At 32.6% G+C, this 144,179-nt stretch overlaps 6 protein-coding genes across 7 annotated transcripts; 5 read left to right on the top strand and 1 right to left on the bottom strand.

The window, feature by feature from the left end:
* Nucleotides 1-32,239: 32,239 nt before the first annotated feature.
* On the top strand, nucleotides 32,240-35,822 carry LOC134270644 (uncharacterized). Its single transcript, XM_062752884.1, has 5 exons — nucleotides 32,240-32,385; nucleotides 33,500-33,665; nucleotides 34,428-34,525; nucleotides 34,845-34,980; nucleotides 35,576-35,822. Exons 1-5 carry the CDS (start codon nucleotides 32,340-32,342, stop codon nucleotides 35,769-35,771), a joined length of 642 nt encoding a protein of 213 aa, XP_062608868.1. The 5' UTR covers nucleotides 32,240-32,339; the 3' UTR covers nucleotides 35,772-35,822.
* Nucleotides 35,823-38,926: 3,104 nt separating this feature from the next.
* Nucleotides 38,927-47,881, bottom strand: LOC134270650 (threonine synthase-like 1). Its single transcript, XM_062752888.1, has 10 exons — nucleotides 47,662-47,881; nucleotides 47,164-47,304; nucleotides 45,535-46,346; nucleotides 44,898-44,968; nucleotides 44,425-44,529; nucleotides 43,618-43,720; nucleotides 41,811-41,976; nucleotides 40,841-41,118; nucleotides 40,607-40,611; nucleotides 38,927-39,249 (listed from the first exon to the last, which is right to left on the bottom strand). Exons 1-10 carry the CDS (start codon nucleotides 47,794-47,796, stop codon nucleotides 38,927-38,929), a joined length of 2,139 nt encoding a protein of 712 aa, XP_062608872.1. The 5' UTR covers nucleotides 47,797-47,881.
* Nucleotides 47,882-48,108: 227 nt separating this feature from the next.
* On the top strand, nucleotides 48,109-57,579 carry LOC134270669 (DNA/RNA-binding protein KIN17-like). Of its 2 annotated transcripts, none has more exons than XM_062752914.1 (10): nucleotides 48,109-48,306; nucleotides 48,657-48,751; nucleotides 49,037-49,203; nucleotides 53,494-53,727; nucleotides 54,138-54,195; nucleotides 54,817-54,964; nucleotides 55,187-55,309; nucleotides 55,687-55,786; nucleotides 56,306-56,406; nucleotides 56,921-57,579. In XM_062752914.1, the coding sequence occupies exons 1-10, from the start codon at nucleotides 48,187-48,189 to the stop codon at nucleotides 56,990-56,992; spliced, it is 1,218 nt and encodes a 405-aa protein (XP_062608898.1). In that variant the 5' UTR covers nucleotides 48,109-48,186; the 3' UTR covers nucleotides 56,993-57,579. The 2 variants fall into 2 exon arrangements, with proteins under 2 accessions (XP_062608898.1, XP_062608896.1); XM_062752912.1 differs by having other exon boundaries at nucleotides 54,799-54,964.
* An 8,047-nt stretch (nucleotides 57,580-65,626) lies between these two features.
* Nucleotides 65,627-98,131, top strand: LOC134270662 (uncharacterized). The gene is made up of 19 exons (XM_062752897.1): nucleotides 65,627-65,636; nucleotides 66,098-66,228; nucleotides 66,409-66,556; nucleotides 68,537-68,667; nucleotides 69,276-69,426; nucleotides 71,800-71,930; nucleotides 72,437-72,587; nucleotides 73,890-74,020; nucleotides 74,213-74,360; nucleotides 75,503-75,633; nucleotides 76,122-76,272; nucleotides 91,440-91,570; nucleotides 91,769-91,916; nucleotides 93,605-93,735; nucleotides 94,108-94,258; nucleotides 94,832-94,962; nucleotides 95,826-95,958; nucleotides 97,565-97,792; nucleotides 98,010-98,131. Exons 1-19 carry the CDS (start codon nucleotides 65,627-65,629, stop codon nucleotides 98,042-98,044), a joined length of 2,502 nt encoding a protein of 833 aa, XP_062608881.1. The 3' UTR covers nucleotides 98,045-98,131.
* A 1,458-nt stretch (nucleotides 98,132-99,589) lies between these two features.
* Nucleotides 99,590-103,540, top strand: LOC134270661 (plasminogen-like). The gene is made up of 4 exons (XM_062752896.1): nucleotides 99,590-99,797; nucleotides 100,182-100,208; nucleotides 100,334-100,561; nucleotides 103,272-103,540. The coding sequence occupies exons 1-4, from the start codon at nucleotides 99,590-99,592 to the stop codon at nucleotides 103,538-103,540; spliced, it is 732 nt and encodes a 243-aa protein (XP_062608880.1).
* Nucleotides 103,541-116,229: 12,689 nt separating this feature from the next.
* LOC134270660 (uncharacterized) lies at nucleotides 116,230-120,733 on the top strand. The gene is made up of 7 exons (XM_062752894.1): nucleotides 116,230-116,344; nucleotides 116,641-116,762; nucleotides 117,992-118,138; nucleotides 118,697-118,730; nucleotides 118,947-119,071; nucleotides 119,750-119,896; nucleotides 120,676-120,733. Exons 1-7 carry the CDS (start codon nucleotides 116,230-116,232, stop codon nucleotides 120,685-120,687), a joined length of 702 nt encoding a protein of 233 aa, XP_062608878.1. The 3' UTR covers nucleotides 120,688-120,733.
* Nucleotides 120,734-144,179: the final 23,446 nt, after the last annotated feature.

Here is a 144,179-nt window from a genome sequence, read left to right as displayed (position 1 = left end):
CCTGATATTGATTGTTAATCTATCCTGTGATTCGTTTTATTTATTTATTTGTTGCGTAGCATATTGGAAATCCCCGTTTCATTTCAATTATTGATCAGGTATTTTAAAAATCTATATTTAACAAACAATAATCTAGTTTTTTTCGGATTTGTATCTTTCTTTCCAGTCTGTGCCTTTCATTTCTTAACTGATAAATGTTGCTTTTAGTTAGAACAACAATGAATTTATAAAACTTATTCAAGTCGTAAAGTTTTCTTTCATATTGTATAATATACAATTAAAGATTTTTGATGAGATCAATCCCTAGATATAGAGACCTAGAAAAATCAAATTGACCGAGCACGAAGTGCGCGGTCAAAATGCTTTCTCTAACGTCTATATATATCTAGGGATTGTACCGAATCAAAGGCTACAATTGTTGTATTATCTTTTTTTAATCAGTTAAATAATAAATGTCTTAAATTCCATGTTTCCTATATTAAGTATCTTCTCAATTAAGGCATTGTTATGTCATTTGAATTATGGCGTCATAGCAATGAAAAGCAGCTGCACTATCTGTTTTTAGAAACATCCAGTTTAAAAAGACTGTCCACCGAAAAACCAGGCAATTGGTGGCATATCGCATGTCATGAATTTTTATTATTTTTTGCATGTAGACTTATTTAAGCAAGTGTTAATACATGGCAACATCAAAAATTTTTTTAGTGGTCCTTTAGTCCTATTTTTGGTAAATGTCTAATTTTAAGTGCAAAAAGGTCAAAATGAGGGTAAAAAAATACTATGTTTTTATTTTGTTTTATTTGTAACAAATACTTAAAACCTGGGTGTGTCAATCAATATTATCTATAGCATAGACTCCTATCTTTTATTTCATAATGAATAAGACTCCAAATTATATTTCTTTAGAAAAAAATTATGTGGTCCAAACTTGAGTTTAGCAAGTGACTTTTTGAATTCAGTATTCGAATTTTAATACGTTATAAAAGCCAATACATTACTATGACAAATATTTTTCCTCATGTTAATATGAATACAAAGTACAAACTTTTGAGTCACTTCATAAAATTGGTGGGAACAAGTTTATTGAGGGAAATAAGAGGATTCAAATTCACCTACTATCTATGATTTTTCCCAAATTAAACCGATCCCGATCGGAATTATATAAAGAAGAAAATACTATTATTGTATTGTTAAATTTGGCTATTTTGTTGTTATATAGTTCAAAATTTACTTTATTATTTTTATCCATGTCTTATAGGTGGTAGTTGCCTTTAGTTTGTCAACTTTATAAATTTTGAATTATTTTCGATCGGGATCGGTTTTATATCAATCGGGTATGGTTTTTAGGAATATTTCGTAAACTTGGTTCTTCATTTTAATTTACCAGAGAGCATTATATGCCTATCTGTTTCTTTTCATTCAGTAAAATGTTTTAAATGATTTTGTCCATATATTCAAATGCATATAATTATATAAATTCCTCATGTCTTTTATGTACATGATTACAGTAATGATTACCGTGTACATGTAAAACATCTTTGATTTCTTGATACTCTGCAATGAAATAAGTGTTTGTGCATGCAATGTGTAGCAACTCAGAGAAGACAGCTTAGCTTCATAAAATATCTTATTTCAAAGTACTTTTGTATTTTATTAATATTTTCTCAGGAATTGATAAGGAGTTAAATTCTATTAGTGGCGCACGTACCTATAGTGTAAATACAGAAAATATTTTAATGTGTATAGTCTCGGATTTATCCAAGTTTTTTCAACCTGTCATCTGTTAATCCTTTTCACCTATATATTCTTCTTTTACAATTTTTTTTTATGTAAATAAAAGAAATTCTTTCATATACATCATTATTTTAGAGCCCATAAATCGCAAGCAAAATGCAAAGGGGGGGGGGGGCATCATGGCATCATTTTTTTTCAAAAACATGTTAAATGAATATAAAAACATTTTAGAATTGGCCAACATAGCTAAATTTTTTAACTCCATATTAAACGTGAGTATATGTATGTAATTATTTGGATCTCCAAATAATATTTAAAATAATAATTAAAAAAAACAGACACGTTTCAATAAACCATCTTCCGTTTTAGTTTCAAGTTGGAGTGGGGAGTTCAGCAGTAATCTTCCGCAATAAATATTATTATAACTTATTATCAGGGTTTTTTGTTTTGTATTTTTACTTGTACCGCTGCTTGTTTATTTTTATTTGACTGCATAGATAAATATATTAAAGATTTTACAAATATCATGAAGTAAACATCTCAACTTCGTTAAATTAAATTTTGTGTAAATCTAAAATATTCACGATTCCTTGATTATCAGAAGAAAAAACTTTCACATCCGAATTACATGAGAAATGTTCAATAAAAACACTATAAAAATTAATTATTTTTGTGCATATCCTAGTATCAAAAAATGTATAAAATAAAAAAAAATTATTTAAAATTTTGGATATTGCACTGTGTAGAGTAATTGAACAGAAAAGGAGAAATTACTTATTTTTAATTATTTTTATTTGCACGTTTACGCAAAGAATACACTGTACGTTATATCGCGACTACCAATGAGTACCTCGCAGTTATCTAACTTACTACCGCTCTTTTGCGGGAGAGTCGAGAAAAGTCTACAATTCTGGGGGCAAATGACATTGTTTACAGTAGTGACAATCGAATGATTCGAACAATTTAATGCCGAAATCACGATGTTTTGCCAGATATTAAAAGCCATATGGTAGATTGTCAAATAAGGAAAGTTTAGAATATTTTATGTGCTTAAAAATGTGACGATTTTCAATGAAAATTTAACGAGAAGAGTCCGCTTAATTAAAAATATCGTTAAAAATGTGACAATTTAGGATTGGCTCCTCTCAAAAATATATAAGGCTGGTTCAGCGATTGTTTAGCGAGGTATTTCACCAGGATTTTTTACTTATCTGTCCTTATAAATGCTACAATGATCGTAATCCCTGTTGAGATTCTGCTAGGCTAGATATTTGGACTGACGCCGTCGCAGAATCCCTGGACGAGTACTAATAATTCATGTCTGGAAATTAAGTCCCCACTTCGGTCGACTATAGCAAGAATTATTCACCTTGACCACACTGCCGTTCGCTTCAATTAAGTCATTTAGTTGTTTATTTGACTCTCTGTCACTATTATTGCTACATAGCTTACCGTTTAGGCATGTAAATCCCAACATAAAAATATTCACTGAAATCTCAGTACAAAATCAAGGTGTGTTTGTGATCTCGTTCCCGCTGTAAACGTCGTAAGGTTCTCACTAATTTACTCTTGGCTGATGGAGGCATGATGAGAGTGAAATAAATAATGACCCAGAAGAGTGGGAAACACTTTTATTTATACTCTTGAGGCATGTGTACAATCAACATTTCAAACATTCGACTTCTCAATCGGTATTGGTCTGGGGTATGGGGACTCAAGTCCACGAGAAGATATCCGTGAGGTACCTGGGTGGCTTCTTGATAAGCAGACATCAAATGAGGTAAAGCTAGCTGACGACTCAACACACTGATCTGAGATTTGTCTCTGGGATTTTTGAATAAGACTAAATAATGAGCATTCAAACTAATGGTGCGATGAGAGGCAGCTCGATCAAATAAATTCTGAGTGATGTAAATCACACTGGTATTCCGATGATGCGCTTTACGGGTAAACCAATCCACAATCGATTCGATGGCTTTTCCTCCCATCATGTCGTCAAAAATGAGTAAATGGGGCACACTCAAATTGGCTACTAATTTCTCGTCGTCTTCTGGAATATTTCGGATGAAAGATACCTTCTCTGTTAAAGAAGTGTAAGCGGATTGCCATTCCCGATAACACCAGACGATTTTTTCGGGCATGGGGGTGATCCAGTCTAAATTGTTCACTAATGTCTTGACGAATTCTGTTTTGCCCGATTTCGAGGGTCCAGCAACCACCATGGTAAACTCATGTTTCAGTTGAAAAGAAGGAAGGGGTGTCTCCTCGGAATACATGTTGATCAATGAAAGAAAAGTTGGGTTCAGGGTCTTATTTATACTTAACATAAAAATAGGCGTTTGGACTGTTGAATCTCGCCTCGACAGATGGGGCAAAACTGAAAAGAAGGAGCACACAAAGCACAGCAGCATACGTGTCCGCAAGGTAGAAAAACGATTTGTAATTCCTCGTCTAAACAAATGTGACATTTTCCTCGAGCCTGGACGTCTGGTTCTGGGTTCAGTAGAGGTTTGATCTCTGGTAAAGGTTTATATCCCTGCTTCTCTAAGTCCCCGACAAATTTACTCATCACCCAGCTTCGTCCTTTATACTGATTAATGTAAGGACAATTGGGGTTCCAATAAGCATGTTCTGCATAAGGATCCTCCTCAAGATCCCAATTCGTTAAAGTCATTCCACAATGAAAACAGGTACCGTTATCTTTTAGTCCCCTGTAGAAAAACTCAGCTCGAGCTAGGTCTGGTATTTTTCCTAAGAGAGGTTCTGGCCATCCCTGCTCAAAAGTAGCTTCTCTCTTTGAGAGCTGAGCATACTGGGGAAAACGCTTGGGTTGGTATGGCTCGCGACTCCCCATGATTAGAAATGACATTTGATTTTGAATAAGAACACCTTTTATAGAGAAGAAAAACAACACATAAAACAATAATTCAATTTTTTAATTCAATGTCAACATTGAACATATCAATAACCATAAGGTAAAGTGTTATAATTCTCTACAATTTGTCTCTTGTCATACACAATTCTATACTTTTTCTCTAATGGTTTGGTCACGAGTTCATGATCACGGGTCCTCTGGATTTTGTTGGGATAAGTTACTGTCACTTCCTCTATTTCTTCTTTGAGCATTTTTTCTAAAGTCTCTGGGCACACGATCTGGGAGGTTCGATAGTTGAGAGTGATTCCTTTGACTTTATGAACCTCGGTTCCTTTGGCCGTCCGGTAAGCATAATTTTTAGGGCCTACCGACATGAATTTGATGATGTGATCCCCGTCTAATCCGTCGGTCCATTCTCCTAAACTATTACCCAAAGTAGGATTAAAAGCTCCTTCCCGATGTTGGTAAATGATACTGTCCGTATCGAAATAAAGGACCCGATCTCCTAAAGGTTGTAAAGTCTCGTAGAGGTGTAAGCGGGCATGAGCGGTAGTAAAACAAGCCAGGACCACGTTTCCAAAGGGATATTCTTCGACGAATTCCTGTTTGTCTTGATAATTCACTAGCATCTTGTCTTCATTGGGGTTCTCTTTATTGTCTAAGAGTCGCATGCCCTTGATGTCGAGAGTCGAATCTTGTAAGAGTTGCTGTAATTCCTCTTCTTCGTCCAAGTATCTGGTTTTGGGTAATAACAAGCGTTGAGAAAATTTTCCCCACAGACAATTTAAAAAGAGTTTAGCAATGGTTCTTCTCACTGGATTCTTCTCGATACTGAGAATGTCCATCATGAATCCTTCTTTGTATAACACTTGTCGAATGTAATCTTGTTCTTGTTCTGAGGTCTTACAGTCGGGGGGAAATCCGGACGCTTCCTGTTTGATCTTGAGGAAGGTATCGATGTAAGATCTGAATAACTCTTGACTGCTTTCTTTAAAATGCCATACTTCGTAGATTCGATCTAAGGTATATCCCATGTCTAGGGCTTTATGTAATTCGGTCGTCACCCAAGTACCCGTGAGACTGCGTTCCTGGTCGGTGTGTTGACATCGATCTTGAAAAGTAGAGTCCTGTCGTTCGGCACACGTGCGACATAAGGGAAATAATAACTTGCCTCCCGTCCGATAAGGTAATACGGGGTGATAGAGGTCTCGGGGAGGTAAGACCCGACAGTGAATGAGACCGAAATAATTTCTCACGTCCTGGAACTCGTCTGTGATGATCTCGGAATGCCCTAGGGGAAATGGTCTGTGTTTCAACACGTAAGGGTATAGGGAACAAACGTCCACGTATCTCATGTCCCCTTCCTCACAATATAATCGGGTGGCATTGGTCCGACCTCCGTACAGGGCTTCTCGAGGTTTCAAAGGATCGGGAATGTCCAGGTTTCCTACAAATTGCTGTAAACTCTCATCTTTTTGCACTTGCTGATCGAAATCGTGCTCCCAGATACCACGGACGGTATACCCCATGTTTTCTAAATCGCCAGTCCTTCTGAGGGTTTCTTCGTGTAATTGCTGGTAAGTATATTAGGTCCGATGAGGATGAGTTTCGGTCTGTAAACTGGGATAGCAGGTGGGGCATCCGTGCCAATAGCACCTATAAAATTCGTAGACGGTGCGAGTCGCTTCCTGGTATCCGTCGACGGTATAATTTCCGATCTGGACTTCGCCCCCGTTTCTGGCATGTTGTATGTGACATCCGGTCTGTTGACTCATCCAGGTGAGCCACCGACAGGCTTTAGCAGAATATTGTCGTGCCGGTTGATACCCGAGGTTCGGAATGATGGCAATGGTGTCTTCAGGCATGAAATTTCGACGGTAGGCTAAATTAGCAGCACTAGCAAAAGTGATGGATTCTTGGAAAGGGTCCACATTGACCAAACTCTTGAGGGTGGCTCTAAACTGTGCACAGCATCGGCGTAAAATGTCGACGTCCGAGACACAATACTGTACAAACTCTTTCTGGAAATCAAATACTTTCCCCCTCTGTTGTTCGTACCATTCAGAAAAAGCCCGTCGTCCACTGATAGACATTTCGTCCGGATTGTAGAAAGCTGCCGGTGGATAAGGTCCTACGTAATTCTGGTTCTGTTCCGTATTAAAAAAGTGAGGGAAATAACCTTTCTTGAGTTCGGTGAATCCGAAAGCGGAGGGCATCTTAGCTAATGCAAATGGTAAGAAACTATAGGAGTCGATGAATTTCAGTCCGCATATTTCCATGTACAAGATCTTACTGCCGTTCATGATGACGTTAGGTTTCAGGCAAGAGGAATGCACCAGATGATTCAAAATGAACTGTCTGTCGTAGCCTTTGAAGTTATGGGCGATGACGATGGCCTCGTCGTGTACTAAAGTGGAATTCTTAGTACCTGTAGTGGGTTGTAATAACCAGTCCATGAACTTCTTTAAGGTGTCTGGTCCTTGAAATAGGTGCTGACGGGGTCCCATGTGTTGACAATGAGGACAGGGATGGTCTATGGGTAAGTGACCGCAATGTTGACAGACGCGGTGTGCCACACACAGATTAGGGATGTGAATGCCGGTTTCCTGAGTGCATTCGAAATCGAAATAGATGTAAAACTGTAAGGTGTCTTTCCCCTTCTTCTTCTTTTTCTGGGGCTTCTGTTGTACGTAGCACTTTTCGTAGCGATTTTCTTACAGATCTTACATTGTTTCTGTCCTCCGCACTTGTGATGAGGGAATAATTTCTTAGGTATCCAAGACTGACACTTCTCGCATTGTTCCATTAAATTGCAGACAGTAGTGGTGGTCTTCTTACTATGGGGTCTTAAATGATTTTCGTAGCAGGTCCTGTTCTTAAACATTCCATGGCATTCCCGACATTTAATCTCGATCCCTTCATCGGGACAATTAGGGTGTTGTCCTAAACAAAAGGTACAGCGATGAGGACACTTGGAGCGATGTTCTGTGACAGTCCTGTACCCCACGTCGCAATGATCACAGTAATAGGGGTTCCCCGTTACTCCAGGCATGGATATGATGGCATCGTAATGATGGTCGTCTAACAATATGTTCAAACAAGTTCCATCTCCCCAGCCTTTGAAGATGCGCTCTAAGGTGAGTTTAGTCGAAGTAGACTTGAACTGAAATATTTTCAGTCGATACTGAGGAGCTAATACCTCTTGTAATTTCGTCCACTCTGCATATCTACAAGCTTGAGTGATATCACACTCGGCCTGTTCCATGAGGGCTATGGCCTCTCGTTTCTGGTCCAAGGATTGCCTATCTCCCTTCCGCATAGCAAGCCATTGTTTTTCCCATTCGGGGTCTGGATGTTCGGGTTTTTGACTGTGTAATCGAGTGACGACGATGGCTCTAGCTAAACAAAATTTATCCCAGGGATTGACGATCCGAACGATGGCTCTTTTATTGTTCTTAAAAGTCTCCTTATTCACTTGTAAATGTTTGGTTTTCTGGCCACCACTTCCCTCGGGATACTTGACCCGAAACATATCAAATTCCATGCCCCCGTCGCCCAGTTTGAACCCCTTTCTGGATTGTTGCACGGCTTCAATCTTGTCTAAAATGACGTCCTCGTTAAAATGTTTACATTGTGTAAACTTGTACCAAATCTCTGATTCCAGAGATTTGTGGCGTATGTTCAGGCGGAGGTAATCGTTAGGATTACACTGCATTTTCGATTTGAAAGTTTGTAACATGTCTCTGAATAATCGCCGAACAAATCCTCTGTTTTCTTCCTCTGGAAACTCCTTAAAAATCACAGTGTAAAAATCCTCTTGAGCTTTAAACTTTCTAGAGTGCACCTTACCATTCACTGTGACTCGATAATACTGGGATATGGCCTTGGGTTTGGGTGGTGAATGAATAGGTAACTTTGACCCCTCATGCGCCCTTGTCCTTTGCTGTTGATGTCTTTGTTTTTCTAGTTGAGCTCTTCTCTGTAATAGTCTGGCATTTCTTTTCCGAAGCTTTAATTCTCGCTCTTTATTTTCATCAAGAATTTGATTTAATTCTCTTTCCCGTAATTGTCGTTGTCGTTGTTGTTGTTGTTGTCGTTGTTGTTCTAATTGAGCTCTTCTCTGTAATATTTTAGCATTTTTTCCCCGGAGCTTTAACTCTTGCTCTCTTTTCTCATAAAGAATTCGTTCTAATTCTCTTTCCCTTTTTTTCCATTTTAATAATCGCTAAGCATGTAACTGTCTTTCTCTAGTAGAATCCATGACCCCCCGGCAGGGAGCTGGATCTGACAGTAGAATGAGCCGAAAGTCGGAGAAAAGCAGTATTTATACAGTGGATGACGTCACAATGCATAGGTAAGCACATTTTTTGCACACGGCCCTAAACAAACTTGAATCGTTGCCAAAATCGTAGTAGCAGCGTTATGAATCGTAGTAGCAGCGTAGTGTATAATGTAAACATAGTGTAAACACCCCTATATTTAGGGGGTTATATGTACTGAATTGACCCGGCTATCCCCCACAGGGGCTGCACTCTATTGACCCACCTATCCCCTCCAGGGGCTGCACTCCCTTGACCCACCTATCCCCTCCAGGGGCTGCACTCAGTTGACCCACCTATCCCCCACAGCCCCAAAAGTGCACTCAGTTGACCCACCCAACCAGACCGCTTATACTACTAATATAGTTCCATATGCAAACACCCTGAATATTACATGTGTTTGTCCATTTCTTTTTCAACAAAGGTTTTTGAAATTTCATTTCAATAAAAATTGAGTAGTAAAAATTGCTCATTATCTCTAGTACTGATTTTACAACATTATTTTTAAATAAAAAATTAACATTTGGTTTCACATTCACATATTTCGCATAAGAACAGTCAAACTTTTGTTTATACTCTCTAGCAGCTTTTTGAAGCACATAATATTCACATAATATATTATTCTTTCTATTCAATTTGTAATAAAAATAACTAATATCATATATTTCACCTGATTCATCTAATATATCTTTAATGTACAAAATTTTGCTTTGTATTCACTCTTTAAATCACAAGGGTTTTGAATTATATTGAAAACAAGTATTGTTCCATAAAAATTCACTTAAGAACTCGTCCCCATTCAAATTATTTACATTTCTTTGCAGTTTACATTTTGTTAAATGCTGTGAATACATTGCCGTAAAATTTCGCCAGATTTAACATTTTGAAAAAACTCGGACTCGACAAAGTTGCAACCGCTAGTTTTGATAATATCAAATACTGTAAAGTTGTGTTGTTGCAAAATACTATTGAGAACTCGATGTGTAACATTTAATATTAACTATTCTGCTAATCCACGACGCCTTTGCGGCATGAAATTTGCTTTCAACATCAACGATTCCGATTTCACCGTTCTTAACATTACCAATAAGAGTATTTCTTTTAATCCTATCTCTTTTCTTCCAAATAAAATTATATATGAGCTTTGAAACATTTTTAATAAAATTGACATTTGGATTTCGTAATATGAAGGCATTATATACTGAGTAATATCTTAGAAATAGCTAATGTGTTTATTATGGTACATTTTCCGAAAATTGTTAAATTTCGTCTTCTCCATACACTAAGTATCTTTTCAAGTTTTTCAAGTTTACTTGTCCAATTTTTTTAATAACATTCAACCTTATCATGTCCTAAATAAATACCCAGAGATTTCACACACGTTTTCGCGATTTTAACTCCCTGAATATTATTTTCATCGATGAACTCGTTTATCAGGGAACTAGTTAATAGACACTCTGTTTTTTCTAAATTAAGTTTCGGCCCAGCAACTTTAGAAAATTCGGAAATTATTTTCAATACTTTTTTGAAAGACTCTTAAAAAGTATCTTTTAACATATTTGTGCAATCATCGGCATGTTGCACAATTTTCAGATCATCGTTATTGGTCACATTTTTCTGAAATGAAAATCCTTTTATATTGTTGTCGTTTCTAATTTGTATAGCTAATATTTCTAAAACAAAAATAAACAATAGAGCAGATACCGGACATCCTTGACGGATTCCTCTTTGCATTGTACATGGTTTTGAAATCCATCCATTATTTTTATTTTCAATATAGGTTTATTATAAAGCGTTTTTATCATTATCATTATCATTAGTAATTCATACAGAGGTTTTTGATACTTATTTTAAGAAGCTCCCATTTACTTATTGGGTCTTTAATCTTTAACTTTTTAATTTCTTCATTTATGAAGATTTTAATTTTATTTTTTACAAAATACTTCAGATCATTCTCTAAAAGCGATGTATTAAGTTTCCAGTAACCAGCGCACCTTTTAAATTTCACATGTAAATAATTCAAGTAATATACCTAAATGGTCTGAAAATCTATTTGCGTCGACATTTGGTGCTTTTCTGAAATATATATAACTTTTTGAGAAACAGGTGTTCCGACATAAATACATAATCTATTCTACTTTGTGGAACATTATCAGCATTACACCAAGTTAGACCTTGCTTATAAGTCTTTCCAATTGATATCCAAGAATCTTTTAAATAAAACGTTTTCAAAGTTTTCTTTAAGATATTAACACTTTTGTCGTTGCTAACTATATCAAGTTGACAGTTAAAGTCACCACAAAATATAATATTATCTTAGTTCATAGTGTTTTGATTAATCCACGTATTTAATCTCTTGAAAAAATCAACCCTTTCTTTCTCCTTGTTAGGAGCATAGACATTCACTAGTGTTAGAATTTGGTCGTTATATTTAATATCAATTAATAGTCTTTGACCATCTAAAGATTAAAAATGATTTAAGATCTCTATTTTACAATTTTTTCTCAACAAAATTGATACACCCTTACTGTATACTGATTCATAAAAACAATGCGTAATTTGTCCAAACCAACAAGAGTTATAAAATGATTCTTGTTCTTTTATAAAAAGTTTCTTGTAAGAAAATTATGTCATATTTTGCATCTCCTAACCAATCAAACAGCAATATTCTCTTTTTATATGTATTTAAACCTCGAACATTTAGGGAGTAAAGTTTTAAAGAAGGATTGTCCATGAAAGGGTGTTGTAGTGTGTTAACTTGCTGCTCTTATCCGGCATCACTCTTGCTATTGATTATGATTGTATACTGTTTAACGTCCCTCTCCAGAATATTTCACTGATATGGAGACGTCACCATTGCCGGTGAAAGGCTGCAAATTTAGGCCTATGCTCGGCACTTATGTCCTTTGAGCAGGGAGGGATCTTTATCGTGCCACACCTGCTGTGACATAGGGCCTCGGTTTATACGGTCCCATCCGAAGGACCACCCCATTTAGTCTCCTTTTACGACAAGCAAGGAGGTACTGAGGACTTATTCTAACCCGGATCCCCACGGGGCCTCTTGCTAATGACACTTATATTCTTTTTGCGACCTTTCTTGAGAACTTTTAGGAAGTCCTCAATATTTGACTGATTTTCACTTTTCTCTTTGCGTGCAAGGGAAGAACTTCTGAGTTTTCTTGCGTGTTTTGAGGCAAGCTTTTGGTATATTTTTCCGAGTTTGTTCTGCCCGGGCCATTTCTTGTGATCGGTATGTAATGCTGCCTCACTATCCAGTCCTGTGCCCTACTGCATGTCGTAAGTACCCTCTGCAAAAATGGTGTTACTTGTTGAGTTTTCAAGCTTGGCTTATACCTCTGGGATCTGGTCAACTTTTGAACAAATGATTTCCTCCATCACCGTTTCCCTGTCGTTGTTCCATGTAGAGAATCTGATATCGTATGCCCTAGCCTTTTAGCTTCTAAAGCCGTATCTGCTTCTCTCACCTTCTTGGCCGCCTCTAGATCGCCAGCACGAATTGCTTTGGTCAGTTGGTACGCGTGCTCCGCAGATTTATGCTTCTCGCCGAACACATTTATCTCACACGGATAGAAATTAGAGAGAGGATTATACTTTCCTTGGAATACCACCACTTCACTGACTTCTGACGTATCCACATAGTGCTGACACTCCGTGGATCCTGGAGTATGACCAGGTTCCCTACAGACTCGACAGACTTTGCCCTTCTTACACTGCTGTTTCCTATGTCCAGTTTCCCAGCAGTTGAAACACTGCACTTTGGGATCCATAGACGTCTGGTTCTGATGGTTTATTCGGCATTTTAATTTAGCGCAGATGACATTTCTCGGAAGAGATTTTCCATAGGGAAGCGGGTCAATGTAAAGAAATCTGTTTCCGTTCAAAACATTGGTCATACGGTGTGTTTCAGGGTGTCTAATGTTTTCAAATTTTATTTCACTTCTGATATTTACATCAAATGTTTTGACGATATCAAAGACAGCGCTATCATCAACGGACAGGGGTAGCCCACATATGGTAACATTCAGAACTCTATCATCAGGACCAGTAGCTCCGGTGGAGTAGGGGTTCGAATCATACACCTGTACAGATATGTTTCTAACCTCAAACCCTTCTATAGCTAGCAATGATCTACATTCTTTTGTTTTTAGGTATACTCTCCATAGATCCCGCTCTAGTTGGATACAGTGAACTTCATTTCCAACCTTCTGATATAGCGCCTCGTATATTTCAAAATCGCCGATTTTATTTGTTTGGTCCAACTGAATTTCTGAATTTTTGATATATACAGGTTTGATTGTTGAGATTTGTACACTGGACTCCATTGTCAATGATTGTATTTACAATCCGCCACTTTTAATCACTAATCGCATGAGTCCTTACGTGAACACAAGTAACAGCTTTTCAAAAAGCTTGCCTGACTAATGCCATCAATATTTATAGAACCTATAAGCATGATAAGTTATACACGTTTACACAGGGGGAGGGGGTTAAATTGTTTCACTAGAGTAAATTATGAAGATGTTGCATGAAATTGTACGATACTCATCAGAGCAATGGAAAAAGAACACATTTTATATATCGTGTATATTGTTTGTATCTCAAATAAAAAATGAAATCATGTACATGTCCCGCTGTACATAGATTTAAACCCGCGACGTAAAGATGAGCTCTGCGAGTCTAAAAATGGTTTTACAGGATGAAGTAAATAAGGGAAAAAACTACTGTAATTGATTAATGCTGGAAAGCATGGCTATATGTAAAGGTGACATAAATTAAATTCAACTGCATACGGCATAGGCTTTAAAGAAAATAGCTGAAAAAATGATTACTAAAAAACTGGGAATCGTAACGGTTATGACTGACATGCAGGATATGTTTAATAGTTTCTTAGGTATGCCAGAACATCAAAAATTGTTAGAAACGTGGGATAAATAAAGCCCTAATATGCTTAAATGACCCCTGCAACAAACTTGACGGCGATATATGAATGGCGACAGGCGCGGATTCTGGAAGTTTTTCCCAGGGATGAGGGGTCCATATAAAAAATATTTGTAGGAGCAAAAAGAATAAACTTTCTCAATCCTGAAATGTGAGAGGACACTTTAATAAGTCTATATACTCTGTTTTTTGTGAGAGAAACACTCCTGGAAGGGGAGGGGGGTTATGATCAGATGTTTATTTGCCATTTGGCCAGTGCATCCTCTTAAGAGGTTTTTGTTCGTTTTGTTATTATTACTTTAAATGGTGTGACTTCTAACTCACTTCACAATATCACCGATATGTTTTTTCCCCAAAGTTCGACCATGATTCCGACGAAAAAGAATATACTTTATATCATTCATGCAGTTTTTATTTCCATTCAGTAGAATAGTCCAGGAAAAGGGCGCAAAAACTTACATGTGACATTTTGGCGCGAAATGATTATGTCACCCCATACAAAAATGACAAATGGACTAACCCAGTAGTATAGAAACGCAGAAAAAAGGTCAAACGGACATGTCTATACAAGAACTCGCATAAAATGAATAACTGCTAGCAGAAAGCTAAAGGAAATAATACATCAATGTATTGTATCAGCAACATGGTTATTTTTCTGCTAACTGTTACTGCTGAAACGCGTGTTAAAAAATCCGATGATAATCAGCATGCACAAAATTTTGCTGGCTAACTGTGACCTCTTAGCTTCGCACCTAGGAAATACTTATCCTTATAGTGCCTGACGCCAAGACGTCAGGCAACGAATCAACTGGTGCTTTAAATCCAGGTAAACAAATGTAAACAAAGAAATATATAGAATAATCCAAAATTCACATATTTGCATCGATTTTTCTGAATATTCTTCACAAATATACAGAAATATGTTTATGAATCCAAATCACCCATAAGTTTAAATAGATTTGTCTTAGAACAGACAAATATTAGCCAATTTTCCGGAGCAAGTAAAAAACACGTCTTCTCACCTGCTCACCACGTGACTTTGTTTGTTTTCTTTTTTATGGGGGAAGGGGGGGGGGACGGGGATACTTAACTTACAAGTTAAGTTTAAAATGACGTACTTAGAATTTGTTTATTACAATGGAATCTCTAAACAGAGCGTATAACACAGGATACACTATTTTTCTTACGTTAAAGAAGACTTATTTTTAAAAATATAATTCATCTGTTTGAGGTTATTACACTACATGTATAATAAGAATATTTTTACAGCATATCATATGATTTTAAAATTCGAGTGCTACAATAAAAACATGTCTGCGGTTGAATTATGATAAAAAAACTACACTTTGTGTACAAAATTATAAATCGTTAAAAGTGAAAATTAAAAACGTCAGTATCATCCCTGGTGGATAATGAAACATCAGTGCCAGTGTATTTTGTACAGTCGAGATTACATTAATATATTGCTTTGAACTAAATCCTGTTTATTCTTGCCAGAAAAGTTAATTTGATTTTCTTTATATATGAATTTAATAATTTTTGAAATTCACTGGAGTACCTTTTGATTTTAACAAACTCTCTCTCAAACTCTCAAACTCTCTCTCTCTCTCTCTCTCTCTCAGTATAAGATAAAGATAATTCACTTCAAAATATTTTAGTGCCGTTTTATTTTTGATGATTTTTTTTTCACTAAATACGTTGATCGAACACGTGAAAGGGTCATACAAGTGCATTTTCTTGCTTTCAAACATTATACTTTAAAAAGTTCCTGAACATGAATTTTTTAAACATGATCCGAAAGAAATTGTGTTGTGTGCCAATGTAAACAGTTTTAGCATTTGCAGTGTCGTCAGAAATAGCATGAAGCTTCCTTCTATTCAAACAATATGTGCATTTAGTGTAAATAATTTCATCCAGTGACTTTTTATCCGCTATATGCTAGTCTTATAGCGCTCCGTATTTCAATTACTTTCCCTTGATGTTTCTCAACCGGAAGTATGCTTTTGTGCGCTTGTAATAAACAGTTTATTTTCTAAAGATAAGATTAATAAGTATTTTTCAAATGACCATCTATGAATTTAATGAAAGTTTAAATTGAAATAAAAGTTTTTCTTGAAACATCCATACACTCATATAAAAAATTGGCTAGCAAAATGGGGATGTGACCAAGGCAAATTTTTGGTAGATGACCTTTTTCTACCATTTGAAGATATCCTCCAATCTTTCAATGTAGAATAAGATAATTTTTCATAAGAGTCTGGAAACAGATTTTTCCATAGTACATGGAAGCATGTTGAAAGAAATGTTATTTAGCATTTCCCTTACTGCCAATTTTAATCCTCATTTCTTTCAGTGTGGGCATTTCACTTCATACATGTACCATGAACTTAAATCACAATAACATAAGTAAGAATAAGCTCTGTTTTTTTTTTATTTGACTAATTTAAAATATTTTTGCATGGAAGTAAATCCTCATTTCTACAGTACCTATAGCATTTTCCTCTTAAATGAAATGAAAAGAAAAACTATAAAATTACACAGATTGGTTTAATTGAAAGTGCAGTTTATTAAAGCTATAAATATTATTTACAATATTTTCAGTACCTTTATTCACATGCCCTACATGTATGACACATATCATCAAAATGAAAACTTGTATCACTGTAACCACTGCACTGATTGTAAAAATACATAAAAGCCATACATGGTACATTTGTTCATATCTGCTGCAAGGTGCATACTAAAGTTTTACTTTTGTTCAGAATTACTGTACAAACAACAAAGTATATTCAAATAGTGCTATAATAGTATTATACAGTTTATGCATGTAACACTGGGGGAGGGGGTACATCAGGATAAATGTATGGTTTAGCTTGTTCATTTATCTCAGATTTGTCGAGGATATCCATTGGATCGTATGCAGAGTTGAGAGGTAAAAATCCCGAGAGAGATGAATGAACTTTACGACTAACTGTAGGTTTTTTAAGAGGCTTGATGGAACGCGACCCTTCTCGTGGACGGTTTTCACAAACAGATGACACTTCTAACACAGAAGGACATTCATTTGTCTTACTCTGTAAAAATGATGTTTATCTTGTGTAAAAGCTCTGATAAATTTTAACATACTGGCTTCAACTATAAAATATTAGCGGTTCATGCATAAACACAGACTGTATAACCTAGTGTTAAAAAGGGGTTTGTTTAATCAACCATTTTAAACATGTGATGTGCATATGCATCAAATCAGAAATAAAAAAGATGTTGGTTCTAACCAAAAGCAATTTCAACTAGAAAATATACTATTCTAGGCAATTTTCTTGTGTCACCTCGAAAAAAAAACATGCAAAGTATATCAATTTTGTCAATGCTTAAAGTGAGCATTCGTAGAACCCCCTTTTCCCCCCCACCTCCTTTCACATGAAAGACAAGGCTCACGTCAAAACGTGCTTTAAGCTTAATAATTTCTGAATTATCCTTTTCAAATCGGGTATTCCAAGTTTACTCTTCATTCACTCAATTGTTCACACACTTCATGATCTATCTTTGGTTCATTTAAGCTGCAAGGTTCATTTAAGCCTAATATATCCATGTACATACCTGTGCATCCTCTGTTGATTTAGATGTATGCGAATGCTTTGTAGCTCTGTTGGGTGCAGCTGGAGGATCGTCCTCGTCTTGAAATCGTGAATAATAGCATCCCATAGCTGCTTATCAGAGCTGAAAAAAGGTGCTTATTGTAAAATAAAAATCACAGTTTCTCTCCGGTTATAAGTTAAGTAACGCTGCGCCTTTTTCTATATATTGATATATTTTTGAAAATGTATACTTTATACATTTTAGATAAAAATACGCAAAAATGTTGTAATGTACAAAATCTGTCTAAGGTAACAGGTTTTTTTTCGGATGAATTCAAAGAATCGAAGTCTGTTTATCTTATTCCGGGTATAAACTGTCATAATATGATTTTAAACAAGACGAAATAAACTTTTTAGGCATAGAAATATATAGGGTAAAAGAAACGCATTGAAACATAATGTGCTAATATTTGACTATGTAGCCTTAATAATGAAAATTGGTGTGTATTTATTTTATTTTGCACTAAAATCGATGATCAAAACTACCATTAAATATATGGCGTCACGTTGGAAACGTAGTAAAAATCCAAAAACACTTGCATATTGATTATGTCAGTTTTGTGATAACATTTTGTAGTGACGAACGATTCATTAGAGTTATAGACATCGTTTTTGCATATTTGCAGTAAAAATAAATTTCTTGCAACCATGGTATAGCTGACGGAATTTACATTGCGTCTAGAAATAGAATTACGTTTACTTAGTAAATAAAAAAGGCACAGCATGTTGCTGTGCAGTTTGTTTTTAACGTTTTTCTTTTCAGTTGTCAGAGACGGTTTCAAACAAACCAGAACGGTTAGCTATTTACTGACGTTGGCCTGAAACAACGTCACATCAAGATAGGGCTCTTCATCATTTCACTTCTGTTATCGTCAATGCATTATCACTGACATCGATATTTGTACAGTAGGCAATCAAACTCGTAAAATGCACCCTAAAACAGAAAAATACATCTGCTCTAACTTGGTCTGCGAGCTTGGCAACTTTACGTCTATTTTACTTTCACACGCCTACATATGCGTAGTGTTTTTAGCATATGTTCACCCAGGGAAAATGTAGCCGGTGTCGATATTTTCTTACAAACATTTACGTGTACCAAACAAGCTAAAATTTGGAAATTATATCCTAAATCGAAAATTCGTAGGATTCATTGGTGAAGGGATTTTATAGCTTTAGAATGTTGTTTATCAAAGGTACAGAGTGTACTAGATTCTCAAAAATATACAAAATTAACATTACAATTTATGTCTTTCTCATTTAATACAATTTTAATTAAAAACCTTTGGAAAGTTTTCTGCAATAATGTAGACCTCTCCGTTTTATCTGATGTTTTTTACAGGGCTACAATTCCAAAGCATCTCCATAATGGTGCAAAAATATTTTTTTAATACGGACGACTGCAGGCAAAATAAACTTTGATACATTCTATTTACTTCTAATAAGACGAAATTTTTATTCACTGCCAACAGCATAGCCCGTTAAACGCAAAAAATCATGTAAAATAAATCTGCTTGTTTATCTGTCGCTCTACTCAGCAGCCATGACAGTACACACGTGATGTACTGGGACTTGTGCTTGTTCAAAATAACTCAATAAAGCAAGTGTCGGTTATTATAAATAATTGTGATAAATAGTATCACTATACATCGATAAATAAAATAATTCCCTGTGGGTTTTTTTTTCGTTAACAGGTGGTAATTCCAAAGAAATCTCCTCCCTTTAGATCCTTAATCTCATTGGCTGACCCAAAATAAAAAGTATCAATGTCAGTAACCATGGTGTTTTAATTCAAGTTGTGATGTTGCCATACACGAAAAATAAAATATATATGGATCGTTCTGTATATTTTTGGATCGAGTTATGTCTTGGATAACTACATTTGAAAGTCCAAGTAAAATTTTGATAAATTAGCAATTTTGACGATTTTGAGCCGAAATCTCCCCAACAAAAAAATACTATAATTAACTATAGTTAACTATAGTTTACTATATTTAACTATAGTGATAACTTTGACACTTTGAAAACTTTGATTTACTATAGTGATAACTTTGACACTTTGAAAAACTTTGATGAAAACTTTGACACTTTGAAAAACTTTGACGAAAACTTTGATACTTTGAAAAACTTTGATGAAAACTTTGACACTTTGAAAAACTTTGATGAAAACTTTGACACGTTGAAAAACTTTGACGAAAACTTTGACACTTTGAAAAACTTTGACGAAAACTTTAATACTTAGAAAAACTTTATCGAAAAACTATGACACTTTGAAAAACTTTGGCGAAAACTTTGACACTTTGAAAAACTTTGGCGAAAACTTTGACACTTTGAAAAACTTTGGCGAAAACTTTGACACTTTGAAAAACTTTGGTTAAAACTTTGACACTTTGAAAAACTTTGGCGAAAACTTTGACACTTTGAAAAACTTTGACGAAAACTTTGACACTTTGAAAAACTTTGGCGAAAAATCTTTGACACTTTGAAAAACTTTGGCGAAAACTTTGACACTTTGATTTAATATAGTTAACTAAAATTAACTATAGTTAACTGTAGTATTTTTAGTTAGGGCTGTGCGGTAGTAACTCATTCCCGCACTTGCATCATAACTGAGATTCTTTAACTTTATCGAAAACTTTGACACTTTGAAAAACTTTATCAAAAACTTTGACACTTTGAAAAACTTTGGCGAAAACTTTGACACTTTGAAAAACTTTATCAAAAACTTTGACACTTTGAAAAACTTTGGCGAAAACTTTGACACTTTGAAAAACTTTGGCGAAAACTTTGACACTTTGAAAAACTTTGGTTAAAACTTTGACACTTTGAAAAACTTTGATGAAAACTTTGACACTTTGAAAAACTTTGGCGAAAAAACTTTGACACTTTGAAAAACTTTGGCGAAAACTTTGACACTTTGATTTACTATTAATAGTTAACTAAAGTTAACTATAGTTAACTGTAGTATTTTTTGTTAGGGCTGTGCGGTAGTAACTCATTCCCGTAATTGCATCATAACTGAGATTCTAAAAGGTGTAGCCCTCTCGCAAAAATGGGAGAAGGCTACAATATTGCAGCTATGAAAAAGTATGCATGTAAGCATGCATTTTTGCTGAGAAGTAAGACGCAAGGTTATCGGAATTGTACCCGCCTACATTGCTAAATGATTTGCTTCATGAAAAAGAATTTCGAATCACTTCAGACGGCCGAATTGTTTAGAAAACGCAGAATAGATTGCAACGGGATTCTTAGAGCTTTGATACGAATATGATCCGAACCGGTTCATTGAGCACTCAGTAAGTTTTTGTCCTCCAAATGTTGGTAGCTAGATATCGAGCAATGATTATTTAAAACGTGATTTGATCCAATATGTAAAGGCAAGTATATATTTTAAGATTGGATTAAAACAGGTTGTCTAGAGTCCCTTCTATTTACATGTAGCTTTACATGTAATACGCCTAATTCCAAAAGACGCCACAACTGATACAAGAAAACCTTCAAAAGGAATCAACTTTTTATCAGTCGTTGCGAAATGATACAGTTCAGACTTAAACAACAGAATACAACGATACCTAGCAGATAATGGGATGCCGTATAGCTGGTTTGTTGGCGGGACACAATTGGCGTTGTTAGGTTGCCAAGGTATACCATTAATTTTGGCAGATAAAATTTTGGCGATTTTAAAATCCATCAGATACCATACTAAAGTTGCATTTATAAGCTGCGCTCTTGTAACGGATGCACCCCAAATGTTGGTGGGAAATCTTAGAGAAAATTCATATCATACTATGGACAAAACACACCTTAAAAATGCAAACGCAGATGTAGCTTTTATTTTAAATGCCAACGTAATGTAAAGACTATATTATTTCAAGTTAAAATATTTGTTTTATTAAAAAACGAAAGTAGGACAATACACAAACTTTTTTTCATTGCTAAATCAGTTTACATATAAGCAACATTTGGATATATCTCTAAAAATATATTTTATGATTTGATAGTTCTTTAAATGTGTAAGCTTAAGTACGTAAATATTTCTTTTCCTGGTCACCCCCCGGCAAGGCATGTTATGATATTTTGCAGACAATGCTTTCTAAGCACATGTCTGTCTTTACGTAAACAAACCGTCCCAAGTGCAATACATTCACACATAATTATGTGTTTCAGTTAAATAGAAACAATGGTCCAATATATATAATGCTATACCCAGTTTATATTTTGAAATGTTCTTTCTGAATGTGTTAATGACTTTAGATAAAACTTGTTAGAATGTTCAAACAGTAACATCAAGGAAACAACTCATCACCCACCTTATTCTCCCTTTTCATTGACGATTACGAAAAAGAACTTAATGCAGGAATTCCTATTGGACGTTTGCGAGGAGCGCTGACTTTAACTGTTGACTGCTTACGTTTACACTAGGACAATGTACGAAATAGATCCAATTGGTCGGATGAACACTATTTATGTTAACACTGTATACATTTTTGGACAACTTTACACATGCTACATGTACTGTAATAAAATATTTACCTAGAACCTCCTTAAACAACTAAGATCAACGTATCTTTTGTCACCTATACGCTCCCGTACCTACCTGGCTTTCGAATATTTTTATAAATATTATTAACTGAAGTATCTTCATTTTAATACCCATGTCTCTTGGGTGTATTATAAGAGCATAAACGAAATGAAAAGGCATATAAAATTGAGCTGGAATTAAAAAAAAATCTATACTTTACCTCAGAATGTATATTTATCCTTAATTTTAGTATGCTTTAATATTTGTGTGTGTGTGTGTAGATTATTAGGATTTACCGTTTTAGTCCATATATAAATCTTCCTGTTAAACGGGTAATTAAAAATAGATATTTAACAAACAAAAATATAGAATCTAAATTTCTCTGTTGACTGCCAAAGGAAGAAATTCTTTATAATCAATTTCAGCCTTAATATATTAAATTTAACCTACCAGAAAATGAAGGTATGTTCAATCTAGTCTATCCTTCAAGGATTCCTAAATTTCAGAAATATCTAAACAAAGAAAAGAACAATGGCAGCAAATTCATCAATTCATCACCATACTCTTATCTTTACTTTTTTAAATAAATATATCAACCACAACTGTAAATACGAAACGTCAGAGAGTTGATATTCAAGAAATATATATTTCTTTCAAAGGCATATCCTAAAAAAAATCCAAAGAATGTCTAGAATACTTAAAAACTCCTTTTTATAAGTTAGGAATATCACAACATCTGACTTTTCCCCTACTTAATACAACCATTCCCAGCAGAATTTACAGTAAATATTATAACATCTCTGGTTTTAGTTAATATTTTAAATATTTTATAAGTCGATATAACTTAAAGATATAAAATAAATTCAGTATATAAGAAGCAGTCAAAAAATACTATACAACTCAATATATGGATATAGATTGATAGGTTTAATATTTAATCATGTCAATATGTTGATAAGACAAAGGTAATGATTAAGATATCTTTTTTCACCTATAAGCTTTCTTACTTAACTAGCTTTTGTAGATTTTACTTTATTTTAAATTGACTTCCCTTTCTTATTATTCTCAGGTATAATGGGTATTTATTACATGTATGCATTAACATACATTTTTTAGTTATTTCCTTGTAATATGAGATTATATTACAATCAAAACAAAATCAACTAATACATTATATAAAGTTACACAAAGTTAGAAAAATAAAATCAACCAAACAAAAAGAAACGGAAATGAAGAAAAGGTATGTTTTTATACATTGTTTAACGTCATAAAAAAGATAATCAAACTTTTAAAAAATATATATTGTCACAACGTTATACATTTTTGCATTATAACAATAATACCATAATTTGTGCGTAAAAGCAAGTGAGTTTAAAAAGTGCGTTGGGCTGTATACAACATATTAAATGTACTTCTTAAGAGATAATCAATCAATTGTCCCCCGTCGGCATATGTTGATGCAACACTCTGTAGTAATGTTCCCTGCGATTTATCATAAACCTTAAATTTGCTATTATAATTGTAAACATGCTTAAAGAAAACTAGTTCTTTTGTCTTATCATTATGTTTAGTTATTCCAATATTTCCAATGGATTCATCATGTTCATCCCTTTCTTTTAAACTAGAAATATTGATCGAAAAGCAGAGTATCGTTTGTTTATAATAACCAACAAAGAGACGACAAAAATGCTTGCCAACAAAGATGCATTTTCGATGAGATATAATAATGCAGGACGAATGTCAAATGAAAATTGATTTAATGATGGCAGCGGTAGCCATTTTGAAACTGAATGACCATGCACACAGCACAACTACAACCAGTGAAAGTTTCAGGAAAATTGTCCCAGTCATTTCTGAGAAACAGCTCGTAGAACAAAAACATGTGTCCAATCGCAATATGTCGCCCCCGACTTCGCTCAGGGCGACATAATTTTGTCGCCCCGTCATGAAATTGATTTAATGATTAGTATCTATAATGTTGTGCGTGTTGCATTTAAAAATTACAAATTGTCAATAGTTGCCATGGAAACAGGGGAAAAGCGAAAATTCTTCAACATTGATTTTTAAATCACTGTACCGAAAGGACTGATACGAGTTTATATTTGTCCAAGCTTAGCTAATGAATATTGTTTAAGTGATGAAAAAATGAAAGTCTTGTTCAGTCTGGGGCGACATACGTTATTGCTAGCAATAGCAGTCTCTTTAGTTATTATAATTTATTTACAATATGTTTCAGAATCATTATTCACATGTACAATGACACAAATAATCTAAATAAATTGCTTATACCACTGTTGCCACTGCACTGTTCATAAAAATACAAAAGAGGCCATTATTTGTATGTATATGCGTTAATGTGCATAATTTTAATGATTTCTATTTTTTTCCAGAATAAATGTACAAGCAACACTAAATATATTAAAATTATATTAACTTTATTTACACAGTTCATGCTTGTAACACTGGAGGAGGGGGTGCATCAGGAACAATGTTGATGTATGGCTTTGCTTGTTCATTTATCCCAGAATTGTCCACAAATTTCACTGGATCCAATGCTGGGTTGATGGGTAAATCTCCAGATAAATTTCCCTTTTCAATATGGAATCGTTTTAAACGAGACTTGATGAAAATCCAAACCTCTCGTAAACAGATTGGTTTATTTTCATAAAGCGATTCCTGTATTTCAGAATGGCATGAGCGACTTTGTTCTGGACAGCATTTGTATGAAGTGTCGTGTGATGTCTTTCAAAAAAATTGAAAGAAAAAATATTATATATGATATAACATTGAGTTATTAATGCATTTGCTTTAAAATTAAAAGAAATAAACAAAAACAATCATCGTCATAATAATCTGTTAACCAACTTTTATTCGCGTGCGAGAAATTTTCGCTCAGTGTGTAAATAATGGCCTGACAATGAGTATGAAAAATGTCAGTCAGCAGATGACTTTATGATTAATTGTATCTGCTGACAAGGTCATTGTACCAACCAAACAACGTACGAAATGATGACTTTAAGCGAAAGTCAATTTTCGTGATTTTTTTTCTTTTACCTTTAAAGTTTTAAAGTTTAAGTTCAGGCTTCATTCGTACAGCAAGCTCACTCGTCGTTCAAACGTGTTCTATCTTAACTTTAGCTCATCTACGTTTGAAATATGTACTTACCCGTGCTTTTTTCGCTGATTTAGATTTAGGGGAATCTTTTACAGCTCTTTTTGATACAACTGTAGGTACGTCCTCATCTTGAAGTCGTGAATTATAGCATCCCATGGCTGCTTATCAGGCCTAAAAAAATAGTGAATGGAAATTTTGCACAGATTTTTCTGCGGTTATAAATTCAGTAGCGTTGTCTCTAGATATAGGTTATACTGTGTACGTAAAAACATGTTCTTTCAAGATCAATATGCGTAAAAAAAATCTGTAATTATTCATATTTTTCATGGTTAAACAGGTATATGTTTTGCATAAAGTTTATACGTAGATAGTTTATTTTTTTAAAAACTGATATGACAAAATTTTAAACACGTCGAATAAAACTTTTTATTCATATTTGGGTATATACACTTTTGGACTTATCTTTTAACCAATCAATTTCACTCTTGAATTTTTTTTAATGGAGTTATTTATTGAATGAGTAAAAGCATAAACGTCCAGATTTAGGTTCCTTTAAATCATTGCAAATAAATTGTGCAAGTGTTACATGCATAAAATGTGTAAATGGTTATCAAATATAACTGTATGCATGAAGTCTTGCATGATACATGTATGTCAAAACTAGTGATGTAAAATTAAAAATAGATGTTTTCTTATTGAATCACCTTATGCTTTGATTATATATTTGAAATAATTTTCTGCTAGATATATCTTAAATATAGGCCTATGATAAAAAAAATGTTTTTATTTCAGCACACAATATTTTGTAATACTTTTTCAAAGGGTAGAGAGGTATAATATTTTTTTATTTAATTCTACTCATGCCAAAAGGTTAACAAGACACTTTTTTTTTAAATATATTCAAAAAAATTTTTGTCAATTTAAATTTTATCCTTTACTTTTACCCGGCTTTTCAATTAATTATATACATAAATATAATAAACATTGGTGGTTCTAGAGGTTCCTAAACCTTTTTTTTTTATCAGCAGCTTAATTAATTGAGAAATGTCACAGTGTATTTTAAAAGTGTGTTACATGTGTAAATGGTTATCACTGTAGATTCTCAAAATTAAAAAAAAAAATACTGTAGAAAATTTAAAAACATGTGTTCTCATGCTTTGATAAAAAATGCTTTACTTTTCAGTGTATATCCTTTTATCCTTTGATTTGTTCTGAGGTTTTTCTTTTATTTTGTCAATTATTATACAGCGCATTGAAATATATTCAATTATTTTTTTTGTCACCTAGTACTTACAAAAACATTGCCGTTTTTGATAATGGTTAAGTCTAATTTTTTTTCGCAGGTATCATGGGTTATTAGCATGTATAAAAAATAAAATGTTATTTTTTCCGCCCATAAAACACGTGTCATTTTTTAGGTTTTACCTGCTATTTCTTTACTGTTGCATAAGAAAGCTTTTAGTTTAAAGAAAATGAATAATGATAAAAACAAAGCTTATTTAATTAAGACAAAGGACATTGTTTTTTTGTTTTGTTTTTTTTTTGGTGCGTGTTAAATAATTGGACTTCAACACACCTTGAATTACTAATGGGTTTAAATGCATTGCCTTCTTGTTTGGAAAAGACAAAACAATCATACAAAAATATCATTGCAGTATCTTATTATGACTCGTTCAGTTAAACTTCCAACTGTGTTTACCTTAGATGTAAATTCAAAACAAAGGGCCAAAAAAAAACTAAACACAAAGAAAGTATTCGTTTTAAAAATCATTATCAATCAGTAAGATTAATTTAGTTAGTTGATTGATGTAAAATTTAGCCACGCGTTGTACATGTAATTAGGCTTTACATTAATCACATGGCTTTTATCTAAAACTCATTTGTTATCAAAATAAAATCAAATTATTTTTGTTCTTTATTTTACATATGTATTCTGGTGAATAGAGAAATATTGTTCAAGTTTTATTTCATAGAAAGACGTTATTATTTTTATTCCTCTGTATAATGTACATGTAAACGAAAATTTGGAGGTGTATCATATAGTTTCTGAAGTTTTCGTACACCCGTATGTCTAGATTTCCGTCCCTCCAAAAAAAAAAAAAAACTTTGACTTTGCCTATACCTATACCTTAATTTTAATTGGATGGGACTACAACTTTAGTATTCCACATTTCTATTTCTTGTTTCATGAACTTTATGTCGATATCATATTCGACTTTGTGGGATGACCTTCTTGTTTGGCCATCTTTTGCAAAATTTAACCAAGTTTTGACAAAAAGAAAATGTGATTTGGTCTTCAAAATCATTTTAAGTATCCATAGTGTTCAATATATCCAAATTAGAGATACCCAAGTTCCAATTTAATTACGAAAATAGCAGTTACCTGGAATGCAGCGTTTACAAACATTTACACATATGCTCCAAATGTGTCTACAGAAATGTCGACAACGTTGATTTTTTTAAAAGCCATTACATGTATATCAACATAAAGTCAAAAAACTTTAATTGATTTACTTAATTTTTTTACCACAAGCAGCATGTCAGGAAATGAAGAACAAGTACATGAAATATACATGTCCACTCCTTTTAACTATGTTTATATACATACTTATACCTCTAAAGGAGTTGTGATGTAATTCCAATGATTATTTCATAATATGTAATGCTGTCTTTCATAGATAGTAAAGGTGCAGGAACATGAACAACAAAAAATGAACTGTGCCTATGGACATATTTAGTAGCAAAAAGCAGTATTATTTGAACACTTACATGTACACTGTACGTGTTTGATAATTTGATTTTTGATAAGTATCATTTTTCTCAAACTTACCAGGATATACAGGTTTATTATATGATTGAATAATTTCCATCTCTCTGATTGGCTGAGATCCAACTATGTTAGAAAAATATTATGTTGTATTGACCTGCACGTGACGTTCCAGGTCAATACAAGGATTTATTTCCTCTACATTGATCTAAAATAGATTGGGAAATTCCAAATTGATACAAATTGTTTTAGAACGCTACTTAAACGACTATGATTTTTATTTTCATGTGAACAAAAACAGAAGAGAATATATATTTTAGCTGAGGGTGGTAAGAGGGGATGCAGGGACCCCCCTTCAACACTTTTACTGAACAACATTTTTTTTTTACTTTTTGGCAGTCAGTTTTCCCTGATAATACTCTTTCCTTTCAAAATCTATCCAATAAAAAAGACTGACATTACATATTTTTTTCATGGCAACTAAAATCGATTAAACAAAACATTTCAAATTGATACAAATGGTAAGGTTTATTCACATTTTAATTCTGCATCTCTCTTGTATTTGGCTAGGACTTAATAAAATAAGCTGTATCATTTTATCAGTGAATCATATAATAAAACAATTATTGCTGTTTTTTCGGTCCAATGATTTAGCAATCTTCGAAGTACAATATTCACCTCGCCCTTCGGGCTCGGTGAATATTGTACTCCTCAGATGGCTAAATCATTGTATTGACCTCAAAAACCAGCAATAACTGTATAATATCGTATCGACATACGAATGGAAATAAATATTGTTAATTGACAATACGTTGTCGATATATCTATAGATGTCGAGTTTATGGTCACAGCAAGTGTTTTCTTCTTTTCACGTATATAAGATTTTGGAACAAATTTCATCAATTTGGATCGGAACAATGGAAAGAAAGGTTTAATCAGTCAATTTCACTCTTGAAAATTTTGATTGGAGTATATTTATTGGAAAATGTTCAAGCTAGTCTAAACTTAGATTCTTTCACTGCAGAGTACAAGCTAGTTTTTTGTGATTATAGATGTTGTAAAGCATAGGTTATTTACGTCGCCATGTGCATCAAGAGATATGATTTAACCTGTCGGTTTTAGGTCATTTTTTTACATCAATGCTATGATCAATAGTAACATTGATTTCTTAATCATAGATAGTCGTATTGCATTTCTCCATATTTGAAATTTACATCCTGCATTTCCTAAAGATATTCAAAAGCTGTTACTTCTTAGCACAAACCTCGTGCCCACTTATTGAACGTTTTGAACAGAATTCTCCTATGAGCCAGTCTGCGAGAAAAACCTTGCAATATTTTCTTAATTTAAGGTTGTCATATTTTGATGAAATTTGGTGCAAAGTTAGAAGTTAGACTCCTAATGACTAATATGCTTTTCTAAAACTGACATTTGTCTAAATCAAATGTGCAAGGTATCAAAGTTAGAAAACTTTTACAAATTGGCACAATGCCACTTATTAAATATTGAATGCTCCAAATCTTCCAAAGTACTGGGTTTTGAGTTTTCTAATTTATTAAGATACAAAGCTTTACAGATTGCCAACTTTCGCAAAAAATCCTCAAACTCAAATAGTTTCATTTGTTGCTATTTGTTGTTCGATAAAAAAAAGTCATCTGTATCTATGTAGCTATAAATAAATTGAAAAAAAAATTAAATTGAAAATCAGAACTTTATTTCCGATTTGAATTCTCCGGAATGTTTTATACCTTTATTCGTATTTATAAACCTAAATGAACTACATGTATGTGCATGTGTATTTTCTGGTTTCAGCTCACAATACTTTTATTACCTTGTTTCTGGGGCTTATATTTATGAATTCAGTTAATTGATTGCTACATCTGAAAATTAAACGTTTACGACTTTCAGTTTACATTCAAAGGAATAAATTCGTAATATTATCACTTTCATTTGAAATATTTCAATATTTTAGAGAATGGAGGTGTGTTCAATCTACCCTACCATTACTGTTCCTAACATACATGTAAAAACTTAAGAGAGAAACATTGTCGATCCGGCATATTCTCTACCCTTCATAGAAATATCAATTGCAAGGGAAATCTTCAGCCACTGCATATTCAAGAAGTGTGTTTGTCATTCAAATGAAGATTCCTAAAATTTCCAAAGATCTTTGAAAATTTAAAAAAAAACTTTTTTTGTTCATATCATGACAACTTATGACTTTTTTCACTAACCATTTACCATGTTTACAGCAATTATTCAATCAAATGTAAAGAAAAACTGTTTTAATTAATATGTTAAAACATTATAAACAATTCAATATATGGATATAGGTAGAGAGGTATAATACTTGATCATTTCATTACATGTATGTTTATTAGACATTACAATAAAAATTAAGATAAATGATCACTTGTCAGTAATTTTTTCAGCTAAAAGTTAAAAAATGAAAGGCACTGACTGACGAAAAGACATATTAAATAAAAAAAACCTAAATTATCTATTGTTAGAATACATGTTTAACAATTCAACTAAAACTGGGATTCCCACTAAACTACGCAAAAAATAAATAAATAAATAAATAAATAAAGCGAATCAAAGGATGCATCAACAATCTTTTTGAGGTAAAGTTTTGTGGGGTTTTTAACCTTATAACCTTATAAGAAGGATATGGAGATAACGAATAGTATTCAATATTAAAGTCCATAAAACAATACAAAAATGAAAATAGAAGCAGAGCAAACACGGACCTCCAAAACATCAGAAGTGGGATCAAGTGCCATGGAGGAGTGAGCATCCTCTGCTGACCGGTCACACCCACTGTGTGCTCCTTGTCATGATCAGAAAATAACGGAAAAATCCGTCGTCAATTCAGTGTATAAATAATGGACTAACAATTGGTATGAAAAACGTCAGTCAGCATTTTACTCAATGATAAATTGTATTTGCTGACAAGGTCATTGTATCGACCATAGAACTTCCGAAATGATGACTTTAAACGAGACTGTTGATTTTCTTGTTTCATCAACTTGCTTGTCAATAATTTACCTCGTTTTAGAAAGTGTTAATACGTAGAACATGCTCTTGCGTATCGAATCACATGAGATATATACACATCGTATGCAGGTAAAGAAGGTATATTGCTGCATAAGTGAGGAAAGTGACGATAGAAAGGTTAAAGTCATCACGTTTATCATATAGCTTGGTTGTTAATTACCATTAACATCTTTTTCAAGTAAAATATCCCGGTATGAAACAGATGTGTCAGACTCACTCTGTGGTATCTTTTATTTCAAGCTCACCAGGATAAATGAAATACCCATGAAATAACCCCTCTTTTCTACAGTATTCCTTAAAAAATGAAGAGGGGGAAATATCATTTAATACCAATGAATTCCCTCAATTACGTACATGTTTAATTCAACTGAGTATCTGACCACAATCTTCCTCAACTTCAGCTACACTTAGAGGCAGGGAAACTCAAATAACAAACAAAACAAAACGAATATACAAGTTTAAAAAAACACCTGTAAACAAACATCAAACACAGAAGATAAAGGGTGAAGAAGAATCAGACATAGTGACTGTTTAAAAAGAAAAAGAAGACGTATTTTGTTTTCCTATTCTTATGAATGCCGGACATTCATGGGGAAAAATTCAAACTCATGAACTAAATTTAAGAATTTGTCAAATGAATTTTTTTATAATCAACGTTTATGAACTTGAAATTAATATTATAATTTTCCAAAAAAGATCTAGAATTAAAAAAATGATGACTTTCATAAACATTTATCATTTCAAATGGTTAAAAAAAAAACACTAGTTTTTTAGATTCAATGAGTAGCTGAAATTGATATTTTTTCTTACCTTTTCTTTCTTACATGTTTTATGCAGTTTTTAAAAAGCAAATAAACATGCGAGCAACCTTTCTCCTATAATCAACTGTCCTCCATATCTCCTAAGAAGGTTAAGCTAAGACGATGATAATCGACAAAGCTAAGCTAAGATTGTCTCTTGAAATAAAAGGGAAAAAACAAGGTAATGAACGTTGAAAAAAAAAACCAAAACTATCAATACTGAACATTGCTAATGGATTTTTTTTTTACATGGATAAAATGTTTTGTTTTAGATGATTAAACCAAAAATGTTGGAACACATTCGATTGCCAATCAAATAAATAAATAAATAAAAATTATTAAAAAAAAAAACAAAAAACAAAAAACAAAAAAAAAAACAAATACTTTGCCCATTAACCCTTAACCATATATGTACATGTCATACCCGGGATATTTACTTCCTAAGCTGTTTGCGGAAATGATAAAGGATAGAGGATGTCCGTTGTAGTCAGTAACCCACTTACAAGACCCTTGGTATATCTGGACATAGAGTGCTATACAAGTGTTTTACAAATAAGAGATGATGACGATTAGATTTGTTTGCATAATATTATCAATTATCTCAGGTAAGAAAATCCTGATATCTTTAATAAACTAAATACATTCAAGAATGCTGTAAAATGCAAGGTTTTAAATTTAAAATTATTATTATTCCCTGATATATTTATTAGACTTATTTCACGAAAGTGTTGTAGATTTACAATAATTTTAATCTGTTTTGAACGAATTTCATTGCACTTAATCAAATGGATCAGAAACAACTTCTTACAACTAACGAGTTTCTCTCCTTAAATATAACTATAACTGTAAGTCATGCAATTAAAACACAAGAAGTACATAGAAATACTATAATTTTCATGTTGACTTAAGGACAGATGATACAAACAAATATCTTGTTTGGAAGAGACTTAATATATTTAGCATGTCACAAGTTTAGAAAAGTGGATAATTCTTAGAATTTTTTATCCTAAGAACTGGAAATGAAATAGACTTGGAAAATATTATTAATATTTCAATGAAAAAACAAAAATAGACAAATCACACTAAGTAAAGGTTTACAGGTGAAAACAAATTTCTGAATATGTTATCTTAGTGCTAAAAGTGTAATATAAACCTTAAAACAATATACCAAGCCAGGTGATTTTTAGGAAGAAAAACAAAATGACAAATATTCATCAATATCTTATACGCTAAATTTTACTATTTTGCTTTTCCTGATAAATTTCACCTGGCTTGGTATACTTTTTCTAAAGATTATATAGTACTTTTAACACCAATATAACATATTCTAAAATTTATTTTCATCTGTAAACCTTTACTGAGTGTGTTTTATCCATATTTGTAATTTTATTGAAATGTTACTAAAATTTTCCAAGTCTATCTCATTTTCCAGTTTTTTAGAGAAAAAATTCTAAGAATTATCCACTTTTCTAAACTTGAGACATGATATTAAGTCTCCTCCAAAGAAAAAAATTGTTTGTATCATCTGTCCTTAGTTGTTTAATTTTAATGTTTACATTGAGTTTTGTAGCTGCAAATTCAAAGTTAAATTATACGTAAACATTGAAGAAAAAAAACCTCAATTCACATCTAGATATGATATAAAATTGAACGATTAATTCAATTTTTTAAAGACCTTATTTCACTGTGATCATATGAATTTGTTTTATTTATTTCTAGAATCATGTCAACAAGAAACGTGTTCTAAAGATGGCACAGACTGCACCGAAAACAACAAAGATAAATTCCAAGAAAGCATGAATCTTAGGCGATATTTTCCCGAATTACAAGACATAATCAATGGAGAGTATCAATTTCCAGCAGATTTCTTTACAGGTTATTGTGAGTAAGTTCTTTGTGGTTTAAAAGTGTTAAATTTAAAAGTCACTTCTTTCAGTATGCTAATTTTTTTATGGTTGCACATCAAGGATTTTCTTTTTTTTTTTTTAATCCAACCTAAACGACTTGTGCAAGCAACCGCTCGTTGAATGATACACTTGCATATTCACTGAATTTTAAAATATTTTTTGAACATATACAACTCCATACAAGGGAAATCTTTGCTGTTTTGTCCACCATCAAAATATATTAAGTAGGACAATTCAGTTAAACTTAAGATTTTTTTTCCTCTTTTTCTTTCCTTTCAAAATAAATTCTGTGATGGGCTATTTTAGTTAGTCTGGGGAGCATACACATGTTACAAATGGAGATAACGAACAGTATTCAATATCAAAGTCCCTTACACAATACCAAAATAGGAGCAGAGCAAACACGGGCCTTCAAAAACCGTCGTCAATTCGGTGTATAAAAAATGGACTAACAATATGTATGTAAAAGGCCAGTCTGCATTTGACTCAATAATTAAAGTTAAAATATTCACATTTATCATAGAGCTTTGTTTTTAGATTACCATTAACAACTTGTTCAAGGAAAATTTCCAAATATATATATGAAACCGATGTGTCAGATTCTATGGTATCTTTTATCTCATGCTCATCAGGATATAATGTAAATTCTGCTTCATTTACAATCTGTCAGTAAAACTGTATAAAAATATAATTTAATTATCAACATGTTAAATGGATGGTCTTTTTTAAAATTTTTCAAGAATTATGGATAACAAACGCGGTGATGTAGGCCTTTCTTATAACTATATGGCAGGAGATAAATTCGTCAAAAGATTGTGTTCTGGGAATACTGCAAAAGGTAAGGTTAAAAACTTCCAACTTGACAATCGTTTCTGTAGCGCAACTTATAAAAAAGAGTTATGTACTAAATGTTCAATGTAGGATTTTGAAAAATTACAAAGTATGCATTCTCATAAATATTATTTTGATCCATTTTTTATACAGAGTGAACATAAAATAAACATTTAATATGTGAACCTCTACACATGTATCTATATGACTGTTTATACAATTAAATATTGACTTTGACATGCAAAACAAATCAATAAACTTCAAAACATATTAAAATGATTGGCGTTGTCATCTTTATATGTTAATCATACTATTGATGTTTATAGAATTAAACAAACTGGTGCCTTGTGTAAATGACAAGCAAGTAAGGGGAAGCTTTGTCAGGGGAATATCTAACATGCCGGATATCTCCGAGCCACCAGAGGACATGACGGAGAAAGAGGCACAAAAAAGGATATGCAGGTAAAAAAAAAATTACAGCACCCCTACTACCAATCCCAATTACACAAAAAATCACAAATAATATCAAAGCCATACCTCAAATAAATTGTAATGAATGATAACTCTGAATAATAATTGGCTTATTCTTGTCAAATGCTCATTTTGACATATATAACAATTGTCATAAATGTCTTTAAAAGACATATCGGGCCTATTACAATTTGTGCAATAATTTTTGTGACGAGAACAACGTGAAAATACAATAAAAATACCCGTAAGTCCGGAAAGGGGGGATTAAAACCAAATGTTGGACTGTCAAATATTTATAACACATGCCGATATATCAATGGTGTAAAAATAAATAATCTCCATGCAATACCGGTAAATGTTTTTGCAACATTTTCCCAATAAAATCATTTTTTTTTTACTTTCCAAAATAAAATTAAACATTTACAAAAATTTTTCAGCATTATAATAAAAGTAGCTAGAGTACCTTTTTTACAATAAGATTACACTTTTCTTTATATGATTAAAAACATTACATTTTTTAATGTGACTACAAACTTGTTTTATGTGATTACAACATTTTTCATGTGATAACAAACTTTTTTTTCAGTTTTCTATCATCATCCCTCACTAAGCTGCTGAAAATTCTCCAACCTACCTGTGATCAAAAAGGCTTCCACACAATGGTCAAATTAGTAACAGACATTCTGAAAAACCCCGAGGACCATGACATTCCCCTCCTTAACATACCGGGCACTTGTATAACAGGCCTGCAAAAGCAGCTTAACAAGCAGTTTAATGATTAAATATTCTGTTCTGGATTATTTTTTCGAAGTTTTTAGTCATAAAAAAATAAATTTGTCTAAACAGTTTGTTGCCTAATGAAGATTTACCACCATACATGTATTGCAAATAAACATCCAAGAAACAAAAAGAGTACTAGTACATGTACATGTATTTACTAAAGAGCCATCTTAGAGTGGCGGCTTTGTTGGTTTTTTTTTTTTTTTTTAAAGAAAACTGTGCATTGCATTTTAATACCAAGGCCATGGAATACAACGACATTTTTATTGGATAATTATTCATAAGCATTATTTTTTAAAAATTGGATTATTTCTAAATTAATTTTATACAGCCAAAAAAATAATTTTTTTTTTAATTCATGTAACATTTAAAGGTGAATCATACAACATATGTTTCCTATGACTCAGTTTCCATGTTTCACAATTACACTGCATTCTAGTTCAAATTTTAAAAATTTAAATTCATATCTTCCAATTTTTTCCTTTCTTGTCTGTTTCTAGACTTAACAACTAGAAATGTTTCAGAATGCGATATCAATTGCTTGCAACAAACAATCAGTACACAAGCCAGAACTCAGATATTATAAATACAGTTTATTATCTAACTCTTCCTTTCTCATCAATTTTTACAATGGATGACATAGACCAGGTCCAAGAATCATGAAACAGACTTAGATTTAAGTTAAATGTTCAATCAATCAACTGTAAAAAGGTCATTCATTATTAAAATTAATTTCTAAATTTGCAGACAATAATACTTTCAAAGAGCAATATTTAAAAAAAAAAAATTTCCGTTTTGGTCTACTTGAATTCCATGCTGTTTTAGTATGACATAAAGATTTTGACTTATGCATAAGATGTCTCATGATCCCGAGGCCAAAACCCTGTTTTATAAAAGAACTTAAGAATGAGATAGACGATAGAATTAATTAGTGAAATTCGCTTTTTTCATTTTTCTTTCTTATTTAAATGTGAAAATAAATATTCATAAAACTATTCTTAAATATAGGTACAAGTGTAATTTGCTTAATAATTAAAAAGTAATCTTTCAATTACAATTAATTTAACATGGTAAGATAATGTCAGTAATTAAATGAAGTGAATTCTTTCATAAAACAGGGTCTCGAACTAAACAAGTCAAACCATTTACATGTAATCAAACTAAAAAATATATTCATTGTTCTTTCGTAAATTTGAAGGAGTTTGTAAACAATTCCTTTGAGAATTGAAAAAAAATTAAAAATTACTGAAAAACATTGTTATACATGTAATTCCAAAAGTATAGTATTACTAAATACATGTACTTTATACAGTGTGTGTCTCAAAAATAAATAATTAAAACTACAAAGTAAAAAATTATTATGTCTATTCTGTCACATGAAAAATGTGACAATATTAAAAAAAAATGAGGATGGTCCAAAAATTTAGTAGACAAACAAATTATGGTTTCAAGGGAACCAGGTGATTCATTGCCTGATGTAAGAAGGTGACAGTTAAAAACACTGCAATAACAAATTGGTAACTATGTATTAGAATTTAAAATTCTTTATAGTACACAGACTTTTGTGGGGAGAAATTGTTTACTTCTATTTTTATCAACTTTTTCTCAAATTTTGATTCAATTTAATGTGAATTTAAAACGTTTTGTATGCAACAGCTTAAAATCAGATTTGTTGAAAAATGGCAGCATAATGGACTAGGATGAAGTATTAGGATCTTGAATTCATTCCAGCAGAAGTGCATCGACCAAACATGTCTGGTGTAAAATAGAAGAGTTCTTTGGAATTTATAAAAAGGAAATAAAAACCCATAGAAATGTACAAGTCGGTTTCATATTTTTATTATCATTGACACATGCACAAACTTTGAATATTTTAATGATACATGTATTATGATTGTTAGATAATAAGAATTAACTTTATTTCATATTTATATCTTCCAGAAAATTTATGATGAATTAAAAAAATTTGTTCTCATTTTCTTTTTTTTTAAAAACTGAACCAGTGATGTTAATCTATTTTGTAAGTAGGGAAGTGCTTCGGATGGTAGGGAAAAATAACATAACAAAACAATAAGTAATTACCATATAATCCCTATTAACCGCCCCTGCCCTGTCCTCTTTAAGTCTTTTTCAATTGTCAGGAAATAAGGGCCCCCCTGTACAGTGATTAAAATTATCTAGAATCATATCATACATATAAAGAAAGTGAAAATGAAACTTGTCTATTATCCAATTTCTCGGTTGAAAATAAATAATTTAAAATAATTTGGGTGGATTATCTAAGTGCCCTAGGCGGTTAATAGGGATTATATGGTATTACTGGAATTGTTTTAAAGTGAGAATCTTTAAACTTCATAACTCATTATTGAAGAAAATAAGTTTTTCAATAGAAAGTTTAAAAATACATACACATTTTTGTAAAAGATATTTCAGGGCTAATTCTATGGAATTTTGGGACAGTACAGAATTGAACAAAATCTGGACTGAAATTTTTGTAATTATAGAGCATATTGAGTTCTTTTACTTTTCTAGTAGACATAATATTAATTAACTTATCAATAAAAGGAAATCATTGTTTTATTTTTCACATGCTACTAAGAAATTATTACATGTCATTTATTGAAATGTAACATTGAAGAAATTTTACACATAGAATCACTTTTAATCTAAGTAAATCAGAACTGCATGCAATATTAACAAGTTGGCTTTCTTAAAAAAGAAAGGTGACATGATATCATATTTTTTTAAATCAAGTCATGCTTCATTTTCAATAAATGTCTAGAAATTATATACACAACAAGAAATAAAGGAATTTGTCACCATTTGTAGAATTTTTATAAACGAATATTAATTATTTTTCTGTTAAAAATGCTACAGGAACTCCTTCTTTTGTCAAATAAGGAACATGTATATTGAATTCAAGCAAACTATGACTTATACTACCATTAATTAACATTTCATGTACTGAAAATATACTACATTTGTCTTCACAGTTTTCAATGGCACATTTCAATTGATTGTTTTTAAGAAAAAAAATATCACTATAGAAAGTAGTGTGTTTTTATGTAGTTTGGAGCACACTGGGAAAAATATACATAGGACAGAAAACATGCATACAGATTTACACATTGATAAAAGCAAAGGGGGAAAAGAGCCTCTAAATCTTATGGGAGAATATTTTGATTTCTCTCTCGACATCCTCGTAGTTTGGTTTTAGCACTTTTTCACAGACAGATGCCGACTTCACACATTCTTCTAATTTGCTATGCATGCTGGGAGCTTCGGTGATTTTGTGGGCCATTTCAAACAATTCCGACACCGACTTGTCCTTCATGTCTTTTTTACGTCCCAGGGCCTGTAAAACCTGAGGTATGAATTTGGAGTAGTGGGCCGTAGCATTGATGATCATTGGAACATCTCCGTCATTTACAAGATCTGCCACAAACTTCGCGATCGCTGTGTGTGGATCCAGTAGATATCCTGCAAAGAAGACATCATGGGATTACCTCAATATTCTTATGTTAAACATGAAAAAAAAATTAAGATAAATCATACAAAATTTTAAAGATAAAGCATACAAAATTTCTAAGATAAATCATACAAAATTTCTAAGATAAAGCATACAAAATTTCTTCTCTTTTGAGAAAAAAAAAATTTGCTTGGTGGATATTTCATCATTTGGAATAGGTAAATAAAAGGACTACAGTTGATGAAAATAAAACACAAACTCAAGTTTAAAATATATTCTTATTTCAATGTGTCTACCTACATGTAAAAAAAATAGCAATATATCACTCAAAACTGATAATATCATGAGTTTTTATTTTTAAAATATATTCATTATTTTTTTTTTAAATATGCTAGAAAAACAAAATTTCAGTTTTAAATATTTTAGCCATATAAAATTGAAATTTTGGTTCTCAGGCCCGCGCGCATCCGTTTTGAGGTAGCCGCATTGTTTTGTCAAAAAATGCACTTTTTAATGGTTTCCTAGTTTAGTATTCAAATAACACTTACGGTAGCCATTTACAATGAGATTTTGGCAACTTATTTTCCCATTACCTACGATGTTTAAGCTGTTAAGCAATGTAATGCAGAAATTTTTACCAGAAATTGGAAAGTATAATTTAAAAAAATTATCTTTAGGCTATAAAATAATTTTGTTTCTCCAAAACAGATGTGGGTGGGCGGCATTTTATTTTTCATTTTATTGGCAATAAAGTAGATGAGGGAGGTATATATTGATGTTCTTTAACATAAAGATAATTTTTTTAATCACAGATATACTTTCCACTGGTCAAAATTTCTGCTTAATTATGCATTTGTACATTTACAGTTGGTAAATGGCTACTCATTTGAATACTAAACTCCGAAACAAATGCTTTTTTTTCCCGGAGGTTCCTACCAACTTTTTATTTTTTCAATTTGGCAATCCGGATATGTGAAAACGGATGCGCACGGGCCTGATTTCAATTTTATATGGCCTTATGTTAAAGAAAATTCAAATTAAAATTAAAAAAAATACCTCCCTCATCTACTTTATTGCCAAAAAATGAAAAATAAAATGTTCCCATCTGTTTTGGAGAAAATTGGCGTCCAGGGAATTAAATTTAGATACCCTTATGTACATAAAATTAATCATGTTTGGATGGTAAGATGCCGTTCTTTTCACCTTTTGCGACATTTTTTAGACTTTCTGTGAGTGAAATTTTTACCAAATAATAATAATTCTTGTTTATAATATTACCTAAATACCGGTATAATACGTATCACACAACAAAACATCGCGATATACCAGTATACCGATAAAATCGCACATCCCTACCTACATGTGTACCGTACCTGTTTTATCAAAGCACTTTTTAATGGTTTGTAAACACTCAGCCTCAGAGCACCATTTACCCACAAGTAAGCCCTCCAGATTTTATTATAAAATTTTTTTTAACTTCTACATTTGACTGCATCATATACATACAAAACATATGTTCATATACTTTAATACTTGGAAAAGTCTATACAATTAAATTCGAATTTTTATTTGAATTCCCAAGAACAAATATCAAGAATCAACTTTTCATCATTCATTTTTGCACAAACCTGGCCAGTCACTTCAAAACACTGATTTTCCTCAAGGTCCTTGAAGCATTTGCGTACTAGCTGATAGTCCCTGTTTGACATGTGATAGATGAAGCGTTCTAAATTCGAGGCTTTCAGTATATCTATGGCCGGCGACTGAGTCTTCTGGAGTTGACGGGATCGTATATCGTACTTTCCAGAGTTGATGAATTCTGTTAGGGTGTTGTTAGTGTTGGACGCACATATAAGTCTTCTGAATGGAATTCCCATGGCCTAATATAGAGGAGTTAAAAATTAAGGGACTCCGACGCTCAGCCAGGAAGGACAACTCTTTAATTTATAATTTATAATTTAATTCAAAAAGTCTTTAAATGAAGCTTGAAAATTAAATCTCAGAAAGGTCTAATTAAAAATAGAAATTTTTATCCTGAAAAAGCATTTTTAGATACCAATGTTTATTAACATGATATGAAATTAGAAGTAATTTATGGAGATTTGCAAAGAACCTTGAAGCACATTGAGAGGCATATAATGAAAATTGTTGCATGAAAAGATTTAATTTTCAAGCTTCATTTAAAGATTTATTGAATTAAATTATAAATTAAAGAGTTGTCCTTCCTGGCTGAGGGTCGGAGTCCCTTAAGAATCTTGGCATTTAGTACATACAACTCAATATCTAGTAAAGATACTGCTTTATTTAAATATAAACATATATTGTATTGTAAAACAGAGATAAAGTAGAAACACTTATTATGAATTTGTTCTTATGATGAAATTTAATGACATTTATCCCTGTGATTATTAACATGATTAATAATAAAAATTAAAACATTGTGTGGCAAGTTCAGTATCTTTTACACATTTTTCCATCACTTTTAATATATTTATAGATTAATTGTAATTAACCAAATCAAAAATATATAAAATAAACTTTTAAACAATTAAATCAGAGTGTAAATAATTACCTGAGCATAAAAAGCTCCTAGTATATTTCCAAAGTTGCCTGTTGGTATGGAAACGTCCACTTCATCACCGAGAGAGATGACCTTTTGTTCTACAAGGTTAAGGTAGGAGGACACCTGGAATACGATCTGAGGAAGGAGACGGCCCCAGGTGATGGAGTTAGCCGCGCTGTAATAGTCAAAATACACATAAAACAAAAGAATGTTTGTTGAACCTATGTATTCAGAGCAAACAAAGACATGGAATGGTTATTATGGTAGAAAAAATGTTTTAATTTACCGTCGTTTTCGAACTTGTTTAACCTGGATTTATACCTTTTGTTTTTGAAGCAATTAACAGTATGGTATTATAAGGAAATACTTTTTTTTATTTTTAATTATAAGTTTTAATTAATGTGATCATTAGTCAAGTAAAGTAGTACGTGTACATGTATGTATTTTAACCAAATGTGCAATTATATATAAGGACATACACATCATCATGATCATAGTTTTGAACTTATGTTTCTCTTTTACTGCAAAATTTTAGAGTTTTTTCAATGTTGGAGCCTTAAAAAAAAAAAGATTTTCATTAATTTTGCTATTTGTTCAAAAGTCTGGTAAAGTCTGTAATGTATACAGACTCTTTTGTAAAAAAAACTCTTATGGTACTGCATGTACAATTTTAGTGGTAATTTAAAGGTAATTTTTAGTGCAACCCCCCCCCCCCCATTTAAGTATATGTACAATTATGTTGTGCATGTTCTTAAAATGAATAAAAGAATATATTGAGATGTTAATAATAAAGCAATATTAATCACTACATTATATTACCTAACTACACTCTTCCAAATAAATATTTTTCCTACATACCACTCAAGCAGATATATGATATCAATATTAAATGAAATGAAAATATCAATGTTAAATGAGATGAAAATATCAAATGATATAAAATAATGAAGAAATGATGAAATAAAAGTTAATCAAAGAATTAACTATATAATAGGATTAGTATGTAAATATCACGCTTTATTTGATTCAACTCTTACCAATAACCCATATGCTGCATAAAATTTTGTTCTCCCATTTCTGCCCCATTTTATATGATCAAGAACAAACTTTAATCTACGCTATCAGCAGATGATTGCATGTATACAGATTTGACTGTTCATGTCTTTGCAGTTCTTGAGAGAATTTAAATGATATCTCTTATCATGCCTTGCTGTTTTTGAAAAAAAGAATTTTATAATGTTTTTCTTTATAAAATAAATGTGTATTACTCTATTCCCCTTTTGTTGTCCCCCCCCCTCCCTAACTCATGAATTGATTTCATGATTTTAAAAACTTGAATTTTCACCACCTGAAGATTCTACTTCCCGAATCTACAGCAGCAGCAACTTCTACTTACATTTCATCTTTTCTTGCTAAGTGCTTTTTAGGAAGAAGATTTTTAAAATATGTCTCTAAACTTTCAAGAGTTGAAAGAGGTTGTGACACTTCTTGTACACAACAAACTTAAATCCGTTTTACACAAGGATACTTTATGGAAGTTTGGTTGAAATTGGTCAATTTATTTGTTTTGGAGAAAAGTCCAGATTGTATAATATATAACAGACAACATGTGACATGCAGATAGACAGATGGTCACACCAGACTTTATTTGATCAGAAAAACTCACTTGACCCTTCCGCTCTTAGGAGCTAAAAAGGCTACAACTATTTCTAACTCAATACAAACTGAACTATAAATAAAACATGAAGTGGATTAAAACTAAATCTATAACTTCAAACTTAGCTGATGGTGTTATGCAGGTGCTTACTTTTTATACCTCAGTTTGAAATTCCCATTGGCCTCCAACCAGCTGGCAAGGTCTTGATCCTGAAATGCTTTCTTTATCATAGCCTGACAGAGATCAAAATCTCCATCAATACCTAGGAAAAATTAAAAGCAAACATTGATTTTTAAAACCTGTTACCATAAATTTAAGTTCTAGTTGTCCTCACTATTTACAACACATATATACCCACTTTTTTCAACTCTGCTACACCATAAATTTAAGTTCTTTTTTCTCTTGGGCCATTATTCTGTGGAATGAAACTGTTGAATCAGTGGGTAGAAAATAACACAGCTTCCTTGGTTGGCATTATGTGTCTTCAATTCATTTTGAGGATTCCATGTCAGAGCATTTTAATTGGAAAATCTTAAATTGCACCATCAAATACATATGTGATCTAGAGACCTCGTTACAAATTATTTTTCCCCTTTCAACATGAAATGACTTTGGCCTTTATGATCCCCTTCCCTCGTCTTTCTATGTGTTCTAGGAGGGTTATTATTGACTTACTTTATGACTTTGTACATTCTGAGAGCTTCAGTTATGTCCTGCTTAGCACTTGTACATCCTAAGAGAGGCAGTGATGCCTTATCTAGCCTTGGTACATTATGGGAGGGTCAATAATATCTCATTTAAGTAATGTACATTCTAATATCATCAGTAATGACTATAACCTAAGAACTGAATAGTATATGTTAGTCTTGCCTAACACCTGTACATTATGTGTGTGTATTTGGTGGGGGGGGGGGGGGTACATTATGTGTGTGTGTTTGGGAGGGGGGAGGGGTCAGTGAGTCTCACCTAACACCTGCACATTGCCTCCACTCATGGATGTCATCTGAAGTCTCTGTACCTCACTGATTCCATGTTCTGGGAACAGCACAATCACCCCCACTCCACTTCCCTCTGTAATAAACAAGTGATTTGTCATCCATCAATTAGAAATAAACAAGATAAATTTGACTGCTTTATACTTATGACAATTCATATACAAGGTCTTACTGTAATAAAATGACAATACTGAATAATTTGTACAAGCATTTTAATTTTTTTTCAATTTTAGCTTTAAATACTTCTTTGTTCACTATTACCAACCCTTTCCAACCTTCCAGAAAAATCATCTTTCCATCATATTTCATTGTTGATAACAATATCAATTCAACAGTAGAATTCACTAATGTAACATCATTACATTTATAGAGTGTATTACATGATATACAATGATATATTAAAGTGACATAATTCACAAGAGACACTGTATCAGATAATATTACCAGCATGTCTGCGGAATCCGTCGAGGACAGCACCCCCTGTGTCTCCTGATGTAGCCACTAAAATAATATACCTACAGAAACAGCAAGTTAATCATGTTAATAAGTATATGAAAATATGATCATGCAATTTATGTAATAATCCATACTTAAAATGATCAACAGCAATTTGTTAAACAGCAGATATTTGTATTGTGCCAAAATTGTGATAGTCCCTGAACAAACCTATCAGAATTCGGAAACATGACAAATGATTTGATTTTAATCAGATTATTAATAAACTGACAACAGCTAGGAACTCAGAAAGAACATGTCACTAAAGAATACAAAATGGGTTTTTAAAACAATTTAACCATAAAAAAATAAAATTATCAAGCAAAATTCAGAAATACAGTATAAGAATACAGTGTAACTATTTCAAGACCTGAAAGACAATGTATGTCAAACAGGTCTATGTGCAATCACTAATCAGCATGTGAACATTTAATTTTCAAAAAAAAATGTTTTTAAATTTTTTTTGCACATTTATAATCATGATTATGTATCACATTTTACACTAAATCAGATGAACATGTACGAGGTTCTACAGTTCTAACACTTTTAAAAGATCTCATATAATTACAACTCAACAACAACCTACCTGCTATTATTCATAGGCTGACTGTGTTTTAAGGCATCTACAAACATTTGTGGCATTAACTGAAGAGCTCCATCTTTAAACGACCCGGTAGGTCCATGAAATAGTTCTAACAGAAACTGATTGTCTTGCAGGTGCCGAACAGGAAATATTTTCTCGTCATTAAATAACTCAGTGTTGTATGCTTTCTCAATGAAAAGTCTAAGTTTGGATGGATGGAGATCACACGGATTAATAAGTTTCTCCATGATTCTCACCGCTCTGTCTTGATACCTCATGTTAACAAGGCGGCTCCATTCTCCCTTTGTTAAACATGGAATCTGAAGAGCTGGGACAAAAAGCCCCCCATCTGGGGCCAGTCCTTGTAACAGAATCTCACCTAATGTAGTTCTTTCATGTGGGCTCTGAGATTTAACGTCCTGTCTGGTCGACACGTATCCTTGGTCTTCTTCTAACACTTTCAATGCTTGAACCACTTTTTCTGACACAGATTCTGGACTTTCGTCCTCCTCACACAAAATTCGGATATCATACGCTTGTTCGTAAGTACTCTGTCGGTGGTCCAGAATGTCTGTGAGAGGGGTTCCCATTTCCTGACCCACTATTCTATCTATTTTCATTTTATGAAGTCTTTGTAGAATTCCCTTAGCTGGATAGTCCAAGAAAATAACATAACCTGTGTTAGCTATGTAGCGCATAGCCTCATCATGTAATGGATTGGAACCAGTTAGAGATATTATGCTATTCTCTGCTTTTACAGTCATTAAAGCCTTGCCTTCTTCTTCAATGAAAGCTTTAGATCCCTTTTCCTTTAACTGAAATAGCACGCAAATGTATACAGACTACAGTTGGTACATGTATAAACTACTAAATATGTAATATTCAAGAATTAGATATAATTTTTTATTATTATTTTAACTTCCACATGTTCTAGCATGTAATATTCAATATATTTTAATTTTTTTTTCCTTATCATAAATTGTATATATTAAATACTCATTTTTTTAAAAATACAAATACAAATACTTTATTGGCACAAACACAATTACAATAATTGGCAAAGGCCCACTGAACATCATTAAATAATGTTTACATATTTTTTTCAAGAATTGTCAAGTAATTGACTTCTAAGTTCAAAACAGTCTCTGATAAATTTAACAGTAACTTTCAAGACTTTTTGTATATTACTGTTTACACATAATTGTAACATATATTTCTCATTGCTAAGATTATTATTTTTCTTTGTTATGTTATAAATATTACTAAAGAATGTGTTTCTTAGCTTAGAATAAGAATTACGTTGAAAAAGAAAATGTATTTCATCCTCAATCACACCAGTATTGCAAACATTACAATATCTTTCATTTCTTGATGTGGAAATATATCTACCACTTTCTATTGCAAGTTTATGTGTGCTTAGTCTAATTCTACTAAGTATAATCTCCATTCTTCACTTGTGTCCTGTATCAAAACATACCCTAAACAGTGCTAAAAGGCTTAAATTTTATACTTTCATACACATGATATACATGATAGATAATAATATTAACAGATTAAATAAAATGCTTAAAATTTACATAAACATGATATCAAAAAATCAATTTAAATTGTGTTATGCCACATAAGACTTACTTTTTCTGATATTTTTTTACCCCACATTGGCTCGAGCACATCATTGTCAATGTCTATGGATGGTTTGTTCAGCTTGTTGGCTAGGATGCGGGCTACTGTTGACTTGCCACTCCCTGGGCTTCCCATTAAAATGATGTTATACTGAAACATGATATTTATAAATTGATTGCAAACTTTAACATAGAATAAAATGATATCAAATCTTCCAATCAGGCCATCTGCAAAATGTAGTAAAAAATCTATGAGGAAAAACCAATAAAAAAATTGAATTACTTTGTTTATATCATATACATCACATATTCAACAGTTCAAGGAAGCAAAATTTTTCCAGTTCCTGGCAATGTCAAATCAAATTCCTAGCTAATTTACCGAATTGATAAAATGTAACAAAATACTATAAAAGAAATAATTCAACTATAATTGATTAAATGAAAAAATATATCTTGATAGTAGAGAGTTTGATATTTTATAGCTCAATTTAGAACAGAAAACATGTACCTTCTCTGAGAAAATTCGGGTTGTGGTATTGAGTCTCCTCTGCTGTTGGAAACTTCGGATACGAAAGGCGGTACATGTTATGGCTTGGGTTTCAACAAAACGCCACAGTACGGAGTTTCTCAAAGTGGACAGCATTTTGGCCAAGTATTACGCAATATCTTTGAAAATTAAGCAGACAACTTTTTCCGCGACATTCCAATTTTTTCTACACGAAAATGGTAACGCTTTCTAAAACTATTTCGAGTTTAAGTTTCATTAAAAAGAAAATAAGATCCGTGAATTTAAAAAAAAAGTTTTTTATATAATTAGGTTACAGCGATATTTTCCCTATATACAAGCAACAAATACTAATGAACATGAAATTTGAAAACAAAGAAATCTATTAATGGAAATATTTTACGTACGTGTTACTGCTGAATTTTAAACCGGAAATTGATGAAACTAGTCAAGTGTTTACAAATTTTACAAACTGAAAATTTCCATTTTTGTTGTATTCTCACCGAACACAATTTTTTTTTTAAAAAAATGGGTAAAGAGAAAGGGGGTTTTCTTACACCAAAAGCAATAGCTAATCGTATAAAGGCGAAGGGTTTACAGAAATTGCGATGGTATTGTCAGATGTGCCAAAAACAATGCAGAGATGAGGTAAGTGTGTAAGTGACTAATTCTATCTCTTTAATTTTCATGTAAAGTAATTTTCGTGAAGGCGGAAATATTTTTTTTAATTTTTATATACAATAAGTGTAAAAATTGGTCCTGTCAATCTAATGTACATTCTTTGGAAACCAGGGCCAAAAAATGCAATTTGTAAAGATTACTCAATCTTTTAGGTAAATTATTAATAAACTATGAAAAAAAGATAATAAAGGCCTTATATAACCCTTCATCATATTTGCTTGATGATGAAATGCAAGTTCTGAATTATTACTGAACCTGTTTGAAAAGTGGTGTAATTGTGTTTACCTGTACACTCAGTTATTCTTTCTTTTTTTCAGAATGGATTTAAATGTCACATGATGTCAGAGTCTCATCAGAGGCAGCTGCTACTGTTTGCAGAAAATCCAGATCAATACATCGATGACTTCTCAAAGTAAGTTTGTAATTTTTTTTTTTTTTTTTTTTGGTTTTTAGAACACAGACTTCGTGGCCAAACAAAACCTCTTCCAAACACATCTAACACCTTGGCACTGACAGATTGGCCTAAGATTATTGATTAAATGGCCCAAAGAAAAGACACCATGGTCTGTGGCTCTTTACAAATATTTATGCTGGCCTGTTCAGAAATTCATATATATACAATACTTTTACTACCCCCCTCCCCATCTGTATCATTTACAAAATGTCAAATTTTAAATTGCTTTGGCTTGAATTGTAGAGAGTTTATGGATGGTTATTTGGAGCTGCTAAGGAGAAGATTTGGTACAAAAAGAGTTCACTGTAACATTGTGTACCAGGAGTACATTGCTTTTCGAGAACATGTCCACATGAATGCAACACAGTGGGAGTCACTCACAGAATTTGTCAAATGGCTAGGAAGAGAAGGTATAACTCTTATAAGTCAGTGGATTTTTTTATGAAGATATTTAAGGTCTTCTGTTTCCAACGGAAGACCTTCTACTGATTCTGTTGGTAAAGATTATTATTCTTTTTTTTCTTCTGCTTCCTAGACCGCAACTTTGAGGCCTCATATCTCGCTCATTTCTCAACGGATTTTGCTCAAATTTTTAGACGTTATAGACGTTAATAAACTCTATCAGAATGCTGTCTAAAATTTCAAAAAGCCACTTCCGGTTTTGAGTTATTTCCCTTTAAATGAAAATTTATAGGCTTTCGTTTCCAGACAAAGGCTCAGAGACGGCTAAAGCTGGAGCAGAAATTCTACTGATTTTAGATGATAGAAGGATTGAAGTTGTGCACATCGGTTTTTGTTTTTCGATTTCTCTATTCAAAATGGCGCTATATAGGGGTAAAAAATTAGAACGCTTATAAGAACCAAAAATTACTCATAATTTTCTTTTTATCTTCTAAACTAAAAATATTTTGTTAAAACATATAGAACATAATTTGTGCAGAATTAGAAGATCTTTCAAATGATATGTCGAAAAAAGGGCTGACCCCTAAATTAAGGGACCTAGAGGGGCCAACATTTTTTTCCAGATATCTCAAAAAGTATTGAGAATTTGTTAAACATCAAAGAAGCAAAGTTGTTCAAAATATCAAGCTTTATCTAATGGGGTCGTCAAAATACATCCGGCGACGTCACTTCCGGTCAAACTGGAAGTAGTCAGAAAATGCATATTTTTGCCGTTTTTGACAGGTTTTTGGGTAACATGTGTCACTAGAAGCTTAAATATTAATTTTCCGTCCGTCGTCGTCACTTCCGGTCAAACCGGAAGTACCCAAGAATGGCTTAATTTTGCTATACTTAACATATATTTGGAGGAATAACCCATTTTTAGCTCACCTGAGCCAAAGGCTCAAGTGAGCTTTTCTGATCACATTTTGTCCGTCTGTCCGTCTAGCTGTCCGTCCGTCTGTCCGTCTGTCTGTCCATCTGTAAACTTTTCACATTTTCGACTTCTTCTCAAGAACCACTGGGCCAATTTTGACCAAACTTGGTACAAAGCATCCTTGGGTGAAGGGGAATTTAAATTGTTAAAATAAAGGGCCAAGTTCCCTCACAAGGGGAGATAAACAAGAAAAGACAAAAATAGGGTGGGGTCATTAAAAAATCTTCTTCTCAAGAACCACTGGGCCAGAAAAGCTGAAACTTATGTGAAGGCATCCTGGGGTAGTGTAGATTCTAAATTGTTCAAATCATGACCCCCAGGGGAAGGGCGGGGCCACAATGGGGAATCAAAGTTTTACATAGAAATATATAGGAAAAATCTTTGAAAATCTTCTTCTCAAGAACCACTGGGCCAGAAAAGCTGAAACTTATGTGGAAAAATCCTAGGGTAGTGTAGTTTCTAAATTGTTCAAATCATGACCCCAGGGGGAAGGGCGGGGCCAATGGGGAATCAAAGTTTTACATAGAAATATATAGGAAAAATCTTTGAAAATCTTCTTCTCAAGAACCACTGGGCCAGAAAAGCTGAAACTTATGTGGAAGCATTCTGGGTTGTGTAGATTCTAAATTGTTCAAATCATGACCCCCGGGGGAAGGGCAGGGCCACAATGGGGAATCAAAGTTTTACATAGAAATATATAGGGAAAATCTTTGAAAATCTTCTTCTCAAGAACCACTGGGCCAGAAAAGCTGAAACTTATGTGGAAGCATTCTGGGGTAGTGTAGATTCTAAATTGTTCAAATCATGACCTCTGGGGGAAGGGCGGGGCCACAATGGGGAATCAAAGTTTTACATAGAAATATATAGGAAAAATCTTTGAAAATCTTCTTCTCAAGAACCACTGGGCCAGTAAAGCTGAAACTTATGTGCACATGGAAGGATCCTAGGGCAGTGTAGATTTCAAATTGTCTAAATTATGATCAGTGGGGTAGGGTGGGGATGCATTATGTATTACAAGGAGGAAATCTGGTAAAGAACAGAATGGTCAAAGCTTCTCAGGTGAGCGATGTGGCCCATGGGCCTCTTGTTGGACTTCATTACTCTTTTTTTCTAAAATGAAAGTTACTTCCGGTCAAACAGGACGGAAGACCTACTCGTTGCTTTGCAACGAGCTCGGCTCTAGTTGTATATTACCAATTATTATGTTTTACTTGTGGAAAAGCATTGAACAACAGAGTGAGTTTCAACAACATCAATTTCTGACCCCCATTATCATAATTGTTCAAATACTTCACATACATCTAAGCAAAAAAGTAACGTTCAGATATTATTATAGGGTTTATTCAAGCTATTCCCACTTTTTGAAAATCAGGTAGAAAAAAGTAAAATTTCATGTGGGGGTAGGTGGAATTTTTGCGTAAACAAATAATTAGCTGAATAAACATGTCATTACTGTGAAAACAGTAATTATTAAACCACTGTTGGAGTAGAGGACAGGTAAATTTGCTATTTTAAATTTAAAAATCTGGCTTTTTACTTCTATTTCAATGAGAAATTAGACTTTTTCAAATAAAAATAGCAGATAAATTATATACTTTAAAAAAATGAATTTAAGTATATTTTTAGTATATTTTTCTGTTAAACTTTTTATTTATTTTAAACTTCAGTTATTTATATGCATTTCTTTCATATATTTATTTTATTTTTTAAATATTATAATTTTTTTATGAATACATTTATTTTCTGTCTTAAAATGTACAAAATACTGGTAAAATACAGGTAAATCTAAGATGGGATGTAATTAGTCTAATTACTTTAAAATCCAATTAACTAATCAAAACATCTATTGTTATTTGCAAGTGGGAATAGGTGGAATGGAGAATTTTAAAAAGTGGGAATAGCTAGAAGACACCTATTATAGAACAGAATAAATGGATATAATTAAATGTAATTAAAATTTTGTTAAAATATGTTTATATACAAATTGAGAATATTTGTGAACATGTAGCTAGTACATGAAGTTTTGAATGTATTAAGATTTTTTTAAGAAGTTTGTATTGATATTGGGTGAAAGAAAAACAGACTGAAAATATAGTTAGGGCCCCGCAAGAATTTGCGGGTGCCCTATAGTAATCACTCTGTCTGTCCATCTGTCATTCTTCCGTCCACAAATTTTCTGTTTTTTTCTAATAACTTTTTTATTCTTGCCCAATCAAGTTCAAATTTGGTACGGTAGTTCAGTAGGCAGAAATACATATTTTGATGCTAAGTTTGGTTCTCTATGTCTTCTGGTTTTGAGCTGGGTGGTGACGTAGATTCCTGAACTATGCATAAGAATGAATGGGCAAAGAGAGATAACTTCTGAGAATGTTACCAATATAAACTGGGGAAGGCTGTGCAATTTGCCCTTTGGGATTAATTAACCTTCCACATGAAGAAAATCCTAAGCATTATCTTTATCTGTCACATTGAGATTTGTCTGCAAATGAACTTTGTTTTGAAGTTAAGGTCAATTTTGAATGATGTGTACATTCTCTGAAATATGGATTTAAAATAATGTTCATACTTTATTTTGGTTAAAATACTGTACACAATGATTTATGATAATTTTATTGATTTCTGAAATCAAGATATATATTAAGATATCCTTTTTATTTATTTATTACTATTTTATTTTTTTATTTATTTTTTTGCAGCCTTAATGCTGTTAATTCTAACAGGTGATCAGATGATAACCCCATTCTGTCAGTGCTGAAAAAAGTTTTTATTGTAAATTTAGAAGAAAAAGATGAGAGAGCAGTACAATTAATCCCCTGGGATTAATTATCTTGCTTGCAGCAGAAAATTTAGAGGCTTATCTTTATCTGTCACATGAAGATTAATGAACACCTTTGTATGTAACTGATGTTTGTTTTGAAGTTGAGGTCAACCCTGGGTGATATTTGCATTCACTGAAGGCTTGCATTTTATTATTTTATTATAAAACAGCTGCTTAAAACTTTTTAAAATACACATTTAATTTAGTTTTTTTTTTTAAATAAAACATGAGGTTTTCCCTGTTTTATTGTAAATACAAGGTTACTTTTTACAGCATGCAGGTTTTTGGACATTCAGGAATTATCTTCAAATTTTAAAAAATACAGTTGTTACTCTTCATATTATATATTTATAAAAAAAAATGTAACCAAGTAAAATTCTCATTCATTGAGCTGCACCCTTATATTTCTACTCCTCAGCGGGGCCCTTGCTGACTGGTCAGTTTTCTAGTTAATCTTCACATATCATAATATCATATTTATCCTGTAATCAAATGATTCTGTAGGAAAATGTGTAGTGGACAACACAGAGAAAGGCTGGTTCATTCAGTATATTGACCGCGATCCAGAGACAATTAAGAAACAGGAGCAGATGAAAGCGAAAGAGAAAATGGATATGGATGATGAGGAGAGGACAGCTGTTTTTATACAGAAACAAATAGAGCGGGCGGCAGAACAGGGGACGTCAGCCAAGGAGACAGAGTATACAGAACTAAAGAGAGAGAATGAGGAGGACAAGGGTAAAGCAAATCAATACAGTCAAAGCTTGTTAACTGAAAGGGTCCCTAATTATGTTAAATTTTTCATAATATTAAGATTACAGTTGTATAGAAGAGTGTTTGGGAACTCCAACAGGCATGGAAATATCCATTGTATCCTAATAGATGTTGTTGCTTGATAAAAGTTCAATGGTATCCAAATATAAACACATGTAAAAAATGTACAATATGCCTGTTAGTAAGGGCTTCTTTGTTGATAAAAGAATAATTTGAACACTAAGAATTTGGGTGAAATAATGATAATACTTTTTATGCACATCTATAACTTAAACATGTTCAATGATCATAGTTGAAATTACTAACTTAAAAGTTGAATAAGGTTATCGTTTCATCTAGTGCATATAATGAATGTTTGAGTTGTTATTTTGTAGTTTCTCTGAGTTTTTCTGGACTGAAGCCCAAGAAAAAGGAAGACAATTCAGTATTGAAGTAAGTTGTAATCTTTCTCATACATCAATACATGTATACCCTATACAGTATGTATAAATACCTTATTTAAGGAATGTTTTTAAGTTTTGTGTGAGTTATTGGTGTGTGAATCACAGACTTGTCACATAGGCATATTTAATGAAGCGTGCTAGCGCTTCATGAAAAATATGCATACGTGCAAGTCTGTGTGATTCACACACCAATAATTCACACTTAACTTAAAAACATTACTTATATTTACATTTTACAAGTTTGAAAGCAACTAAAATATACTCCATATTTGAATTTCTCGCTGCCCTATATCATTGCATTTTTACCAATGTTGCTGTAGCCTTATTGTGACGTCACATTAACGCACGTTTCTCCTTGTATATTTCTACGCGTGAGTATACACGAAAATGGTCTTCAAGTCAATTTCACAATTGGCTTGCTAGAAAAACACAGCAAATGTGAATATATAAATGTAATACTAATATCATCTGTGGTATAATGTAGAATTGATTAAGATTATGTCTTCAAGCTAAGATTTATACCCTTCAGCTTCAGTACAAATTGTCATAATGCATGCATGTATTTAAATCCATTTTTGATTTCCCCTGACAGATCAGACAACCCTTTCAGTTCAAAGAAACCAACAGAACCAGAAAAGCCAAAGAAAAGGGAGAGCAGGTGGGAAAAAGAAGAGCCCAAGAAGGAGGTAAAAAAAGACCCCTTCAAACCTCCCAAGCCTGGAGAGAAACGGAAATCAGCACTGGACGAAATCATGGAGGTTAGTTTGTTTATCAGTTACTTGTCATTTTCTTGACAATTGTTTTACTGCACAAATTCATTGAATAAGGATGTATGATGACTATCTCCTTACTTCTATGTCCTTCATACAAACTCCACATAAAATATTTTATTTTTGATATAAGCAAAGCAATAACTGAAGATAATTTGCATCCAGCTACATGTATGCCTATATTCAAAATCTGTTCTTTTATTGGATTAGTTTGAAGAGAAAAAGAAAGAGAAAACAAACAGAAAAGATTACTGGCTGATGGAAGGCATTGTTGTCAAGATTGTCACAAAGAAGCTTGGGGAGAAATTCCACAAGAAAAAGGCAGTGGTCAAGGTAAATTCCAGTGGAGAATGCAGAAATTTTGAAAGGGGGGGGGGCTATTTTGGAGTCATAGTAGGGGCCTAGAGCCACACCAAAAAATTGATTAATCAAACCTTATGACTTGTATATTTTTTCCTCAAAAGTGGGTCCCAGGCCCCTTCTAAATATGCCAGTGAACTCAACCCCAGGGAGCAGTAAAATTAATAATCTTTTAATGACTTGTGTAAGGTACAGTAGGTGTACTCTTTTACACATGGATAAATTCATGATTTGTATAAATGGTTAATACAGATTTGTACATGTAAATGTGACACATGTAGACATTGAGTTTATCAGTTATTAACTCTTTGACAACCACAATATTGTTATCTGAAGGCTTTTGATTTCAGGAGGTCCAGGACCTGTACAGGGCTGTGATTGAAACATTAGACTCAGGAAACAAAGTCAGGGTAGACCAGAATCACTTAGAGACTGTTATACCAGCTCAAGGTAGGAAGACACAGCTAGCTTGGACTTGTATTAACAATATTCATTTTAGACTGGGCAACAGGCATACAATTCCTATATACATACTGCAGATATGAAGAATCAGTTGTAGTGGAATATGTTTACTTAGTAATGTAACATACCGTATATACTCACCTATAAGTTGTTTTTTTGGGAGTTGAATTTTGGACAAAAACTCATTGTCAGACTAATAGGCGAGTTATTAAAAGACTGGTATTTTAGAACGTCACTCCTTTCCATATAAGCTGAAAAAATACAACTGACTTATATGCAGACCAACTTACAGGCAAGTAAATACAGTATGTCTTTTGTATGGGAGATATTTTGACTCAAGATATGAGATCAAAATTAGGACAGGACTATTTTATTAAGGAAAAGTCTCAAGCCAGTAGATATCACATTTATTGTTTAGTTTTAATAGATTAACTTGAATATTTTTTACAATCAAAAATGCTTAAATATGATTATATTGTAGACTGATAAACTGTTTCTCCCATTAAGGTAAACTGGTGAAGATTGTGAACGGTGCCTACAGAGGTCATGATGCTGTTCTGGAGGGGATTGATGAGAAAAAATTCAGTTGTACAGTGTCTATACATTCTGTAAGTAACACATTCACAATAATGTAGATTGTTTTAAAATCTGTAATAGTCCCTTGCTATTGATCTATCAATAAACTAAGAAAAAGATTCTATTGATTAAGAATATCATGCAATATCCACTTGTGATTCTTTGTGAACTTCTACCTGAAGGTGTAAATTGCTAGTTTTGATAATTTTTAGCTCACTTAAGTGAGATTTATTTGTTTCTCTTTGATTTGATGTCCATCTATTTGAATGTCTGTGTGCCCTTCCATCTGTCTGTGAACAATCCCAGGATCAGTGGGGCCACAATTAGAATTCAAACTTACTAGAAAAATCTTCGAAATTCTTCTTTTGAAGAATCTCTTGTTCACACAATGTGCTTTGTGGTTTAATGTTAGATAAGATGTTCATGCATTACTTTGTGATAGTAGACTTTCAGTGATAGATCTAAAAATATGTTTTAAAAAACTGTACATGTCAATAAATGGTAAAAAGAATTAAGAATTTTTCCCTACTTTCTTTCTTTTTTCAGGGTCCATTAAAAGGGCGTGTTGTGGACAATGTTCAGTATGAAGATATCAGTAAACTTTTTAACCAAACCTGAAGCTGTGTGTCCAATGCAGAAAAAAACATTTGAAAGACAGAAAAAATACAATTAAATTGTGACTATATATGTCTTTTAATTGTGTCAAAGAGATTGAGCTGGACTTATGTTTTAAAAACACAGGCATCTGTAGGAAGGGAAGATAGCTATTTTAGTTAACAGGCAATACTTTGCCTATTTACTGTCAATTTCACTAAAAGCAGTTAAGACAACTCCTAACTGTGTTTTATGAAACATGATCTACAAGTATATTGTTATGTTGATGCACAGAATTGTGTAAAAAGAGAGTATTTTAATGCAGCTGTCCATTGAAAGATTTTGTGAAGATGTAAAAAACATTCTTTTAATTTATATACGCTTTTGTTATTGTATGGAAAGATTTTATATTCCAAATACATATGTAAATCACAGGCTCTTTTTTCCTGTAAAAGTTATACATGTAATACCATAGGTTAAAAATTTATTACAGAAATAACTGACTGTGATGTAAATATATATTTTTGACTCTACCTGTAATGTACATTTTTTATAATTAGGCAGCAAAAATTGGTTGATTTAATAAAAGCAAAGTACTTGGTCCCTGTGAATTAACTTTGCTGTATCCAGAGTCTGTTATATCCATGCAATGAATTCATTATAAACCTGTTGTAATTTGCAGTATACTTCAAGACTGACCACAGAAAATGCTATGAGAAGTATTAAGTCAAAAACTTGCTTTGGATTACACAAGTTTACTGATAAAGAAAAAATAATAATTAAAACCAAAAAGATCTAACTTCTACTGTAATAGAATATGAAATCGGTCTACAGTATAATCCCTATTAACCACCCAGGGCGCTTAGAAAATTGCAAAAAGGGGGGGATTATTTTGGTATTCTCTTTGTTATATTTAATATCATATCTTAACTTCAAAAAATATTTTGAAAAAGAATAAATAAAACGAACTACATGTACTAACATAATGTTTAACTTTACTTAAAGTGAACATATTCCACGCAAATTATGCTAAATTATTCATTTTCTGTTGAAAAATATTTTGAAAAAGAATAAATAAAATGAACTACATGTACAAAAATAATGTTTAACTTTACTTAAAGTGAACATAATCCACGCAAATTATGCTAAATTATTCATTTTCCTATGAGAAATTGGATAATGGCCAAGTTTCGTTTTCACTTTTTTCAATTTTCTGATACGATTCCATTTAATTTTAATCACTGTACAAAGGGCCCTGACAATTGAAAAAGACCCAAGGGGGTGCTTATAGGGGTAGGGGGCGGTTAATAGGGATTATACGGTATATCCTTAATTTTGTTGAGTCAGAGTTTGATAAAATCATGGTATTTTACAGGGACTCCCCCAAAAATCATAATATTCATATAATGGCAATAACATCTGTGTTTGTAATGAATTAGATTTCGTAGCTCACTTGACCCAATTAATTAAGAAATTAGCTTAAATGCTATTGTATCTCCCACGTCAGTAACAGCGTTAGCTTCTGATTCAACTTTTTAGAAGCAAGTCCATTCCAAAGCCTAACCTAGACCAAACATGCAGGGATCATGCATCTAGGGATGGACACTACCAGCAGCTGGAATTGGCCTAGATTTTCCAGATGAGTGACTAGGATTAAGGTTTAGGTCCATTCTCATATAAGACGCGCAATGTGACAAGACCAAACATGCATGGATGATGCCTCGATGAACACTCCCAAGAGAGTATATGCGGACTCCAAACTGTGGCTTTAGAAATGAATTATATTTGCATCAATACTGAACTTAAGATGCACACTTTCTAGAAAAAATATGTGAGATTTGCTTTTCGCATTCACAGACAACATTTGTCATGCTGAGGTTTATAATTTTTGATTGCCTATCTTTGTAGAAAAAAAAATGTAGAAATTTTATATATTTAGGTCACCTGAGTAACTCAGGTGACCTATTGTTATCCGTTTTCGTCCGTCGTTGTGTGTTAACATTTGAACATTTTCAGCTTCTACTCTGAAACCATTGAACGAATTTCAAGCAAATTTTGTATACAGCATCTATGGGTAAAGGGGAACAAAAATTGTGAATTTCATGGTACCCGCCCCCCTGTGGCCTGAGGGGTGGGGCCAAAACCACTAAAATTATTGCAATCTTTAAAAATCTTCTTCTTTACTCCTGGACATCAAGCAGTCAAACTGTTGGCATGAATGTAATGAACATTGAATCCTCTACCAAAATTGTGAAATTCGTGGCCCAGGGTCAGGGGTTCTAGTGCTAGGGCGGGACTATATAGATTATTGTCATTGTCTCAGAATTTCTTTTGATGCAAAATACACGGAAAAACACTTCACCAATTGATAAGAAATAGACTTAAAAGACATGAAAAATTCTTAATCGGTCATATAATTGTAGAATGGTTGTAAACTTTTTTTTTTTTTTTTTTTTTTTACAAGAAATAATTTCGAATTTTCCAAGGGATACACCTGAAATTTGTTGATCCATTTCGTTTTTTAGTTTTTCAGGCTTTTAACGTATACGAAAGGCCTGGAATCAGTTTATTTATCCAAAGTTTAAATCATTTTTTTTCTCTGATCACAGTGCAAATTGACCACAACTATGCACAAAAGAAAAAAAACCTATAATGTTAATTACCCTAAACACGTTACATTTCGTGATCCATCTGTTGTAATTTAAATAAACAATATATACATTCACATGTAATCTGATCGATGCTTTATACATTATACTGAAAGACCAGGAAGTCACAATACAGACGTTCCTCACCTAAAAATTTAAGGCGGTGGTCACTGCTTCAAGAGATAAACATGCATTTCATATTATTTATCGGATTTTTAATTTTTTGTTCAGGTAGGAGGAACAGCGTAATCTCTGACTATAATTTGTTCTCTTGTCGGTTAAAGAATTAAAATCAAGCACTAATGATAAATGTCAATCAAGTAAAAAAAAAAAAACATTTTTCAGGAAAACGAACGAATAAGGAAAATTCTTAAGTGAGCAAAAATCTTCGCTGTTCAATAATATGCACATTAAGGTAGTCCAATCCTCAGGTTCTGAAAATTAGATATTGAGTAATTGAAAATGGTCAGAAGATGTCTTTTAATTCTCAAAGTTATGTGTATTATACCCACGTTGTTTCTTAGACATTAATTTTTAAAGTTAGCTAGGGTCGACGGTAAAATCGTGGAAAAGTTTTCCAGATAATCATCAATGCGTTCTAAATTTTTTACTACTTTAAGTACAATTTTCGTCAATATACATTGCAAATTTCAAAAAAGATATACAAGATATGTTCATAAATAAACTTACACTGAGTTTGTGTTATGCCTTATGGTGCACGCATGATACATACAATGCAATTTTACGTATTCTTTCTGCAAAAAATACAAGTTGGATGAGTCTCTCTTAAATTTTGGAGTTTCATTGATGCACATACATGAGCTTCCCTTTTATCCTCCATTAACAGTTGAGGAACCATTATCTCACACACATATTGAACCTTCTGAAGATTTATTAGCAAGTTATGGACAGGAGTCTCACTATATCATTCAACAAAATACTTAAAATTTTACATCGACGGTCTATACGGTGACAACGTCTTTTGGCTATTACATGTAACGTAGCAAGACCTATTTGTCCTTCATATCTTTTATTCCAACCTGAGATTCCATCAGAAAAGAGTTCGGTAAGAAAACTACACATTCAATTGTGCACTAAAGATCTGGTGCTATTTGGGTTTTTTTTTTCAGCATTCATTTCAAGTTTCTTAAGGGGTCATTACAACTTCAAAATCAAATTGAACTGCTCTTCGGTACACTGTAACGTCATCAAATGTCTCCATTTTTTGGTGTGTTGGGTTTACCATTTTCCCATTTTAAATGCTCGGGAAACTTTTAATTATTCCCTGAAAATTTCAAACAGACGACACAATAAAAAGTGGATTAAATAGTGAAAATTTTTACTTCAATCATATCTTTTAATAACTTCATTTCAAAATAATAATTGTGAACTATCTAAATAATTGTAAACCCTGGTTTTTTAATCGTGCGATGTAGGGCCCAACCCTTTGTACATTCAAGTTTAATAAAATGTTAATTTTTTCTGTATTTTACCAGAAAAAATAAGATGTACATAAATATAATAAGCAATTGCTGAAAATTTCAGCTTGATGTGCCCATTATTTTCTATAAAAGAGAGAGAGAGAACACTTTGTAGACGATTTTACCGGACAACCTTCGTATTTTGCCTTCTCCAAATATTTAAATTTTTTGATTCATTCGTTAATTCGTTCAGTATTTCTAATAGCATTTGATTTATTGAAAATATATAAAATAAAGCAGAATAATATTTTTTTAAAGAGTTTTTATAAGTTAATATCTTGCTCCAAAAGAATGTTTACAAATGGCCTTAAGATGCATAAATCCTAATTCAGTTGAATAAGAGCATCTGGAAGTCAGAATTCTCTTTGCCTTGGATATTAATGTGTGAAGTTCCGACGGGTTTTCTGTATGTTAACTTAAGGTCAGATGAGACGTTCCTCAAAATCTGTTTTGTGAAATTCGTAATGTATGAAAAATATTCAAAATTTTAATTACATTCTGATTTCTTAACCAGTTTCTAAACGTTTTTAAAAAATCCAAACACTTAAACATTTGAAATTGGAAAATTATTTTTCTTCCCCAAAAGGATTATATAAGAAAAACTACCCCTGGTATCTTGCAGAAATGCCTGATAAGGTACCTCAATTTCTTGTGTGTAAAAATGTTAAAGTAGCAATACTTCAATGACAAACTCTTAGAAAAAATTATCTATTATTAAGGACCGTCTCGTCTGTCCTTAATCTGTGTTGTTTAATACATAAAAGCTTTATTCTCGGTCCATCGAATATGAAATAGAGAAGTTTATGTTATAAATATTAAAAGATTTATAATTTTTTAAATTGTAGACAGACGTTTAACGACACATTGTTTTGCATAGAATTTAATTATTATTTCATTTACAGCTCAGCATGGAAGAACAGGTATGAATGAAATATTTTCTTTCAATTTTAATTAATTTTGAATTTTAGATTTCAGATGAGAGAGGGATGTTGTAAATTAGAGGAATTATTTTCTCAATTTTCGAGCCTGAATATTGGTGACTTTAACGTTCTATAAGCTGTTGTCAAATTTTTGCACCTAATTACTATTCGTTTTTTCCTGATTTTATTCATCTTCTCTCCCCAAAATATAACTTCTCTTAGCTTATGCTAAAAAAATATTACGCAAAATACGACCTTTTCTTCAAATTTTCGATTTCAAGATTTCAGTTTTAACATTTAATAATATAATGATTTTTGAGGTTAGTATGTAGAATTCTTCATGATTTAAAAAAAAAGTCTGTAATGAACGCAAGACGCTAGCTGTTAAAATTTCAACTTTGTTTTTATTTATCCTTTTGATTTTAAAACAAATTTGTGTGCTTATCCAGTGATAAATATCATCGACCGGTTTAGCATTGGACAATTTTATGTTTACTTATATTATATATAAAAAGATAGTTATATTTGATACGTCAGATTCTGTTTAATGAATTTACATTTTCAATATTTTGTAAAATTTCCTAAAGTTAAACTGGTGTTGTAAAGTAGGATTTCCCCCATAGCCAGTTTCTCCCCCCCCCCCCCCCCCCCGGAAATCGTTCTCTAGTCTAAGAGTAGGATTCTCCCCTGAGGGGAAATCTCACACCAGAGCCTAATTTCCCCCTCTTTCTTTCTCAGAGTAGGGTTGCCTCCCTCTTTATAGAGTCAATATAAACCACAGCCGCAATATTTTTGTGGGAAAAAAAGATAAACGACAAATTAAACTGGCTTTTAAAAGGCAAATGAGTGTGTTTTCGACTTATTTTGTAAGAATTTTATAATCATGTATTTCAAACCAAGGAATCTCAACCAAAATATATAGCTTTCAAATGAAATGTAAAATATTCTCAAAAAGGTCCTTTCTGTTTACCTTCCTTATTCCATGTAATATATAGAAATTTTTATCATATTAAATCTCCTCTAATCCCATTTTTGCGAAAACTTTGATAATTGTTCATTCTACTTATTTAAATAGGACTGTTAATAGTTCTGGCCTTGGGGAATTGGAATCTTGCTAACTCCCTCAATGATATGCCTAACTGTATATTACTTGTTAGGAATTACAAATTTTATATAAGAATACCTGGTTTAGATCACTTGGTTCTCTAGATTGGTCTAGTTAGCAAGACTATACACGTATAAGAGATGAATAAGTGTTTAAGTTCGTCCCCTTTTAAGTTTGCTCAAATGAGTTTAGGGCGAAAGGGGCGTAAAAATCGCAGTATACAGTATTCTTGACCGCAGATTGATTTATTTCAAGGTATTTTCGAAAACGGCTTCTTGTTTGTGTTGTCACAGTAAACATTTCTCGTAATATGTCGGACGATGAAACCGTTAGAGTGAGCGCAGTCAATTTTTACAGCTATGCACACATCTTCTCGGATGTCCTTTTGTGTTTATGACGATATTGAAATAAATATTTTCTAACGTTGCGGATTCCCCATGCATCGGGATTGACATTTCTAACTTCTTGACATGTTCCAATAAAATCGGAAACTCCAAGCCGTTGAGAGATGCGAATATGAAATCAATATTGATGGATTGATTAATAACGTATTTTGTTTACTGTCCCTATCGAGAATTTTTCACTTGTATGGAAACGCAACCACTTGTTGGTGAAAATTGAAAAGCTGCAAAATTTGTCCTACATTCGGCACTTACGGCCACTGAGCAATGAGAAATCTTTTTCCTGCCAGCACCTACTGCGACACGGTCCCCACGTCCCACAGGTGGAATCAAACCCTACCTGGGGACTGTAGAGCAGACGCTCTAACCACTATGGCGATTAAATAAAGAGAAAATATAAACACAGAGAGCGATTCTTTTAAATTATTACTTTAAGGGGACCGACTTGGGTTTCTTTTGCCCATCCTACTAAAATGAATTGTATTAACTGTTTTTAAGCAACTTTTTTGTTCACTATAACACATTAAATATAACTAAAGATTAAAAAAAATTAAATACAATTTTTATAACTGATTTTTAAAATTATTTTAAAATAATATAAGGTAAATTGACGACGAAATAGTTATTGTGTTTTTGACGTTCTGATACATTGAATCTCTTAAAGAAGGGGGAAATAAAAAAAAAGTTAAAAAAGAAAATGTATTCAACATATGTTCTTGAAAATTTCAAACATGGACAATTGCGAATCTCCTGGTCATTTAAATGTTTTTAGTACGTACTTATCTTTTGTATCCGTCATATAATGCAGTAGTCCATGAAAACAGGATAAATCGTTAATTTTGCGCATTTTGAGATGTCCCCTTTGGAAAGTGGACAGTTAAATTAAGTGTTTCTTACATATAATGTACAATATAGTACTACTCAATGACATCATATATTATAATTTTAGCAAAAAGTCTATTGTAGTATTTGTATAATTTGCCTCATAGTGCAAAAAATGGCACTTTTTATATCATACTGTAGTAAGGTAACAGTAATTTGAGACGGTCCTTTAAAATATTTTACGCAAAATTGGCATGTACACTGAATTTAAGAGTTTCTCAATTTGTAGGTATTGCACAATAAACCACCAGTCGGCCCCCTTAATTTTTTTTTCAAATACACATTTTGGAAACGTATTAATAATTATTGTCTTTAGCATAAAGCAGATACTGTAGTTTTTTGGCCTTTATTTTTGAACGTTCGTATTTGCAGTGATATTTTGATAATTATTGAACTATTTATATATAAGCAATTAAAAATCAACAAAATTTTTTAAAAGAAGGATAAATATTTCCACTTTAATCTTTCTTACTAAACAATTATCATAGCAGCTCTGTTAACAAATAGACTGAAGTATTTTTTTCTGATGGTTGATGAGTTAATTGTTTTTATGAATTGTACCATGTAACCATTTGTCTATTTTAGTTATGGCAGTCTTTACATCGCTAAAATACTGACATTTTAGCGTGAATAAAGAAATTCTGTATAAATAACAAATAAATAATAACTGAGCAAATAGCAAATATAATTCAAACTAAATATTGCATTGAAAGTCTGCATAGAAAAGTAAGAATCCCTTGTTGTGTGCCTCAAGTCATGATCAAGCATAGGAAAAAATGTCAGTCAGCAATTATTTCACTTCATCTATTGTACTTGCTGACAAAGTCATTGTTTGTTTGTATGTTGTTTAACGTCCCTCTCGAGAATTTTGCACTCAAATGGAGACGCCACCGCATGCCGGTGAAGAGCTGCAAATAAATTTTGTCTAATACTCGGCACATAGGGCAGGAAATTTTCTTTTTTATGCCAGTACCTACTCCAACACTGGATCTCGGTTTATACGGTATCATCCGAAGGAAAGGTCTGTACGTCTCCACGTCCCACTCTGGGGTTCGAACACAAGTTGTTAGGATCAGCTTCTTACTTCACGACTCTAGAGCAGAAGCTCTAACCACTGCACTACGCGGGCGACCAAATATATCGTAAAGACCATGAACGAGAAGTGCTGATATTCTCGTCCAATGAACTTGTTTAAATTTGCAATAATTTGCCTTATATTAGATGTCACTCCGTAGATAATGCTCTTGTGAACTATACCTATTCCTATGATAAAGTGTTAGTCAACAGACAGAAATATTACTTTTATCCTTCTTTTTTTTTTAAATCATCAAAGGACCCAATACTTTCACTTCAAAGTTTTGAGCGCTGAATGAAAGAAAATTCACTTAATTTTTCTCGACTTCAGTAAGTGATTCTAACACGCGACCTTCCGTTAACTGAATGAGCCCTCTACAGACTCAGCTACAGAGAATGTTGCATTGAAATATTTGTAATATGATATATATTCGGCTATGAACATAACAACTCATTGAGATATTATACTGTAGATAGTGTTTGATGTTGTGATGTCGACAAACAAATGGATTCAAATGAACAAAATATTAAGATTATTATTAGATTAGTTTCTCAATTCACTTTATGAATGTATGGACTCTTATTTTGTATCCAAAGTTTTTCTTTATGTTTTTCTAGATTATATTGGTTGTTTCCAATACGAAGGTGGCAAAACGCTGAGAAATGGCAAATTAGGCGGGGACTTAGGCAGTGTGGATTTGTGCAAGGCACTTTGTGAAAAGCAGAATTATCATTTCTATGGTCTAGTGGTAATTCAACATTTATCTTTCATTTTCATTCAATATGCATCCTGCGTTTTGCAAATAAAAAATTCTGGCTGTTTTTAGTTTTAAAACTTTATTTATAAAGCTCTCCTTGTTAATCAAGAAAGTTTTTGTCATAATTTGTTCAATATGATTAAGATCTTTTAAGCATAGATTTAATTGCAGTATGGCAAGTTGTGTGTATGTGGTGATCTAGGAAAAACAATTCGTAAAGATGAGATGGAGTGTAGTCAACGATGCTCAAAAAATCAAGATCAGTTTTGTGGTGGATACCATAGAATAAGCCTATATATAAATAGAAACTTTGATAAAGGTAGAGGATCATATAATTGCTTTAAACTTAGATATGATTTTCAGATAGATCGCAGTCAGCCAATAGAAAAATGGCCCTCGCTGTTTGAATAGTAAGGTCTTTTTTAATTTTAGTAACCTTTCCTTTGACTTAATTAATTTATCTTAAGCCTATTTTCAATTGCCTATTTTAGGTTGATTTCAATGTCTTTAATTGATATTTTGCCCCAAATTTCCTGTTCAAGAGTGATTAAATGAAAAAATAGACTAATTAGTATTGGTAATATTCGTAATATATATTGTTGCTTTGACATTGCTTGAAGTAATAAATCTGAAGCTTTGGTCCTATTGCCTACTTTACGTTGTTTTCAATGTTTTAAATTGATATTTTGAACCAAGTTTTCCTTTATTTCCGTTCAAGAGTTGCGAATCATTAGAATTTCAGCTGATTTTCGCGTTTTTCCAGAGAAGCTAATAATTTTTAAGAGGGTTGTTTGAAAAGATCATGGACGATTTTAATATTTCTAATACTTCCTTCAAGAAATTTAAAATAAGCAGAATATCATGTGTAAAAGTATTTGTTTTGTTGATGTGTGATGTTGTAATCTGTTTGAATAAATAGAGATCAATATACTTCATTTTGAAATCAAAATGATTTTTTAACCATAGAGCTTGCTTAATGGCAATGAAGCGTCAAAACGAGCGTCGATAATTTCTTAAAAATAAACTGCATCATCCCTTTACATTTTTTTCAAAGTAAAGCGCAATGCCCACTCATAAGAAACATTTTCTATCCCTTGACATTCATTTCTTTACCAACTAATCTCGGTGTGCAATTTCCTTTGCCAATGCATTAATTTCTTTTACCACTAAACTGTGCTTTCACAAAATCGGCAACTCTGGAGCGCCAATGTCTTTCCTTGACATTCCAACTTTTTCAAGTTTGGTCTAGCATTTAACAGTTGTTTTGTTTCTTCGTAGATTGCCCTCGTTTTATACAGAGTCTCTTTCATTTAAATACCATTTGTACCATTTACACATACATGCATGACTTGCCCGTGACATACATATTTATTTTATTTCGTAAACATTTTAAGAGTTTAATAAGGATTTTTACTCAGAATTGCCTCAATATCTTCTGTTTCTTGACGTTCTGCAACGTCATCAATTTTATCATTTCAGTGAGGACTACATATCTTCTCAACATGATTTCTTTTCAACGATGCAAAATATCAAGCTATAATTTATAATCTGAATTAATGTCAAAATTGTTAATTTAATCGTTGATCTTTTATTTATTGTTTTTACTCCATTTTGCTGAAAAGATGACGCCAAACATTATATAGTGATTTGTTCGTAAATTTTTTTAATTTTCACATGTTTCGCTATTGGATTTTTGGATTTTTTTTTATTCTAAATAGGTTATAAATAAATTAGGATATTTTACAAATTTATAATACAAATCTATTTCTAACAAAATAGAATAATTTAATTTTAGTTGCGACACGTCAATTGATTGAATAAACGATTTTTTCCATTTTGTATATCATAACTTGCCTAGGTAACAAAGAGTTACGTAAAAAACGTATTACTCCGCTTCATGTTACTTTTACTTTTACTTTTAGAATAATATTCTAAATATTAAAAGTCTTTTTCCGGAGAAAAAATTGTCTCATAGTCTACACTGAAAATAAATGATAGGAATGAAGCTTATTTCAACTTATGTTATACGATATAACCTAATTTGGGACAATTTACGCTTTTTTATAAAACGCTTCATTCCTTGAATAACATATGGCATTTGCTTAAAAAAGTATATGACATAAGCCCTAGAACTTTCAAGAAAAGCCTCGTACATACCGATTTTTTTAATCATCGAAATGAAACGCTAGAGAAATAAACATGCTTGTTGTTTAAAGTCAAGGTATTTTTTAATCGTAGTATGGATTTGATAAAAAATAAGAATTATATTTTCATATTTTAAAAAATATGATCCTTATAGGATATGTAGGATGCTTCCAGGACCAGTCAGACCGGATATTGAAAGGGGAAAACAGTACCTCTGATTCCATGACTGTGGAGAAATGTAAAGAATTCTGTCAACACCAGGATGAACAATTCTACGGTTTGGAGGTTCTTATTCTTTTTCTTTTAGATTGATTGATTGTATGTTGTTTAACGTCCCTCTCGAGTATTTTTCACTAAATATGGAGACGCTTTTCTTTTAGAAGCCATTTGATTTTATGAAAGGTGTTTCCTACAAATGTACTGGTGTTTTAATAAAGAATATCAATTTTTAAAATGCCATATAGTTACATAATTTTTTGGAAACTTCTGGTACCGCTGATTTTCCATTTTGTGGTGTGACATTTGAACATATCGAAAAACAACATTTGATGAATGAAAAATAGTCATAGAAAATCCTCCTTTGACTCGATTATTACACTTGAAATCGAAATTAGAAACCGCTTAGAGGTATTTTCTTTTGTTTATGTGTATATGTTTACTAGAAGAAGACATTGATAGCAAACAGTTTGATAAATATTATGATGATCCAGCTTTTCAATCATGAATTTTCCTTTTTAATGTAGCATTACCTAAACATAAACAGCTTATAATATCATACACATAAATCGTACTTGTAGATAAATGTGTTTGTGAGTATTTTAAAACTACATCAAATTTGAAAGGGAATTTAAAAGTATGAATTAAGTCAATAACTATTATTGTCTTTTTTGTAGGCTTCCAATCAGTGTTTCTGTGGGAGCTCGCTTTCACAAAGTGTCAAGAAGCCTGACAGAGAATGCGGTTCCAAATGCAGCGGAAATGATAAACAGTTTTGTGGTGGACGTGGGAAAATAAGTGTTTATAAAAATCCCAATTATGAAAAAGGTAGAAAAAAATAAGTAACATATTAAATTCTAAAATAAATAAAACAGTACAACTTGTTTAAAACGCCTACCATTATACGGTACCTTGGTTTTAAAAATTCCTTCGAAGGAAACAACATGTTCACTTCAAAATGCACAAAAGATTGATTGTATATTGTTTAACGTCCCTCTTGAGAACTTTTCAATCATATTGAGACGCCACCACTTGCCGATGGAGAGCTGCAGATTTTGTCCTATACTCGGCACTCAGGGCCATTGAGCAGGGAAGGATCTTTTTCGTGCCAGCACTTAGTGCGACACGGGACTTTGGTTTATACAGTCTCATTCAAGGGACCGGTCTCCACGTTACACAGTGGAATTCGAACCTGCGACGTAAGGATTGACTCCTCACTTCGCGACTATAGAGCAGACGCTCTAACCACTGCGCCACGCGGATCTGGACGAGAGAAAATTCACGTTATGGATTGTAAGACACGACCTATCGTTAACTGAATAAGTACTCCACCGACTACGTTATCGTGAATTCTGCATTCAAATATCTGTGCATCTATAATATGTAATATATTTGACTATGCATATAACAACATATTGAGATATTATACTGTAGATAGTGTTTGAGGCTGTAATGTCGAAAAACAAATGGATTCAAAGGAAGGAATTTTTTAAAATTATGATTAGATTAGTTTTTAATTCACTTAATGAAAGCATGGACTCTTTTTTTTGTATCGAAAGCTTTTACATATTTTGTTTTAGATTATATTGGTTGTTTCGAAAGCGGTAGTGTGAAAACTCTGAGAAATGGCAAAATAGCTTGGAACTACGGCAGTCTTGATTTGTGCAAGACATTTTGTGAAAAAGAGAATTTTCATTTCTATGGTGTAACGGTAATTCAACATTTGTTTTTTTTTCTTAATTCAATATGCATCCTGCAATTTGCAAATAGAATTTTTGTTGTAATTTTAGCATTAAAAACATTATTCTTGAAGCCATCTTCGTTAATCAAGTTAATTGTACGTCATATATTTTGTTAAATGATTAAAATTATTCAAGCACAGATTTAATTGTAGGATGGAAAGCACTGTTTGTGTGGCGATCTAGGAAAAACAATTCGTAAAGATGAGATGGATTGTAGTCAAAGATGCTCGAAAAATAAGAATCAATGGTGTGGTGGATATCAAAGAATTAGCCTGTATATAAATCGAAAGTTTGATAAAGGTAGCAATCGTATAATTGATTTAAATTCACATTTAGTTTGCAAAAAGATCACAGTACAATCGGTCAGTAGAAAAATGTCATTCACCGTTTGAAAAGTGTAAAAGGTGATCAAGGCCTACTTCAATTTTTTGTAGCCTTTGGTTTTTACTTAATTAATCTTAAACCCTTTTCTCTATTGCCTACTCTAAGTTGATTTCAATGTCTTAAATTCATTGTTTACCCCAAGTTTCCTTCATTTCCTATTCAAGAGTGGCTTTACGAATGAACTGACCAATTAGAACTTCAACTGATTTTCCCGGTTTTTTTTGTTCAATAGCAGTTAATGATTTAAACGAGGGTTGTATGAAAAGTTTGTGGACGATGTCAATATTCGTAATGTAAACTGAAGCCTTTGTTTTGACTAAAGTAGTTAATCTGAAGCATTGTCATATTGCCTACTTTAATATGTTTTCAATGTTTTAAATTCATATCTTGCTCAAAGACTTCCTTAATTTCCCTTTTAAGAGTTGCTTTACTAATCATTTAAACAAATAGAATTTCAGCTGATTTTCCCTTTGTCAAAAGCAGTTAATGATTTATACGAGGGTTGTCTGAAAAGTTCGTTGACGATGTCAATATTCTTTATACATCTCAAAAAATATTTGAATGAGCAGAATATCATGGGTAAAAGTATTTGTTTTGTTCATGTGTGAAATTTTATTCTATTTGAATAAATAGAGATCAGTATGCTTCATTTTGAAATGTATATGTTTTATAACCATAGGGCGTACTTAACGAGAATGTAACGTCAAAAAGAGCTTTAAGAATTTCTCAAAAAAGTGTATTGTCCCTAATCATTTTATCAGAGTATAGTCCAATGACAAGCAGGTTTTCTAGGTGGTTGTAAAATTTGGTGTTCTGGGTGCTCAAAAGTACGCCAATTGTTTTAGCGTAATATATTTTAGGATTATTTTGGCAGGGTGCTATTTTTGGCTTATTTTGGCTGAATTTTAATCGTTAAAATAGTCGGTACTTCTTCCAGTGTACATCTGCAAAGAACTGAACATCGGAGTGAGACTTAGTGCACTTTGAGAATGAATAATGTTCTTTATCTACATATCCTTCTTTGATGAATAATAGGCATCGTATTTTTATATATTTAACAATTTAATCCTTATAGGTTATGTAGGGTGCTTCCAGGACCAGCCAGACCGGATATTGAAAGGTAAAAACAGTACCTCTGATTCCATGACTGTGGAGACATGTAAAGAATTCTGTCAACACCAGTATGAACAATTCTACGGTTTGGAGGTTCTTATTCTTTCTCTTTTTTGAGGCCATTTACTTTGATTGAACAACTTTTCTGGTCATTGAATTGAGAATATCAATTTCAAAGTCGTCATTTTAATTTGTTGGGAACTTTTGGTACGGTTAGTTTTCCAATTTCTGATGCGACATTTTGACATATCGAAAGACGTTTGATGAATGAAAACAGTCATGGAAATTTCTCCGTTGATTTCAATTGCCCACTTTCAATCGAAATAAGAAACCACATCATAGTTTTTTGTATGTATGTATACACTAGTAAAATATATGATTGCTAGCTAACTTTGCGATAAATATGATGATGATCGAGCTTTTCAATCATGAACATTCCTTTCTAATGTACCATTACATTAACATAAACTGCACATAACCTATATACATAATAGCATTTTTGTAGCTAATAGTTTTTTGGGGCATTTTACACCAACGGCGAATTGAAAGGGCATACTAAACTCTGAATTAAATTGATATAGACAATGTCTTCTTTATAGGCTTCCAGACAGTGTTTCTGTGGGAGCTCTCTTTCACAAAGTGCCAAGAAGCCTGACAGAGAATGCAGTTCCAAATGCAGCGGAAATGATAAACAGTTTTGTGGTGGACATGGGAAGATAAGCGTGTATAAAAATCCCAATTATGAAAGAGGTAAAGGGAAAAAAATTAAGTCTTATATTAAATTTCAAAATAAATTAACAGTACAACTTGTTTTAAACGCCCACCATTACACGATTCCTTGGTTTTAAAAATCCTTCGAAGGAAACAATATATTCACTTCAAATATAAGGTGCAATGCGCTTAACGAAAGAAAATTCACTTACCTTTTTTGACTTCAGGGATTCTACATGTAAGACACAACCTATCGTTAACTGAATGAGTACTCCACCGAGAAAGTTATTGTGAATGCTACATTGAAATATCTGTGCATCTATGATAGGAGGACCGTTCAAAACTTACGCGGACTGTGCTATTATTTTCTATTATAGACGTCATATAGTTATGAAATTTCACACAATTTTAAGAAATTTTGAACAAAATTTCCGTATTTTAAAATAATTCTACTAAAATTATGATCCCCGTGGAAACGACTGTGAAAATGACATCTCCTGAATTGACGGCGCACCACACTTTTGTTAAATTATGTGTAATGCTCGAGATATCGCAAAAATAGATCCAAAATATGCATAATAAGATATGTAGTATACTAGGGTATTAGTGACATTCGTCCACAAATAGCTTATTGAAATTTTAGACCGTAAGACCTCTGTAAAAAGGCTATATGGGAGGAGGAGAAGAACATTATCGACGAACACTTTATCCGGACTTTAGAGAACGTGATTGAGAGTGACCAATGTCACGCTATATCTCATAAATACCTGCAGTTTTTGGTTTTTAAACAAAAAAAAAAGAATATTCTTTACTTGTTTAATAGATTTAATGCGTGACAAAAAATGTTGTTTAAGGAAACTCGAACTGTACAGGTACTCTTGGGAAAATGTTGAGAAAATGAAAGCTCAATCACATGTTTTTTTTTATAATGCCTGTGACGTCGAAGATTTTGCTGCTCTGTGACTTAATCATATGTCCTGAAAAATCACTCAAAATTGATACCACTTTACAACATTTTGATATGAAATTTTGAAGACCAGATAAGTAAAGAATTTTTTTTATATTATGTGTTACATTTTGTGGATTATGTCGTCAAATATTTTTTGTGTGCAACAAGTCCGCGTAATTTTTGAGCGGCCCTCATATGTTATATATTTGACTATGCATATAACAACACATTGGGATATTATACTTCAGATAGTGTTTGAGGCTCTCGTGTCGAAAAACAAATGGATTCAAAAGAAGGAATTTTTAAGATTATAATTTGTTTAATCTTTTAATTCACTTAATGAATGCAAGGACTCTTTTTTGTATCTAAAGCTTTTAAATGTTTTGATTTAGATTATATTGGTTGTTTCGAAAGCGGTAGTGTGAAAACTCTGAGAAATGGCAAAATAGCTTGGAACTACGGCAGTCTTGATTTGTGCAAGACATTTTGTGAAAAAGAGAATTTTCATTTCTATGGTGTAAAGGTAATTCAACATTTGTCATTTTTTAATCTTAATTCAATATCCATCCTGCAATTCGAAAGTAGAATTTTTTTGACCATCTTAGCATTAAAAACATTATTCTTAAGCTTAAAGCCATCCTTCTTAATCAAGTTAATTGTACGTCATATATTTTGTTAAATGATTAAAATTATTCAAGCACAGATTTAATTGTAGGATGGCAAGCACTGTTTGTGTGGCGATCTTGGAAAAACAATTCGTAAAGATGAGATGGATTGTAGTCAACGATGCTCGAAAAATAAGAATCAATGGTGTGGTGGATATTATAGAATGAGCCTATATATAAATCGAAACTTTGATAAAGGTAGAAAATTATATAATTGTTTCAAATTCAGATTTATTTTGCAAAAAGATAACATTCGCCCCGTAGAAAATATGTCCTTCACCGTTTGAAAAGTGTGAAAGTTGAACAAGGCCTAGTTTCATATTTTGTAGACTTTGGTTTTACTTAATATCTTAAACCGTTTTCTCTATATCATACTCTAAGCTGATTTTAATCTCTTCATTTTATTTTTTTTTGTCCCATATTTCCGTCATTTCCCGTTCAAGAGTGTCGTTACGATCAATTTACCAATTGAAATTTCAGCTGATTTCCCCGTTTCTTTTTCCAGAGCAGTTAATGATTTAAACGAGGGTTGTTTGAAAAGTTCGTGTATGATGTCAAGATTTGTAATATATACTGTAGCATTTGCTTTGACTGAAACCATGATCCTATTGCCTACTTTAATTTGTTTTCAATGTCTTAAATTGATATTTTGTTCCAAGACTTCCTTAATTTCCCTTTTAAGAGTTGCTTTACTAATCATTTAAACAAATAGAATTTCAGCTGATTTTCCCTTTGTCAAGAGCAGTTAATGATTTATACGAGGGTTGTCAGAAAAGTTCGTTGACGATGTCAATATTCTTTATACATCTCAAAAAATATTTGAATGAGCAGAATATCATGGGTAAAAGTATTTGTTTTGTTCATGTGTGAAATTTTATTCTATTTGAGTAAATAGAGATCAGTATGCTTCATTTTGAATTTATATGTTTTATAACCACAGGGCGTATTTAACGAGAACCTAACGTCAAAAAGAGCTTTAAGAATTTCTCAAAAAAGTGTATTGTCCCTAATCATTTTATCAGAGTATAGTCCAATGACAAGCAGGTTTTCTAGGTGGTTGTAAAATTTGGTGTTAATTCTGGGTGCTCAAAAGTATGCCAATTGTTTTAGTGTAATATATTTTAGGATTATTTTGGCAGGGTGCTATTTTTGGCTTATTTTGGCTGAATTTTAATCGTTAAAATAGTCGGTACTTCTCCCAGTGTACATCTGCAAAGAGCTGAACATCGGAGTGAGACTTAATGGACTTTGAGAATGAATAATGTTCTTTATCTACATATCCTTCTTTGATGAATAATAGGCATCGTATTTTTATATATTTAACAATATAATCCTTATAGGTTATGTAGGGTGCTTCCAGGACCAGCCAGACCGGATATTGAAAGGTAAAAACAGTACCTCTGATTCCATGACTGTGGAGACATGTAAAGAATTCTGTCAACACCAGGATGAACAATTCTACGGTTTGGAGGTTCTTATTCTTTCTTTTTTTTTGTCTTTTCTGGTCTTCGAATTGAGAATATCAATCTTAAAGTCGTCATTTTAATTTGTTGGGAACTTTTGGTACGGTTAGTTTTCCAATTTCTGATGCGAAATTTTGACATATCGAAAGACGTTTGATGAATGAAAACAGTCATGGAAATTTCTCCGTTGATTTCAATTGCCCACTTTCAATCGAAATAAGAAACCACACCATAGTTTTTTTTGTATGTATGTGTACGCTAGTAAAATATATAATTGCTAGCTAACTTTGCTATAAATATGATGATGATCGAGCTTTTCAATCATGAACATTCCTTTCTAATGTACCATTACATTAACATTAACTGCACATAACATATTATACATAATAGGATATTTGTAGCTAATTGTATTTTTGCGTAATTTACATCAACTGCGAATTGAAAGGGAATTCTAAACTCTGAATTTAAGTGATATAGACAAATGTCTTCTTTATAGGCTTCCAGACAGTGTTTCTGTGGGAGCTCTCTTTCACAAAGTGCTAAGAAGCCTGACAGAGAATGCAGTTCCAAATGCAGCGGAAATGATAAACAGTTTTGTGGTGGACATGGAAAGATAAGCGTGTATAAAAATCCCAATTATGAAAGAGGTAAAAGGAAAAAAATTAAGTTATACATTAAATTTCAAAATAAATGAAACAGTACAACTTGTTTAAAATGCCCACCATTATACGATTCCTTGGTTTAAAAAATCCCTCGAAGGAAACAATATATTCACTTCAAATTTAAAGTGCAATGTGCTTAAGGAAAGAAAATTCACCTACCTTTATAAGACTTCAGGGATTCTACATGTAAGACACAACCTTTTGTTAACTGAATGAGTACTCCACCGAAAAAGTTATTGTTAATGCTACATTGAAATATCCGCGCATCTTTAATACGATGACCGGTCAAAAATTACGCGAAATGTGCTATTATTTGCTCTTCTAGACGTCATATAGTTATGAAATTTCACAGAAATGTGTATTCTAAATATTTCAATAAATTTTAGAAAAGTTCTACTAAAATTATCGCTATGTTAATATCGCCGATGGAGAGGTACGGAGCAAAACAAAAATTTTGAAGCAAAAGCATGCGGAATCCAAATTTAACTCAGTTACTTTCTATAATTCGCGATATTATTCGACAATTTTCTCAATTTGTATCTTTAACGCGGGTTTGTTAAGGCAGCACATGGATCGGAATTCGGCGAATTAACACTTTTTTATAATTATGCAACACTAATAAATCGGAAAAGTCAAGGATAAAACTTTTACCATAATTATGTATTCTATAGACTTCAATGGAACTTATACACACACTTCACCACGACGTCATCACGTGACGTCTATAATTAGAAAATTTTAATGAAAAAGTGAAAAGTTTAACACTACCCCGGAGATAATTAGTTCCAATTTATATTGATAGTTATGTTAAAACATCTCTGTACCATGAAAAGTACTGCTAGAATCCTACTGTCCTCTTATAGAAATAATTATTCAACAATTTCGGATGAAACCTTCCCAAAATTTTTACATTTTGTTGTTAACATCGAAAAAAATGCATCAATTCCCGTAACCCATACGATTCTAGCAGCACTTTCCAAAAACAAAAGAATAAGAACTTTAGATAGAAACAAAAATTAAGTTTCAAGGTATGCGGCGTAGTGTTGCACTTTTGCATCTTTTTTGTTACGAACGACAGAGGAAAGGCTGATCGGCAAGTAAATACCCTCCCTGCTTTAATTTTAAGAAGACATTGCAGAATTATATTACCATACCTTATTCATACGCTTTATTCCCACAAGAATCACACACGATATTCATTCTAAATGCTTTTAAACTCCGATTTCTCGTGTTTGTTTACATCAATTTTCGTTACTTTTCACTTTCACTCTGCTACTGCATGATCAACAGTTATGACGTCACGGGTTTGGTATGTAGCCCCTGTGATAACTACAGAGGCCCAGGAACGACAAAATTCCGTTGATATTAATCCTCTGCATATTTTGGTTCATTTTTACGACCTCAAATCAATCTTAGGTATCGATTTTAAGAAATTCTTATCTCTAAATATCACGTCATATAGCTTATTATGACGTCATAGCATATAGGCAAGTAGAATATTTGGTTGTAACCTTAACCTACCTGCGAAATTGTTCTATTATTATGTATTTAGATTTCTGAGATATTATTTGAAGTACTAACAGAAATATAGTGATATTTCTCTGATGCAACCCCGTGGAAATGACTGTGAAAATGACGTCTTCTGAATTGACGGCGCACCACACTTTTGTCAAAGAACTATATGCGGTATATTGCATATGTTTGCCCCCACAAAAGTCAAATTTTGAAAACTTCCTGAAATGTGCTGAATTCAATAAATTGTACGAGAAATATAAGTTAACAGAAAATATTATAGTTCCAGAGCAGTGTATTCACAATTTCTGTTTTTATGACGTCACAAACTAGTCCGATTTTATATCCTTTTTCAGAAAGAGGACAAAATGGACAAAATTTCAACAATTTAAGCTTTAGAATTTATAGAGCGCATGTGTGTTCAGGAACAATATTGACATATTTCATTGATATTATCATTCTACACATTATATCAAAATTTTAATCCTGAACACACATGCGCTCGGTGACTTTTATTTAAAATATCGACGAAATATGTACATTTTTCTGCAAAATTCATAAAAAACTGAAATTTACGTCATATTTGTGACGTCATTACGTACATATGACGTCATTTCTTATGAAATTATTCAGTGCTTTGAAGTCAGCATATACTCCCCTGTTTAAGGACTTAATTAAATATTACTCCATCAAAGTTTGATTTTGGGGGGCAAATGTTGGTTAATACCGCATATAGTTCTTATGTGTAATGCTCGAGATAATTCCAAAATAGATACAAAATATACATAATAAAATGTGTAGTAAACTAGGGTATTTGATACACGAATAGCTTATTGAAATTTTAGACCGTTCGTCCTCTGTAAAAAGGCTATATGGAAGGACGAGAAGAAGATTATCGACGAAAACTTTATCCTGACTGTATAGACTACGTGATTGAGAGTGACCAATGTTACGCTATATCTCATGAAAACCTGCAATTTCGGTTTTAAAACAAAAAAAAAGAATAATCTTTACTTGTTTAATAGATTTTAAGCGTGACAAGAAATGTTGTTTGGATGTTAAGTAGATAAGGTATATAACTCAAACTGTACAGGTACTCAAGGGAAAATGTTGAGAAAATGAAAGCTCAATCAAACATTGTTTTTATAATGCCTGAGACGTCGAAGATTTTGCTGCTCCGTGACTGAATGATATGTCCTTAAAAATCACTCAGAATTAATAACACTTTACAACATTTTGATATGATATTTTGAAGGCCAGATAAGTAAAGATTTTTTTATATTATGTGTGACATTTTGCCGATTATGTCGTCAAATATTTTTTCTGTGCAACAAGTCCGTTTAATTTTTAAGCGGCCCTCGTATGTTATATATTTGACTATGCATATAACAACACATTTTGATATTATACTGCAGATAGTGTTTGAGGCTCTCGTGTCGAAATACAAATTCATTCAAAAGAAGGAATTTTTAAGATTATTATTCGGTTTATCTTCTAATTCACTTAATGAATGCAAGGACTCTTTTTTGTATCTAAAGCTTTTAAATATTTTGTTTTAGATTATATTGGTTGTTTCGAAAGCGGTAGTGTGAAAACTCTGAGAAATGGCAAAATAGCTTGGAACTACGGCAGTCTGGATGTGTGCAAGACATTTTGTGAAAAACAGAATTTTCATTTTTATGGTGTAACGGTAATTCAACATTTGTCACTTTTTAATCTTAATTCCATATCCAACCTGCAATTCGCAAATAGATTATTTTTGGGCCATCTTAGCATTAAAAACATTATTCGTAAGCTTGAAGCCATTCTTGTTAATCAAGTTAATTGTATGTCATATGTTTTGTTAAATGATTAAAATTATTAAAATTATTCAAGCACAGATTTAATTGTAGGATGGCAAGCACTGTTTGTGTGGCGATCTTGGAAAAACAATTCGTAAAGATGAGATGGATTGTAGTCAACGATGCTCGAAAAATAAGAATCAATGGTGTGGTGGATATCGTAGAATTAGCCTGTTTATAAATCGAAACTTTGATAAAGGTAGACAATCGTATAATTGCTTCAAATTCAGATTTAATTTGCTAAAAGATCACAATCGGTCATTAGAACAAATGTCCTTCACCGTTTGAAAAGTGTGAAAGTTGAACAAGGCTGTAATGAGTTCTTTTGGATTTTGTGTTAGTCCGGAAGAAAACGAAACACTGTAGAATCAATTAAACAAAAATAAATTTATTTTACAGATGAAACAACTGAATAAACAAACAAAAAAAAAACAACACAAAAACCTTACATACACCACACTTGCAAACACTCACACAGAGAAATAAAAGAAATTATAACTTTACAAAGAATAAACTGACACGCCTACAAACAATGAACTTAACGCTGCGTGTCAGAAATAAATATCAAAACAAAACTTGTTTAATGAAAACAGAAACTTTTGTATTAAACAATTATTACTTCAAGTTTTTTTTTTAAATTAGAATTTATACTTTGAATACTGTTCACTGTAATATAACTTAAGAATTATTTTATTTATAAACCAAATTGGGAGTTTGTCTGACCACAGTATTGTTCCTATTTCAACACTAACATCATCACCACTGGGCCTCCATACACCGCTGAGTCAACATCACATTCACTGACCGTCTAAACCGCCGGACTCACAGGTCTCCGTCTTATAACTTCTCTACAAACATCTATCCCTCCGTTAGACGGGCCCTATGGTGTTCCCCAAGTCTGTAAGGACGTAGTACACGTATATGCTGTACCGCCGCCGCCCCTCCGTATGCTTTGGTGCTAGACACAAACTGACCACTCGACCAATCACATCTGCCGTCCTAAGCCCTGAGTATACTCTATGCCCCATGTCCTAAAATAAATTAAACGACTTTTCTAGAAAACTATCAAATAACTGAATATAAACACCTACAAAACACAAAACAAGATACAAACAAAAAGTAACAAACTCCTATAAATAGTAACGAAAACAAGCTTACCGGATGGAGAAAAACAGAATTGACCACACACAGAAATTCACAGTTCCCTGGCTACCGGTCCCAGACTTATTTCTAGAATTCACCATATACCGGTATAAGAACATCCATGGTGACCAAAACTATAGACGTGGCGTGACTCAACGCCTCTTTCACTGCCACGCGTCGCTTCCTTCAGACCAACCAGTTTTCTAAATTTAGTAATAGTAAGATCATATGAAGAGAAATCTTCGTCATGAAGAATGGGCTCCTTCATGACGAAGATTTCTCTTCATATGATCTTACTGACTTAGAACAGAACCTCAGCCAATCAAATAAACGGATTAAAAGTAAACTCCTCCCACAGCTATGTCATATATAATGCTCAACTTGACTGCTCGATCGTTTGTACATATCGAGCACGAAATTAATGTCGAACGCACGCGGTTTCAGAATGAACACCAACCCATTCAGGTTAGCACAGGATTATATGAAAAAGCTTGATAATTAACTGGGGAAATGTTATGGTGAAGATATTAAATATACTGAACAACTGAATGTCCTTTTAACAAGAATCGTAATACATGTATCTTTATTTTTGAAAAATGATTAAATGTTTAAATGACAAGGCCCTAGTCATCAGGAGTGGGTATCGCTGTGCCGGGACAAATAAAAATTTGAAAAAAAATTGTGACGCAAATCTGTCTACAAAGACAAGGTTCGTCTCTGATATAAATGACAATGGTTGTATTTTCTGTACGTACCGAAATCATAATGTGAAAAAATTAATATTCAGAAAGGCAACAAAAGATTACAGTGGAAAAAAGTGTAGCAAGGCCTAGAAAGTTAAAATATTATTGTAAACAGCACGTGGGTTTTGAATAGTTTCTTTTTGTGTGCTGAACAAAAACCAATGAAGACACACCCATATAACTGTCTAGGGAACCAATCAGACATCGTTGAATATTTCAGAAATAAAAAAAATTCTTCACCATGAAGAATAAATTCTTCGCAAGAAATGGAAGCATTTGATTGGCTAAATAAGTAGGTTATGTTCTAAGCGTATATACATCCTCAAAAGTACGGAAACGCATAACCAGCAAAACTTACAAGGAAAACACAAAATCAAACATAATATTACCTAAACAAAAGTCAACTTCATCACAAACATGTCATCTAAAAATATGAAATTGTACATAATACATATTCTTTGTCACAACTAACCTCAAGTTGTGATGGATTCGTTAAATCCGCATTTACAAACCAAAATAAATAATATTTTGGAAGATCTCCTGTATACCAAGAAACAACAAGATTTATGAAAATAACAATAAATTTATCTACATATGTACAATAAACATGAAAAAGGCCAAAAGTCCAACCATGGTCATCACTGGACAGATTCACACTTCACACCACGTCCAACATCATCCATGGTCCACCATATTGTCCTGTCCGGTCCACCATATCCTAAGTTGGCTTACCACGTTAACAAATCCTCCCGTCCAGAACAAAAGCTTAATATACAATTTTGGTCACCTACAATTTTCATAGGGTTTTCTAATAAAATATTCAAAACACATATCTGTTCAAAATACTAGATTTTACAAACCGAAGAAAACATGTATTTTTGCCGTTTAAGGAGTAAATGAATTAGAGCGTAAATATATACATTCTCGTTATATTTCTAGCAGTTTTACATAGAATATTGTTCTTTAAAACGTACAACATAAATATTGTAAAGTGTAAAAACTTACTGAGCTGTGGTATTTCATACATAAAAATCATACAGTCGGGCCTCCGGGTCTTGCTCTCAACGCCGCTACAAAACATCCCTGAATCCCAAGATCACACAGCAGGAGTTATAGAACACACCCAAGTTCACACAGCATGGGTTATATAAAAGGCACACCCAAGATCACTAAGCATGGGTAAAGTATAACTCACGGCGTCCAGACCTCATCTGACAAACACTAGCCAACACCCAGTATAAATAACTGACCAAACTACTCAAACGGGTTCGACGAGTATACTTTGATAAAAATAGAACAAATACAACTCAGTGACCAATAGTGCGTAAATGAAATAAACAATAACTCCTAACGCCAAAATAAAGATAACTCTTACCAATACCTGTTCATTAATAAGCTAATATCAAACATTGACACAATGTCATTTGTGACATTCTTAATAGTTTCAATCCTTCAAGGCATTCTCTGTTACCCTTTACATATGTATAATGTGTTTGTATCCATGTACAGAAAACCTCAGCATACTCATCTTTAGGGATGCCCCAAAGGCACTAACGAATAAAATTTCCCATGACATATCTGACATTGCACAATCTTCCTTTGATTTGATTTATATGGTATGGGAATAAAAAGATCTCATGATGTCTTATATCTATCTAATATGACCAATGTAAAAATTATGTTCACTTTATTTTTTTCAAAATCTTATTTATTTCTCTAAGTTTATATGCTACTGTGTTGTCAGGCACAGGAAAAATACCCAGGTAACCGAAATTTGGACTACCCTTGCAAGAAATCTCCATAACGTAACTTGGTGCAATTAGAAAATAGGGCACCTTTCTGATAGATATTTTGTTTTGTTTTTTCTTTGTCAAAATTCTACAAAATGTTGTGATGATTGAATGTTTAGTATCTTAACAATGTCTTTCCATGTCAATTAAGCATTTTCAGATATCGTATGGCACATAACATCGATATTTGTTGGTGTCCTCCAAAATTTCAATCTGCCAGATTGATTGCAAGGTTTAAATGCTCTCTTTTTTATTTCTGAGTTATAGTATCCATCTGTAAAGTATACAGCATTAAAAGATAAGATTTTTCTACATATAAAATGTTATGGGTCAGAATTACCCGAAATGCCAGCAAAGATCAATAACACAATTTAAACTTAACAATAATTTATTTACAGTAATATATAATAAATATATCAAACATAAAGTACAAACTTAGCAAGAATCTAAAAATACATACATCAGAATGTCCGTTGCTGCACACAATGTCCCAGTGAAAATATATCCCAGTTATATCTCAATAGTGCTTATACGACAAAGTATCTACAATTATTGTATATGCATTGAATTGACAGGGTATTTATACAGTATTATAAATCTAGAATATTCTAGAAATTGTTAAAACATGACATTACTGGAACAATCTGGACATACACAAAATTTAATAATGTTCTAGATAAAATGACCGAACATGTTGACCACTCTGGAATGTTCAAGAAATTTAATGTTACTAATTATATACATAATGAAACAATACACATCTCACAACACCTCCCCCCTTAAAAAGTTTGAATGTCAATGAAAACTTATATTATTAAAATAAAAGTTTTGTACATTAATACAAAATCTAATATGTTTACGATACTCTTGACAAGGCGTCTGCAATAACATTGTCTTTGCCTTTGATATGCTTAATTGTTATGTTGTATTCTTGTAACAACAAACCCCATCTAGTCAGTCTTTGATTCTTATTTGACAATTTATGCAAAAATGTCAGGGGGTTGTGATCCGTATATACAAGAATTGGATGCAAAGTAACATTCAGATAAACATCAAAATGCTGTAAGGCTAACAACAAAGCAAGGCATTCCTTTTCAATGATGGAATACTTTTGTTGACATTTTGTAAGTTTCTTTGAAAAATAAGAAACAACTCTATCTACCTTATCACTATGTTCTTGAAACAAAGCTGCCCCGATTCCAACATCACTAGCGTCAACAGTAAGCTTAAATTGCTTAGAAAAATCTGGAGTTGACAGAACTGGGTTGCTCATAAGGACAGATTTGATTTTATGAAAGGATTTTTCACAGTCCTTTGTCCATTCAAAGTTAACCCTCTTTTGTAAAAGATTTGTAAGTGGACTAACAACTGAGGAAAAATTTGGACAAAATTTTCTGTAAAACCCAGCCATGCCCAAAAACCTCATTAATTCTTTCTTGTTTGTAGGAATCGGGAACTTTGAAATAGCTTCCACTTTAGCCATTATGGGTGTAACATAACCTTGACCTACTTTATGACCTAAATACTCTACATAAGCATGACAAAATTCGCTCTTCTCAAGATTCACAGTTAAGTTTGCTTTAGCTAAAATGTCAAATAAAGCATGCATGATTCGGAGATGTTCGTCCCATGTGTTGCTGTATATGACAACATCATCAATGTAGGCCTCGCATCCCTCAAGGTCTTGAAGAAGGGAGTGAATCATCCTTTGGAATGTAGCCGGTGCGTTTTTCATGCCAAAAGGCATTACTTTATACTGGTAAAGTCCATCTGGTGTAGCAAAAGCAGATATTTCTTTTGCTCTTTCTGTTAACGGTACTTGCCAGTAGCCTTTCAACAGGTCAAATTTACTGACAAATTTCGCATTTCCAATGTTGTCAATACAGTCATCGATTCTAGGTATTGGATATGAATCAGTTTCGGTAACAGAATTCACCTTTCTAAAGTCTGTACATAATCGGTAAGAACCGTCCTGTTTTGGTACAAGAATACAGGGTGAGCTCCAATCACTTTTACTAGGTTCAACAATGTCATTGTCCAACATGTACTGCACTTCCCTTCTTAGGTACTGCAATTTTATTGGATTCAGACGGTACGGATGTTGTTTGATAGGCAGAGCGTCGCCAACTATAACATCATGACAAGCTGCATTAGTTTTCTTTGGAACATCCGAGAAGATTTGATGATACTCATTCATCAAGTTTTTAACTTGTTCTTTTTGGTGAATGTTCAAATGTCCAAGTTTTGCATCACAATCAGCTAAAATTTCTGAGTTTTTCAAGCGGACACTCTGATTACAATCTTTCTCATTCATTTCTACACTCGTATCACTTTCAATACAATTTTGAACAGTCTTAGCATTGGCTAAAGTGGAAACTGGTTTTACAGAATTTCGGTCACACCTTTCAAAATACTCTTTCAACATGTTAATGTGACAAACCCGTTTCTCTTTACGTCGACCTGGTGTCTTAACTACATAGTTTACATCACTGATCTCGCTTTCAATTTCATAAGGGCCATAAAATCTGGCCTGTAAAGGATGACCAGGAATAGGTAAAAATACAAGAACCTTTTCACCTGGCTTAAACACCCTATTTCTGGCATCTTTGTCATACCACATTTTCATTTTCAACTGAGAACTCTTCAAATTTTCTTGTGCTAATTTACAAGCATTGTAAAGTTTTTCTTTGAAATCAGACACATAATCTAAAAGATTAAGATCACTAGTCTCAGTCAGCCACTTTTCCTTCAACAATTTCAGAGGACCTCTAACTGTATGACCGAACACCAATTCAAAAGGACTGAACCCAAGAGACTCCTGGACTGCTTCTCGTGCAGCAAATAGCACAAGATGAACCCCTTCATCCCAGTCTTTTTCATACTGGTAACAATAGGTCTTCAGCATCGTTTTTAAGGTCTGGTGAAAACGTTCTAGCGCCCCCTGGGATTCAGGATGATAAGCAGTTGATCTATATTGCCTTATACCCAACTCATGCATGACTTGCTGGAACAACCCCGACATAAAATTTGAGCCTTGATCCGACTGAATTGCCTTGGGTGCTCCTACAAAACTGAAAAACTTGGTTAGGGCCTTAACTATGCTCTTTGCCTTTATATTCCTAAGAGGTATGGCTTCAGGAAATCGAGTGGATGTACACATAATGGTAAGTAAATACTGGTTCCCAGATCTGGTCCTACGCAAAGGTCCTACACAATCCACCAACACTCGACTAAACGGTTCTTCAAAAGCTGGAATGGGTTGGAGAGGAGCAGATGGTATCTTCTGATTTGGTTTACCTACCATCTGACAGACATGGCATGACTTGCAAAACTTCGAAACATCCTTTCTTAGCTTAGGCCAATAAAAATGACTCAAAATCCTATTATAAGTCTTATTGACACCTAAATGACCTGCCATAGGTGTATCGTGAGCTAAACTCATGACATCTCGACGATAAGCAGCTGGGACCACTATCTGGTAAACAACACGCCACACTTCATCTGGAGAAGCATCAGGTGGTCGCCATTTTCGCATAAGGATGCCATCTTTCATATAGAAGCATTCTCCAACTTTAGTAGCCTCTTCTGGTGGAAGTGCCCTCTTACTAAGTTGAATGATATCTGGGTCTTTATGTTGTTCAGAGAGTAAACGTTCTCGGCTGAGGATGTCCTTGCCTTGGCTAACTAGTGGATGCAACTCGTCATCCTCACCACCAAATTTTGGTAAAAGTTCTTTCTTCTCTTGCTTCTTGATATTGTGTGGTTCCATGCTTGTTTGAGTGCCATCAAGGTCAGATAAGAAAGTGTCATTCAAATCAATATCAACAGAGGAATTCGTCTCGTCAAAGGCTTGAGTATGGTCTGCCTCCATTTCTCGTCTTCTGGCCATCGCTCTAGTAACAGCACAGGCTGGATAAATGTCATCATCTTCATCATCGCACATGACATTGGAAGTGATTTTCTCACAAACTATAGGATCTGGTACAACTTTCCCACCAGCTAAATCGTTGCCTAACAACAAAGAAATGCCTGGAACGGGAAGAGTAGGTCGAACACCTACGATAACAGGTCCAGTAACTAAATCTGACTTCAAACTAATTCTATGCAGGGGAACATCAATGACGCCTAGCTCCACACCCTGTAATAAAACTGACCCACCAGTAGAAGTCTGCTCAGACAAAGGAAGCACGCCCTCTAACAATAATGTCTGTGCAGCACCAGTATCTCTCAAAATCTGGACAGGTTTTATTTCGCTAGAGTCACCGAGTGAAACAAATCCCTGAGACATAAAGGGCTTATAATCCTCCATAGAATCAATAGAACTGGACTGTGAACCCTGGACATCAGGAGTGTCAGAACAAATCGAAACTAAGGCTTCTCTATCACCTCTAACTGCCGCACAAGCATGTGGTTGAGTTTTATCAAAATCATTTTTTCTCTTAAGTTTAAAGCATTCACTGATCAGATGACCCTTTTTCTTACAATAAGTACAAGTAGGAAGCGACCCTATTCCAGATGATCCTTCAAAACGTCCTGGACCGGACTTAGAACCACCTTGGGATGGAGACTGGGAACTTGTGAAAGACTGAGACCCTGAACCACTCTTTTTATATGTGTCTGAATTGGTAGAATTACTGCTAGTCTGAGATCTTGAAACAAAATTCTTTTTATGAGACAGAGTATAAGTATCAGATATGACTGCTGCCTCTTCAAGAGTTTTCACATTCTTATCTTCTAAATGTGTTTTCAAATCTTGAGAAACACATTCCTTAAACTCTTCTACCAGGATGACTTGGCGCAAATTAGCAAAAGTTTTATCAAGTTTCTTAGATCTAAACCAATGATCGAATAAATCTTCTTTCTCTCGTGAAAATTCAACAAATGTTTGATTATCAAACTTCCTATACTTTCTGAATTTTTGTCTATATGCTTCAGGTACTAATTCATATGCTTTTAATATTGCTGCTTTGACCTTCTCATAGTCTGAACTTTCAGCTACCCCTAGGGCAGAGTATACCTCAGCTGCTTTGCCAACCAGTACACTTTGTAACATTGTTGACCAAACGTGTTGTGGCCATTTAAGATTCTCTGCGACTTTTTCGAATTGGGGAAAATATTTGTCTACAGATTTTTCTTGAAATTTCGGAACTAACCTAATATTTTTTGCTGCGTCAAATTCATTCTTGACAAATGACGGTTCTGGTTGGTGCTGTAATTTTAATTTCTGTAACTCAAAGTGCTCTTGTCTTTCTAATTTGTCTAATTCAAATTTTCGTTCACGCTCTCGTTCTTCTCTTTCTAATTTGTCTAATTCAAATTTTCGTTCACGCTCTCGTTCTTCTCTTTCTCTTTCTTTTTCTCGATCTTCTCTTTCTAATTTTTCTCTTTCTAATCGCATTTTCTCTAACTCTAATTGAAACTGATATTCTGCCATTTTGTAAGAGCCTAACTCTGATTTAACTGTATATTCTGGAAGATCGTATTTTTCAAAGATGTTTTCTTCTACTAGTTTGTTTGCAACCTTAATTCTAATGTCTTGCTTTCTCTGAGAGGATTTAACATCTAACCCAAAATGCAAACCTAATGCGATCAAGTCATCCTTTTTTAACGTATCAAAAACCTGAACACTTGGTGAACTAAGAAAGTCTGTGACCGAAAAAACCATGTTGATTTCTGCTGGCTTATAATCAAATTTAAAGGTTCAATTAAAAAAATTCTGATAATAAACTGCAAAAGTGCAAATAATTCTTTATCCCGGAGGAGCCCCCAATTCTGTTATGGGTCAGAATTACCCGAAATGCCAGCAAAGATCAATAACACAATTTAAACTTAACAATAATTTATTTACAGTAATATATAATAAATATATCAAACATAAAGTACAAACTTAGCAAGAATCTAAAAATACATACATCAGAGTGTCCGTTGCTGCACACAATGTCCCAGTGAAAATATATCCCAGTTATATCTCAATAGTGCTTATACGACAAAGTATCCACAATTATTGTATATGCATTGAATTGACAGGGTATTTATACAGTATTATAAATCTAGAATATTCTAGAAATTGTTAAAACATGACATTACTGGAACAATCTGGACATACACAAAATTTAAGAATGTTCTAGATAAAATGACCGAACATGTTGACCACTCTGGAATGTTCAAGAAATTTAATGTTACTAATTATATACATAATGAAACAATACACATCTCACAACAAAAAACATGTCTTAAATATGAGTTCTTTGGCGATTTGTGTAAGAAGCACAGTTTTCAATACTCTGTTATTTTTATTTTTGTAGCAGAGATAATTTATAAACAGTTTTTCGCTCAGTGTAGTGACCATGCTTACTTTACAAGTGAATTTCTTTGCAAAGACAATAGAAGAATTCATTGCATTTGTTCTGTCTTTAAGACCTCTTAAATAGAACTTTTCAACAGTGAAAAAATAAAATTAAATGCCTCAACATTTATTATGATATGCTGTAAGTTGCACTTCTTATTGAATGACCCTCGTAAAGTTAAGCTTTTTTTTTGTTTTTACTCCATTTTGCACAGATGACTACAAACATTATTTAGTGTATTGTTTTAAAATTGCTTATTTTGACCTGCTCAGGATCGGATTTTTACAGCTTTTGATTCTGAAAAAGTTTACAGGAAAAATCAGGATCTCTTAAAAATTATAATACATATTATTTGAATTTATTGTTAAATTACTTCTATCAAATTAGAGTAAGACATGTCATTTACTAAAGATATAAATGCCATAAGTCCACAAACTTTCCGAAAAAGCCTTGTACATTCATGAATTTATTTCAAATCATCGAAATGAAACGGTAAAGAAATAAACATGCCTGTTGTTTAATGCCAAGACTATTTTGGTGCATAGTATGCATTTGATGAACAATAATCATTGTATTTTTATATTTTTAAAACATGATCCTTATAGGTTATGTAGGATGCTTCCAGGACCAGTCCAACCGGATATTGAAATGGAAAAACAGTACTTCTGATTCCATGACTGTAGAGAAATGTAAAGTATTCTGTCAACACCAGGATGAACAATTCTACGGTTTGGAGGTTCTTATTCTTTTGCTTTTAGAAGCCATTCGCTTATATAAAGAGACATTTCCCAAAAAACTCCTGGTCTTTGCAAGTTGTCATATAGTTACATATTTTTTGGAAAGTTTTGTTACCGTTGATTTTCCATTTTGTGCTGTAACATTTGGACATATCGAAAGACAACGTTCGATGAATGAAAATAGTAATTGAAATTCCTCCGTTAATTAAATTTTTCCTCTTAAAATCAAATTTCAGAACCAGGTTAGAGTTTTGTTCTTTTTTGTTTGTGCATACCAGAAAAAAAGATTTGCTGGGGAACATTGTGATAAATATGATGATGATCGAGCTTTTCAATCATGAACATTCCTTTCTAATGTACCATTACATTAACAGAAACAGCTTATAATAAAATACACATAATAACATATTTGTAACTAGTGTGTTTGAGCGTATTTTACCTCAACAGCAAATTTGAAAGGAAATGTAAAACTCTGAATTAAGTTGATAGATACAATTTTCTTCTTTATAGGCTTCATATCAGTGTTTTTGTGGAAGCTCGCTTTCACAAAGTACCAAGAAGCCTGACAAAGAGTGCAGTTCCAAATGCAGTGGAAATGATAAACAGTTTTGTGGTGGGGACGGGAGAAAAAGTGTTTATAAAAATCTCAATTATCAAAGAGGTAAAAGGATATTATAGATAACATGAAATTTCAAAATAAATTTTTAAAGTAAAACTTGTTTAAATCGCCTATTATAACACAGGCGTTTTTTTTTTTAAATTTCATTCGAAGGGTCAAATACTTTTACTTCAAAATGTCCAGCACTTGAAGATAGAAAATTTTGTAACTTTTCTACGGACATGAGTAAATGATTCTAACGCAGGACCTTCTAATACCTTAACAAGTCCTTTTACCGTGTTTAATGTTCTTGTGTCGAAAAACAATGAATTCATAGACATGAAATTTTAAAATTATAATAATTAGATTCATATTTCAATTTACTTTATGAATACATGGACTGCTATTTTCTATCGAAAGGTTTTATATATTTTTTTCTAGATTATATTGGTTGTTTCCAATACGAAGATGGAAAATCTCTGAGAAATGGTAAAATAGGTTGGGACTACGGCAGTCTGGATCTGTGCAAGGCATTTTGTGGAAAACAGAATGCTCATTTCTATGGTGTAGCGGTAATTCAACATATATCAAATATCTAATTACAATTCAATATGTATTCTTACCTTCAGTAGAAATATTTTCTGACCATTTTTAAGGATAAAAAGCATTATTTCTAAAGCCATCCTCGTTATTCAAGTAAGTTGAACGTCGCTTATTTTGTAAAATGAATTATTTTGTTTTAAAATAAATAATAAGTAAATTACTTGTAGTTTGGCAAAAGGTGTTTGTGTGGCGATCTAGGAAAAACAATTCGTAAAGATGAGATAGATTGTAGTCAACCGTGCTCGAAAAATAAGAATCAATGGTGTGGTGGATATTATAGGATGAGTCTCTATATAAATAGAGACTTTGATAAAGGTATAGGATCATATCATTTTTTAAATATTAAGTGGAGAAGTTGCGTCCCAAATAGCATATTAAGTCAATACAAAAAAACAGTCTGAACTACAGGATCTCAATGCATACATTCACTGCATATGATTTTTTTTTTACTGATGGGTAGATGAATGTTGTAGTCATGTGTTTGTGATATTTTTTTAAGGTCATTGAGCAAAAAGTTACAACAAAAATATGAAGAAATAATTTGAAATTAATAAACTTCCTTATCATTTTCTGATATCCTTTTTTCATTCATGAATCATTTGTATATTTCATACTTGTGAAAAATGTTTTTATAAATATTTTCATATGGTCCTTCTGGAAATTGGACGAGAGAACTATATGATTATTAAATATGATGTGAAATAAAGCACCGATCATTATACGCAATATTTGAGAAAAAAAATTCTTTAAGTATATTAAATTAAAGTTGTCATTTGAAAAGCAAAAAAAAAAAAAAAAAAAAAAAAAAACTTTCATATAATCTACAGTAAATATGCATACATTTTAGACGATACCTTTCTAGAAAATATATATTAAAAATATATACCCTTCCTTTGCCATTTTCCTGAAGTCAATAAAAGTAACTAAACAATAATACGAATTTGAATATTTTTTGTAGTCTCCAAATATTTATCCCTAATTGTTTCTCAAAACAATTATTCCTTCCCTGATCTTTAATGTTTTTTCAAATACAAATTTATCCTTATTGATATTTTTTATCAATCTGGAAGGGATCTAAACCAAGGTTACTCCATGTAGCAATATTTGCCTTATTTGCACCTTGAAGACTCTTTTATGATATTTTATTTATATTCTTTGGTGATCAATCCTTTGGATTCAACATCAGAATCATTATCTAAATACGTAATATCGCGACTACCAATAAGTACCTCGCAGTTATCTAACTTACTACCGCTCTTTTGCGGGGGAGTCGAGGAAGGTCTAAATTTCTGGGGCACATGACATTGTTTACAGTAGTGACAATCGACTGATTCCAACAATTTAATGCCGAAATCACAATATTTGCAAGATATTGAACTCCAAATAGTAGATTGTCAAATAAGGAAAGTTTAGAATATTTTGTATGCTTTAAAATGTGGCGATTTTCAATGAAAATTTAACGAGAAGAGTACGCTTACTTAAAAATATTGTTTAAAATGTAACAATTTAGGATTGGCTCCTCTCAAAAATTTATTAGGCTGGTTCTGCGATTGTTTACCAAGGTATTCCACCAGGATTTTTTACTTATCTGTCCTTATGAATGCTACTATGATCGATCTTGCATTGTATTAAATAGCACATTTGCCCCCACCCAGCAGACGTTTCCTACCTCCATCGCGAAAGAGTTCCGCTAAGTTAAGTAATCGCGATATCAAGTATTAAATTACTTCAGGCAGATATAAGCTCATGATATATTTGTTGATGAAACTAAGCAATAACCTATCGTACAAGAATAACATTTGCTCATACATTATATTCGGTACTGATTAGAAAAAAATCAGCTGAGGCTAGGATTAATATTAAAATCTCATAAAAATAAAAAGATGGGTTTTTTTTTTTACCTACGAAGAATGTGAACCGTTATGTAGAGAAAACTTTCAATGTTCTCTATTGACGACTTTTAATATGAAGCACACATAATATTAACATTTCATTTTCATTAGGATATGTTGGATGCTTCCAAGACCAACCTAGCCGAACGTTAAATGGAAGATCCAATGCGTCAACTTCAATGTCTGTAGAAAAGTGCAAAGAATTTTGTCAGCAACACGATTCAAGATTTTATGGTTTAGAGGTTCTACTATAATTGTTTTTATGATGTTATTCTTAATTCCCGATACACGCTTTTGTCTATTTTTTTTTAAATCAGTTGGATTTTATAATTTCATTTGTAATTGACTGTAAAAATATTAGAATAATTAATCTAAATATTCTTGCCGTTTTAATAATCCATCAAATGTGCTTGACTATATTTTCATTACTAGATTCATATTTTTAATGAACTCAAGTTTAGGGAATGTTCGAGAATAATATTATTTTAACTGATCTTTACTTATTTTTGTAAAGCTGGATTATGGAATTTTTCCATATATCTGCTCAAGATTTGTAAATATTTGATAAATGTTTGATGAAAAAATATTAAAACAACCAAATTTGTTTCATGTAGGATTCAAACAAATGTTTTTGTGGTAATGTAATTAGACAAAATGTAAGAAAGGCGGAAAAAGAATGCAACGCCAGGTGCAGCGGAAATGACAACCAGTTTTGTGGAGGAAATTCGAGGATAAGTGTTTATAAAAATGCCAACTATGAAAAAGGTGTTTATTCATTAGAAGGTTTACTATATCTTCAGTTTGATAGTTGTCCTCACGTCGATTCTTTTCTTTTGAGACACTTCTTTAGACACTTCTATAGTTTTTAAAGCATATAAAAAGATGCTGGTAATACGTAATAACAATATTGTTTTATCTATTCAACCGAAAATTCAATTACGGTTTGTCATGTTAATTTTCTTTCTTTAACTCACTGTAACGAAAGCTTAAATATTTTTTTTTTCCAATCAGAAGGCAACAGCCTGTACGTACAATGTAATCATTTCTTTGTATAAACTAATTTCATACAGTAATGAAAAATGATTTTTTACAATGAATTGAATAACTCATTTATTTAATTTGTGACTTTTGAATTGACGATTAGTTGTGAAATGTGCTTTTATTTTTTTTTTACAAAGTATATATCCATCGTAGTAAATTGAAGTACATGTATACAAGTAGGATTGCCTGTAAATAATGACTGCTTGTTTTTTGTTCATTATTTTCTTCTTCTCCTACAGAAACCTTATTTTTGTAAACTCGTTTACATTCTGTTTATGTGGTATTTTGAGTTTGTAGGTTATCTCGGCTGTTTTCAAGATCAGTCAACCCGAACTCTAAATGGAAAGCATATGTCATCAAACTCAATGACTGTAGAAATGTGTAAGGAATTTTGCAAGAAGCAGGATGCCGAATTTTATGGCTTAGAGGTAAATTATCCTGTGGTTGTATAAAATGTAAGACATATGTATATTCTAAGCATGTATATTAAATATTTTGCTTAATCAATATACTTTATGGTGTCTTATTCATATATTTTTTTTTATGATTGCACAACAGATGAGAGAACGATTTTTCAATTCTTCTCCACCGTAAATTTACGAGTACCTGTTTAATTATTTATCAATTCTTTGCAGATTAAATCTTTATTACATTAAAGAATTTAACTTGATATAATTACATAAATTATTGCTTAAGAATTTCTCAAAGAAAATTTTACGTCCGGCGAAAACATTTCATTGCAGGTAAATATGGAAACAAAAATGTTTAAACAAATGAAACTCTAATTCTGTTGTATTCGCTCTAGAGCTTTAACATGTGGATCATAATCTGAGATATTGCCCTGTTTTATAAAGCATGAGAATAGTAAAATATAGCATTAACAAAACAATACATGAACCAATCTGATTCAGAGGCACAAAAAGCTTTCCCACAAGTACCATGCATGTCATTTATGTTCTTTTTGTTTTATAAAACAAACAAAAAAAACAACTTCTACTGAGTACCATGTTATTTATGGTTAGTTTTATTTTATATTTTATAAAAAAAAAAATCAAAAGTTTATAAAAGTATTATAGTAAAAAGTGTGACCTATTTGACATAACTCACTTTGGCCTGATTCAATACAATTGAATAAGAGAAATGGATCCATTGGTTTATAATAAACATATAACATTCTTGATTAAAATATACAATCATTGTAAATATATAATCTCATTATATATGATGGCATTTATAATTTGACGATGAATTGTTTTCATAAAAATATTTACAAGAGTTATTCTTACTCTAGTCTTCCATGCATTGCTATTGTGGAAACCTTACACAGCTGGTGAGAAAGCCAGAAATGGATTGTAGTCAGCAATGTCGAGGGAATTCCGATCAGTTTTGTGGGGGACATTGGAGGATAAGCATCTATAAAAATCGTAAGAACAACAAAAGAAAAACCACATTGAATACATTCAAGCTCACAAAACAGCAATGAAATATCTTTTTCAAAGACATGCGTAATGCAACATAGTCAATATAATAGAAGTTAAAGCATAAATCTTAGTTAATAAACACGCACGGAAATCACCAATCACTACATTGTATATTGTTTTGTAATTAAAACAGATTTAAAAAAAATATTTCATCTTCGACTATGTTACCTTTATAATCATATCCTTACCGTTGCCATGTATAAAAGTCAATCGGTAAGCTAATTGAAAAGTAAGCAAATATTTGTATCTTAATACATGTTATCATGTACGAAAAGAAATATTAGGTATATTCTCAATTTTTTTATTTAAGAAAAACATGTTAAGCTGAAGACAAGGTCTGAATTGATTTCTTAGGATATACTACTAATGGGCAATAAATAATATAGGGACTTATTATAAGGGAACAAGATGATGATTAAATTGTTAGGATAAGGCGTGCATTCAAATAAGAGATTTCATACACGTGTTTATCAGAGATAGGAACAGAACTCGTATATAGTATCTGACTTTTTTACCAGTTAATTTTTAATTCACGTGAGCCTAAGGCTCACGTGCGTTTTGATCGAAATTTGTCGGCTGTCTGTCGTCGTTGTCGTCATCGTCGTCGTTGGCATTGTCGTTGTAGTAAACTTTTTCAAATTTTCATCTTCTTCTTACGAACCACTGTAACAATTTAAAACAAATTTGTAACAAGGTATCCAAGAGTGAATGGTATTCAAGTTTGTTCAAATAAAGGGTCATATTCTCTTCCAAGGGGATATTACTAGGCTTTAGTTTAAAAGCAAACAATCTTCATACGAACAAATTTGACCATTTGATCAAATCGTGACCCCTGGTTGTAGGGTGGAGCAAAATGTCCAAAGCTTTTCTGGAGAACAGCAGATTCATTATTAGTGATTCTTACATGAAATTAATCGAAGGTTCAAGACGCCCGAGGTTAGATTGGGTCATAATGAGCGATCATCGTTTTACATAAGAATATATAGAAAAAAATTTCCAAGTATTTCTTTATTTTTTTCCAAATCATGACTCGGTTGTAGGAGAAAAATCTTTAGAAATCTTTTTTTCAAGAACGGCTGGAGAAGTTAGATATTTGTAGAAGTGTTCTGTATTGATATGGTGACATCCTCATGTAGTAGCCCCGTGGGGATCCGGGTTAGAATAGGTCCTCAATACCCCCTTGCTTGTCGTAAAAGGCGACTAAATGGGGCGGTCCTTCGGATGAGACCGTATAAACCGAGGCCCCGTGTCACAGCAGGTGTGGCACGATAAAGATCCCTCCCTGCTCAAAGGCCCTGAGTGCCGAGCATAGGCCTAAATTTGCAGCCCTTCACCGGCAATGGTGACGTCTCCATATCAGTGAAATATTCTGGAGAGGGACGTTAAACAATATTCAATCAATCAATCAATCCTCATGTAGTATACAATTCAAGTCCCCATCGCCCTTCCCTTTCAAGGAAACTTTCAATACTGAGGTTTGTGTTTTACCAAGCCAATGTCCTCAGGTAAGCAATGCGACTCATGGGCCTCATGTTTATTTATTACATAGGCTATATCATTCCATTTGAATGTAAAGAAAGCAAAGCACAAATCAACTGTACACCTAAAAACGGAAAGAGGGGAGTTTGTGTAATAAAAAATGCTGAATTAGTGCTAAACGTTGCACCAAGTGCACGTAATCCTACGTGCGCACGTGGAGAGACGTATGGCAGACATGGAGATGAAATATGGGTTTCTGAAAAGTGTGGAGGGCTATTTACTGTTTGCTTTAAAGAAGGTATAGCAATTTTTACAATGTATGAATATACTATTGATGTGAAGAAATAAATTTTGTTTATAACAAAAGACATATTTTGAAATTATTAAGTTAAAATAATTGATGAACTTCATGCATTATGTATTTTCATTCAAATGTTCTGAAAGATGTTTACTTCCTTTTATTTATTATTGATGGTATGATATAAGCTGAGTTAATTTTCTTTCTTTGTTTCCAGTGAAGAAAATGGCTGTCACAAATGGTAAAGACTGAAAAAAGAATATTTTTACAACTTGAGACGCCTTTCTCGATTTGAATAATTTGGAAGATTCTAGTACTGGCTCAAGATTGCCATGAGAGAAGAAATACTAATATTTTAACAGGATACATATATCATAATTAACAAAATACTGTTCCTAATTCATGCATGAATTTGTTTTTCTTTTGTTTCACAACTTGAACAAAATTGTACTTTTTTTAGGTAACATCACATTTTTTAATTTAACCAAAAATAGAAAGTATATAATTACCAGAAGTCTCTGTCGAGACTGAAGCTCTACTGGTTTGTTCTTATAGCAAAGGAAGAGAAAAGCAGTTGGGAATTGAAACTGTACAACAGCATCAAATAGAATAATGACCCTTGATTGAGACTCTTTATGTTCTTAGTGTCGTCTACTTGTATGCCAGTATTTGGAGTAGCATTTTGAGAGTATTTAACAGAAATTCTTATTTTTAATAACCAAGGCAATAAATGCCAATAATGTTCATCAAATCAAAAACCGAGATATAGAATTGTGTATCTTAGTGTAGTCTACTTGTGTGCCAAGCTATATTGAAATCAGACAAAAACTGTAGGAGACATAGCATTTTGAAAGAATTTCACAGAAATTTCTATTTTTAGGAACCATAGTAACACCGTTCATCGAAATAAAAAAACCAGTATACAGAATTATGTACCTTAGTGTAGTCTACTTGTGTGCCAAGTTATATTGAAATTAGACCAAAACTGTAGGTGACGTAACATTTTTAAAGATTTTCACAAAAATTTCTTCTATTTTTAGTAACAACAGCAAAAAATCCAATACACAGAATAATGTATCTTAGTTTAGTCTACATGTCTGCCAAGTTAAATTGAAATCAGACCAAAAGTGTAGGAGGAGAAGCATTTTAAAAGAATTTCACAGAATTTCTATTTTTAGTAACAATGACAACACCGTTCATCAAAATCAAAATCCCATAAATAAAATTATGTATCTGAGTTTAGTCTACTTGTGTGCCAAGCTATATTGAAATCAGACCAAATCTGTAGTAGACATAGCATTTTAAAAGAATTTCACAGTAATTTCTATTTTTAGTAACAACAGCAACTCCGTTCATCGAAATCAAAAATCGATGCACAGAATTAAGTATCTTATTGTAGTCTACTTGGGTGCCAAGTTATATTGAAATCAAACTAAAACTGTAGGAGGAGTAGCGTTTTAAATGAATTTCACAGAAATTTCTATTTTTAGTAACAACAGCAACACCGTTCATCGAAATCAAAAACCGATACACAGAATTATGTATCTCATTGTAGTCTATTTGTGTGCCAATTTATACTGAAATCAGACCAAAACTGAAGGAGGAGTAGCATTTTGAAAAATTGTTTACAGACAGACAGACAGACGGACGGACGCCGGACGCATTACTATCGCATAAGCTCTTCTGGTCTCTGACCAGTAGAGCTAAAAACTGACACAGCTCCTTACTTTTCTAGTACTGAAGAATCAGTTATAAAATGCTTTTAATTTACAGACTGCATTAAAACAGCGGACGGCCATGATTATAAAGGTAGCTGGAACAGAACACAGTCTGGTAAATCCTGTCAGGAATGGTCCTCCCAGTTCCCGCATAAACACAGATTCAACACTCTTACCAAGAACTATTGTCGTAATCCCAATGGAATGCCCCACCCTTGGTGCTACACAAACGACCCCCAAACAAGATGGGAATTCTGTGGTTTACCACTTTGTGGTAAAGAAATATGGTTTTATTAACAATATTGTTTTCCCTTTTTTACTAATTATGCATTTTTATATTGAAAGTGTGCATGCATATTACTCTTAATTGTCAAATGTGGCAAAGAGATATTACAGTTTAAACAAATGTTTACAGTGGTGTGTCAACAAGAAATTAATTAAAGAGTTTAACTCTTTGAATCCAAATTACTGAACATAATTGCTGCTCTGTGAGATGACTACGTTTGTGTTTCAACAAATACCCATTATTCGAATAAGAGTATTAGATTAAGGCACATTTATATTATTGACAAAGATGAACATAATAAACAATTCAAACCCTATAAATAGATTTCATACATAATACATGTATTTGTATTTATGATAAAACTTATTTTTTGTCTATTCCACAGCTCCTCCTACTTCAGAAAATGCAGAAGGTATATTTGTTTTTGTTTTGTTGTTAAATATAAATTTCATTTTATGTATCTACAATATGCATCGATTTCTGATTTTTTTTATCAAATACACATAAACAATCGATCTTGATTCATTATTTACTTAGAATGTTTACTGGATCCAAGAGGGGAAAGTTACATGGGGTTAAAGTCTACAACCAAGTCGGGCTTGACATGTCAATCGTGGTCGATCCAGTCTCCCCATGCCCACGCCTTCAGTCGTCTCCTTGGCAACCAGAAAAACTACTGCCGAAACCCTGATGGAGAGCCAAAACCCTGGTGCTATACGACCAACAAAACTAAACGTTTTGAACTTTGTGAAATTCCCGAGTGTGGTAAGCTTTACTTTTCTATGGATTTTTGTTATCATATTAATGCAGGAACAGAAAATCCGTCAAATGTATGAATTTAAGCTTACGTACAATGTAATTTTCACATTGTGTAATTAACTATGGGTTATTCGGTTTATCTTAAGAATAGAACAGTCTAAGACCCTTAGAACTCGTTGTTTCTTAATATCTATCTTATCGGCTTTCTGTCTTTCTCTTCGATATATTTATATCCTTCATAAGATTTAAAAGATATATCTTTGACTTTATTATTTATAGCTATTTAGAAATATTTGATGTAAAATTTAAAAGTTAAATTTTTCATTTACACTTAAAGATCAGTGGATGGCTTGAATCTGAAATAAAATCTTTGATTCTTTATATTTCGAAGTACTCTACCTGTCTATTATTAACACTTTAGAGGTTTTACTACTCGTTTATGTAGCTGATTCGTCAGTCCTTATTGAGCTAATTTAAAAAAATGTTCGGCTTCCTACATGTGTTACATGTTCATATATGTGGGCTTTACGATGGCCGATATGAGCCGTCAAAATACAAGTAAGAGTAGCTCTATTGTGTACGTAGAATCAATGGCAAAACACAAGAAGTAGTAATAGTAATCTGTACATGTACAAATCCTGAGACAAAATACACTCGAGACTACTTAAAATTCCTTAGATTTATTAGGAAGATTATCTGTAAACTTAGAAGGAACAAAATCAAAAACACGTGTTGCTGATTTTCTTCTGTTTTGTTAAATAAATGTTGTGTACCTTTTTTCAATTGATCACAAAATGCAGCGATTTTTTTTTTTAAATTTTCGAATTTGATCTAATCAACGACAACGACATTCACGACAACAAAATCTTAACCTTCATTCATAAGCCCCAAGATGCTGGTTAAAAATTCAAGAAACAAGAGATCTGCATCTTTTTTATTTCTTTTGCCGCTAGAAGAGAATCTGTTTCTAGATGATCTGTGTAAGAAATGTGTTTATTTTTTCACATTGGCGGATCAAGAGAGGGGTGGGGTCCAGGGGTTGGAACTCCCTTTTATTTTTTGTCAAGTGGAGAGAGAGAGAGAGAACGTTTTCCGAGAATACTAGTCAATATTTCTAACTTATGTATTGAATGGATAGATTCTCACACATTTAGTTTCCTCCATTCACCTTCACTGTTGTTTTTTTAATGAGAGAATATGGTAGAAAATATTCTACTTATTTTTATATATTTTATGTATGATATGTAACATGCGATTTTTAATTCGATATTAGATTCCCGCGATCTTGGCTTCGTTGGCTATATACATGTATGTACCTTGTTTTGATTATATCTTTTGAAGAAACTAACATGTAACTCTTTATTTTAAACCCCACCCGCACCCCACCTCAAAAACTTTTTTTCAAATTCTAAAAATTAAAATCCCTTGTACTCTTCGGAAATGCTGCAAATCTATTCAATTTTAAGGCTTCAATAGTTTTTGAAATGTGTTTATTTTCTATTTGGACTGGGGGTACGTTTTCAAAGAAAAAAAGGAAGTAAAACAAAGATAATGTTTACCAACCTTAGATCTTTCCATTATTGTGTGTCAATCTTTGCTTGAGAGTTTGTAGGGGGGTGGTTAGAGGGAAACAACCCTGGAACACCCTTTCAAAAATGGCTGGATCCTCCCCTGTTTCATACTATACTTGCCCTCTTTCCATATTACTTTTTTCTTCATTATTTTTCTTCTCATTGGAACGAAGAAACATTCCGTAGATTTGTGAAAGCAGAGACGGAAAACACCAGTTTCTGTTCTTTTTTTAAATTGAGAATGGGTAAAAACATGTAAATGATATATGCCAATGTTTTTAATGATATTTAAAACAGCAACACTGATTTTACCTTTACATACATTGTCAGCGATCTAATCTGTCGGTTTTTTCCATCATTTAATTAAGGCATATTTTATGAGAGTCGTTATTCAGATTTCATAGTAAATGAGCTGCATTTTATCTAAAACGTTATATATTTCCACATTCTATTTTTTTTCTATTTATTCGTTCCGAGAATAAAAATATGGATACGGCAGAGCATAAAATTAAAAATAAACACATTTCTTGCACATATCATCAAGCAACAGATTTTCATCGGGCTAGAAAAGAATTAATAAAAATGCAGCTTCATTGTTTCTTTAATCTTTTATCAGTATTTTGGGGCCTACGAATTAAGGTTAAGATTAATAATTTTGTTGTCGTGAGAGTTAAAATTAAAAAAAAAACAGAGACTACAATTAAAAAAAACAGACGGATCAAAGGCGAAAATAAAACAATCTTGCTAAATTTTGGCAATCAACTGAAATAAGGTGCACACCATTTATTAAACAACTAAAAATGAGGGGAATAGGAGAACATATAGGGAAACAGCAACACGTGTTTTTGATTTTGTTCCTTCTAAGTTTACAGATAATCTTCCCAATAAACCTAAGGAATGTTAAGTAGTCTCGAGTGTATTTTGTCTCAAGATTTGTACATGTACAGATTACTATTACTACTTCTTGTGTTTTGCCATTGATTCTACGTACATAATAGAGCTACTCTTACTTGTATTTTGACGGCTCATATCGGCCATCGTAGGGCTTCGTTTTTTTTCAATTCATAAGAAAAATCAGAATACAAATGCCGGTATGAACGTATTTTTATATAATGTAATAATAAATGGTTGTCATATATTTTCAGCTGCATGCAATATTTATCAGGAAGAAGGACCAGACTGCAAGGTCGTTTATAAAGTGTCTGGAAATTGTTATTACAAATCGCACTATAGAAATGAATGTAAATACACAGTTCGGCTCAGTAAAAACAAGGAAGGTCAAGGAGAGGTGACCATAAAGTACGGAAAGGAATCCTTTAAAATCCTGAAAGATCAACACATTCTGAAATGTGCGTATTTTAAGAATGTGGGCGATTACTTGCTCATCGAGGAAAAGATCTCAGACAAATGCTGAACTAAAATAAATAATTATATGTTGTTCTACCTTTCTGAAAAAAAATATCATGAATAAATACTTTTAACATGACCACCTGTTATTCATTTTTCACCATGGCATTTTATGTGTTTAGATTATTCAAGAGATATTTTATCTGCTTTCAGAGACGAAACTATACATAAAATGGTTTATCAAGGGTAGTCAACGTGTGATTTGAGGAAGAATCCATGGCGTTTATACCTTTCAAATTTTTTAGTTCATTATTTGAAACTGTAATGTATTTTATTTATGAAATCCTTTTCAGTTTCCGGAAGTACGATGTAAAAACATGGATTCTTTAAAACGTTTTTCTCCCTCTGTATATAAATCAATGAAGTTAATGGAGTGATGATCAAAAGTGCCTATTCCAAAATTATAAATTTTGTTTTCCCGGGTTAAAGTGTTCAGCGGGAAGGATGCCGCTGGGTTGAAAGGTTCTAGTATATTGGCGGGCGATGTTAAATTTAAAGGTACAAATGTATTATTTCTAAATAAACATTCTCTGCTCCTAGGTATTGAACAGACGGATATGGATATAATTAACGAACAGAATTCAAACTCAAAGTCCGTAAAACAATACAAAACAGGAGCAGAGCAAAAACGGACTACTGAAACATCAGAGGTGGGAGCAGGTGCCATAGAGGAGTGATGAGCATCATCCCCTGATAACAATCACACCCGCCATGTGTTCCTTGTCATGATCAGGAAATAATGGAAAAATCCGTAGTCAATTCAGTGTTTAAATAATGGACTTACGTTTAGTATGAAAAACGTCAGTCAGCATTTGACTCGATGATAAATTGAGGTCATTGTCTCGACCATAGAACTTACGAAACGATGACTTTAAACGAGACTGCTGATATTCTTGTTTCATTAATTTGCTTGTCAATAATTTATCCCGTTTTAGAAACACGTAGCGCATGCTCTTGCGTATCGAATTAACTGAGATATATATACTCCGTATGCAGGTGATGAAGGTATATTGCTGCATAAGCAAGTGAAGTTGACGCTAGAAAAATATAGTTTGGCTATAAGATTACCATTAACGTCTTTTTCAAGTAAAATATCCAAGTATGAAACAGATGTGTCAGACTCTGTGGTATTCTTTTATTAAATCAAGCTCACCAGGATATATCGTATCGACGTAGGAATGGAAATGACCTTTGTTAAATGACAATACGTCGTCGATATATCTTATTGTCTAGTTGAAGGCCACAGCATGTTATTTCTTATTTTCAGGCATAAGATTTTGCACGAGTTCTGCTTCATATGAATATAAAAATAGGTGTGCTTATAACGAGGCTCACTTGGTACCCAATAGAATTCCAATGAGTAAGTGCAAGATTATGATGATCAAGAGTGCCTCTTCAAAAACTGTGAAACTTGTGCTCCAAGGTTCATAGGGATCATGGAAAACATGGAAAAATAATCCAGCACTTAAACCCTGTGGGGCATAGAACTTGTCATTCAATATCTCAAAAATAAGTCTAAAAACTTATATAACTGCTTAAAGGTATTGGGAAATGCAAAATTAAAAATAGAAAAAACATTTTTTTTAAATGAATCACAGGTTTTCTTTCAGCTTAAGGTCCATATTTCTATTGAATCTATTTAATATACGATTGAAAAAATGCAACTTTCAAATGCTAAAACTTACTGGATTTATTCTAATACCCTACAAATAATATTCTTCAGTTTATTGCAATGGAAGAAAAATGTTTGAAACTGATATCAAATGGCATTTTTGATTTAAGTCCATATAAAAGACATTACGGAGTCTGACATACATGTTTCAAAATCTGATATTAAGCTGGGTAGAGACAATGATACAAACTAACAACAAAACGTGAAGTAAAAGCAATGACTTCAAATTTTCTACTGTTTATATGTAGCAATAAGACACTATCACCTTAGGATGACGTAAGTGACTACAAACCCATTTGATATATAGACGATACATAATTTTTTTTTTTTTGGTGACTGTCAAATTAACTCTTAATGCAGCTTGTAATAAGCCCTGGGCCAACGAAGATGGTGCATGTAGCAGAAGAAAGAATCTGGTTAGTGAAAACTCAGAAACTCATATTCTTATATCATTGCATATACAGGGTGTCCCATAATATAAGATACCATTTGAAATTATTATCAGGCCTAGGTGTCATAAAACTTAGACGAGCTCAATTTTGATCTTATTCTCACGTACACCAAAGAAATATATAGTGTAAAAGCGAGACTGAGATAAAAAGTAAACTCGTCTAAGTTTTATGGCCCTCAGGCTTGACCAATTTCTTTGATATTTTTCTCATTCAATATTTGACTAAAGACAATGTTAGCGACAAATTATTTAAGTAAAAGATCTCAAACAGAAGCAAAATGGATTTATCAACAAGCTAGAGGTACCCTCGTTTTCAAAACTGTTATTATCAAGTCCGATCTAAAGACATTGAAACAAAAACTAAATCTAACTCTTTAATCTATCTAAAAAGATAAATTTATCGATGAATATGCAGATTAAAGCTAAAGAAAAATTCACTGTTGTCTTAAATTTATTAAATTTTGTGCAATATCTTGACATGATCATTACCCAGATTGGACGTCACTTAGAGGACACCGTTTTAAACGATAGAAATTTTCAAAGTAAATTTATTTTTTCGTTTTCTTTTCGATGATCGTCAAATTTTGTGAATAAGATTGGATATGCAATGTTTATAGTGCATTAATTGTTCTTCAGTATTCATAATATTTTTTTATATAATCATAAAATGGTATCATATATTCTTGGATTCTGGGATATTGTGGTATCTTTCGTACATAAGCTTCCAGATATCTGTTTAAATTGTTTGTTTCCCTATTGAGCCTGCATGTACCAGTTTCTTTTATAGTAATCACTGTCCCTAATAGATGATGAGGGTATTTTCCTTTTCATTGTACATGTACTTAAAGCTTGTTAGTTCATAAATATGAACACGGTTCGTTGAATCTTTAATTAAATATCTATTTTGTGATTCTGTAGAAAAAATATTTACATCTATTCACAACGATACCACAATGTACATTTTTTTATCCTGACATGGACCGAATTTTGTAATGAATTTGGATGTTTCTAGGTAAAATGGTCGCAACATGAATAATTTTTATTTCCGTCTTTGGCAGATTAAATATAATTATATACTTATATCATAATTAATTAAATAAATAAACTTTAATTATATACAAGATACTTTAACATTATGTAAAATTTCCAAATTTTATTTTAAGGTTTAAATCCGGCCCTCTGCTCAAATATGATTTTCGAAAAAATACGTATTTTATATGTAAAATACAAACAATTAAAGCATATCTTACAAGGCAAAATTGGACAAAAAGACACTTCAACCCGACAAATTTGTTAAAGCAATAATAGACAATTATGTCATTAAATTATTTCTCTTATCAGAGTAACAATGAACCTTTTTCCTTTCTTTTTTCTACTACTTAGTAATATAGAATTTACTGTAAACATATATGTATTTTATACATGTATATCACGGAGAAATACATCTAAAAGCGAATACACGCTTCATAAAACCGATAAAAAAGTTATATCTTGTCATTCAATTTTTAAAGACATACATGCTTATTTTCAGTTATATACTCGTTATTCGACTTACTTGATTCGAAATGCAAAATATTCCTGTAGGACACAAGATTAGTATAATTATATAAATTAGGAATTCTCAGAAATTCAGTTTAAAAATAGTATTTTTCTAAACTTGAACAATTTGAAATCTTTTAGCAAAATCAACAGCTTAAAAATAAACGTTTTTTCAACTTTTTACATAGCCATTACCAACAATAAACTAAAGACTAGGCTTTTTAAAATCATTGACAGCTGCTTTTACATTAGAAATGAAACTCATAATTTACTTACCTTGTCATTTGTCATTTGCAAAGTTTTTTTGTTAAAAACAAAAATTCTGATTGTACATTCTGAAGATAAAAACGATGCTTGAGTGTTTGATTGACAATATCTATATGTTTTTTTTTTGTTTTGGAGACTAGCGCTTCCAACAATCTATTGGGATTCCCATAGATACCAATTACGTCCCGTTATTAGCGGACATATTTTTTGCATTTAAATGAATATTTGGTGCAAAATCTTGTCCGGAAAAAGAAGAAAAAACTTGTTGTGACCTTCGACAATTAGATATATAGACAGCGTGTTGTCAATTGACACTTGTAATTTCCATTTTAATGTCGATATTATATATCCTGGTGAGTTTAAGATAAAAGATACCACAGAGTCTAACACATCTCTTCATATTTGGATATTTAAATTAAAAAAGACGTAAATGGTTATTATTATCTACATTTAACAACCAAGTTCTGTGATAACCGTAATGACTTTAACTTTTCTATCGTCAACTTCCCTTACTTATGCAGCAATATACCTTCATCACCTGCAAACGGAGCTTCTATATCCCAGTTGATTAATATGCAAGATGAACATTTTCTAAAAAGAAGTCTTGTTTAAAGTCATCTTTTTGTCAGTTCTAAGGTCAATACAATGGCTTTGTCAGTAAACACAATTTATCATTCAGTAAAATACTATTTTTTTATACAGATTGTAAGTTTATTAATTATGCATAGAATTTATGGATTTTCCAGTTATTTCCCGATCTTGCCAAGGAAAACATGGCGGGTCTGATCGGACATCAAGGGATACTCACTTCTTCATTGCATCTGATCCCACCTTAGATCTCGAAAACACTTTTTTATCTCCAAATGTTTCACTAAACTAAGATAAATACATTATGAAAATATGCACTCCAAGCTTTCAGAACTATTTTTACAAAATGCAGGCAAATATATTTACTTTGCTGTCGGTAAGCAATCATTTCAACAATCGCACTTGAGTAGTGTGCTTTGAAAATATAAATACTCAAAATGAGGATTATGTTCCCATAAATAAATTTTTGACTTCGCGTTTAGTTTTTGTTCTAATCTAACTATTTATATATATATTTTTGGTAATTCTTTGAATTACACATATCTTCAGGAATTATATGAGGAAAAGTAGCCTTATGACTTTTGTTAATGTATAAAAATGGTTAGTTATTAAAAATCAAATTTCTTGTTTAAAATTCTAAAATTTTATTATTGAAAAAAAGGTCTGCATACAGTATTTGTCTATTTAAATTTAGATAAATATGATATCAGAAAAAAATGTTTTATTCATCTTAAAAGTTTAACGACTAGTTATTACCTATTAATTTTTGCTAGTTCTACTTATTGTTTGTTAGGATTGTTGTTTTAATATTTGCTGGTTTTGAGATTTTAAGTGAATTAAAAGTCTGCATTTAAACCTCTTACGATATTATTTCAAATAAGAATCTATATAACTACGGCGCCGCTGGAGGGCCAGGTAAAAAAATATTTTTATTTGTTCGGACAAATTAAAAATTCGTTCGGACGAATTAGTTATTTGTTCGGACGAATTAGATATTTGTTCGGACAAATAAGTTATTTGTTCGAACAAATTAGATATTTGTTCGGACGAATTAAATATTCGTTCGGACAAATTAGAAATTCGTTCGGACAAATTAGAAACTCGTTCGGACGAATTAGTTATTTGTTCGGACAAATTAGTTATTTGTTCGGACGAATCAGATATTCGTTCGGACAAATTAGAAATTCGTTCGGACGAATTAGAAATTTGTTCGGACAAATAAGTTATTTGTACGGACGAATTAGAAATTCGTTCGGACGAATTAGTTATTTGTTCGGACGAATTAGATATTCGTTCGGACAAATTAGAAATTTGTTCGGACAAATAGTTATTTGTACGGACGAATTAGAAATTCGTTCGGACGAATTAGTTATTTGTTCGGACAAATTAGAGAAGTTGTGAACAACTATCAGGACACCGCGAATAATGTGCGGTTTGCACCAAAACGTTTCAATTTATTTTGATTCTTTGCAAAATAACTTTAATGAACAACATTATCAATAAATATTTTGAAGATAAGTCGTTTTAATGTTGATCTCTTTCTTATGATTTTTTTATGTACATATTCACTACCCAGTTATTAATCATGACATGTGAATGATTTTTGAAATACATTTCCGATACATATGTCGCCGAGTTGTAGCTGAAATATTGCCGATTCGGCGTAAAACATTAAGTCAATCAATCTGGTACATATGCGGTGTATAAAATGATTAAAAGGTCCTCATTGAGTTTTTAATTAAATATTCCTGTTTGTGAATTTAGAAAACTTCACAAAAATGAACCTGTTCGTATTGATCCCAGGTTGTTCATATGACTCGCGAGCCGGTGAATAACGAGGTCAACCGATCAATCTGGTATACTGTATACAGGGTTATTTTCGCCCTTTCACACTTGCGAACAATTTTGCCCCGTTTTAAATTAGCCCTGCCAAAGTTTTGTTTAAGTACTTATACTGTATTATATGAATTCGTCCCGTTTTAAATTCGCCCGAATGAGGCTAGGGCGAAAGGGGTGAAAATAAAACGGGGGCGAAAATTTCCCTGTATACAGTATTCCCTAGTCCATTGATTTTCAGAGCATAATTATAGCCCCCTCCCGTTTTAGAGAGGTACATGTAGTCGAATAAACTATTTAATTTCACTGTCAGCATTTCTTATTTTTGTTAATACGCTTTTACAGTTGAGTACCAGTTCGAAGGTTTGATAGGCCAACGACTCACATAGAAAGGGAAATTATGAAAGCAACCCCTTTTACGGGGAAAATAAATCATGAATGAATGTCAAAATATTTTCAAGTAACAACCCCCCCCCCCCTCCTCTATTTAAAAAAAACGATCGATTGTCTTAATCATTGAGAACCTTAACTTGCATTAAATTATGATGTGTTTTTAAATTTTACTGCACTTTCTAGGAACGTACATGTATTCATCTATTTTTTTTATCCTTTTCCCGGAAAGGGGCGTGTTTTTAATTTGGTCAATATTATACCTGCATGTTTTAATTCATGCGCTTTTCTGATATTTGAATATAAAATAAAATTCATATAGATACATAATAATAGTTTTTAACGATCTTAGAAAGAATCTATTGGAGATGGACTTATGAGATTCCCTCTTTTTGTTCCTTTATCACAAAATACTTAAATGTGGGAACAGCGGTATAGAAGCAAATCTACAAATGTCCTAGCTAGTAAGCCCCACCTAAAAAAAAATTAAGACCCTCGAATAAGAGGCTCGATATTTTGAGTCCGAAGTTTATTCAACATAATACAAAACAACCACGTAGCATCGTTTTTGAAAGTGTGGGGGGGGGGGGGGGCTAGAAAAAAATTTACTACCTGAAAAGTTGACAAGCAAAAAAAAAAAAGGGGGTGACTCAGGAAAAGTTGCCCAAAGTTGACAGTCCTATTTCGTGGGGTGGGGGGGGGGAGCTTACTTTTTCAATGCCAATTTTTTCCCGTACCAATTGCCTGCAGTAGGAGTAAAACCTTAAGGAGTGGATCTCATCTTTTCAGAGAAGCGGTAACTGACCACTGGCACCCCAGTGTTAGTCAGGGATGGGAGTGAAAATATGTTTGATAAGAAGTAACTGACCCTTTGAATTTACTAGTGGGCTCTCAGAAAATATACTTTCAGAATGGCAGACTTTAGGCCTATAATATATTATACCGGTATAGATCCATTATTTCCGAATATTTATAATCAACATACCCGACTTTAATATCACATGTCTAGTTGCTACGTGTGTATGTCATGGTCCAAAGAGCTATTTATGTATTAAAAAAGGATGAATCCTCCTGAATAGACAAAGTGTATATCTCTCTTTACAGGATAATTTGTGCAAACATCTAATTTGCCCGAACAAATATCTAATTTCTCCGAACAAATAACTTATTTGTCCGAACAAATTTCTAATTCGTCCGAACGAATTTCTAATTTGTCCGAACGAATATCTAATTCGTCCGAACAAATAACTAATTCGTCCGAACGAATATCTAATTCGTCCGAACAAATAACTAATTCGTCCGAACGAATTTCTAATTTGTCCGAACGAATATCTAATTTGTCCGAACGAATATCTAATTTGTCCGAACGAATATCTAATTCGTCCGAACAAATAACTAATTCGTCCGAACGAATTTCTAATTTGTCCGAACGAATATCTAATTTGTCCGAACGAATATCTAATTCGTCCGAACAAATAACTAATTCGTCCGAACGAATATCTAATTCGTCCGAACAAATAACTAATTCGTCCGAACGAATTTCTAATTTGTCCGAACGAATATCTAATTCGTCCGAACAAATAACTAATTCGTCCGAACGAATTTCTAATTTGTCCGAACAAATAAAAATATTTTTTTACCTGGCCCTCCAGCGGCGCCGTAATATAACTGTCCCACATTCGTTTTGAAAAACAAGATTTCTACAGACGGATTCTTCTATGAATGTTTCGAAGGTTATAATTTCGAACCATTTTTCCCCCTAGATTACTGAATGATTTTTGTCTTTTTGTGCTTACTTTAACTTACGTAATAAACATCAACCCGATCAATAAATAGGACTCAGGATGTAAAGGTACTTTAACAAAATTATTTTGATTACAGTTAAATAGTTAAATATTATTTTCATTTAAAGAAAATAATAAACTCATTTAATCATTAAATTGTCTACCTACATTTTCCTTAAAATGTTTTGATTAAACAAGGGAAATAAAGGGAAAATAAATGCAGGATTAGTGTATAAATCTGGCCAAAGGCATATTTACATAGATACATGTGTAACAATATTTTAATGTGAAATTGTTTTTCTCTCTTCCTGATTCATCTTTCTGTTTTCAGATTTCAATCGTAATCCGATCATCAATTTTATCAATGTGTTTTTTTCAACAGCGAAAAATAAATATTTATGGGTATTTGATACATTATTGCTGACAAATTCTTAATCACTAGCAACCTGCAATATTTATATAACATAATTATCGTTTAAAAGTACTTTTTCTAGGGGTCATAATTCCGCGGGATCACAATATGAGTTTAATTCGTGGTTAAAAAAAAAATAAGAGACCGGTTTTTTTAGTGAGGGGTAGAGGATTTCAAGTTAAATACAGATTCACTTTTAAATAAAACAAACTACAAACCTACAAATTTTTGATAAAATACAAAGTTCTTATTTGACAATTTCATTCTAAAATGCCAATAAACATATTACACCTATCACTTGGCTCAATTAGGAAATGATATTTAATTTTTGAAGATTCATGAGGCTATGAACTACGACGCTTCACGCCGACATATTTCATGAAGCGCGTTATACCTCATGTATCTTCAAAAATTAAATTCATTTCTTAAATTTCCATTATTTTTCTGATGATTAGCCACAAATGTACGCCATTCGACTGTCATTTTTAAAGCAAAAGAGTTTGCACTACAACTTTCTCTCAACTGCGGTATTAGAGCGTAACAATGGAGATATTCATACGCATCCATGGTAATTCATGAGAAAATGAACAACACATCCTATTTGCAACGAATCTTATGGAAAATTACTTGGAAATGTAAATATTGTCAGTTGACAAGTCATTTCTGCAGTGACCCCTATGTATTTCCCAGGTAGACTTTGCATTCCATAGTCATATTCAGTGTACAAACAAAGGCCTAACAGTTTTTATGAAACAATGGCGTCTTAGCAAAAAGTGATGACAAAGTGTACAAGCTTAATCTTCCCCCTACTTTATGTGTAGCCATATGTATATGTACATTAATTATCACCTCGACATTTGGTTATGTCTCAGTTGAGTCGATACGACAAAAAACATGCAGTACGAACCTTTTCGTAAACGAATCAAACTACTTAAGTTTGAAATCAGGAATGTGAACAGTGTAATTTGTAGTCAGCATATTGCAATTTTTTTTTGGTCAATACAACAACAACGAATATTATTATTTTTCTGTATTGTTCCAACTATCTGATTGGCTCAAACTGGATCACATGATCAAGTATAAAAAGTGTTACAGACTGGACGTTTCTATTTTAAGAATTTATAAACCTGCTTTTCTAAAATTGGAAACGTTCATTGTGAAGCAACAATAGTGCTGACGTCACGATACTCTTTAAAGACTGGATGTTTCTAAAAACAGATACTGTAGCTGGTTTTCATTACTGTGACGTCATAATGCAATGACATAACAATGCCTTGTATGAGAAGGTACTCAGTATTATAAAGAAGGATTTTAAGACATGTCTTATTAACTGATGAAAAATAATAAAACAATTGTAGCCTTTTGATTCGGTACAATCCCTCGATATATAGACCTTAGAGAAAGCATATCGACCTCGCACTTCGTGCTCGGTCGATATGATTTCTCTAAGGTCTATATATCGAGGGATTGACCTCATCAAAAGGCTATAATTGTATAATATCCGAAACACAATAAACGAAACACTGACTTATGTTGTTTTTTTTTTCATTCTAGTTTTTTGTTTATTATTAACACATCGAAAGTGTCTACATTTTACCCTCTAGTCTGTTTTTCCGATCATGACAAGAAGTACACGGCTGTTGTGACAGCTCGGCAGGGGATGCTCATTTTCCCACGGTGCCCGATCCCACAACTGATGTTTTAGAGATTCATCTTTGCACCTGCTTTGTATTGTTTGTGTGGATTTGTTGGGCTTGAAAACTAATATTTATCTCCAAAGATTTCACACAGCAGTTATTTCTATCAATGATGTTGTTCTAATGACTCTTGGCAGCTAATTGCTCCTATTTTGACGGAAATACTTATAATTATTACCTTGAGTAGAACCAAAAGGTTTCTTCTTAGATTTGGTATAACACTATATTCTACACTAAAAAAAACTTTTTTCCTCTTTTATTTACATAAAAATCGAAATTGGATACATATATGTTCATTTTTTCGACTGACATACAAATATACTGTTTCAAAATTATTTATTGATGAAATGAAATTTAAGGAAATCATTTTTTTTTAAATTATGGATAGGAATGCACTGTACAAGGATGATATCTTAGACAATACGATGTACTACGTGTCTATACCAAAACATGATGAATAAAGTTATGAATATGTAGCGATTTATTATTTCCCAGTATTTCCCGATAAAAACCAAGATTTCCCAGGAATTACCAGAATTTCCCACCGTCCTGAGAATATGAGTAGTTCCCTTTTTTGCCAACCCCTGGTTAATATCTTTGCAAAAATTGAATAATGCTTGAATATGCTTAAATATTAAGTGTACTATGAGTTTATAATTTACTATGTGTAAAAAAAAGCCTTTGTATTATTTGCTATCCTTTATTTTCTTCTTAGATTTACAAAGATAAAAGTTATATAAGATACCAAACTAAGAAATTTTCTGAAAAGCATCTTATATAGACTGAAATTTGTGCATATGTTCATACTCAAAGCAATATTTAAAAAAAAATCATTGATGAGATTAGAAACAGAGAAAATATTTATCAATATTTAGGTGATCGTAAGTAAAACACAAGATAGGTACTTATAGTAGTGTTGTCTGCACGATGTAAGAATTCATATATTGGTTATGTCTGTGCCCTATCATTAATTTAATTCTAGAAAAGAAAACGAATCTTGTTATAAGAATTTTCTATGACAAAGCAGCAATATATTAAACACCTCAAGGTCGTTTATATTTAATTAATAAGAATTATAATAGAGATTAAGTATAAACATTTTCACTATATTTGTTAGAAACCTTCAAGATATATTTTTAAAAAAGGTGAAAAAGTTTTACAAATACACGCTGTTATTTTGACTTAAGGCCAGGATAAGTAAGAATAAGTAATTCAAATGCACTTTACAGAAGCTGCCTATAAATATTGTCGATTTCTCTCCTGTTTAATCAAATTAGGACCATCATCATGAGGGTTACAATATTTTGTGCTTTTCTGGTTTCTCTGGTGCTGATAGTTCAGAGCAAGAATGTGAGTAACTTTTTTATGTGTTAATATATTTTTTTAAAGTAACAGTTTTTATTACCTAAGAATATTGCAAGAGCAATAATTTAAGAACTTAATTACTATAAGATTGATCTACTTGCTAGACAGTGATTCTTTAAATCAAGGTTGTAACATATTGTAGAGTCATACAAAGATCGTCTGCTCGTTAGTTATCAGCGTGTTTTGCGTCTCTCTTCAATAATTTATTTGAAAGTGAATTGTCAAGAACACAATCATTTAGCTAATCACTTACTTCGTGAATATCAATCGTCGGGGTCATTTGAAGTTATTTCTAATTTACTAAGTTTCCACACACTGACTTATAAATACTAGCTCCCGCTGTAGCTGTTATTTCTGTTTTTCCCGCTTTTTTAATGTCCTCTTTTCGGGATATCCAAGGTATCCGAGCTGATAAGACTATAATGTCAAACCGCAATACTGATCTTTATCACATTCAAATTACAATATTCAAGACAAATAACCAATTAATTGAACAAGACCACGAGAAAAAAACATCTTGCTTTAATCACGTGACTGATACTCAAATCATGCATGTAATTATACCGTTTGAATATATTAATAAACAATTTATTTAAAAACAAAATCGATTGACTGTTTTTGAGGCAAAATGGGCATATTCCTACAATTTATTAAAATCCATGAACGCGAATGAGATAAATAATTATGGCATCAATATGCTATCCAACACAACTGATTATAATGATGGTATCCTTATAATAGAACATTGTATTTTTTATTTAACGTTTGGTTACTTTCAGATAGCAGAAGTTGAAAAGCGTTCTTCAACACGTAAGAAATATCTCGTAAATATAAAAGTAACTTTAAATATTTCATTAGATAAGGATTCATTTATCAACCAAAGTCAAAATTGAGACTTAATATAAGAAATTTTCGTCTTCATTAGATCATTAGATTAATAGCTAATTAAAAGTAAAAAAAAAAAGTTTAAATAAAGTTTATGATGTCAACTGAGAAAAGATTTATATGTCTAATAAAATCAAACTTTTTTAAACCTTGTTGACAAATTATCGTATAAATGATTGTTTTGGTGTTATTTTTTTTTATCATTTCTTCTGCGTTTTCAGTCTGTTATCTAGACAGTCCTACCCGTACCCTGGATGGACAGTTCACAAAAAGCGACCAGATGACGCCATCGTACTGTCAGAAGTTCTGTACTAAAGGAAACTACAAGTTATATGGTGTTGAGGTGAGAAATGCTTGATTACATGCACGTGAATGCAAATGAAGGTAAAGCAATTCTCTTCAAAATGCCTCTGTTTCAGTCCATAAAATCCAAAGACGCATTATTGTAATGTTGTTACTAAATGTTTAAAATTCAAAATTGATTAAAAAGCCAAAATTATTAAATTTAGAACAAACTGGTTTTACTAAGATTGGATTGACTCACAAACAATTTCACTGATCGCATCTAATCTTTGACAATCTGCCCACTTTTGTAATGTCATATAAAAGCATATAAAATTCAAATTACAAAATCTTGGGATCTAATCATAAAGTCGATTAGAAGTATGATCAAATGACCTAGATATCTTAAGAAAAGAATAAGATATTGTTGTCATGTGCACACATGCCCTTTATAAACATCGAATAATACAATTAACCTTCAAATGTCAGATGTCAAAAAAGACCGAAGACTAATAGAGCAAATTTAAGTAGATAGATTATTATTCATCATATGTCATTTATAAACCTTCAATAATACATGATTGTAATTTTATCCTTTTGATTTTAAATTAAAATAACAGTTATTCTCTGATGTCTCTTTCTAAGTAAAGCATTTTTATTGCATTTTAACAAAATGTTAATGTCCAAGAACACTTAGAATTTTAAACCGTTATGTATTATTTGCCATTATAGAGTTTGGGAAAACATACTGAGGGAAACAGCAAATATATTGATATTTAAAGACATCGGTCCTTCTCTCTTCCTCAAGTACAAATCAATTTTTAAAGAAATGCAAAAAGAAATCGTTTTATTTTTGTGCTTTTACATGGTTATGTTAATCAGTTAATAAAAATAAAAATACATGGCTTTTCCTGAATACTGTTCGTTATCTCCATATGTTTCATAATGTTCAAAGTTTGAGTGCGTCAATTTATACATGCCTTTATGTTCCTCTGTTATTATGCAAGACCGAGGCCAAGTCAACTGAGCTAGTTTTTTGATGGATTAAAATTGAAATAACAACAGTAGTGAAAGTGAAAAAATGTCATTTATTGAAGACAAGACTAGAAAAAAACTTCGAAAGAATACAAAAATCTTTGGTATCATATTATGCAATCTGACCCCCTAAAATTACATATATCATAAAGCAGGCACTTATATGCCTGTCATCAAAAAAGGGTGGGTTAAAAGAAAATAAACGCCTATATCTTTAGTACCCAACAAAATAGTATTTTTCCCTTTATTTTATAGGCATCAAACTGGTGTCATTGTGGAAATTACATAACAAGAGATGTTCTGAAGGATCCATCTGACTGTGAAGAAAAATGCAGTGGAGATAGTGACCAAATATGTGGAGGAGCCTGGGCCATTAACATCTTCGCAAATCCTGAGTACAAGGTTTGATGAGTACTTTAAACCAACTTTTATTCGCGTGCGAGAAATTTTCGCGAAGTTTGCAACAGCCTCGTCATCGCGAATATTTCTCGCCGAGAACCGGTATTTAACGTTTCTCTGTCTATTCAAAACAGATCGAAAAAGGCTTGTTTGGGAAAATAAGTCGTCGCTAACTAGTTTACCCCTCGTAAATCGCGAAATAAATCGTCGCGAATAAAAGTTGTTTTACAGTATAGGTTTTTTCATTTCCACATGCAAAAAATATACCCACAAACCTATCCCAAATATACAAATGTTCACCTTAAATTGTGTTCTACAAAATAACTTTGAAACGTGTAAATGTAACGGTTTACAACAATCAGTAAATATTTTCCTCAGGAACTCTATTACCAAAGAGTTTCTTTTTTTATTCATTTCGGTTAAAAAGATTTTCAATCATATACTAATGACTATATTGAGATTTATCTGTATAATCTCAGAATAATAATGCATATGTCCTTTTTTTTGTTTCGTGGCTTTGGTTTTGGTTTTTTTTTATATATTACATTTTTCTATTTTCAGAACCCAGATGATTTGGTACAAGGGAGCAATGGAGGTAGATTGAATTTTAAACCCCTTTCATTCCATTAGAATGTGCATTTATTAAATGAAAATTAAATAAAAACAAAAATTTAAACCATCGTAAAACACTTCCATTAAAAGTAAGAATTAAGATCACTACTTTGCTGAGATTGATTCTATATTTTATTGTTATCTCTGTCTGCTTATATATACCCAATCTTACTCATTAAAATTTAGCTATATTTTACAGAATACGTAGGGTGTTTTCAAGACCAGTCCTGTAGATCTTTTACCGGAAATCACTACAGAAGCAACCAAATGACAATTGAGAAATGCAAATCCTTCTGCACGAGCTACTCAATGTATGCTCTTGAGGTATGTAATAAAAGATATATATAGATATAAGTTCAACATGATTTTAAATGTATTCTTCTTATCTTTGACCGTTGACGGTAGCTCAGTCGTGAGTTCGTATCTCGGCCGCGACTGACCTAAGTCGATAAAAAATGGGTAGCAACTGTTCCTTCGATTGCGCTCGGCACTTTGAAGTGAAAGTTGCTGGTCCTTCGGATGAGACCTTAAAAACCGAAGACCCGTGTCAGCTGCAGGCGTTTGCACGATTAAGATCCTTCACTGCTCAATGACCTTGAGTGGCGAGTAAAGGTCAAAATTTGAAGCCCTTCACCGGCATACGGTGACGTCTCCATATGAGTGAAAAATTCTCGAGAGGGAGGTTTAACAATATACAATCAATCAATCTGTATTACCTTTGACGCCATTTTGCGAAAATTAATTTTATTAAAAATGATATCATTGAGAGTTATCTTTCTTATCAGAGTATTATAAAAAAAATATTATTATCTTCATTTAGCACATTTTGGAATGTTCTTTCTTTTTATATTTAGTTTTTTTTTATCTATATATTTAAATGTTAAATTCAATAAGCGGTATTTGTTTTCACCAGTCTCTAAATGAATTCATAGGTGAATGTTAGATAGCAAATAGAAATGGCAAATTCAACGCCTTATTAATAATTTCTTTGAAATCTATTAGGCAACCACAGGATGTTGGTGCTCAAATTATTTCAAAACAAGAGTTCCGAAACCGGATTCAGATTGTAACATGAAATGTACAGGAAATTCTGATCAGATTTGTGGAGGAGCATGGAGACTGAGCGTCTATAAAAACCCAGACTACCAGGTGGGTTGATATAACATTACATAACAATTTAATATTTAAAACGAAATATATACGAGCTCTCGTATACTCGTGTATATGTATAATTAAAGCTTTAGAATTTATAATGCAGGAACAGATATAGGTTAAGGATTTTAATGCATTTTTAATGCATGTCGTCCGCTTTACATTACATTGTATAGAACATTTTCAAACTAAACTGATTTGTCTGTTTAATTTATTTTTTACTAGTACTTGTTACTGATAAGATGGCCACTGCTTACTACATGTACCTTTTTGGGGGATTTAAATATACATGTGTAAAGTAAAACAACCTGTGGCGAGAATACATAATTATAATAAATTGACGCTTATAGTGAAGTGATGTATAGACCGTTGCCTCCCAGACAGTACACTGCACAATTAACGGATATAACAAATTACGCTTAATTAATAAAATCGCTTAAGGAATATTGTCGGTCTGTGGCATTTCGTTATAAGCGTGTGCTACTTTAGTTGGTGATTAATAATGCGTCCTGAAATGATAATGTTTAAAAAAAATAAAAACCCTATAGAATATTCATTTTTGAATTTATTCAATCTACGAGATATGAAGCTCAATTCTCAAAGTAACGAAGGCTTTTTGAATGAAAGTCTAAAAGTGATTTTAAAAAAAAGACTATTGATTATAATAAAAAAAAAATCTGTATAAAAAAAATCGTTACTTCGCACAAATGCATTGATGTAGCATTATGTAGCTTTTATAGACATATGATTTTTTAACACCAGTATTTTTTTGGCAGGCAAGCTGCTGAGAAAAGAGGGAACCAGCGTCAAAAAAGCGGACAACAGATTAATTATGAAGCAGTGATTATTATTCAAAAAATATTAAATAAAGATTTCAATGCAGAAAATATGTTTTGTGTGTGTATGCGCGCGCTTTATTTTTTTTTTAACTTAATGAAGAGAGATATAGAGATAACGAACAGTATTCAAAATCAAAGTCCATAAAACAATACAAAATAGGAGCAGACCAAACAGGGACCTCCGAAGCATCAGAAGTGGGACCAGGTACCATGGAGGAGTGAGCATCCCTTGCTGACCAGTCACACCCGCTGTTGCTCCTTGTCATGATCGCGAAATATGGAAAAATCCGTCGTCAATTCAGTATATAAATAATGGACTAACAATTAGTATGAAAAACATCAATCAGCATTTTACTCAATGATAAATTTTATCTGATGACAAAGTCATGATATCGAACGTAGAACTAACGAAATGATTACTTTAAACGAGACTGCCGATACTCTTTTTTCATCAACTTATTTGTCAATAGTTTAACTCGTATTAGAACTTGTTCATACGTAGATCATGCTCTTGCTTATCGAATCAATTGGGATATATAAACTCCGTATGCAGGTGATAAAAGTATATATTGCTACATATAGCATGCTCTTGCATATTGAATCAACTGAGATCAAACTCAATATGCGCATTATTGACAAACTGTTGATCATTACTTATTAAGCAGAGTAAAAGTGAAACGTAACGAGAAGTCATGTAAACAAACACAAAAAACGGAGTTTAAAAGTATTAAGCATGAATCCGTCATGTGCAGCAAATGCAGTCCGATCTCTACCATTGTTTTTCAAATGAAATGCTAAGACGTCATGACGTTGACGTTAAACACTTCGACGTTGTTTATAGGAGGTAACAAAGAACTATATGCGGTATATTGCATATATTTGCCCCCATAAAAATCAAATTTTGAAAACTTTCTGAAATGTGCTGAATTCAATCAATTGTATGAGAAATATAAATTAACAGAAAATATCATAGTTTCAAAGCAGTGTATTCACAATTTTTGTTTTTATGACGTCACAAACTAGTGCGATTTTATATCCTTTTTCAGAAAGAGGACAAAATGGACAAAATTTCAACAATTTTAGCTTTAAAATTTATAGAGCGCAAGTTTGTTCAGGAACAATATTGACATATTTCATTGATATTATCATTCTACACATTATATCAAAATATTGATCCTGAACACACATGCGCTCGGTGACTTTTACTCAAAATATCGACGAAATATGTACATTTTTCTGTAAAATTCATAAAAAACTGAAATTTACGTCATGTTTGTGACGTCATTACGTACTTATGACGTCATTACTTTTGAAAATATTCAGTGCTTTGAAGTCAGCATATACTCCCCTGTTTAAGAACTTAATTAAATATATCTCCATTAAAGTTTGATTTGGGGGGCAAATATTGGTTATTACCGAATAAAGTTCTTTACATTTATGGAAAGTAATGCACCAAAAAAAGATTTTAAATTTAAAAAATATTCAATATCTTTTATATAATTTTTTTTTATGAAAGCAATACATGTAAGTGTTATTTAGGTATTATGTAGAACTACATTTTTTAGAAAATTATGTAGAATTACGTACAGTTCTTTTTTTTTTTTTTAAGGAAAATTATGTTGTAATAGTTAAGACAAGTAATGGTAGTTTTAAGACAAAAGTAGGTTTTCCCATTCTTTTAAGCTCATCTTTACATGTAATCATGAAAACCTACAAAATCACGTTTTTTGTCAAATTTTAGGAAGAATTTACAGGGGAAATAATGGGTGCCGTTACCATAGCAACGTGACATTTATAAAAATAAAAAAAATATATAACCATTAATGATGTGACAACATGAATGCACGCAAAAGTTTCATTAAAATTAAAAATCTAGTGTGGCCAGGCATTATTGAAATTGTTTGAACTGATATTAAGCCTTCACGATGCAACTTTTACAACTCCCTTTGAAACAACTCTCCATGACCGTAATAAGACCCCTATTGATTTTGATGTCAAAAATTCATACACTCTTTTTTGTGTAAAACTTTCATTTCTGAATTTTATCTCAAGATTTAGCTTTTCCAATGAAATTTTATGCTAGTACTTCCTAAGACCTTGTCCCAGCCCGTCACCCTCCCCACCCCTTTAGATCTACACAATTATGCTCTTCTTTTTTTTACTCAAACATGTCCGGTCCATATCTTTCTTACGGAGGATTATTAGAACCTACTTCTCCACACAAAGATTGCTCATGACCTAAGGGTGTGTCATGACCTTGACCCAAGGTCATTTGGGGAAGTTCAAGATCACTGGAAGAAAAATTTCGTAATTTGTGTCCGGTCCATACATGTATCTTTCTAATGGATAAACTTTGTAGGTTCTCATTTCACACAAAGATTCCTCTTGACCTAAGGATATGGCATGACCTTGGGTCAAGGTCATTTGGGGAAGTTCAAGGTCACTGGAAGAAAAATTTTATAATTCGTAACCGGTCCATATCTTTCTTTATTATGGAAAAACTTGAATCTACTTCACACAAACATTGCTTATGACTTGAGGTTGTGTCATGACTTTGAACCAAGGTCATTTATGCAAGTTCAAGGTCACTGACAAAAAAAGTTCATAATTCATGTCTGGTCTAGTTTTAACTAATTTTAATAGACAATTTAAATTTTCAAAAGATTATATATTAATAACCATTCTCTGTAACCACTTGAACTTCATTGCCACGCATGGTCACCGATTTTGATGAAACTTCACCCATGCTTAGTACTTGACACCAGAAACAAATATCAAACAAAATTTCGTTGCTGAGTGTCTCGGTTGCTATGGCAACAGCCGGAAAAGTTTAAAAAATCGAGATTTTCAGCTACTTTAAATATTGACTGTGGCTTAATAAAAACTAGAAAAAGCAAACAAATCATTCTCACAAAAACATGACACCTTGATGTCACTTATATTGTAAAGAAACTGTTTAGAATATATCTCTAAGTAAGTGGTAACCAAGGATACATTTGGAATACATTTAAAATGCTGAAATATGCTGAAAAACACTCCGTATTCACTAATGGTAGTATTACATGCACAATGAAAATGTTTGACCTTAAGTATATAAGTATTAGCAATATTATTCTATAAATAACTTTATTAGTTGCCATGGTAACACAGTGTAACCATGCAAAACCAGTAACTAAGATTGGGTTAATGCTACTGTCTTGAGGAAAAACATGAAAATTCAAGACTGGCAAATATGCATCCTTAGGACCTTGTATCACCAAAACCATAAGAAAATTGGGTATAATTGCTACCTTGCAGTGTTACCATGGAAACAAAGTACCAGTGCTTAAAAGTGAATTATTTTTCGCCGCATTTAGAATTAAATTGCCATATAATCAAGAAACAAATTAAAGGACTCAACTTGAATAGTACTTATCTGTTAGAACTGAAGTTGAATATCATATATTGATAAAATGTGATGAAGAAAACAACACTGTTGCTATGGTTACCAAGAAGGGAAAAAGTTCGATTTTGTGAACTTGATATCAATATTAAACCCTGTATGCCAACATCTTGCATCCACTTAGAGATTGGATGATAGTCAAAATTAAAAGTCAGGTTAGCTGTTAATAAATATCAATCATAAAAGTTTTGGGAATCTACATTTAAGGGTACGTATCCAAGGAAAGAAAATATTTTTCAGGTTTTTAAGCATATATTTTCTGATTATTTTCATAGCAACGCTTTATTTAAAGAATCTAATCTGAATTTTTTCAAATGGGAAAACTAGGAGCACACTAACATCTTTAAAATATTGATCATTAGTTATGAGGAAATGTGCTTTTTAAAGATAGGATCAGATTTAAACATACATAATGTTACTCTGCAGGCTCTCTGTGGTATAAAAACCTTGGCAACCATTGCCAACCAAAATGAAATATCATATTTTGTTCTTGGTATATGTCTCAAGGCTCTTTTTTCTATTAATTGGTCACATTTCATCCTAAAATTGCAATTTATTTTAAGTGTATGACTTTTTAAAATTCAAGGAATTTTTTTTTTTTTTTTTGCTTTTGAATACTTTGTTACCATAGTAACGTATGTAATAGTTGATTCACCAAACATGTTTATTATACATTTGAGACATCTGTCCTTCAACTTTTGGAAACAGTCATTGCCATTTGTTTGCTTTGCCGCAAATCTAACTATGGGGCTCTAAACATGTTAAAAAATACCATTTTTCAAACTTCAAGACATGTTGCCACAGTAACTATAAAGCATAGCAACGAATTTTTGCCTGATTTCAGTTTAGGGTACCAATTACTTTTATCATAGGGAGTTTGGAGAAATTCTGCGACTATGCGTGCCACAGTTCCTATATAAAATTTCAGATCATTACAGAGAATGGCTCTTAATTAATCTATTAAACTTACTTGTGACCAATGGTAGATTCATTTGAAAGAAGAAGAAAAAATACACTGTTTCGCTCTGTTAGAGCTCATCAGGCCGCCTTGCAGACGACGACAGCATTCTCCTCTGGGTCTTTTTGTCCATAACATAACAGCACAAACATTGGTGATGCAGCAGTTATCCTCTCTATATATATTTTGCTTTGCTGGTGATAAAAGGTCTGGAATACATCTTCTTATAAGTTCCGTCAGAATGACAACAAATACACTCCCAATCTCTAGTAATGGCCTCAAACAGAATCGTGTACCTTGTAACTCTTCGACAGAGTGGTTTCCCTTGTAACTCTTTAGTCAGAGTGGTTTCCCTTACATCTCTTTGACAGAGTGCTGTCCCTTGTATCTCTTGGCAAAGTGGTGTACCTGACAAATCTTCTGCGTTGGTATAAAAATCTCCGTAGCTCTTTTTCTCTTTGTAGAAAAAAGACCATTCAATAAAGTATGTCTCTGTTCTGCTGTCTCTGTAGTACTAAATCCTGTTTCTGTAACTCCTGATCAAGCATCTGTAGCTCTTACTGAAGCCTTTGTAGCCTTAATCCTGTCTCTGTAGCTCTAAATACCGTCTTCATGTAGCTCTAAATACTGTCTTCATGTAGCTCTAAATACTGTCTTCATGTAGCTCTAAATACTGTCTTCATGTAGCTCTAAATACTGTCTTCATGCAGCTCTAAATACTGTCTTCATGTAGCTCTAAATACTGGCTATGTAAATACTGGCTCTGTAGCTTTTAATTTTCTCTTGGTAGATAAAAACCATTCAATAAATTCTGTTTCTGTATTTCTAAATCCCGTTCTGTAGTTCTGAATTCTGTCTCTGTAGTTTCTAGATCCTCTCTCTGTAATTCTGAATCCTTTCTCTCTGCATTTTGCTTTAAATTCTGACTTCATTGTAGATAAGTTGAGGTAAAAATCTCCGTGGGTCTTTATCTTTATTAGAAATAACACCAATCAATAAATCCTATCTTTGTAATTCAAAACATTGACTCTGAAGCTCTAAAAACTGACTTTGTAGCAATAAAAACTGACTATCTATCTTAAAATACTGACTCACTCTATAATTTTATATACAGACTCAGAATCAGAATCTATAGTTCTAATACTTACACTGTAATTCTAAATACTGTCTCTCTAACTCTAAATTCTGTCGCTGAATCTCTAAAATATAATACTGTAACTTTAGATACTGTCTCTGCAACTCTAAATCTTAACTCTAAATACCGACGCTGCACTAATATACTAGTATACTGACGCTGTAGCTCTTTTTACTAAAATCTGAAAGCTCATAATACTGACTCTGTAGCTCTAAATACTGTCTCTGAAACTCTAATACTGACTCTGTAGCTCTAAATCATGTTTCTGTAGTTTTTTATGTAAATACTGATGCTGTCCATGTAGTTCCAAAAACTAATGCTGTAGCTCTAAATACTGACTCTGTTGTTCTAAATCCTTTAACTGTAGTTTTTAAACCTGTCACTGTATCTCTATAAGCTAAATCCTGTCTGTGTAACTCTAAATACTGACTCTGTAGCCCTTAAAACTGACTCTGTAGTTCTAAATACTGAATGTATAGCTCTAAATTCTGCCTCTTTAGATCTAAATCTCCTGACTCTGTAGCCCTAAATCCCGTCATATTGAAGCTCTTACACATGTAATCCCGTCACTGTAGTTCTTACACATGTAATCCCGTCACTGTAGTTCTTACACATGTAATCCCGTCACTGTAGTTCTTACACATGTAATCCCGTCACTGTAGTTCTTACACGTTATCCCGTCACTGTAGTTCTTACACATGTAATCCCGTCACTGTAGTTCTTACACATGTAATCCCGTCACTGTAGTTCTTACACATGTAATCCCGTCACTGTAGCTCTTACACATGTAATCCCGTCACTGTAGTTCTTACACATGTAATCCCGTCACTGTAGTTCTTACACATGTTATCCCGTCACTGTAGTTCTTACACATGTAATCCCATCACTGTAGTTCTTACACATGTAATCCCGTCACTGTAGCTCTTACACATGTAATCCCGTCACTGTACTTCAAAATCTTGTCTCTGCTACTCTTAATCCGGTCTCTGAAGCTCTAAATCCTGTCTCTGTAATTCTAAATACTGTCTCTGTTGTTCTAAATACCGACTCTGTAGTTCTAAATACCGACTCTGTAGTTCTAAATACCGACTCTGTAGTTCTAAATACCGACTCTTCGTTTCTCAATACATGTACTAGCTCTAAATCCTGTCTGTGTTACTCAACATCCGGTCTCAGTAACACTAAATACTGAATCAGTAGCTCGAAATCCTGTCTCTGTAGTTCTTATTACTGTCTCTATTACACTAGATACCGACTCTTTAGATCTAAAATAATGACACTGTAGCCCTTCATACTGCCTCTGTAGCTAAGAACCCTGTCTTTGAAGCTCTAAATACTGCCTCTGTAGCTTTAATTTCTGTCTCAATAGCACAACATACTAATCTTGTACCTCTAAATACTGCCTCTGTAGCTTTAATTTCTGTCTCAATAGCACAACATACTAATCTTGTACCTCTAAATACTGCCTCTGTAGCTTTAATTTCTGTCTCAATAGCACAACATACTAATCTTATACCTCTAAATACTGCCTCTGTAGCTTTAATTTCTGTCTCAATAGCACAACATACTAATCTTATACCTCTAAATACTGTTTCCGTAACTCTTATGCTGACTCTATAGCTCTAAATACTGTCTATATAGTTTTAAATACTATCTCTGTAACTGTAATTCCTGTCTCTGTAGTTCTAAATACTGTCTCTGTAAGTTTAAATATCGACTCTTTAGTTCTAAATACTGACTCTGAATCCTGTCCATGTAGCTGTCACTGTAATTCCTAATACTGTCTCTGTAATACTTCTAAATACTGATTTTCTAGCTAGACTCTAAATACTATCTCTGTAACTCTAAATACTATCTCTGTTCCTCTAAATACTTTCTCTGTAACTCTAAATACTATCTCTGTTCCTCTAAATACTATCTCTGTTACTCTAAATACTCTCTCTGTAACTTTAAACACTATCTCTGTAGCTCTAAATACTGCATCTGTTTCTCTAAACACTATCTCTGTAACTCTTAATCTTCTCTCTGTAACTTTAAACTCTATATCTCTGTAACTCTTAGCACTATCTCTATCTGTAACTCTAAATACTGTCTCTGTAACTCTAAATACTCACTCTGTAACTCTAAATACTAACTCTGTAGCTCTAAATACTATCTCTGTAACTCTAAATCCTTTCTCTGTAACTCTAAATACTATCTCTGTAACTCTAAATACTATCTCTGTAACTCTAAATACTCTCTCTGTAACTCTAAATACTATCTCTGTTCCTCTAAATACTTTCTCTGTTCCTCTAAATACTATCTCTGTAACTCTAAATACTGTCTCTGTAACTCTAAATACTGTCTCTGTTCCTCTAAATACTGTCTCTGTAACTCTAAATACTATCTCTGTAACTCTAAATACTCTGTTCCTCTAAATACTATCTCTGTTCCTCTAAATACTATCTCTGTAACTCTAAATACTATCTCTGTAACTCTAAATACTATCTCTGTAACTCTAAATACTATCTCTGTAACTCTAAATACTATCTCTGTAACTCTAAATACTATCCCTGTAACTCTAAATACTATCTCTGTAACTCTAAATACTTTCTCTGTAACTCTAAATACTATCTCTGTAACTCTAAATACTATCTCTGTAACTCTAAATACTATCTCTGTAACTCTAAATACGTTCTCTGTAACTTTAAATACTATCTCTGTTCCTCTAAATACTTTGTCTGTACCTTTAAATACTATCTTTGTAACTCTAAATACTTTCTCTGTTCCTCTAAATACTTTCTCTGTAACTCTAAATACTTTCTCTGTAACTCTAAATACTATCTCTCTCTAAATACTTTCTCTGTAACTCTAAATACTGTCTCTGTAACTCTAAATACTTTCTCTGTAACTCTAAATACTATCTCTGTTCCTCTAAATACTATCTCTGTAACTCTAAATACTATCTCTGTAACTCTAAATACTATCTCTGTAACTCTAAATACTATCTCTGTAACTCTAAATACTTTCTCTGTAACTCTAAATACTATCTCTGTAACTCTAAATACTTTCTCTGTAACTCTAAATACTATCTCTGTAACTCTAAATACTATCTCTGTAACTCTAAATAATTTCTCTGTTACTCTAAATACTCTCTCTGTAACTCTAAATACTCTCTCTGTAACTCTAAATACTATCTCTGTAACTCTAAATACTATCTCTGTAACTCTAAATATACTATCTCTGTAACTCTAAATAATGTCTCTGTAACTCTAAATACTATCTCTGTAACTCTAAATACTATCTCTGTAACTCTAAATACTTTCTCTGTAACTCTAAATACTGTCTCTGTAACTCTAAATACTATCTCTGTAACTCTAAATACTATCTCTGTAACTCTAAATACTATCTCTGTAACTCTAAATACTTTCTCTGTAACTCTAAATACTTTCTCTGTAACTCTAAATACTATCTCTGTAACTCTAAATACTTTCTCTGTAACTCTAAATACTTTCTCTGTAACTCTAAATACTATCTCTGTAACTCTAAATACTATCTCTGTAACTCTAAATACTATCTCTGTAACTCTAAATACTATCTCTGTAACTCTAAATACTATCTCTGTAACTCTAAATACTTTCTCTGTAACTCTAAATACTTTCTCTGTAACTCTAAATACTATCTCTGTTCCTCTAAATACTATCTCTGTAACTCTAAATACTTTCTCTGTAACTCTAAATACTATCTCTGTAACTCTAAATACTTTCTCTGTAACTCTAAATACTATCTCTGTAACTCTAAATACTAAATACTTTCTCTGTAACTCTAAATACTATCTCTGTAACTCTAAACACTTTCTCTGTACCTCTAAATACTATCTCTGTAACTCTAAATACTTTCTCTGTAACTCTAAACACTGTCTCTGTAACTCTAAATATCTCTAAATAACTCTGTTCCTCTATACTGTTCTCTGTTCTCTAAATACTTTCTCTGTAACTCTAAATACTACTCTAAATACTCTCTGTAACTCTAAATACTATCTCTGTAACTCTAAATACTATCTCTGTAACTCTAAATACTATCTCTGTAACTCTAAATACTTTCTCTGTAACTCTAAATACTTTCTCTGTAACTCTAAATACTATCTCTGTTCCTCTAAATACTATCTCTGTAACTCTAAATACTATCTCTGTAACTCTAAATACTTTCTCTGTAACTCTAAATACTTTCTCTGTAACTCTAAATACTATCTCTGTAACTGTAAATACTATCTCTGTAACTCTAAATACTGTCTGTAACTCTAAATGCTATCTCTGTAACTCTAAATACTTCTCTGTAACTCTAAATACTTCTCTGTAACTCTAAATACTTCTGTCTCTCTGTAACTCTAAATACTATCTCTGTAACTCTAAATACTATCTCTGTAACTCTAAATACTATCTCTGTAACTCTAAATACTATCTCTGTAACTCTAAATACTTTCTCTGTTCCTCTAAATACTTTCTCTGTTCCTCTAAATACTTTCTCTGTAACTCTAAATACTTTCTCTGTAACTCTAAATACTTTCTCTGTTCCTCTAAATACTTTCTCTGTAACTCTAAATACTTTCTCTGTAAGTCTAAATATTTTCTCTGTAACTCTAAACACTGTCTCTGTAACTCTAAATACTATCTCTGTTCCTCTAAATACTATCTCTGTAACTCTAAATACTATCTCTGTTCCTCTAAATACTATCTCTGTAACTCTAAATACTTTCTCTGTAAATACTATCTCTGTAACTCTAAATACTTTCTCTGTAACTCTAAATACTTTCTCTGTAACTCTAAATACTTTCTCTGTAACTCTAAATACTTTCTCTGTAAATCTAAATACTTTCTCTGTAACTCTAAATACTTTCTCTGTAACTCTAAATACTATCTCTGTTCCTCTAAATACTATAAATACTCTCTCTCTGTAACTCTAAATACTATCTCTGTAACTCTAAATACTATCTCTGTAACTCTAAATACTATCTCTGTAACTCTAAATACTATCTCTGTAACTCTAAATACAATCTCTGTAACTCTAAATACTGTCTCTGTAACTCTAAATACTATCTCTGTAACTCTAAATACTTTCTCTGTAACTCTAAATACTTTCTCTGTAACTCTAAATACTATCTCTGTAACTCTAAATACTATCTCTGTAACTCTAAATACTATCTCTGTAACTCTAAATACTTTCTCTGTAACTCTAAATACTTTCTCTGTTCCTCTAAATACTATCTCTGTAACTCTAAATACTTTCTCTGTAACTCTAAATACTATCTCTATAACTCTAAATACTATCTTTGTAACTCTAAATACTGTCTCTGTAACTCTAAATAGTATCTCTGTAACTGTAAATTCTGTCTCTGTAACTGTAAATACTACCTCTGTAACTCTAAATACTATCTCTGTAACTCTTAATCCTCTCTCTGTAACTCTACATACTATCTCTGTAACTCTAAATACTATCTCTGTAACTCTAAATACTATCTCTGTTAAATACTATCTCTGTTCCTCTAAATACTATCTCTGTAACTCTAAATACTTTCTCTGTAACTCTAAATACTTTCTCTGTAACTCTAAATACTTTCTCTGTAACTCTAAATACTTTCTCTGTAACTCTAAATACTATCTCTGTAACTCTAAATACCATCTCTGTAACTCTAAATACTTTCTCTGTAACTCTAAATACTTTCTCTGTAACTCTAAATACTTTCTCTGTAACTCTAAATACTATCTCTGTAACTCTAAATACTTTCTCTGTAACTCTAAATACTATCTCTGTAACTCTAAATACTTTCTCTGTAACTCTAAATACTTTCTCTGTAACTCTAAATACTTTCTCTGTAACTCTAAATACTTTCTCTGTAACTCTAAATACTTTCTCTGTAACTCTAATTACTATTTCTGTTCCTCTAAATACTGTCTCTGTTCTTCTAAATACTATCTCTGTTCCTCTAAATACTTTCTCTGTAACTCTAAATACTTTCTCTGTAACTCTATCTCTGTAACTCTAAATACTATCTCTGTAACTCTAAATACTATCTCTGTAACTCTAAATACTATCTCTGTAACTCTAAATACTATCTCTGTAACTCTAAATACTTTCTCTGTAACTCTAAATACTATCTCTGTAACTCTAAATACTTTCTCTGTAACTCTAAATACTTTCTCTGTAACTCTAAATACTTTCTCTGTAACTCTAAATACTATCTCTGTAACTCTAAATACTAACTATCTCTGTAACTCTAAATACTATCTCTGTTCTAAATACTATCTCTGTTCCTCTAAATACTATCTCTGTTCCTCTAAATACTATCTCTGTAACTCTAAATACTATCTCTGTAACTCTAAATACTTTCTCTGTAACTCTAAATACTATCTCTGTAACTCTAAATACTATCTCTGTTACTTTCTCTGTAACTCTAAATACTATCTCTGTAACTCTAAATACTATCTCTGTAACTCTAAATACTGTCTCTGTAACTCTAAATACTATCTCTGTAACTCTAAATAAATACTATCTCTGTAACTCTAAATACTTTCTCTGTAACTCTAAATACTTTCTCTACATGCTACTTCTGTAACTCTTAATCCTGCATTTATTGTTCTAAATACTTTCTCTGTAACTCTAAATACTAAGTCTTTCTCTGTAACTCTAAATACTTCTCTAAATACTATCTCTGTAACTCTAAATACTTTCTCTGTAACTCTAAATACTTTCTCTGTAACTCTAAATACTTTCTCTGTTCCTCTAAATACTATCTCTGAAACTCTAAATACTTTCACTGTATACTTTCTCTGTAACTCTAGTACTTCTCTACTGTAACTCTAAATACTATCTCTGTTCCTCTAAATACTTTCTCTGTAACTCTAAATACTATATCTCTGTAACTCTAAATACTCTCTGTTACTCTAAATACTTTCTCTGTAACTCTAAATACTTTCTCTGTAACTCTAAATACTATCTCTGTAACTCTAAATACTATCTCTGTAACTCTAAATACTATCTCTGTAACTCTAAATACTATCTCTGTAACTCTAAATACTATCTCTGTAACTCTAAATACTATCTCTGTAACTCTAAATACTGTCTCTGTAACTCTAAATACTATCTCTGTAACTCTAAATACTATCTCTGTTCCTCTAAATACTATCTCTGTAACTCTAAATACTTTCTCTGTAACTCTGTAACTCTAAATACTTTCTCTGTAACTCTAAATACTATCTCTGTTCCTCTAAATACTTTCTCTGTAACTCTAAATACTTTCTCTGTTCCTCTAAATACTATCTCTGTAACTCTAAATACTTTCTCTGTTCCTCTAAATACTGTCTCTGTAACTCTAAATACTTTCTCTGTAACTCTAAATACTTTCTCTGTAACTCTAAATACTATCTCTGTAACTCTAAATACTATCTCTGTAACTCTAAATACTTTCTCTGTAACTCTAAATACTTTCTCTGTAACTCTAAATACTTTCTCTGTAACTCTAAATACTGTCTCTGTAACTCTAAATACTTTCTCTGTAACTCTAAATACTTTCTCTGTAACTCTAAATACTATCTCTGTAACTCTAAATACTATCTCTGTAACTCTAAATACTATCTCTGTTCCTCTAAATACTATCTCTGTTCCTTTAAATACTTTCTCTGTAACTCTAAAAACCTGTTTCTTTAAATACTGTCTCTGTAACTCTAAATACTTTCTCTGTAACTCTAAATACTATCTCTGTAACTCTAAATACTTTCTCTGTAACTCTAAATACTATCTCTGTAACTCTAAATACTTTCTCTGTAACTCTAAATACTATCTCTGTAACTCTAAATACTTTCTCTGTAACTCTAAATACTGTCTCTGTAACTCTAAATACTATCTCTGTAACTCTAAATACTTTCTCTGTAACTCTAAATACTTTCTCTGTAACTCTAAATACTTTCTCTGTAACTCTAAATACTTTCTCTGTAACTCTAAATACTTTCTCTGTAACTCTAAATACTTTCTCTGTAACTCTAAATACTTTCTCTGTAACTCTAAATACTTTCTCTGTAACTCTAAATACTTTCTCTGTTCCTCTAAATACTTTCTCTGTAACTCTAAATACTATCTCTGTAACTCTAAATACTATCTCTGTAACTCTAAATACTTTCTCTGTTCCTCTTAATACTTTCTCTGTAACTCTAAATACTGTCTCTGTAACTCTAAATACTATCTCTGTTCCTCTAAATACTTTCTCTGTAACTCTAAATACTTTCTCTGTTCCTCTAAATACTTTCTCTGTTAATCTAAAAACTTTTTCTGTAACTCTAAATACTATCTCTGTAACTCTAAATACTTTCTCTGTAACTCTAAATACTATTTCTGTTCCTCTAAATACTATCTCTGTAACTCTAAATACTATCTCTGTAACTCTAAATACTTCTCTGTAACTCTAAATACTTTCTCTGTAACTCTAAATACTTTCTCTGTAACTCTAAATACTATCTCTGTAACTCTAAATACTATCTCTGTAACTCTAAATACTTTCTCTGTAACTCTAAATACTGTCTCTGTAACTCTAAATACTTTCTCTGTAACTCTAAATACTGTCTCTGTAACTCTAAATACTGTCTCTGTAACTCTAAATACTTTCTCTGTAACTCTAAATACTTTCTCTGTTCCTCTAAATACTTTCTCTGTAACTCTAAATACTTTCTCTGTAACTCTAAATACTTTCTCTGTAACTCTAAATACTTTCTCTGTAACTCTAAATACTATCTCTGTTCCTCTAAATACTGTCTCTGTAACTCTAAATACTTTCTCTGTAACTCTAAATACTTTCTCTGTAACTCTAAATACTTCTCTGTAACTCTAAATACTTTCTCTGTAAAATACTTTCTCTAAAATACTATCTCTGTAACTCTAAATACTACTTCTCTACTATCTCTGTAATCTAAATACTTTCTCTGTAACTCTAAATACTATCTCTGTAACTCTAAATACTTTCTCTGTAACTCTAAATACTTTCTCTGTAACTCTAAATACTTTCTCTGTAACTCTAAATACTTTCTCTGTTCCTCTAAATACTTTCTCTGTTCCTTCTCTGTTCCTCTAAATACTTTCTCTGTAACTCTAAATACTATCTCTGTAACTCTAAATACTATCTCTGTAACTCTAAATACTATCTCTGTTCCTCTAAATACTATCTCTGTTCCTCTAAATACTTTCTCTGTAACTCTAAATACTTTCTCTGTAACTCTAAATACTATCTCTGTTCCTCTAAATACTTTCTCTGTTCCTCTAAATACTGTCTCTGTAACTCTAAATACTTTCTCTGTAACTCTAAATACTGTCTCTGTAACTCTAAATACTATCTCTGTAACTCTAAATACTATCTCTGTAACTCTAAATACTATCTCTGTAACTCTAAATACTATCTCTGTAACTCTAAATACTATCTCTGTAACTCTAAATACTGTCTCTGTAACTCTAAATACTCTCTCTGTAACTCTAAATACTATCTCTGTAACTCTAAATACTATCTCTGTAACTCTAAATACTATCTCTGTAACTCTAAATACTATCTCTGTAACTCTAAATAAATACTCTCTGTAAACTCTAAACTACTCTCTAACTCTAAATAAATCTAAAATACTCTGTAACTCTAAATACTTTCTCTGTATAAATAATGCTCATCATCTAAATACTTGGCTCTGTAAATAATACTACAGAATCTAAATCCTGACTCTGTAAAAATACTACTCTGTAACTATAGCATCTAAATCTCTGTCTGTAAATAACTACTACAGCATCTAAATAATCCTGACTCTGTAAATAACACTACAGCATCTAAATCTGTTCTGTAAATAAATCTACTCTGTAATATATCTAAATCTGACTCTGTAAATAAATACAGCATCTAAATCCTCTCTGTAAATAACACTACAGCTCTAAATCCTGACTCTGTAAATAACACTACATACATCTAAATCTGTACTCTGTAAAAATAACTAAATACTCACATAAATCTCTGTATCTGTAAATATATGCTCTGCATCTAAATCCTGTCTCTGTAAATAATGCTACATCATCTAAATCCTGACTCTGTAAATAATATTACAACATCTTAATCCTGACTCTGTAAATAACACTATAGCATCTACAGCATCTTAATCCTGACTCTGTAAATAACACTACAGCATCTAAATCCTGACTCTGTAAATAACACTACAGCATCTAAATCCTGACTCTGTAAATAATACTACAGCATCTAAATCCTGACTCTGTAAATAATACTACAGTATCTAAATCCTGACTCTGTAAATAACACTACAGCATCTAAATCCTGACTCTGTAAATAATACTACAGCATCTAAATCCTGACTCTGTAAATAACACTACAGCATCTAAATCCTGACTCTGTAAATAACACTACAGCATCTAAATCCTGACTCTGTAAATAATACTACAGCATCTAAATCCTGACTCTGTAAATATACTACAGCATCTAAATCCTGACTCTGTAAATAATACTACAGCATCTAAATCCTGACTCTGTAAATAACACTACAGTATCTAAATCCTGACTCTGTAAATAATACTACAACATCTAAATCCTGACTCTGTAAAAAAATACTACAGCATCTAAATCCTGACTCTGTAAATAACACTACAGCATCTAAATCCTGACTCTGTATATAACACTACAGCATCTAATTCCTGACTCTGTAAATAACACTACAGCATCTAAATCCTGACTCTGTAAATAACACTACAGCATCTAAATCCTGACTCTGTAAATAACACTACAGCATCTAAATCCTGACTCTGTAAATAATACTACAGCATCTAAATCCTGACTCTGTAAATAATACTACAGCATCTAAATCCTGACTCTGTAAATAACACTACAGCATCTAAATCCTGACTCTGTAAATAACACTACAGCATCTAAATCCTGACTCTGTAAATAATACTACAGCATCTAAATCCTGACTCTGTAAATAATACTACAGCATCTAAATCCTGACTCTGTATATAATGGTACAGCGACTAAATCCTGACTCTGTAAATAATGCTACAGCATCTAAATCCTGACTCTGTAAATAACACTACAGCATCTAAATCCTGACTCTGTAAATAATACTACAGCATCTAAATCCTGACTCGGTAAATAAAACTAAATCATCTACATCCTGACTCGGTAAATAACATACAGCATCTAAATCCTGACTCTGTAAATAAAACTACAGCATCTAAATCCTGACTCTGTAAATAACACTACAGCATCTAAATCCTGACTCTGTAAATAATACTACAGCATCTAAATCCTGACTCTGTAAATAACACTACAACATCTAAATCCTGACTCTGTAAATAACACTACAGTATCTAAATCCTGACTCTGTAAATAACACTACAGCATCTAAATCCTGACTCTGTAAATAACACTACAGCATCTAAATCCTGACTCTGTAAATAACACTACAGCATCTAAATCCTGACTCTGTAAATAACACTACAGCATCTAAATCCTGACTCTGTAAATAACACTACAGCATCTAAATCCTGACTCTGTAAATAACACTACAGCATCTAAATCCTGACTCTGTAAATAACACTACAGCATCTAAATCCTGACTCTGTAAATAATACTACAGCATCTAAATCCTGACTCTGTAAATAACACTACAGCATCTAAATCCTGACTCTGTAAATAACACTACATCATCTAAATCCTGACTCTGTAAATAACACTACAACATCTAAATCCTGACTCTGTAAATAATACTACAGCATCTAAATCCTGACTCTGTAAATAACACTACAACATCTTAATCCTGACTCTGTAAATAACACTACAACATCTAAATCCTGACTCTGTAAATAACACTACAGCATCTAAATCCTGACTCTGTAAATAACACTACAGCATCTAAATCCTGACTCTGTAAATAACACTACAACATCTAAATCCTGACTCTGTAAATAACACTACAGCATCTAAATCCTGACTCTGTAAATAACACTACAGCATCTAAATCCTGACTCTGTAACACTACACATCTAAATCATCTAAATAACACTACAGCATCTAAATCTTGACTCTGTAAATAACACTACAGCATCTAAATCCTGACTCTGTAAATAACACTACATCTTCTGAATCCTGACTCTGTAAATAACACTATAGCATCTAAATCCTGACTCTGTAAATAACACTACAGCATCTAAATCCTGACTCTGTAAATAACACTACAGCATCTAAATCCTGACTCTGTAAATAACACTACAGCATCTAAATCCTGAATCTGTAAATAACACTACAGCATCTAAATCCTGACTCTGTAAATAACACTACAGCATCTAAATCCTGACTCTGTAAATAACACTACAACATCTAAATCCTGACTCTGTAAATAATACTACAGCATCTAAATCCTGACTCTGTAAATAACACTACAGCATCTAAATCCTGACTCTGTAAATAACACTACAGCATCTAAATCCTGACTCTGTAAATAATACTACAGCATCTAAATCCTGACTCTGTAAATAACACTACAGCATCTAAATCCTGACTCTGTAAATAACACTACAACATCTAAATCCTGACTCTGTAAATAACACTACAGCATCTAAATCCTGACTCTTTATATAACACTACAACATTTAAATCCTGACTCTGTAAATAATGCTACATCATCTAAACCCTGACTCTGTAAATAATACTACAGCATCTAAATCCTGACTTTGTAAATAACACTACATCATCTAAATCCTGACTCTGTAAATAACACTACAGCATCTAAATCCTGACTCTGTAAATAACACTACAATATCTAAATCCTGACTTTGTAAATAACACTACAGCATCTAAATCCTGACTCTGTAAATAACACTACAACATCTAAATCCTGACTCTGTAAATAACACTACAGCATCTAAATCCTGACTCTGTAAATAACACTACAGCATCTAAATCCTGACTCTGTAAATAACACTACAGCATCTAAATCCTGACTCTGTAAATAATGCTACAGCATCTAAATCCTGACTCTGTAAATAACACTACAGCATCTAAATCCTGACTCTGTAAATAACACTACAGCATCTTAATCCTGACTCTGTAAATAATACTACAACATCTAAATCCTGACTCTGTAAATAACACTACAGCATCTAAATCCTGACTCTGTAAATAACACTACAGCATCTAAATCCTGACTCTGTAAATAACACTACAGCATCTAAATCCTGACTCTGTAAATAACACTACAGTATCTAAATCCTGACTCTGTAAATAACACTACAGCATCTAAATCCTGACTCTGTAAATAACACTACAGCATCTAAATCCTGACTCTGTAAATAATACAACATCTAAATCCTGACTCTGTAAATAACACTACAGCATCTAAATCCTGACTCTGTAAATAACACTACAGCATCTAAATCCTGACTCTGTAAATAACACTACAGCATCTAAATCCTGACTCTGTAAATAATACTACAGCATCTAAATCCTGACTCTGTAAATAACACTACAACATCTAAATCCTGACTCTGTAAATAACACTACAACATCTAAATCCTGACTCTGTAAATAACACTACAGCATCTAAATCCTGACTCTGTAAATAACACTACAGCATCTAAATCCTGACTCTGTAAATAACACTACAACATCTAAATCCTGACTCTGTAAATAACACTACAACATCTAAATCCTGACTCTGTAAATAACACTACAGCATCTAAATCCTGACTCTGTAAATAACACTACATCATCTAAATCCTGACTCTGTAAATAACACTACAACATCTAAATCCTGACTCTGTAAATAACACTACAGCATCTAAATCCTGACTCGGTAAATAACACTACAGCATCTAAATCCTGACTCTGTAAATAACACTACAGCATCTAAATCCTGACTCTGTAAATAACACTACAGCATCTAAATCCTGACTCTGTAAATAACACTACAACATCTAAATCCTGACTCTGTAAATAACACTACAGCATCTAAATCCTGACTCTGTAAATAACACTACAACATCTAAATCCTGACTCTGTAAATAACACTACAGCATCTAAATCCTGACTCTGTAAATAATGCTACAGCATTTAAATCCTGACTCTGTAAATAAAACTATAGTATCTAAATCCTGACTCTGTAAATAATACTAGATAAATTGACTCTGTAAAGAACACTATATCATCTAAATCCTGACTCTGTAAATAACACTACAACATCTAAATCCTGACTCTGTAAATAACACTACAACATCTAAATCCTGACTCTGTAAATAACACTACAGCATCTAAATCCTGACTCTGTAAATAACATTATAAATAACATTTAAATCCTGATTTTCTAAATAACACTACAACATCTAAATCCTGACTCTGTAAATAACACTACAACTAAATCCTTACTCTGTAAATAATGCTGCAGCATCTAAATCCTGACTCGTAAATAATACTGCAGTATCTAAATCCTGACTCTGTAAATAAACTATAGTTCTAAATCCTGACTCTGTAAATAACAGCATCATCTAAATCAACTCTGGTAAATAACACTCCATCCCTAAATGCATCATCCATGCAACTTTGGTTCAGGTACAGGCTTATAATTACTCGGGAAATAAAATATGGTATTACAGCATCTAAATCCTGACCAGCATCTAAATCCGAAAAAATACAAGTCTGACTCTGCAATAACTGTCCATCCCTAGATGCATAATCCATGCAACTTTGGTTCAGGTAGGGCTTATAGTTACTTGGGAAGGAAAATATAAGTCAGATCCAGCATCCAAAGCATGTCTGGTAGTGCCAATCCCTAAAAGTCTGGTAGTGTCCATCTCTATGCATCAGTTTGGTTCAGGTAGGGCTTATAGTTACTTGGGAAGGAAAATATGGGTCAGATCCAGCATCCAAAGCATGTCTGGTAGTGTCCATCCCTAAATGCGTCGCCCATGCAAGTTTGGTTCAGGCAGTGCTTACAGTTACTTGGGAAGGAAAATATAGGTCAGATCCAGCATCCAAAGCAAGTCTGGTATTGTCCATTCCTAGATGCATCATCCATGCAACTTTGGTTCAGGTAGGGCTTATAATTACTTGGGAATGAAAATGTAGGTCAGATTCAGCATCTGAAGCAAGTTTGGTATTGTCCATCTCTATATGCATCATCTATGCCAGTTTGGTTTCGGTAGGGCTTATAGTTCCTTGGAAATGGACCTGCTCCAAAAACTTGAACCTGGTCAATTATCTGGAAAATGAAGGTCAGATCCAGCATCCGAAGCAAGTCTGGTAGTCTTCATCCCTAGATGCATCATTCGTGCAAGTTTGTATCAACATGTGAAGTTTGATAACACCATCTTGAATGGTATGTTCAAATCTGAGCTAACCCCTAATTTAAGAAAAGCGAGGTCATGGTCAAAGGAAAGACAGGGTCAAAAAATGTTGATGCAGTTGCATAGCTCTCATCAATATTGATCAGCATATGAAGTTTGATGGAAATATCTTGGATAGTTTCTTTGAAACTTAGCTTTGAACAGAGCTAAACGCAAAGTGTGACGGAAGACAAAAGGACGGATGACGGACATGACAAACACTATATGCCCCGGCCATATTCATGGCGGGGCATAAAAACAAGTAATCAATGATTACATAGCTCACCTCAACAAAATTTATTGCTAACTAGTGATGCAGCGAGTCTGAGACGACGAAATAATGAAATGAAAAAATTGCACAGCTCATACATGCGATACCCGATGATTACACCATGTAGACAAACTGAACTCATATAAACGCTTCGCTCAAAAACTTACCCCCGATGTGTGAATGCCATGAATAATTAAATAATAACATATATAAACGCTCCATTTGAAAAACATACCCGATGTGCTATTGTAGATGTCGCGATCGAGACTATTACAAAAACTAAGTCATATAGATGTTCTGCTCCAAAACTTCAACCTGATAAGGTGATGCCGGTGTCAAAAGTATAAACTTTGTTGAGGTAAGCTAAATGAAACCCACCACCATTCATGCATAAATAAACAACTTACCTCAGCCTCCAGCTGGACTGAGGTAATGGACCGAGGCACTGAGTCGAGGCAGATCTTGTGGCAGACAGAGTTTTGTGTGCAGATATGACTTCAAACAAGAAACTTTGCAAATATAAAGCAAATAAACATGTCAAAATTTTAATACTGAAAATTTAAATGACGAATATATGATAAATAATTAACTACCAAGGATGAAAAGGAATGTAGAATAAATAATAAAGTTATAATTTACAGGAAATTAGCAAAATATGCACCAGAATACTGCAAAGACAGAATATATACTTTAACAAAGATTTAACAAAACTCTGAGAAAAAAATCCAGACCATACATGTAATATCAAATGCATCATGGATATCAATGAATAGGTGAGGAGAAAGGGATTAGAAGAGCCCAGTTACCACAGGAAAATAGGAGAAAAGAATCCAGTCACCACAGAAAAAATAAGGAAAAGAACCCATGCCCACTTCGTCTAAATAGCGGTGTGTGCAAAAAATATTTAGACAAAGCGTTCATGAGTTATAAAGAAAAGAAAGAACCCAGTCACCATGGAAAAAGGGGAATGAACCCAGTCACCAGGAAATGTTAAACCCATGCCCACTTCGTCTAAATAGCGGTGTGTGCAAAAAATATTTAGACAAAGCGTTCATGAGTTATAAAGAAAGGAAAGAACCCAGTCACCATGGAAAAAGGGGAATGAACCCAGTCACCAGGAAATGTTAAACCCATGCCCACTTCGTCTAAATAGCGGTGTGTGCAAAAAATATTTAGACAAAGCGTTCATGAGTTATAAAGAAAGGAAAGAACCCAGTCACCATGGAAAAAAGGGAATGAACCCAGTCACCAGGAAATGTTAAACCCATGCCCACTTCGTCTAAATAGCGGTGTGTGCAAAAAATATTTAGACAAAGAGTTCATTAGTTATAAAGAAAGGAAAAAACCCAGTCACCATGGAAAAAGGGGAATGAACCCAGTCACCAGGAAATGTTAAACCCATGCCCACTTCGTCTAAATAGCGGTGTGTGCAAAAAATATTTAGACAAAGCGTTCATGAGTTATAAAAAAGAAAGGAAAGAACCCAGTCACCATTGACAAAGAAAAAGGGGAATGAACCCAGTCACCAGGAAATGTTAAACCCATGCCCACTTCGTCTAAATAGCGGTGTGTGCAAAAAATATTTAGACAAAGCGTTCATGAGTTATAAAGAAAGGAAAGAACCCAGTCACCATGGAAAAAAGGGAATGAACCCAGTCACCAGGAAATGTTAAACCCATGCCCACTTCGTCTAAATAGCGGTGTGTGCAAAAAATATTTAGACAAAGCGTTCATGAGTTATGGAGAAAGGAGGAAAAGAACCCAGTCACCATGGAAAAAAAGGAAGGTGGAAAAAAAACCATCACCATGGAAAAAAAGAGAGAAGGGGAAGAAATAGAAAGGGACACCACTCACCAACACCATGATGCCTACAATCTCCTACATACCCACTGGTGGTGGCTGATCCTGGGGAATCACTTCCAGTGGAGGCCAGCATCGAAATGGAAGCCAGGACGGATGACCTCCAGCAGCCTGAGGAGATAGCGATACCGTCTCCCAGGCCCATGCAAGACCATGATCATTCAGAGAGGTAGCTATTACAAACTGAGAGGATGGCACTGCCATCCCTTCTGTTTGTTCAAGCTCCATCTCTGGAAGATCAATCACAGGCTTGGGAGCTGGCGCTGCAATCCTCTCACCCTGCTCAGGATCCTCCTGAGGGTGAACTATCACAGACTGACAAGATGGCGATGCCACCTCTTCAGTTTGTTCAAGCTCCTCCTCAGGAAGATCAAGCTCAGGCATGGAAGAAGGC

The sequence above is a fragment of the Saccostrea cucullata genome, unplaced genomic scaffold (assembly GCF_032062105.1).
Source record: "Saccostrea cucullata isolate Sc308-1 unplaced genomic scaffold, CSIRO_AGI_Scuc_v1 ctg468, whole genome shotgun sequence".
Classification (NCBI taxonomy): domain Eukaryota; kingdom Metazoa; phylum Mollusca; class Bivalvia; order Ostreida; family Ostreidae; genus Saccostrea; species Saccostrea cuccullata.
The sequence above is the reverse complement of the archived record's forward strand: the minus strand, read 5'-3'. Positions and strand labels throughout refer to the sequence as shown.

Coding starts and splice junctions, on each gene's coding strand:
- LOC134270644 (XM_062752884.1), top strand. CDS start 32,340: ATGATGACGATTAGATTTGTTTGCATAATATTATCAATTATCTCAG. Junction 33,666..34,427: donor TTCTTTACAGGTTATTGTGA/GTAAGTTCTTTG, acceptor AAATTTTTCAAG/AATTATGGATAACAAACGCG. Junction 34,981..35,575: donor GCACAAAAAAGGATATGCAG/GTAAAAAAAAAA, acceptor CTTTTTTTTCAG/TTTTCTATCATCATCCCTCA.
- LOC134270650 (XM_062752888.1), bottom strand. CDS start 47,796: ATGCTGTCCACTTTGAGAAACTCCGTACTGTGGCGTTTTGTTGAAACC. Junction 46,347..47,163: donor GTAAAAAAATATCAGAAAAA/GTAAGTCTTATG, acceptor GTGCTATTTCAG/TTAAAGGAAAAGGGATCTAA. Junction 44,969..45,534: donor CAGCCTATGAATAATAGCAG/GTAGGTTGTTGT, acceptor CTGTTTCTGTAG/GTATATTATTTTAGTGGCTA.
- LOC134270669 (XM_062752912.1), top strand. CDS start 48,187: ATGGGTAAAGAGAAAGGGGGTTTTCTTACACCAAAAGCAATAGCTAAT. Junction 48,307..48,656: donor AAAAACAATGCAGAGATGAG/GTAAGTGTGTAA, acceptor TCTTTTTTTCAG/AATGGATTTAAATGTCACAT. Junction 48,752..49,036: donor TACATCGATGACTTCTCAAA/GTAAGTTTGTAA, acceptor CTTGAATTGTAG/AGAGTTTATGGATGGTTATT.
- LOC134270662 (XM_062752897.1), top strand. Junction 75,634..76,121: donor AACAATTCTACGGTTTGGAG/GTTCTTATTCTT, acceptor TCTTCTTTATAG/GCTTCCAGACAGTGTTTCTG. Junction 93,736..94,107: donor CAAGATTTTATGGTTTAGAG/GTTCTACTATAA, acceptor TGTTTCATGTAG/GATTCAAACAAATGTTTTTG.
- LOC134270661 (XM_062752896.1), top strand. CDS start 99,590: ATGATTATAAAGGTAGCTGGAACAGAACACAGTCTGGTAAATCCTGTC. Junction 99,798..100,181: donor CTTTGTGGTAAAGAAATATG/GTTTTATTAACA, acceptor TCTATTCCACAG/CTCCTCCTACTTCAGAAAAT. Junction 100,562..103,271: donor TTGTGAAATTCCCGAGTGTG/GTAAGCTTTACT, acceptor ATATATTTTCAG/CTGCATGCAATATTTATCAG.
- LOC134270660 (XM_062752894.1), top strand. CDS start 116,230: ATGCTATCCAACACAACTGATTATAATGATGGTATCCTTATAATAGAA. Junction 116,345..116,640: donor TGAAAAGCGTTCTTCAACAC/GTAAGAAATATC, acceptor CTGCGTTTTCAG/TCTGTTATCTAGACAGTCCT. Junction 119,072..119,749: donor ACTCAATGTATGCTCTTGAG/GTATGTAATAAA, acceptor GAAATCTATTAG/GCAACCACAGGATGTTGGTG.